The sequence below is a fragment of the Silurus meridionalis genome, chromosome 13 (assembly GCF_014805685.1).
Source record: "Silurus meridionalis isolate SWU-2019-XX chromosome 13, ASM1480568v1, whole genome shotgun sequence".
NCBI classification, from domain to species: domain Eukaryota; kingdom Metazoa; phylum Chordata; class Actinopteri; order Siluriformes; family Siluridae; genus Silurus; species Silurus meridionalis.
In genome coordinates, this window is record NC_060896.1 from 14,170,028 (window position 1) to 14,314,206 (window position 144,179).

Here is a 144,179-nt window from a genome sequence, read left to right on the forward strand (position 1 = left end):
CTTTTGCAGACTCCATCAGGTTTTCTTCCAGAATGGTCCTGTATCTGGCTCCATCCATCTTCCCATCAATTTTAACCATCTTCCCTGTCCCTGCTGAAGAAAAGCAGGCCCAAACCATGATGCTGCCACCACCATGTTTGACAGTGGGGATGGTGTGTTCAGGGTGATGAGCTGTGTTGCTTTTACGCCAAACATAACGTTTTGCAGGGTTGCCAAAAAGTTCGATTTTGGTTTCATCTGACCAGAGCACCTTCTTCCACATGTTTGGTGTGTCTCCCAGGTGGCTTGTGGCAAACTTTAAATGACACTTTTTATGCATATCTTTAAGAAATGGCTTTCTTCTTGCCACTCTTCCATAAAGGCCAGATTTGTGCAGTATACGACTGATTGTTGTCCTATGGACAGAGTCTCCCACCTCAGCTGTAGATCTCTGCAGTTCATCCAGAGTGATCATGGGCCTCTTGGCTGCATCTCTGATCAGTCTTCTCCTTGTATGAGCTGAAAGTTTAGAGGGACGGCCAGGTCTTGGTAGATTTGCAGTGGTCTGATACTCCTTCCATTTCAATATTATCGCTTGCACTGTGCTCCTTGGGATGTTTAAAGCTTGGGAAATCTTTTTGTATCCAAATCCGGCTTTAAACTTCTCCACAACAGTATCTCGGACCTGCCTGGTGTGTTCCTTGTTCTTCATGATGCTCTCTGCGCTTTAAACGGACCTCTGAGACTATCACAATGCAGGTGCATTTATACGGAGACTTGATTACACACAGGTGGATTCTATTTATCATCATTAGTCATTTAGGTCAACATTGGATCATTCAGAGATCCTCATTGAACTTCTGGAGAGAGTTTGCTGCACTGAAAGTAAAGGGGCTGAATAATTTTGCACGCCCAATTTTTCAGTTTTTTATTTGTTAAAAAAGTTTGAAATATCCAATAAATTTCGTTCCACTTCATGATTGTGTCCCACTTGTTGTTGATTCTTCACAAAAAATTACAGTTTCATATCTTTATGTTTGAAGCCTGAAATGTGGCAAAAGGTCGCAAAGTTCAAGGGGGCCGAATACTTTCGCAAGGCACTGTATGTGTGTCTAGGTAAATAGAACAATTAATGGTCCATTTTTTTGCTACAAAATTAATTATTCCAATTGGTTCCATGGAATATAAAAAAAATTACTTGACGGTGTGTATGTGTGCATGTGTTCTAGTTGTGTTGGTAATACAGTAAGACTATATGGTATTACTCTTAACTATAGTATACACATAATGGCAACTACTACTACTACTACTGCTACTACTACTAATATTCATAATATAAACAATATAAACAATATAAATGTATCATGTTTGTATAAGTAAAAGAAAAATACAAATTATTAAAATTTTTCATATATTTATTGAGAGGTTATGTTTACACTGATTTTCAAATGTTGAATATGCATATATGCATTTTAATAAAAACAAATAAAGTAAATATAGCACCTTTCTGTGTTTAGCATTTCTGAATCATTTTGACAGTTAAAAGTTTAGAAACAGATACCGTAATTTCCAGACTATAAAGCACACCCATATATAAGCCGACAAATTTTTTGAATTTGACAAAGATTTTTATTTTTAACATAAATAAGCCGCACCTGTCTACACTAAAACTAATGAACTTTACACAGGCTTTAATGAAAGACACTAAATGCAATATGTTGCGCTTCTATTAGGAGCATAGCGGTATTTTGGGAATAGCATGCCACTGCATTCTTCCGGTATTACTGTATGTGTGAAGACCGAGGATTATGTCCTTATTATTTTCTGATGCCCATTTCTAGGTTTCTTTGCCTAACCCATAACGCTGTTGCCAAGAAAAATAAAAAAGCAAGAGTTTTGGAAACCTGTCTGTGCTTATATGATTTCTGTTGCAACTGGAGTTTTAGTGAGCTCTCCCTTCACCCAGACTTAACATGTTACAACGGCTTGTATCTAAACAGTAGCCAACCAAGTAAGTCATTGTTCACTGTCTTCCTCCTTCCTTTCACAACTACAGTGGTACCTTGACCAACGAGTGCATTAATGTATGAGTTTTCCGAGGTACGAGCGTCACTGGTCGATTATTTTGCTTTGTTACACGAGCAAAAAATTGAGGTACGAGCTCAAGACGCCGCTGCTAGATGGCGAAGCAAAGCCAGAAAGCAAAGATTGTGACGAAAATTAAGATAAGCAAAGCAGAAAAAGTAAAAATGTTAAAGTTTGGGGACACGTAGTGTACTGGAGTGATAGTAAAAAACGAGTTTTCCCTCCGCCTCCGCTTATCGCCTCTATCCCCCCTCCACACACACACACACCGGCGTTTTCGTTAGCTCAAGTCGTCTCATCTCCAAGGAAAATACACTGAATAAAACCTCATTATATCTTTACATACTTTTCTAGTATGTTTTTATACAAGATTTGTTATTTAGAAATGTATTTTCCAATTTAATAACATGAAACATAAAAACGGGGTGTCATTTTGAGGATTAATGCCATTTTAAGTATTTTCAATATGGAAAACTGATTTGATGTGCAAACAAATTGAGATACGAGCTCGTTTACGGAACAAATTAAACTCGTAGGGCAAGGTACCACTGTATTTCTCTGGGGAGTTTATCTTTTGGCATCATCATGCGCCACCGGTGGAAGGTTTTTCTCCCAATGCCGTGCAGCTCAGAAAACAGGTGAGGTGTGTTTTTTCGTTTCCGTACGAAAATTTCATTGGTCTAATGTTATGTCGCTCAGTTTTTTGGCTTGAAGTTTGTGAAACAGGGAAAAACCCAGGAAAAATCCATTAGCCGCTTTGTTGTTTAAGCCGCGGGGTTCAAAACGTGGGAAAAAAGTAGCGGCTTATAGTCCGGAAAATACGGTACTCCTTTCAAACAGATTAAAGCAGATCATTTAGTGTCAAAAAAGAAATTAGTACCATATCTTAGAGGAAGCACATGTGACACTCAAAAGAAAGAATATAAAAGGCTTTGTGATGTTTTATTTTTGTTTTTGTTTTTTAAATGTCTGATCTCTGTATGCTTGAATTTACCATAATTAAATTAATTTCAAACTTTGTATTGTATTGAAACTCCCAAAGACAAAAAGATTAAGAATTGATCACAGGATTATTATGCGACACCCTATGTTACATAGTGTGGTTGTGATACATTACAGTTATCTACTAGCATTATTTTGCTGATCAGTGTAAATTTATATGTGCACTGATTTGTTCTACAACACTTCTTTTAAATAAGATAAGCATGTATGGCTATAAAATAATTCAAATGATGGCTATTTTAAATGTCACTAATCTGAGAAGAATAATTTTCTTCTTTTCTTGGTTGCACTTTGTAAAATATTAATGATCAACACTTTTGTTTTCAATACTTTTTTCACAAGCATTCGTCTCCTGAAGGAGTATTGGATACTCACAAACCAGTGTTTGTTGGATAAAATGTATATGTATCAATGCATTGTGAATACTAAAATAAAATCAAGTACAGCCATATTTGCACTTGAGAATTATGAGGTAAGCCATTTGAGTTTAATACATGGGATATGGGTTCCAAATAAACACAGTATCAATCAGCTTACTGCAGTTCTAATGGCATATTTATAAATATCTATTTAAGGCTGACATGATTTTCCTGATATGTTGAGCATATTATCAAATTGTGCAAAATAAGAATCTTTCAATACATAAATACAACCCCAATTCCAAAAAAAGAAAAAAAAATACATAAAAATAAATGTATGCAATGATTTGCAAATCTCATATAGCCAAATTTAATTCAGAATAGAAAATGTACCAAATGTTTAAAATAAAAAATATATATTATTTTGAGGAAAAAAGTAGCAACAAGTCACTAATGCACTCCATACCACCAAAGTATTTTGAACTGAGTGCTGACGATAAGCTGGTTGCACCCTCTCCTCTGTTCCTTGGTCATGTTCACATATGGTTTCCTCTTTGCATAATAAAGTTTAACCTGCAGTGGATGACACAGCAAACTGTCTTCATAGACAATGATTTCTGAAAGTGTTCTCAGTCTATGAATTGATGTTCATTACAGAATCATACTTGTTTTTAATACAGTGTCGCCTGAGGGCCCAAAGGTCATGGGCCTCCAACATTGATTTTTACCCTTGTCCCTTGTAAATATTTCTCCAGACTTTCTGAATCTTGTCACGATAACATGTATAATAGATAATGAGATATTTAATATCTTCACAATTTATTTTGAGAAGCATTATTCTGAAGTTATTTCACAATTATTAGACACAATTTTTTACAGATTGGTGAAGCTTTGCTAAGCTTTACTTCTGAGAGACCTGTTAGCAATTAACCTAAACAGTTGCAAAATACTTCAAGCTTTTTATTTTTAGTAATACTAACTTTTTCAGCCTTTTGTTGCCCCTGTCCCATTTCTTTTATTTTATTTTGATGTGTTGCAGTCATCAAATTGAAAGTTTCTTTATTGTTTCCTTAAAATTGTACATCAATTTAAACATGTTATATGGTTTCTATGTTTGACTGTGAATAAAATGAGTTTATGAGATTGGCACTGCAAATCATTGCATTCTGTTTTAACTTGCATTTTTTATTTTATAATTTTTTGGAATTGGGATTGTATATGCAAATAGGCACACTGTTACATACACAATTCTACCACTGTTAAATGAACACCCACAGTCTCTTGTCTCCAGAGTGTCAAGCTTATGATATTACTCTCTAGTGTAGACTGCAGGCTGTAATTAAGTGAATGTTTCATTGGTAAGAATCAATAAAAAAAAGTGTCAATCAAGTACAGTAGTATATATGAGTTATGTGTAAATAGATTTTTTTAAATATAGCAGTCTACAAAATGTTTAATGTTGCTAGGTGGGGTTGAAACAGTACACGTATTCATTCAGAGTTTTTTTTTTAATCCTTTACTCGCAGAAGATAGTTAAAATCAGAGTTTTCTCAGGAATGTATCAAATGCCGGGCCGCTAGTTTGTTTAGTCTTCACCACGCACTTTGCGCATTTTTTTAAAAATAATTTCAAACTTGAAAACATACACAACAATGCCATGGGTTTAAAACAGAAATTAGAGATAGCACAGTGTCACTGTGGCTACATGAAAACAATAAATAATCAATGGCTCTAGTGTTAGCCACTAAACAAGAAGTAGCTAACGCTATGGATTCAAGATTTAAAATAAATAAATGACAAGCAATTTAATATTTAGCAATTTTTTCCCGTAATGGTTCCAAAATTCAAACCGAACCGTGTACGATGTACGTACCAAACTCTGAATTTTGTGTACCGTTACACCCCTATTGCTGGATTTAGTCTTAAAGTGTCACATTGCTAGTGCATTTGTCTAAATAAAACGCTATTATAAATTACTCTTTACTACTACTAATATAATCTCAAAATTCATTATAAGTACATTATTTTCACTATAGCATTTTAGACATTTAGATATTCTTTTGGTTAAATCATCTTTAGCGCTAGGTAGGTTGAGTTGCCTGGCCACTGGAAAGTATGACTTTAAATCTTTTCCACAAGATGACTGACCAAGCGCTGAACATCTTGAGTACGAATGCGTGTAGTCTCAAGAACCTCCTCATGGTTGGTGCACTCCTCACTGCTATAGTTAGACACCACCTTGTTGGTTATGAGGGAGAGGCCAAAGACACGCAGGCCACAGTGACGTGCCACCAACACCTCAGGTACTGTGCTCATTCCTGCAAAAGAGTTAAACAAGAACAAAGGCCACATCTCACCCTGGGTTCACAGACGTTAATGTTACTCCACGTTTGTGGGCATTTTAATTAAATTGGCACATGCATGCAGTGCACCGATTTATACATATAACAATATACTTTTTTAATTGTTAATTCTATTAAACACACAGTACACAAAGATCATTTGCTAGTTTTTAAATTCAAATTTATAAATTAATTTGATTTGGAATTGGTACAGACTTCCATTGTACTTTTGAACTAACAGTAGTAGTTTGTTAACTTTTTGTAATTAACTGTGTATAATGAATACATTTACAGCATTCCACAGAAATCTCTTCAAAAATGATAATTGTTGTAATAGTTTAAAGTCCATTAAATTGTACACATCATAGTAAACATGTTAGCTCATACTCATACCGTAGTGATCATGTGGGTTTTCTACTCACCTACAGCATCAGCCCCAAGTAACTGAAGCATTTTACACTCAGCTATGGTCTCGTAAGTAGGTCCAGCCAACATACAGTATACTCCCTGTTGGAGGAATTTAGCACAGTCCTGTTCCTCAGCTATCTGCCTGGCCAGCTGGACCAAGTCTTTATCATATGCATCTGACATGCAGGGAAAGCGTTTACCAAACCTGCAACATATACATGACAAATTAATATAAATTTTAGACAAAAGGAGGGGGATGGAGCTATGTTGAGATAAGTTGAGATTGTAGTTTGCCTTGATTTTAAGTTGCATTGAAAAAAAGAATCTGCCAACTGAATCAAAGATAGTTATCCAGCCACGTGCAGAGCCATTAGAATACTGTGCTTTTAGAACATAGGAGCAAAATTGAATATTTGCAGAGCAATAGCAGAACTCATGGATTCAAAACATTAAGAATGTCCTGCATGATTTATTTTAGTTCATTGAACAGAATGGGCAATTTTCCCCACTGCTGTTGAAGCACCCATATAATGAGGTTGAAAACGGGTTTTAAATGGCTTAAGCCATTAAAGTTAAAGAATTCAGATCATCATTGATGAGACAGAACTATGTGCTATTTGCACTCTTGGGATATTATGCAATATGACATAAGAAAAATAGGTTTCTCAATACACTGTATGTCTGATTCATCAATTATATCTAATGATGAATCATTATTAATATGAAGTTTTACACTGTTGGTTAATAAGCAAAAATAGACTAGGACTGTACAAAAAACAGCCTTCTTTTATATATTTTGTATCAAATTATACAGTTGTGTTCAAAATTATTCAACCCCCAATGCTGTAAATGGTTTTAGGGAATTTAGTGTACATTTGTAATTGTATTCAGAATGAAATCCTACAAGGACTTCTTAAAGAACCATATGCAACTAAAATGACATCAATTAGTTTTGTAATACAGTAGTAAATGTTTCTTTTGTGAATTCTTCATTGACATAATTATTCAACCCCTTAAAGACTACCACTCTGAAGAACAGAGGTTCAATGAAGTGTTTTCAATCAGGTATTGAAAACACCTGTGGATATCAGGGAGCAGCAATAAAGCCTAATAAGCACCAATTAGGCAGCTTTAAAATGACTGTGATACTCAGCTCCTTCTAGACATTTACTGGTGTGGTTACAAACATGGTGAGGTCAAGAGAATGGTCCAGGAAGACAAGAGAACAGGTGATTACTCTTCACAGGAAGGGCAATGGCTATAAGAAGATTGCAAAGATGTTAAACATACCAAGAGACACCATAGGAAGCATCATTCGCAAATTCAAGGCAAAGGGCACTGTTGAAACGCTACCTGGTCGTGGCAGAAAGAAGATGCTGACTTCGACTGCTGTGCGCTACCTGAAGCGTAGAGTGGAGAAAAGTCCCGTGTGACTGCTGAGGAACTGAGAAAAGATTTGTCAGATGTGGGTACTGAAGTTTCTGCTCAGACAATACGGCGCACCCTGCGTAATGAAGGCCTCCATGCCAGAACTCCCAGGCGCACCCCCTTGCTGTCCCCAAAGAATAAGAAGAGTCGACTGCAGTATGCCAAAAGTCATGTGGACAAACCACAGAAGTTTTGGGATAGTGTTCTGTGGACTGATGAAACAAAATTAGAACTGTTTGGGCCCATGGATCAACGCTATGTTTGGAGGAGGAAGAACAAGGCCTATGAAGAAAAGAACACCTTGCCTACTGTGAAGCATGGCGGGGGGTCAATCATGCTTTGGGGCTGTTTTGCTTCTGCAGGTACTGGGAAGCTTCAGCGTGTGCAAGGTACCATGAATTCTCTTCAGTACCAGGAGATATTGGATGACAATGTGATGCAGTCCGTCACAAACCTGAGGCTTGGAAGGCGTTGGACCTTTCAACAGGACAATGATCCCAAGCATACCTCCAAGTCCACTAGAGCATGGTTGCAGATTAAAGGCTGGAACATTTTGAAGTGGCCATCGCAGTCACCAGACTTAAATCCAATTGAGAACCTCTGGTGGGACTTAAAGAAAGCAGTTGCAGTGTGCAAGCCTAAGAATGTGATTGAACTGGAGGCTTTTGCCCATGATGAATGGGCGAAGATACCCGTAGATCGCTGCAAGACACTTGTGTCAAGCTATGCTTCACGTTTAAAAGCTGTTATAACTGTAAAAGGATGTTGTACTAAGTACTAAGATTGAATGTCACTTGGGGGTTGAATAAAACTGATAATGATGTGAGCTCAGAAAAGACATTTGTGGTTATTTCATTATAAATGTTATGTTATATTTGTCTGACCTACACGTGCCTCTTTGATTTAATTGTAAGCAGGATGACTGAATGATCATAATCAATGTCAAACCGACCAAAACAATCAATTTCAGTGGGGGTTGAATAATTTTGAACACAACTGTATAATTATTATTATTTAAAACTTATTACAGATATAAACCATTAACTCACCTCTCATCATTATGGCCACACAGAGGATTCTGACCTGCAAAGCCAGGAAAATTGATGTGGTCCTTGATCATCATTATGTCTCCCACCTTAAAATTGGAGTTCAACCCTCCTGCAGCATTTGTTACAATCAAGGTCTTAACTCCAAGAAGGAAAAAGACACGTACTGGGTATGTGACCTGTGTGGATAGAAAACATGTCTTAGTAGTGTTAATACATATGGCTCTGGACTGCAGTACATACAAGCCCTTGCATGTCACATGTTTACTGCACACACTTTGTTACAGAAGCAAACACAAAAAAAGAAACACAAAAAACAAACCATCAAAGAAGCAAAGACCACAAAATCCGAAACATAGAGAGCACTAAATCTATGTACAAATGCTAATAAATAATGTGATTCAGAAACAAACATGTGACTTGGTGTAGTGGCTATGGTGTAGTGAAGTTCAGTGTTTTAGCATAACCCTGACACATAAATACATGCTTTATGTAGAATATTTGCTTTTACATTTAAAAATTCTCCATGCAATTCACATAAATGTAGTTACATTCATAATTATGTATAAATCTGTAAAATACAAACTACCTTCTATTCCATTATCTTGTTCAAAGAATGAGTCATAAACCAGCATATTCTATTAAGGTCACGGAACTGTAGCTCAGAGGGAGTCAAAAATGAAGAGTAAACCCTTGATCTCTTTGTTTCCTTGCCATTCTTTTTAACTAAATTGCAATTAATTTAGGTTTAAATATACAAACCCGATTCCAAAAAAGTTGCGACACTGTACAAATTGTGAATAAAAACAGAATGCAATGATGTGGAAGTTTCAAATTTTAATATTTTATTCAGAATACAACATTGATGACAAATCAAATGTTCAAACTAAGAAAATGTATCATTTTAAGGGAAAAATAAGATGATTTTAAATTTCATGGCATCAACACATCTCAAAAAAGTTGGGACAAGGCCATGTTTACCACTGTGTGGCATCCCCTCTTCTTTTTATAACAGTCTGCAAACGTCTGGGGACTGAAGAGACAAGTTGCTCAAGTTTAGGAATAGAACTGTTGTCGAATTTTTGTGTAATACAGGCTTCTAGTTGCTCAACTGTCTTAGGTCTTCTTCGTCGCATCTTCCACTTTATGATGCGCCAAATGTTTTCTATGGGTGAAAGATCTGGACTGCAGGCTGGCCATTTCAGTACCCGGATCCTTCTTCTACGCAGCCATGATGTTCTAATTGATGCAGTATGTGGTCTGGCAATGTCATGTTGGAAAATGCAAGGTCTTCCCTGAAAGAGACGACGTCTGGATGGGAGCATATGTTGTTCTAGAACTTAGATATACCTTTCAGCATTGATGGTGCCTTTTCAGATGTGTAAGCTGCCCATGCCAACAACATACCATCAGAGATGCAGGCGTCTGAACTGAGCGCTGATAACAACTTGGGTTCTCCTTATACTCTTTAGTCCGGATGGCATGGCATCCCAGTTTTCTTCAAATTTTCATTCGTCTGACCACAGAACAGTTTTCCACTTTGCCACAGTCCATTTTAAATGAGCCTTTAAAAAAAGCCTGCGCTTCTGGATCATGTTTACATATGGTTTCTTTTTTGACCTATAGAGTTTTAGCTGGCAACAGCGAATGGCATGGTGTTCACCGACAATGTTTTCTGGAAGTATTCCTGATTTCCATTACAGTAGCATTCCTGTATGTGATGCAGTGCCGTCTAAGGGCCCGAAGATCACGGGCATCCAGTATGGTTTTCCGGCCTTGACCCTTACGCACAGAGATTGTTCCAGATTCTCTGAATCGTTGGATGATATTATGCACTGTAGATGAGAGACACTGCCACTCTGAGAGGCTCTTTTTATACCCAATCATGTGGCCAATTGTCCTAATAAGTTGCAAATTGGTCCTCCAGCTGTTCCTTATATGTACATTAAACTTTTCCGGCCTCTTATTGCTACCTGTCCCAACATTTTTGGAATGTGTAGCTCTCATGAAATCCAAAATGAGCCAATATTTGGCATGACATTTTAAAATGTCTCACTTTCAACATTTGATATGTTATCCATATTCTATTGTGAATAAAATATAAGTTTATGATATTTGTTAATTATTGCATTCCTTTTTATTCACAATTTGTTCAGTGTCCCAACTTTTTTGGAACCGGCTTTGTAGACTCATGCTCCAGCTCATAGTACTGGAGAATGAATTAAGGTGCCAAGTCTCAAAAGAGCAACATCACTGAATTGTGAGTTGCCTGTAACTTCTTCTTCTTCTTCTCCCATTAGGGGTCACCACAGTGGATCATCCGTCTCCATACACTCCGTCTTTTCCTCCTTCCTGGTGGCTCCATGCTCAGCATTCTGCTACCAATATACCCCATGTCCCCCCTCTGCACATGTCCAAACCATCTCAATCTTACCTCCCTCACCTTGTCTCCAAAACATCCTACATGAGCTGTCCCTCTAATAAACTAATTTCTAATCCTGTCCATCCTCATCACTCCCAACATAAACCTCAACATCTTAAGTGAGGTGCCTGTAACTAATGCTTGTAAATTTAAATAGTCAATAGTTGAAAGTTTACTGTTTTTATTTAGAGCTATGATTTATGTTTTCAAAAGGTGTTATCTTAAAGATTACTGTCAATCTTAAACTCATATATTAGTGTCTGTACAATAAGTCTGTACACACTGATTAGAATATTACCATGGTGCACTCAGACACAGCTTAGCCCACCATGCCACAGCATCATACTCACGAAGGTGATGACTGAAAATAAACTGGAATCAACAAGCTCTTTTTGCATTTTGAAGTAGTGTGGACAAGTCTCGGTGGGCAAAAAATCTATTTCTCTTTTAACTGCGTGGTTCTCGGTAGGAAATTAGCTGTAGTGCTGTGATTTGAGGACAGCAATCATCCACAAGCATAGCATCAAAGGTATTGATGACACCATGGTGATGGAGCAGTTTGTCACATCATTCCTGGTGGGGGTTATCAAATTGGGTCCAATCTTCCCTGAATCCCAAACCTTCCATACTCTTGACCATCCCTCCACCGTATCCATGAGTATGAGTCATCATATTGTCAATGTTCAAATTCACAAACAAAGGGATGAATCAGAGACAGTAGTCAGTCCTTCCAAATTCAGTCATCCTACCCATTCAATGATTTTGTCCAAAAGGTCATGGGTTTTTTAGAATGTATGCTAGTAGATAGATCCTGTTGTAGTATAATTATATGTGGAATTTTCTGTGTTGAATATGGTGGTGCCAAAGCCTATACACTTGGGAAGGGGTGTACTGTTTCTTCATGGGGATTGCCCTCAGGATTTATTCTTCGACCAAGTAACAGATAGAAGGTCAACGAGTCCAGCACTGTCCTATCCATATTTTTTGGCTTAACAAGAATGGTGATTCAGTGATGCAGGACACACACACACTAAATAAGAAGGCACCCAGGTGCCAGTATCAAGGGGATTTAAGGAAATTACATTGTAGTACACAGATTAGTCATTATCATTGTATAGGCAATCTCAGATCAACCTTAAACCAGCCTCATCATTCCCCTCTCATATCTCTTATTATCAAGGTGTTCAGGAGATCATCAGTGGCTGAAATAACTGCATACATTAGTAGGTATGCAGATGATTAAATTAAAGTGGGCAATTAATGTACATTTGTAGGTGTGATGTCTTTATGTATTTCTTTATACATATTCTTGTTTCATTACATTTCTATTTTATAATAATATGTGTCAAGTTCTCTGTTTCTGTTTTGGCACTTTTTTTTAAACAGGTAAATAGATGGAATATTTGCTAATAGAGCATGCTCTTTTTTAAATCAAACTCTACTTTCTATAACTGAAGATGATTCTCACCATTGCAGTGTCATAGCCCTCATAGAAGTGAAAGCGGCCTTGCATGCAAACACATTGCTTTCCTTTCAGCTCCCCAAACACCAGCTGACCTGCATGTCCTTCTACTGTGAGTGAATAAGAAAGAGAGAGAGAGAGAGAGAGAGAGAGAGAGAGAGAGAGAGAGAGAGAGAGAAACAGAGAGAAACACAGAGAAACACAGAGAAACACAGAGAAACACAGAGAAAAAGAGAGTGGGGAAAAGAGAGGGAGATTATTTTTCTTTGCAAATCTAAGTAGTTAATAAAAACAGTCAATAATGTGAAAGCATAATTATAGTTGTTCTTGATTTGTCACAACTCTGATTTTTTAATGCTGCAGATAGAGCTCTAGTGATATATCTTTCCTGTATTTGTATGATAATTTCTGTTTAATTTTAAGATAGACTTTTTTAATTGGCAAGAATGTAGCACTAATAGTTTGACAGCCTGACATGTTGCCAGTGTTGTGGTACTTATAAGTATAAACATTTGCCCATGCTTATTTGAGTGTAGATGTTTATTTAGTCATGGTTCTTTTCTACTTTTTTACAAATATCTCAGTGTTTCTGGTAAATTGGTGCAACATTTGTCTTTTAGTCAAATAAATGTTTTTATTTTAATCACATTAGTTACTAGGAATCATGATCTCATGAAGTATACCTACCTGTACTGTGGGGGAAATGCGGGATATCTTTATAAGGAAATACAGTCCTGTTGTTCAGCAGGTCTGACAGACCACCAAGACCTGATCCACAAATAATGGCCACTTTTGGCCGGATGTTTGTGCGAGCCAACAACCAGTCTACTGTCTCTTTGCACTGCTCATATTTGTACCTAAAGCCAGAGAAAGCATTGTTTCTGTTATTCATCTTGAACCTGTAAAATGTTTTCACTGTTTAGGCCGTGGTCTAAATTGCAGTAATTGCTGTGCTCGTTATGATCAAGACACACACACCCTATGAAGACTGAAGTGACTATTGAGGTAAGTGAACATTTCATCTGTAGCTGACTGACTGGGTTATAAGAAGCACAAAACATAGCTGTCAGTAACATCTGCTTTGGACTACCTTTACTTCTTTCATTTAGATACACCAACATGAACTCTACAATGAAATGAACTGCCATCTGCAGTTACCCGTATCAAGTTACCTTGGCAGTTTCACAGATATGAAGAATAGTTTGAGATATAAGACTGAAAACCACAGGGTTTATGGATGACCATAATTTATATATGTTTTTCACAAATATTTAACCTTGTTTAACCAGTTTTATTTGAGAAAGCTGCTAGGAACACTAGATAAGTCATGTATTCATGCCTCACAATGACGTCTCCCTTAAACAATAACCATGTTGTTAAGTACTGTTCTTACCAAGTCACAGATTGAAGTTATTCTGTTTATAAGTGATCACGGCTAACAGAACGCTATAAATGTTTTAAAAGTATAAGAAACACACACACACACACACACACACACACACACACACACACACACACACACACACATTCCTAGTTTTTCTTTTACTACATTAAGGTTGACCAAATGTTCTATTTTACTATTGTTAATTAAAATAACAATCATAAAACATATCTATAATACGTTTACTTGTGGTAATACATTGAAATTTGTAATTGGTAACATGAAAAAAGTTCTCAATAATAAGTAATAAGCTAATCGTTTGACTAGTATGAGTGTAATGTTTGTACTTCTCATAAAAAAAAGTTGCTCTACTTTTTGTTTCGTTCTTAAAAACGGCCGTTTCATTTACTAAGCATAAAATGTCAGCGATCATAAATGTTTATTTGCAGTTTTATACGACAATGTTAAATATAACTAGAACCGAGAGGGCTGCAGGTACAACTTTAACTTTGGCCAGGTTTCAGCAAGTGCATGTCTGTGACTGGCTCATGACGTGAACGTCGCGTACTGGGGGAAGGGACGCTGTCCGTGGTGCTGCAGTACACAGACGGAAAACCACACACACACACACGCACGCGCGCGCGCTTTGTGGGATTAGCTCTTTTGCATAAGGCTCAATACTTCTGGCCATGTTACTATGGGGCTCTGGAAAGCTCACAGAGAACGCACAATAGAGCGCCTCGTTGGCAGCTTTCAAAAGTTGCTGGATGCGAGCAACCGTGCACTGAATCCGTCAGTGTTCATTCAGTGCATAGGCTGCCCCTTTAAGAGCCACACTGACACACTGGATAGAGCAGCATTCATCTCTGTCATATACTGCAATATAGACAACCATGGTCAGGAGAATACATTAACTCCTACAGTTCTATGTGATTATAATACATTTGCCATTAATATACCATGAAACTGACATACAAAAATATTATTATTATTATTTTATTTACGGTGTAGGTGCAGGACCTGGACATTTCAAACGTCATCTTACATTTATTTCATGATTATAGGAGTTATTGATTAAAGCGGAAATGGCACTAAAAAAATAATCTTCATCAGAGGTTATTGAATTTTGAATCGTTTGCTATCCCCATCATCAATGCAATCATGTAGGCTATGTTTTATCCGCATTCTTGAGACCTTTCTCTTATCATCAGAACGTGAATTATGACGGGTAATTATCGAAATCGGCTCGATTCCCCAAATCATCTTACCTGCACTGGTTGGATGCGGACATGTCCGGAGTCGGGATGTGGAAACACCGAAAGCCTTAGATACGGGAATTACGTTACAATTTGGTTTACGGTTAGAATAATTGAGACCAAGAGACGGGTAACAAACGCGATACTGTTGAGGGAATGGCGTGCTGGAGGTGGAGTCACAGAGCTCGGCGGGTTCTTTAAAAAGTGGGTCGGAGATAATCCGGTTATCTAAGAGACTGAGCCGCTCACTGACCCGGAGGCAGACCGCAGTGAGAACTGGGTAAAAGCAGTGAGAGTTTCCCCCTCAATTTTCCCCCTCTGAAACCACTTTACATTGGTCAGACCCATGATGGATCTAGACTGCTCAATGTGCATGAAGCATGAGATTTGAGAATTCACCCCAGGTGGGACACCAGCCCAGCTCAGGACACCATGCATGGTGGGCAATGTAGCACAGCCATTGCACTTACCTCTTAGAGGAAATATGGAGAAAATTGTCAAGATCACATTAAGAACATGCGAAGAGCTGCAGTGACAGTAACCTGATGTTCTTGATTAAGCAATAAACAAATGATTACACAGTTATTTGCCCTGAGTTTAAACTAATAACAAAAAGCTTGTCATTTCATGAAAAATAGCTTACAGCCTCTCTATTGTTACATTGCCTGTAAAAAAAAATAGGTCATATACAAATTGTTTCTAAATAAACTCCCAATGACATTTAACAATTAGATAGTTTAGTGTGGTTTACTTTAATGTCTGGAGCAAAACATTATTTAACAAAATGGTTCCATGAGCATGACGGTGAGTTTAGTATACATCGGTGACCTCCCTGATCACCAGACCTGGAATAGAGCACTTTTAGGATGTGCCAGAACAGCAAATTCACAGCATAAATGTGTAGCTGACAAAGCTGCAGCAATTATGTGATGCAATCATGTCAACATGGACCAAAATCTCAAAGGAATGTTTCCAACACCATGTGGAATATATGCCACGAAGGACTGAGTCTGTTCTGAAAGCAAAGGGTGGCACTATTAGTATTAGTAACAGTATGTTCTTTTTTAACATATACTAATGTGGCCAGTAAACAAAATGGTTTTTTTTTATGGGTTTCTTTTTGAGTAAGACCTTCTTTCCAGTCTTAATGTTGCCCCTACCCAACTTTCCTGAGATGTGCTGAGGCCATCATATTCAAAATTACTTCTATTCTGAAAAAAATATGGGTTTATGAGATTTGCTAATCATTGCATTCTGTTTTTAATTTACATTTTAGACAACAAACTGTAAACTGTAAACTTTTGGTAGTGCAGCAGCAGTAAGTAAAATGTTTCATAAAGTGTCTGATGCAGCTTTGTAAACAGAGGTATTGAGTGCTACTAGGCTATGGGCTTGACTGTCACAAGTGAGTGTTAGAGAGCTAGTAGTGTGTTCTACTAGTAATCTAACTACATAAAGGAAGAAACAGTTGCAGAGTTTGCTGGTGGTGACACAGATGTTCCTGTTCATCCTGACAAATGGTGTAAGGTTTACTGTATATAAAGGGTGAGAGTGGTTGTCCACAATGTTGGTGCAATGCTCTAGACCAGGGGTGCACACACTTTTTCAGCGTGTGAGCTACTTATAAAATAATCAAGTCAAAATGATCTACCTACTATAAAAATGCATAAATAAATATCTTTTTTTAATGTCATGCGATCTACCCACACTACCTTTGCGATCGACCGGTAGATCGCGATCGACATATTGGGCACCCCTGCTCTAGACCAATGATTATTATCAAAGTCATATTTATTATTATAAAATGTCTTGCCTGGACACATACAGTAAAGTAAAATTGCCTACTCTATATCTCAGCAAGTCAAAAGGCCTGTCACAACTGTCATAAAATGTGTCAGTGACTAAATGTATTATTGTGCACAAATTCATTATTGTACACATTTGTTGCTAAGCAATCAGTGTTTTTATGTACAGTATTTATTATTATGTGAACAATTAATTTGCACTATCACAAATCTCTGTACCAGTCAGTGATGCAGTGTCACTGTGTTAGTGTCTCATGTTATTTTTGCACTAAATGTTGCACACATGCTCTTAATGTAGTGTTTGTCTGAAATAGTTTTGTCTAGTTATAGGTTTTGTGCTTTTTCTTGTTAATTTATGTTTTCTTATGAAGCACCTTAGTCCTGGGGGAACGTTGTTTTGTTTTGGCTGTGTATTTTGTTGGAATGACAGTAAAAGCCTGAATTGGCATTTAAAAAAACTGTAATCAATACTTAAAGAAAGGTCTATGAAGAAGTCAATGCAGATTTTTTTTAGTAAGTAAAGGGATCCTTTACACAAAAACATTGAGACAATTAGTATTGCTCCTCTTGGTGAATACAGTATGTTGGATCAGATTCTTAAAAAAAAATAAAAAAATAAAGAACGATTCAAACGGGACATTTTGTGATATGTTTTGAGAATTTGCTGTTTAATCAGCAAATTGCGCATGCGCATGCGCAACGGCAACAGCACACACCCCCTCCTCTCCACGCTCGCTCCCTACTCCCTAATAGAGTCCCACTCAGTGTTGTGTTCTGTGTTGCTATGGTTCCGCACACTCCGCTACGTCACGAGTCAAACCGGATGTCCAATCAGCACAGGCCACTCTCAATCTGAGCGAATCAGATGCGGTGTTGTAGAACTGCGGACTAGTCTGCTGTCATAGCAACCACCACACAGCGTGTGTGAGAAACGTGCCCAAGTTGATCACGGTTTACTTGTAAGTGCCGATTTTATTATGATTTCATATACATTTCATAACATATTTATATGATATAATATTTATATAATATTATAACATTTTATTATAACATTTTAACACAAATTGGTTTGAAAATGACTAATAAAACATTTTGTTTAAGAAAGGTTAGGCATTATTTTCGCGAATTTGGACGCCCCCACAACCCCCCCACCCCCACCCTATGGTACCGTATTTAATTCATCTGGACATTACGCCAGTAAATTGGTTTCTTTTTTAATGCCTACTCAAAAGAAAATGTGAAGTAATAGATATAAATGCTTTATTAAAAATATTTTATGAAATTTGTTAGTGAAAAAATAGTTTAACTCTGTTTTTTTACCCTAACGATCCTAAATATTTGGTCCCGCTGCAGATTCCCGCGAATTTGAAAATAATCCGCAACTTGCTGTCAGTTAGGGTCCAAATGAGAACCCGCAAATTTTCGGAAACGTGAATTATCGGTGTTTGACTGTATTTTATTTTAGAGATATACTGTACGTATTATTATATTAGTATATAGTATACTTGATTACTATAGGAATATGTCATTTACCTATGTCATTGGCCTATCTGTCTGCATTTTCATCATCAGGTAAAGAACAAGTGATTTCATGATGCCGATTTCTAAAAATCAGCCTTTCCACTCAACTTTGCAAAGCTTGCCTCTGAAGCTGCCAGAACCACCCAAGACTAAAGGAGCAACACCAAGAATTCCTACGCTGGGTAAACATGAGGACAAGGTCAGAAAGGTGAGAAAGTAACCTCCAATGACACAAGAATTAACAGATAATTTCATTTATAAAGACACCCATACTTTTGATCATAACCTTCATTTGTCTATTTTAGTTGCATACTAGGAGCAGTAATCAGTTTGAACTCCCCGACAAGATAAATATGTGCCCAATTAAATCCACACAATGCAGTTGCTCATACTTCATTTATTTTTACATTTAATAATTCTGTATGACTTTAATTGTTTTCTGTTGCTGTGGTAATTTGGTACAATATTTATGAATATCGAGTAAAAATCGAATTTAATGTGAACCCATCTTTATTTATTTAAATTCATATAATTTTCACGGAATACTGCACTTTTATATATAGATTATACTGTCGAGTTTAGCATACGCCCCTTTTCTTGAGTAAAATCCTATTCTAGTTCACTTGATGGGGAAGTTCCATAAGAAAGAATTGTGAAATATGGTACATATAATTGCCTTTGATTAATAAATAATATAAACAAATACAGAAGCAAGCCAAGACAAGTTAATCAATTTAGAAAAATAATACAATTAAAAAAGATGATTAAACGATCAAAGTAACGACGTATAAATGGAGGATGGGCCGCTCTGTCTCCACATAGATGTAAACTATAAACAAATGCCTCAACTGACAGGAAATGTACTGCTGACATTTTATAATAAATATAATATAATATGAAAGATATTTATTGGTTTAATGAGTTAAAATAGTGTCCACTTATTTCTTATAGCCTGTCCTCTTATTTTCATTTTGTGCTCCCAGCTGTCTGTACACTTGAACACTGTGGAGTTTTGTGGGCATTATTACATGTAAATGAGCTGCTTTGCATGTTATGGGTGATTAACATACGCACCTGAGTACGAAGAAAATTGGCCTTACTGAACTTTTATAAATCTGGTGTAAAACATATACTAAAAGACTGATAAATAAGGCCCCAATATTTTGAACACATACTGTATAACTAAATGTTTTTTTTTTTTATGAACCATTTCAATTTGGTCATTGCTTGTGTAATTATTGCATTTTTAGTGTTGCAGACTAATATGTACATCTTGCAGTAATCCAAATGTGTACCCTGCATGTGTATGTGTGTGCATTGAAAACATGGAATGTATTAACATTACAAAGTGTTACTGAATGTTGTTACTGCATTGCTAATGTTTTCCCAGATGCACTTACAGTAGATACTGTTATAATGATGCCAGCATGAATGGATGTACTTACTGTTCATGAAGGAATTAATTGAGGTTTTTTTCATTACAGCTATCTCCATCTGAATATGCATATGAAATGTCTCAGTCTACAGAGGAAAGATTAGCTAACACATGCCAGATGTACCCACCTCGCATTCTGGAGCTTTTAGATATGAGTGAGACCACACACCACAAGGTAAAACTGTAGTAATAATTATTAACTCTAATGTCTTCATGTTGTGAGACTTGGCTGAAATAATAAATTTATTCTTTAAAATAAACAGAAAGCTTTTAGCTGTACGGAATGTTTTTTTGATGAGATATCGACCAGGTTTGGTCAACATATGCAGGAGAAATTTATGCAGGTTAAATGCATACATCTTGCCAATAAGCCCCACTGTTTCCTGTTAGTCAGCTTTTCTGACTTAATATGTAATTGATGCCAAATAATTCATATTAAGGGGAAGGTTGTGGGTAAATGGAGGTCTTAGAAAAAAATTACCTTTCGCTGTTCACATTTTAGTGCTGATTGGCTGTATGATTTGTTTTCAGTTTTCTGTTGCTGATGTGGACCAGCCTTTTTTCCAGCCTTACCCATCTGAGATTGTGTTCCAGAACTATGTGGCCTCTGAGACGTATGAAGTGCAACTGGTGTTGCGCAATAATGACAAGGTGACTTTAACAAGGGCTCAGCTCTCCATGTGCCTGCATATAAATACACTGTACACTACATGCCTAGTGTAGTACACTGTATGCCCAGTGTGTCCACTGCAATAAGAACTGTTAATATATCTTTTTAAAATAGTTTCTATAGGTACAACATAACAAGCAAGTGCCAGAAATTCATATTTTTTTTCTAAAACCTAAGGAGAGTTATTTGCAGGTGGGATGTATTATTCTACTTAGGGCCATAACCGCAAATGGATATCAGCACTAGAATAATCCACTGTGTGTTGATCTGTACACGAATATCCAAACTCAATACATGAACCCAAACTCATTTCACTCACTTACAAAAAATATTAAATGCATGTAATGTAACTGTAAGAACTCCAGAAAACAACAGATAAAATACTGGGATGTTTCTTTACATTTTAAACAAAAAAATTAGATATGAAACATAATTACTCCAAGGTGCACCTGTATGTTCCTGTACCAAAAACAATAACCTACATATATGCTGAATAATCAGTCACTGATACCAAAGGAAGCTGTCTAGTGCATTTTCACTATTATTGTTCTGTAGACTTTTTCACCAATATGTATAAATGTATGTAATGAAGTCAATTAGAGCTCAAGCTGCAGTAGCTGTAGTTATGCCTTTATTTTAAATTTTGCACATTTAATTGCACATAAGGTTTAATAGTATACAGTATGTGCAGTGCCAGTGGATTTTTTTAACCACATTGCATAGTCCCAAAACTGACAACCAATTTTCTTAAAGCTGAAATCCTTTAGTTTCACATTAAATAATATAAAATCTGATAAATTGAATAGTTTTTAAACTAAAACTACACAGGACAGCAAAACAACAGCTGACTTAAGTAATAAAAATATTCTATTTATAGCAGACAGCAAATACATCCAATACAAATAAAAATTTTCACAGACAGTTCTATCCTAAAATAGCTAATCATGGGATTTTGATACTGATCACATTCAGATCATGAATTGAAAAACTACATACCCAGCTAGTCCGGTTCAACGACAAATCTGACTTGTTAGAACAAGGAAATAATTTAAACTGTGCAGGCCTTAAGCACTAGAACTAAAAATACTTAATATAATTAATTATATATATATTTAGCAACATTTCAGATAGCATATGCATACCACAAGTAGACATTTGGTCATATCCAATGATGTGACTTTATGTGGGTTCTTCTACTTCCAACAGATGCCTCACCTGGTGAAAGTGGTTGAAGATGACTCCCTGTATTTCACAGTGGTGAGCCCAGTAGATGTATCCAACAAAGTGGCCCCAGGCATGGCATCCACTTTCACAGTACTTTTCACCCCACAAGAGAACAAGGTACACTTTACTTGAACTTATACCTTCAGGTGACTGTATGAACATCTATAACACCATCTAAAATGAAGGAATTTTAAAGCCAGGTTTTAAATAATATTTTGTAGAAAGGCAGTTAAACAGAAAGATGTGCTAAGAATTTACTGCTGCTTTTGCTCAGATTTGTGTGTCTAGATATCAGTGTTAATATTCACATCAAAAATCGAAAGGGTGTGATCTCTGGGAATGTAACCATAGAATAGATGTTTGTACCAGATGGGCTTGTTCGAGTATTTTAAAAACTGCTGATTTTCACACACAACAATATGTTTTTGCACCATTCTATGTAAACTCTAGAGACTTGCTTTGTGTAAAATTCCCAGAAGATCAGCAATTTCTGAAATTGTCAAACCAGCCCATCTGTTGCCAACATTTTTTCATTCTGATGTTTCGAGTGAGCATTTTTCTGCATTAATATGCAGGTGTTCCTAGTGAATAGATGGTGTGTATACAACCCCAATTCCAAAAAGAGTTGGAAAGCCATGTAAAAAAATAAATAAAAGAAAGCAATGATTTGCAAATCTCATAAGCCCATATTTTAATATAGAAAACATTAATTGTTTAAACTGTGGAAACATTTTATGAAAAAAAAGAACAGGCATGACTGTTTAATGAAAATCACTGCATGGGTTTAGAAACACCTCCAGAAATCACTGTGCCATTAAAAAATTTGACAATGCAAAGAACAAGCAACATATTTTGGTGCTGAACTGCCCTGCCTGCAGTCCAGACCTTTCATTTGGTGCAGTTTCCAGATGCATACAGACTGTTGTTAAAAGTAGAAGCTAAACAGTGGTAAACCTGGCCCTGTCCAAACTTATTTGACACCTGTTGTAGCCATCAATTTGAAAATTAACCTTTTCCCTGAGGTACATTTCCTCCGTTTAAACATTTGATATGATTTCTATTTTCTATTGTGAATAAAATATGAATTTATGAGATTTGCATATTATTGCATTCTTTGTTTGGAATCAATACCAATTGTTACGTTATACAGTCGCCTAACATATGTTAATCACACATAGCATGTCTAGGCTTGTTAAGGTTTTGCTGCATTGCATTGCAATGAGAGGATGTGGCATGTGAGATATTCTGTTTTCATCTACCAACCACTCTCTTCTCATTTGCTGTATTTCTACAATCTATTATATAGAGGGACTAATTTGCTTTCGCATGCAGGCACTTTAATACTGATTGTAGCATGGTCCCACTACTGAAAAGAGTCTCCCTAATGCAAGACACATTGCTGTCAATCATTAAACATTCAAAACTGCTCACTTTTAACAGGAAACATCCTGAGCTAATATTGATTGACTAATGTTATTTTTATTCCATACAGTACAAAAGAACAATAAAACTAATAGAATGTTTTGTTGAATGTGAACAGTGTGAAATATGACCCTGTTGGAATGTGACTTGAAAGTAGAAAGTATCAATGTGTACAATGGATCGGACACCTCAGAAAGATTGCCAGTCAATCACCAGGGCAAAAGCCTATTATGGAATATGAAATTACAGATTACATAAGTCTTCAAACAGCTGAATGTCAAAAGAGGCTAGGTTTAAGAATAGTAGTTCCAACCTGATATGTGTAAAATGTAAATGATGATGCCTTACCATAAACAAAGCTGTCCAAGTTGTGCAGTATATTCTAAACAATTGTGTAGCTTCAATAGAAAGTCAAACTTTTCTATTTTGAATCAGGCCATGGCAATAGCATGAATAATTTAATAATCCTGAAGCTTCTGTATGATGTTAGAGAAAATTGTATATAATAGCACTGTATTTTATAGTGTTCATTTAGTAAACATAGGCTTATGTGATTTATAGTTATTTGATGTTATGTCATGTTATATAAAAAAATAATGTAACTTTGTTCCATTGATAGGACTATACCCACAGAGTAATCTGTATGACGGAGAGAGAGAAGTTTGAGGTGCCCATCCGGGCAATAGGGCCTCGTGCCATCCTGGACTTTCCAGATGAGCTGCACTTTTCTTTGTGTCCTGTCAAGTGTTTAACTCAGAAAACTCTCCTGGTGCGCAATATTGGAAAAGGCGAAGCAAAATTTCAGCTCAGCACAGAGAAGTAAGCACACATTTTTATTAAAAAACAGTTGTTGCTTCATGGTTTTTTTTGCTTATACATGTAAATGTTTATACATGTATTCCCCCCATAGGCCATTTTCTGTAGAACCTTCAGTGGGGAAGCTTACAGTTGGCGAGAGCATGCAGGTGACTGTTGATTTTTTACCCAAAACTACAGGAGACCACAGACAACAACTGCTTCTACACTACAATACAGGTTTGATATTTACACTTGTACCTTGCCATTAATGCTGCTCTATTTCCACAATTGCAAACAGATATAGGAACACATAATCAGGTAAACAATTTAGACTGCATGAGCTGATTTTATACAAAGTAATTCATAAGTCTAAAAATTCTGAATCTGCTGAAGTTGGACTGAACTAATTTCATAATCCATCTGTTTTTGATTGGTATCATGGAATTACAGAGGTATTTCTCTCCAATTCTCTTTACCAGTTAATGTAGTAAAACACACCAAATCACTTCTGCAGCCAACATAAACATAGATTTGTTATTCTGATAATGTTTGGTACACATTATTTTTATAGACTGCTTAATGAAAAGAAAAGCTATTTAAAAAGAACACTTACTTGTAATGTTTTCTTTCACAGTAATGTTAGCAACTTTGAGATGCAGGTTGTATGCATTAAAATATGACCTTTATAAATGGCACTTGGGAGTTTAAAAGTCGATGAAATTTAGCTGATGGTGCAAAAGCTGTAGGTGCAAAGCCCTGCCTATTAGCCAGATGATGACTCTTCTTTAATAAGAATAAGGAGACAGATTTGTGCTTGTTTTTTGCATACAATATATTTGCAAAACACTAAATGTGTGTGTATACAGAATGCACATTCGCTGCTAAATATGGCTGAGCAGTCTCAGACTTCTAAAGGCAAAATGCTATTAACATTTTATGTTTTGCACATTTCTAAAACCATCACTTTAAACAGTCAGGAGAGTATAATTTTTTATTTAGGACCTTACAATATCGTCTGATTTTAGCTTTCACATTAAGCTGCCATTTCATGGCTTTCCCAATATCACATAGCGCATGACTGGATCTGTCGACTGAATTTAGATATAACACAGTGGTTATCCACTTTATTACCTGACTTAACTATAGCTATCTCTATTTGTAGTCTAACAAGACAGCAGACCTGCAGCCAGGGGGCAGGAAAATGGGTTGGAGTAGTTATGTCCACTCTAATTGCTTTTGTTTTCTCTCGTATAGTATATACAAGAGCAACAAATAAACATAAAAAAGTCAATATTCAATTTTAAGGGGTCTGCTTGATTGGTCTTGTAATTGCATTGCTTGTAAACAGCATTGCATAAGGACACACCATAGTCTCACACTAGCTGGTATAAATTACTAAGCTCTATAATCATTTAATGCCTCATTTGCATTCTACACCTTAGCTGTGCAGTGATCTTAAAGAATATGACATTGCAGTTTTTCTGGAAGATTCTTTATTGCTCATTTGTAGCCATTATAGGCTGTCTGTGCTCTGACCAGGGTTGAGACAGTTGATCCATTGTACGCTCCTAGGTTCTAACTTAACTGACTGCTTGCTTGCTGCAGTAAAATATGTATGAGAAATAAAGATGCACCATGTCTCTTTATGCTCCATTGCTCATCATACCAGCGCCAGTTAGTCTTAAATATGACTGCTCTTCGTAGAGTAAGAGCTCCTTCACATTCACTATTTAAGAAACTTTAGCAATCCTCCCCCATCCTCTTACCAACACCCCAAGTTCCTTACCTCTAAATTACCTTGTAATGTGTTTTACAAATTGATGCTATAAATAAATGAACGCATATTTCCAAGTTTGCTATAACAAATAGTTTCTTATATTCAAAGTAACACGCATATCTCATTTAGTTATTTTTTTTCTATTATGAATTAAGTCTGGGGCATTACTGACAGCTCCTTTGCCATTAACGCTGTTCTCAATGTAGTGAAATCTCATTACAGTGTTCGGGGACGCGGTGGCCAAGGGAGCTACAGGCACTTAAACACTGGATAAATGTCAAGACTTAGACAGGGATAACTAATGAAAGAAAACAGCTACATAGGTATAAATAAATAAAAAAGTTGGTGAGTTTTCACAGATTAGACCATAACGAAACAAAAGAAAAACATATGTCATAGGGCTGCTTCAATAATGCTTTCCTTTCAGTTGCTTAACAGCAGGATGATTGCTTCCACATACTTATTAAATGGGTTTATACTCTTTTTGAGGTGCTGCAATCAACCAAATTGCACCAAATGCTTTTTGGTGCACACTGTATGTGTAATATTAGTGAGGCAACCAAAATAAAAATACATTTTTTAAAAATCCAGCTCTACTTATGTCTATTAGATATCTCATGCAGTTTTTGGGATATATATGCTTTGCATTGTTTCAGTATTGCTTTTTGATTGCAGATTTCTGGGCTATTTAAGCATTAATTTACTTTGCTCTCTTAGCTTAGCTGTGAATATGGCCTTGGGGCTAACATTGAAAAAGAATTTTCTTATTGGCTGTTTAGTGCAGTGGATTAGTGTCAGTAAAGAGATATTTGAAGTGAACAGAGCAGGCCATGCAGTTATAGCATATAAACACTTAAATTGTACTTTGCATTAATCTGGCTAGCTATATTTTTGGACTGTGGACACTACATGAGCCATTTAAACAAATTCACAGTAACTATGTTTGGTAATGTTGGTCAAAGTATTGCAATCTTATAATTTAGAATTTGTTGGCTGCAACATATCTAAAAAAAAAAAGAACATTTGGGACAGGGCAACAAATGGCTGGAGAAATACGTGTTACTAAAAAGAAACAGCTAAAGGAACATTTTTCAAATTATTAGCTAAATTAACAACAGGTCGGTAATGTGTATCTTATTAATGCAGAGTCTTTCAAAAATAAAGATAGGCATTGTGGGACAATTTCAGAATAATATCCCTCAACATAAAATTGTGAATATTTTGCATATCTCATGATCTACATTGCATAATATAAAAAGATTCTGAGAATCTGGAGAAATCTCTGTATGGACCAGGGCAAAATTCATGCATATCCTAAATACAAACAACTTTACAGTGCTGTTTGGACTGCTATTATAAAAGAGAGGGAAAAACAGGCACACAAGGGTGAGGTTATTAAGGGTGAGATTGCAATTGATACCAAACCATCCCAAGTGGGTGTCAAGTGATCATCTTCCAAGCCTCTGGTGACCTGACTGTTTGCATCTAGGCCTCTGTAGAATGCAGTCAAGAGAAAGAACCATGGTGATTTTTTTATTGATTTCATAATGAGAAAAATAGATGTATTCCTTGAAGAATGCACGCAACACTTACTAAAACGCAGTCATTTGTGAAAGACCAAAAAAAAAGCATTGCATTTGTTCATCCATAATCTGTGTATTGGAAAAGAAATTGGACAGTGTAAAAATAGTGTTTAAACTGCAGAGCTCTGAGTTTATAGTAAAATCAAAAGGGTATATTTTTTTATTATGAGTGTGTTTTTAAACATTTCTTTTGCAGTTTTTTTTGCAAATGTGCCTCTGAGCGTTAAAGCTTCACTTCTACTAAAATACAGTTTACCTGACTGTGTAAAAATATGGAAAGAAAAACCTCACCAATACACTTTTACACTATATTAGGTCTTATTGGAAATATTTTATTGTTCATTTATGATGAATTATTTTAGATGTTATGTCGGTACAAACCAAAACCCTCCCCTGTGCTTTTTTATTTGAATACTCTCCACTTTGTGTGCTGAGCTGTGAGTGTGTTTTCAGTCGTTGTTTTTGCTAGGTCAGGATACCTGGTGGGGCATGAAGCTGCTGCTTTGACTGTAGCCAAATGAACAAAAATCAGTCAAAATGCTGGAATAATTTACATACTCTGCTCCTGACCTAGGTCCTTGTTTTGAATCACATTTATTTATGTTGTTGGTTGCTTTAGAATCATGTGACTGCATGACCCTGGAGAGCACTTGTTTAAATAGATAAGTGCCAACTCAGCAGTCCAACAGTGCCACCTTGGTGTCCGTTTACAACTGTACTTGTCCGTCGCTTAATCGTTTGTCCATTTAGAGCAATTGATTTTGATTTTCACATAAACAAAGTCTGCTGAGGACAAATCATGCTTAATTTATCAAAATCAACCATTACCTGAATGCTAAATATCACGTTATCTATTTTTGTCCATTTACAGGAGAAGATGTTTACATCAGTTTGTATGGAGCCTCCACAGATATCAATGTGAGGCTGGAAAAGAACTCACTGTGGGTGGAAAAGACCTATATCTTCATGGCCAATCAGCGCACAGTGTCTATCTTGAACAGAAGTGACTCCATAGTGCATTTTCAGTGGAAGGGCTTTGCCAGTGAGGAAGAAGAGGAAAAGCATAGAATAAGGTCTATTTTGCTTGCCTAATTGTTAATTAATACGCAGAACTATGATTATGATTACAGCAGCAGTATATAGGAGCCTATGTTAGCCTGATATCCAGTCTATGTTATCCATTTGAATCCCTGTTATCCAAATAAGATTAGATAAGATGATCAGTAATATTTTTAGTATACAGGTTAGCTAAAAGTCAACAGAAGCTGAGAAAGGTTTAAACGTATAGGAACTCTCCAGAATAATACATCTTTCTAAAGAATATTTTTAATTTATAAACATTTTTTTTTAAGTGATTTTTTTTTTTTCGGTAAATAGAGAGAAATTAATAAGAAAGTCTAGTAATTATAAATAGTCCTGGGATTTGAGGTTTAAAACAGGGCTTGCGGGTTAGTGAATTAAATTATAATAAAATTACACTACTTTAAAAAAACTTTAAATCACATCTATCAGAATGCTACCCCACTTAACAGGCCTAAGATGTTCTTCTTTGTAGAAGCAGTCATGAATACAATGGATTTAGCATTTAAATCTGACCTTCTACCTTTTTGTTCCATTGTCAATGCCTCTTTATATATCTAGGGCCTGTTTAGAGCTGCAGCAGGAGGAAAATAATGAGATGGAACAGTTTTTAACAGAGTGTGATGCTGACCCCACTCTGCGAGACCGGCTCACAGTGCTCTCGCGCACCTTCCAGTATAGACGCAAGCAGCTTAATCAGGACAGCCTGGCTTTCAGTGACCAACACATCATCATAGAGCCACAGGTGTTCAATGAAAACACACACACACACACACACACACACACACACACACACACACACACACACACACACACACACACAATTCATTCAAAGGCTGAGTGCCATTAATGCTATAATACTGTAGTAACCAGTATAAGTTACTGCTACCATTATCATTAATGGAAGTTGCAGGCAGATAGGTTTGCAGAGGTTAGCTAAAGAAGAATCTATTTTGAAATTCAAAATTCAAACAAATAGTGCAATGTCCTCTGTTGGTGTTCCTTTCAAAGACATGCCCCAAAAGCAAATGCACTTGTGCTGCCTAGGCAAGTACACTTGAATGCTAATGCTTAAGGGGGTGCTTACTAATCTGACAGGCAAATAGAGACTCCTCCTTGTACTGATTGGTTGAATCAACTACATTTTATCTATGTATCTATGTATATATTTACAGTACAGATTGCATAAAAGTGCAGTTTCTTTTATAAAACCTTTTTTAAGACAATTGCCAGAATGTGAGGGGACTTTAATGTTGTGTGGAGAGAACACAAGTATGCCTGTTTTTTTTTTTTTAGAAAACCAATTATTGTTATGCAATCTGGTATGTATATTGCATATATCACAATTTTACATTCTCCCTCATAAAAAAAATGTTGCAGTGAATATTAAAAAACACTGCAGTTAATATTAACTTTCATTTAACAAGAGTTTCAATAGTCTTTTTTTTATAGCTGTGTGGTTTTGCATTGCTCCAATTCTACCTAGTGTTTCTGCTGAAATAAATCTGCAGCATTTCTGTCTTTTGTCTTATGCCATACCCTTAAATTTAGTGTTCGGTTAGCATCGTGCAACATTATCAGTTTGATTTGCAGTTTGAGCTTTGGGTAATGTTCACATCAAACATAAGAATGAAGAAAAGTGTGATCTCTGTGACTTTTCATATTGGTGCCACAGTTCATGGTTGAAGTATTTCAGAAACCACTGATCCATTTGAATTTCTACAAACAACAGTCTCTAAAGTTTAGAAAAACATCTCATGAGCAAAACATCTTATAAATTTAAAAGATCAGAAAGGAATGACCAGACTGTTTTGAGCGGAAATGTCAAATTCTAAACTGTTTGTAATTTTTCTGTACTACTGTACTTCTGAAATACTCAATTCATCTCATCTGGCCACCATCATACTTTAAAGCATCATCCAGATTGCTTTTTGTGGCTTTGTTATGGATGGTTGAGTCAATGGTTTTGTTTGCTGTGGTTTTGAACAAATGCCTGTCTTTTCATTTTCTCATCCATTCAGAGCACCTTTCCTGGGTGACAGAGACAGATCTGTCTCAGTGGTTTACTCTGCTCCACAAGATACCGGCTCAGCACATTGATTAATCATATTCCCTGTCTCCTCTGTTCACTCTTCCCATAACAATTATATATTTGGAAAAAAGACAGCAGGCATTATACAAGTTAAACAATATGGTCTTACATTTTTACGCAACATTTTCATGATCCTGAGGTTAACTTTCATGCATGAAAATCCTGCACATTAAGCACATTAACCCCTGCCCACGATTTATAATACTACCTTTAAAAACACATTCTTATGCTAAAGTTATTTTGTTAATGTTCCCTTTTCCAAATATCTTTTTATTTGTGAAAAGTTGTCTGATATGCACTTTTCAAATAATTTTTTTTTCTTTGAAAAAATGCAGCTTCATATGAGTATAGACATGTACTATCATGTACACTATATGGACAAATGTTTGTGGACACCTGACCATAAGATTCACATGTACTTTTTGAACATCCCATTCCTTAGAAATTTGCCATTTGTTGTGATTATATCCTCCACTCTTCCTCTAAAGATGTTCTACTAGATTTTGGAGAATAGTTGTGGAGATTTGTGGTCAGTGATTAATGCATAAGGGCATTAGTAAAAACAGGTATTGATGTAGGGTGAGGAGGCCAGGGGTTTAGTCAGTTTATCCCAAAGGTGTTCAAAAGGGTCAAGTGAAGTTTAAGTGAAGGGAAATTTTTGTGCTACAGCATCCAAACATATCCTTTGCAACTTTGTCGTGGCAGATTCTAGAAGAATCACATATGGCTGCAAAATTCAGGTGTTCCAGTACTTTTGTGTATATCGTGCACTTTTATCCACACATGACTTTCTTCATGATTAGTACATTAGACAACTTAACCCATCATTAATTCATATTTAAGTAAGTTTGATGTGCATGTATTGTTATTGTACAGCACTACCCTCTTTACATGATCCAGTCAAGACAGCATTGTCTTCTAATGCATCCAAAAGCCATTGAAGTGCCTGGTAGTGTAGTTTTAAGTAGAGTGGAAAGAATATTTTAATTGACTTAGCGTCACTCTGTATTGCTTACAGGAAGGGGATGTCTGGCCAAACTGCACAGCAGAAATCAGCATCATCTTCAAACCCCAAGAAGCCAGACTTTACCAGCACACAATTTACTGCGATGTCACAGGTACAAAGAAGTCTGATAATGGTGTAGTTAAAATTAATTATTTTTTAAACATTATAAACCTTTCTACTTATTTTTAAACCATTGTTGAGTAGTTTTGCATGTGTGTATTTAAGCCCATCTGTCAAAGAAGACATCACATTTGCATTAGTATCTTTAAGAAAGCATAGCAACCAAAGAAAATGTCTGTCTTTTGGGATCTGTGGTTCACAAATGAAATTCATAGATTCTGTCAATTATTGTTTTGCCTTGTCCTTCCATTCTTAACCTAAGAGAAACTCATCTGTCTATGTTTTTGCTAAAAAATGCTTTGATCTGTAGACCACAGCTCCTTAGTTCTAAATGTTTTTACTTGAAGCACTTTATGATACCCTGTCCTGTTTAACAATTGGTTGCATTTATCATATAAAATTAAATGTTGGGAACTTTTAATTATGTAATTTTGTAAGCATAGTTAATCTTTTAATAAAGAGATAGTGTGTGTCATTTCAATCAAACCATCAAGAGTAATATGTAGTTGAGCAAATACATACTGCAATGTATTATCTTTTTTTTTTGCTAATCCACTGCATTGCTCCAGCAAATAAAGCCAATGATGTTTTACAAATGCTCTTATGCAGGCAGAGAATCTCGTTTGCCACTGCGTATAAAGGGAGAAGGTATAGGACCCAAACTGCAGTTTAACTTTGATCTACTGGACATTGGCAATGTTTTTATTGGCTCCAAGCACAGCTATGAGGTATGAATAACTACACTATTGTCCTTATTAAAGTCATCACTAGCAATAGACAGATGCCCCTAAGTTGATTTTACTTTTTAATTAAAGTGAAGCCATGTAAATCTTTAGAACAGTAAAAAAAAAAGATCATCAATGTAGGAAACCACATATTGCTGCTATTTAGGAAAAAACATATATTTTGAAAGTTTATTTATGTTTGAAAATGGCACAAGTATATAAAATGTTTCAACCAAATTTTTGTTAAAATTAACTAAGCAATAACTATTAGACATTCAGGGGGTTAGCAAACATCATGATGGATAGCAGGCATTCTGCTTGGCTCACTGTGCTTTTTCAACCAACACTATTAGCAACAGATTGTAATTCTGTGCTCTGCTTTTACCTTTACCCAAGGTGCTTGTGGGCAATAAGGGACTTATCGATGCTCCGTATAGACTCATGCCTCCAACTACAGCTATGGGTTTGTGCTTTTCCTTCATTCCTCCTGAGGGCGTTGTGCCCCCTGGGGCCTGCCATGCTCTGGAGGTCCACTTCTCCTCTGACAAACTGGGCACCTTTTCAGAGGAATTTTATTTCACTGTTTTGGGGAATCCCCAGCCTCTCATCCTCACATTCAGGTAGATGTCTTATTGTTTGTCTAATTTTTTTCCATTGTTCTGCTGGTTTTGGACATGCCATACCACATACTATTTTAAACACTTGCTTGCACTGTAATGTATGTTTTAGCCTTTTGTTAAGATGATAAAAGAAATGCACAATAGTTTCACCGCTATTTGGTGAAAGGTCTATAGTTCACTTGTCACTTTTGCCACTTTTTTCAGATTAAGATTGATTACTGTTGAAAATGCTGAAAGTAGAAATTATAAGAGCACCACTCTTCACTGTCATCTTACAAATGGATCAATTTATTTTGTTCTTTCTGTCATAATCTATCTTTCTCTCAGTTTTTATATTGCCTGTTGGTTATTAGATTATAATCAAATAATGAATGAATGCATTAAATTCCTCATGTTTTTCTTTACTGGATTCGGTTTAAAAGCTCTTTGCTATCTGTTGCAGGGGGTGTGTAATGGGTCCAACATTTCATTTTGATATTCCTGAGCTCAACTTTGGAGAGGTGTCCTTCGGTAAATGAACTTTGTATTCAAAATATCCATAAATCACCTGCTTACCAAAAACTTGAGGACCACTTCCTGTTTATTATCGTTGCTTTTTGCATTGACCCCAAAAGGTTTTCGTCACACATTGACCTGCTTACTTACCAATACCTCATTGGTACCAATGAGCTTTCACCTGCGAATCCCCGGAGATGGAATGAGGAGGGACAGTGTGACCAGTACAGAACAGGTAACAGAGCTGGACAGGAATGACTGGAAGCTTGGAGACAGTGCATCTGAGAGGTCCCGAGAATTCAGAGTGACACCCAGTTCAGGCACCGTCCGGGCTCAGAGCCAAATGCACATCGAGGTAGGACATGTTGCTTTATAGATCCTCTTTTGACCCTTCAGTGCATGCTCCCACTGCATATTTGACACAAATTAGAATTTATTTCACTATGCAAAGGTTAGCTTGAATCTCCTCAGCTAGACTGTCTTGTCTGGCCTTTTTAACAATATACTGTCCTAAGAGATAAAAAACCTAATTTTTATTTATTTTTTTTTTATCTTTTGCCTTCAAGATTGAAGAAGCAGGTCTCAAAATGTAAATTTTATTAACGAAAGAACAACCCTCTAATCCCTAATCATCTTAAGACAGCGGCAAAATATCTAAAGGTTTGCCGTTTAAAACAAAAAGTGAATGAACAGACAAAAAAGCAGAATCTCAAATAGCTCTCTTACCTCTCGCCCCATCACCTTCATCCCCAGCTTCTTTTACTATGTGTACCTGTCAGCCAGTGGTCCTTTTCCATCAGCAGTAGCTGTCATATACTTTGAAAGGACTAATCTGCTGGCTTTGTCTGGGTGTCTGTGGACTGTTCTTAGATTGGGATGTCTTCTGTCAGTATGCAGAATGTCCTTGTCTTATTCTTTAATTGTTCTGTCAACTGTGTGAACTGTGTAAATGAAGCCTGGTGGTTCAGAAAGGTCTGTTTAAGGGGTTAGCAGCTAGGCCTTGCGTCCTTGGGTGAGAAAATGGCATATGGGTCTAAGTGCACCATGTATGAGGTAACATGCAAAATATCTGCATGCTCTTATACATTTGATTTAAAATTGCTACCTATGAGAAGTCTAGGAATATATGTGGTGATATGGGAGATTCTTAATTATATTCCTCGTTATTTATTCATTCATGTTTTTTGGCCAAAAAACAGGTGTAAATCATAACCCCAATTCCAAAAAAGTTTAGAATTTTTTTTTACTGCAAATAAAAAACAAAATGCAATGATTTGCAAATCTTATAAACCCAGTTATTATTCACAATAGAACATAGAAAACATATCAAATGTAAAAATCAGGAAAATGATTTTAATTTGCTGTAACATGTCTCAAAAAAGTTGGAAAAGGTTAAACAAAAGGCTGAAAAAGTAAGCATTATTAAAAAGAAACAGCGGGAGAACAACTAATTAGGTTACTTGGCAGCAGATCAGTAATATGATTAGGCATAAAAAGAGTATCTTGGAGAGTCAAAGTCTCTCAGAATTAAAGATGGAAAGAGGTATGCCAATCTGTGAAATCTGCATGTATCAGACACAAATGGGACTGCAATCCTCTTCCAAAATATTATCAGCTGGTCTCCTCAGTTCCCAGATGTACTGTATATTGACTGTTTTTTTTTTGTTTTTGTTTTTTTAAGAAAAGAGGATTCTACATAGTGTTGAGCATGGCTCTTTCCCAAAATATTTTTGACATGTAGAAGTTAAATTTAAAATTATGTTATTTTTTTCCTTATAATACTTTTGTTTAAATATTCATGATATTTTACTTATCCTCACAATCATTAGGTCATTAATTCTTAGGACATTATTCTTATGACAATTTTTTAATGCAAAATGTAAGAAATGTCCCTGCTATTAAGGGAAAGTACTTTAAAAATGCTTGTTGATTGGGCTGCTAATGTCACACACATCTGGCAACATTGATCACGAAACTTGTTCTACACATACTATACATCAATTTTCTATTATAACAAAATCTAGCAAAGTTAGTTAATAAACTATATGCTTAACTTTATTCTAGGATTAAAATTTACCTCTTAATGTCAGCTGCCCTAGACTAGGAGATGCTAACTAAAGAAGTGACCAGTGTATTTCTGTGGTTTACTTCTAGTGTGGTTAGTGGTAGAATGACTGCAGAAAAGAACAGCTGTATTTAAAAACATTTCTGGATTTTTGGCTAGTTCCAATCATTTTAAACATGACATTCAAACAAATTCAGTATCCGTGATACTGCTTACTGATGTTTTTTCCCCATTGGGTACATCTGGAGGTGAGTAGTGTGATAAAGAGTAACATAATATGTACTGTAAATATAACTATGACTGTGTGTGTTGCAGGTGACCTTGTGTTCCAATACAGTGCAGCAATACAGTCTGGCATTGGTGGTGGATGTGGATGGAGTTGGGGAAGAGGTGTTAGCTCTCCCAATTAAGGCTAAGTATGACATTTATGTGTACACATGCTAATCTATTTATTTTTTTCAAAATGTATGTATATAAAGGTTATTTATTTGATGACAACTCTCTTTACAGCTGTGTTGTTCCTGAAGTGCACCTGGAGAGTTCTATGCTTCAGTTCCACGACTGCTTCATAGGTTATCCATATGAGCAGCCAATCAGGCTGATTAATGACACAAACCTTCCTGCCTGCTATGGCCTCCTATCCCAGGTAAAATGACTAGAATCCATTATCTTGTGAAAAGTATAGGAAATCATATAAACATAACCAAGAGAAGGATTGACTCTCTTTTTATCAAAGCACCGCACAATTAAAGAGGCTGAATTGTATATTTCTGCTTATATAATATGTCTCTCTGACCAGCATGTGAACAAACACTGTGTCTGTGTATATGCAGGAGTATGAGGATAATCCACCTCTACTGTACTCTACTACTCATCCACGAGGAGTGATCCAGCCATACAGTACTGAGCAGATTCCTCTGGTTCTCCAGGCTAAAACCGTGGGCAAATTGCAGCTCACTGCTATCATTGCAATTTTAGGCCAAAAGGATTTGATGGTGAGCATGCATGTATATGTGTGATTACAAGTATGGGACAAAGATACAGGCAAAGTGACTTGATCAGTGTCTGGTTTCATGCTCACTGTATTTTACTCTTTCAGTAATCATATTGAATCAGCTGTAATTTTTTTTACTATGACCTCTTGCTCCTCCTGTTCTTCTCTGTCTCTCATAGAAGTTGCTTTTGTGCTGCATTGGCAAGGGTCCAGCTGTTTCCCTCTCTGCCACTGAGCTACACTTTGGCAACATCCCAGTGCTCACTGATATCCCAAGGACGTTGCAGTTGTTCAACCAGTCCCCCATCCCTGCCCGGTTCTTCGCACAAATGGTAGGTTTAGCACAATTTAAATCATAGTCAAAGTGTAACAAGAAGTTACAGGTATTCTTTCTTTTTATACTAGTCTGTTTTCTTTCTTTCGCCCACAGCTAGTTAAAATTTACTCTTAATCATTTCTTAGATTAATCGAGCATACAATCATTTGGGTGATTGGCTAAGTGATTTGTTGGCTTTGTAGTTAATTGGCTCTCACCAACTGCACATTGATTGTTGCTCTTTTCTTTTAGATTGAACAGTTGTTTCAGGCCATGCTATCATATCCTTATTATAGGTTCCCCTACAAAAATGTTATTGATTTTGGGGGTTTAATCACCAAACAACAGGTCTACATAAACCATGGGATAAAGTCCAACCAACTTGTATATTTCCTTATCACTGTGTCTATTTTTTTATATAAAGGGTAGTTCATGTAAACTTGCTGGCGACATTAATATGAACACCTATATCTGTGCTTATTGGAATTGTGTCCGCTGTACAATGCAAAAAAGTAAGCAGTTACTGGACAAGAGCTTCAGTAATTGTTCAGAGCAGAGAATGAGATATTCGTCCCTGAGATCAGATTTTCCCCGTTTTAGAAGATTTGCAAGCATGTGCATACAGGCAACCTCACATGTCCTTGGTTGTAGACTTTTTGTCATTTTGAAAGTTACCCCAGCTCCCCCATCTCAGGGCTCATGACATGTAAAGCAGGAGAATCAAGAATTGTTCAGCAAGAATCACAATGTATTTTTTATTTTTGGAATATCAGAATCATGTGCTTATAGTGATCCTTTATACTGCTGCAATGTAAGTGTTAGGAGATTCATTTCCATTTCAAACCTCTCCAGTGGGATGAGTTTCAAAGCAATCAGTGGTGTTAAACCTTGCTAATGCATGCATTATTGAAATATCAACCCTCTTGCTGTTCGCTTGGATTCTTTTATCAAGGGAACATCATCGCATTTTTGATTCAGTCCCCTATTGACCACCTTTCTCTCTTCTTTCTTTTTCTCTCTAATCTCGCTCTTGTTCTCTTTCTCTCTCTGTCTCTCTGACTGATAGTAGTCAGGGATAGTAGTCATAGTGATCTATGACTCCCTGATGACTCCTCTGTATTCTCACATGGCTGAAATGATTTGTCTCCTCTGCTGAGTGCCATATTCATTGCAGAGAATAGTGTGCATGCCATTTTTCCCTGCTCCAAGGGCACTCTCTGTAGCTGTTTGTATCACTGGCTGTGTTGCACTACAGGCTCCATTCCTTTTTGTTCTGAGTACTAAGGAGTTGACAACAGGCTTGAGGCTGTAAAACTAGACTCAGTGACTTGCAAGAACATTTATTACTTTGCCCACAGTTTGATTCACACTGTTGCCCAGGGTGAAGGCTCTGGTTCTGAGTTTCAATGCCCTCCAGACTGTAAATTGGTGCCTTTAAAGCAGTTTGTAAAATTCTGGCTTAAGCACAGCAACTTTAGTTGCTGCTGGATTTTGCATTTTTACATGATACATTTTCTGACAGTTTTGCTATGTATCTGCCAATCTTCAACTTTACGCCATTTTGTTATTATTGTGAGCAAAACAGGAAATATTACCTTTTTAGTCAACCAGTGCAGTGATACTCTCTAACTGTTTATTGCATTTACGCTTAAGCTACGCTTAAGAGTCCTGCCACATTATGACAAATCTTTAGGAATGTACACTATGATGACAATTAACCCATTAAAAAAAAAGCTTACACAACTAGAAACTTCATTCAACAAAGTCAAATCATTTACCTGTTAAATTGAATTGTGAAATGAAAATCAATTCATGTGGTTATTAACATTGCATAATCAATAAGATCTAAATCAAAAGTTTGCTTCTGCATTTATACAGTATGTATTACACTGGGAAGGAGTTTGTAACCAAAAAAAGTTTGTCATTAAATATTTAATTAAGATTGTGTACTTCCACATCACAGCATGCGCTTGAGATAAGTAGAAGCTCTGTCACTGGATTTGGTCTGGCTAGCTTTCTATTTCACAATAGTTGAATGAAACAAGCGATGTAGGTGGGATGTGATGAATACAAGTATCTGCATGAGCCATGCACAAAAAGATAAATAATACACTATTAATCAGCATAACACCCACAAAGCCCTTCTCTCTTACTTTGAAATTCCCAATTAAAACCTTATCCAAGAGATGTCACTCAGCATTGCACATTATGGGAATTGATTTTAATCTGCCTTTCAGATAGATAAAACTGCTTTGGAGGATGAAGATGGAGGGTGCTGTGTGTTGATGCTTAGTAAAAATAAAAAAAAAGATGTGAAAATCAGCAGGGATCAAAATCAAAAATAAACATGAAGCATCTGGCCTGTTAAGTTATGTTCTGTCAAAATCCTTTACTCTAGCTGGGGTCCCAAAACTGGTATAACAGAAGCAGAACACTGATTGCCTGCGCCTGTTCTTAATCTGATAGATTAGCCCTCTGTCTACAACTTGATAGATTAACTGTCTGTCTACAAAATTTTCTCTTCCTTCTCATGCTGTCCTCTTTTGCTCCTTGCATCCATTCTCCTAAGAGCTTCCTTAGATTAATGGACTCTGTCAAGAGAACACACACATACACATGTATGAACAGCCATTTGAAACATGCCAATATTATTTGTAATTTTTTTCACTAAAACAAATACAAATAGGTGGGTGGTGATGGAAACATAAAACTAAAAAAGTCTATTTGCAGTATTTTTATTATTTACACATTTAGTGTCATCGTCCATTCAATAGTCATAAATTTGTGCAATAATCCATTAGATCTATAAAAGTATGTTGTCTAACTTGGAACAACCCCACAAATGCCTGCCAAAGTCATCATTTGAAGTGCCCTACATAGGCTTTAGCGCTTCAAAATTAAGCCAGAGCTATGCATACAAGTAAATGAAGCATAAAATTAAATTCTGTCACTTTAACACACTTTTGTTTCATATCAGGCTAAGAGTAACTCTCTGTGGCGGGTGGAGCCAGCAGAAGGGGAGATCCCGCCAGAGGGGCAACTACAACTGACATTAGTGGCCCATCTAGATGATACTCTGCCCTTTCAGGACAAATTGCAGCTGGTCATCCGTGACAGCCAAACCCACACAATACCCTTGTGGGCCACAGGGAAGGGCACCACCATCGTCACTGACCGGCCCTTTGCTCCCCATTTGGACCTTGGAACCCACTTTAGGTATGGTGTTAAATGCAATATATATTTGTATTTTTGTAAGTTGACATCTCTCTGTGTTTATGTTCTGTCATGTTATTTTTTAGCTATAATTTTATAGTATTTATTTACTTTAATTCTTATATAAATCTAAAAATTTAACTGGAATTAAAACCTTTTTGTTTCTACTCTACAGCTCAGGTCCATGTCAGTATCACTTTAGGATAATTAATAAAGGTCAACGGTTACACAAGCTTCTCTGGACCACTGAAGGCTTTCCCCACTTCCGCCACAGAGGCACACTAATCACAAAACACAAAACACTCACTATCTCTAGGGAAGACAAATTCAAGAGTCCAGTGGCACCTTCGACTTTGGTTGAACCTGTTTTCTCTCTGACACCCGTATGGTTGGAGCTTGGTCCAGGTCAGTCAGCTGACATGCTGCTGGAGGCTTCTAGTGATACACCAAAGGTAAACATTTATTTTACTTGGCTGAATTGTACAGGTAAAGCCTAATATTATAATCGATGAACTATGCTCTAGTTATTAAATGTAAATATTAATACATTTTCATATGTAAACATACTGCATAAAGATATAGTTTACATGGGTTGGAGTGGAGGCACATGGGTGGCCTGCTATGGTGCAATGACCTAAACTATATTAAACCCCTTTGGGATAAATTGGAATGTTCACATCCACACAACAAAGTCTAGTGGACTATCTTCCCATAAGATTGGGGTTTATTATAACAGCAACGGGAACTAAATGTGGGTATTGGATGTTAAAAAACACATAAATATTATGGTCATCTGTCCACAATGTTTGACAATATATCTCCAAAGCAAATAACATTTATTGCATTTCCTGATACATAGAATACGCACTAAAATAATGTTAGAAATGCACCAAGCTGCACCAAGCAATGTATTGCCTGCTTTCTCAGGCACTTTTGCCTGGAGCCTCTACTGATTGAATAGGCAGTGACAAAGGAGGGTGGGTGAAGCGCAGAGATAAACCCATTCCGCTTACGGCATATATCAGTATGCTGAGGCTCAGTCCTGACAGAGCATGGCCGTATTTCAGATCAGTACTGCCAGGCTTGTCTAAGAATATGAATAAGGTGAATATGAATAAGGGGCACATCTCACAGCTTAGGCTTTGAATATGTGAAGTTTAAAAGAGTTTGTGTGTGTGTGTGTGTGTGTGTGTGTGTGTGTGTGTGTGTGTGTGTGTGTGTGTGTGTGTAGGTGGTAAGAGAAAGGCTGGTATGCCATGCCTTCCTGGAGAATCAGAATCTGAAGGAGCATATCATGACGGCAGATATCACATGTCAATTCATTGCCCCGGTCTTGAATATCTCCCCTCAGCAGATCAACTTCTATGTAGAAAAGGTTTGTGTGTCTTAAGATTATGTGTCTTACTGGCTGAAACCTGTGTGCTCATAAAGAACTTTTTGCTGTAACACTCTATAATTAGATGCTCTTCATTATACGGCCATTCTGTCATACAAATAAGGCCACATTTGGCACTAGGCAGAACTCGGTATTGTGTTAGAGCATCATCTATGTCGTATGTCATGTTTGGAATCCAGTTGCAGTAAAGCTTTTTTATTTATTTATTTTGTTTATTCTTATTATACTGTGAGGGCATCAGTCTCTTCCACATGCTTGCATTATGGCAATTACCTCTTCCTCTGCAATGGATTGTTTGTTGTTTTGCTTAGTCTGTAGAGAAGATAATAGACATGAAAGTGCCGCAGTCAATTTTTTTATCGATCAATAAATCAATATTAAGGTCAGTTCACTGTGGAGAAATTACTTTAAAGTAGAATTACAGTTTAATACATTAAACATAAATGGCTGCCTCAGACACTGACACTGGGGACTGTGCGTTTTCTTTGCACACAACTAAACAATTTTTTATTTAATAAAATATAACTTGGTGTAAATTGTTAGGTGTTTAGTATGCTATAGTGTAGAAAACAGGCTGATCATACGGCATACAGTATGACTACTGCTCCTGTAGTTGAAAACAGCTAAAGAATACTCACTGTAAGCTCAGGAGGAATCATCATTATAATGAAACAGATTTTCTGTCTGCTATATATTGCTTTTATTATCACACACACACACACACACACACACACACACACACACACACACACACACACACACTTACACTAACTGTGAGCTTCAGCTTTAGTGGTTTTCATAGATCTTCATGATATTCTGACAACCGCTTTCAAGTTCCATTGCCAGGCAGCATTTTCAGAACTTAAAATGCTAAGTTGGTTTGAGAGCATTCTTTTATCTGGTTCAGTCCCATATGTCTATGTGTTGACAGCTCATGCTAGATTTACAGACAGTTCCCACACAAGGGCCTGAAAGACTTAAGCAATTAATGAGAAGGAGAGGTGGAAGAGATGGCAGAAGAGCTCACATACTGAATTAGATGAAAAAAGAAAAAGGAGTGAGCAGGAAATTTTGGTTTCTACAAATTGGCACTGATCTTACAGAACTAGTAGCAGTCTAGAAAATATTATTACTGTGGGCAGTCTTTCATGAGTAACAAATGATTAGATTCTGTGTACTTAGGGGAAAATCACTGGGGAAATGCTAGTTGTCATTAATTATATGTAAATATTTCATGTGATTATGTATAGTCAAGTTAGATTATGTTCTGTTGTATCTTGTCTCTGTATTGCATGTGTAGAAGTTTTATTTTATTTTATTTTATCAAAATATATACTGTATATAAGTATAATTTTATGCCATTTTATAATATGATGTTAGATACATTTAAAACAATTATTACAATAGGTAGTATTTATCATATTTTGCAGAAGTATAGCTTATAGTAATGGTAAAAGATAAACAGATTAAAACAGACTTCCTAATTTATATATTCTAAGTGATTACTGCTACTGAGGAAGTGGCTCATTATATTTGTTTCATGGTTGTGGTCCACATTGTTTTTGTGTGTTTTCTTAGAGTTTTATGGATTTGTTCTATACTTTCCAGGTTCCATGCATGTCCCTCGTGCCCCTGTATGAGAGGCTCTGTCTGAAGAATGTCTCTAAATTGCCGCTCTCTCTGGAGCTCACCCTGCCTGAGCCTTTTGGACTCTCTGACTGTACCAGTGATGACTCATTCACTTCGTCAAAGGTACATCTATTCAAAAAGTGTTTTTGGCAGGGATGCCAACTTTCAGGAAGGGTTTGGCAGAAGATTAGTGAGTGAAAGGGGTGGGATATTATTAGAAAAGAATAGCATTGCATGCACTTGTATTGAGCACCCAAAATGTAAATGAGGCACATGAATATCAGGGTTAAAAAGCTTACTTAGTTTATTGAGTTATTACCTAGCTTTGATATATACATTTCATTTTACTAGAAAATTGTAAATATTTAAACATAATTACATTCACCACTAAACATCACAAAATTATGAAGCTGGTGCATTATAATCCTTGGCTATTATGTGATCTTGCAAACTTTTATCTAGATTTCTTTTACAGAACTCACAATTACAATTGTAACCAAGTGCATTATACAATATACATACTATTTATTATACAAATATCCATTTTAGTATACTACAGTACATACAAATGCACACTGTTATTTTAAAATTCTAGCTCCACTAGCTCCACTAGTTTTTGGAGTGTGGCTGTGGGGAATTGTGCCCATGCTCTGCAACAAGAGTATTAGTGAGGTCAAAGACTAATGTCAGGGAAGGAGACCTGGTGCACAGTCAGCATGCCAATTCATCAAAAAGTGATCAGTGGTGTGAGGTCAGGGCTCTGACCTCAGGCCACTCAACTTCTTGCACACCAACTTTGGTAAACCATGCACGGGTGTGTTCTTATGGTTAAAAAGATTTGGGCTCCAATTTAGATTATCGATCAAGATAACTCTAATAGTATAGTATAGTATAGTATAGTATAGTATAGTATAGTATAGTATAGCATTGTATAATATATTATAGTATAGTCCATGTATTAATTATATTTAATTGTATAGATATTTATATGAATTAACTATACTTAATGTTGCAGAATGTGTGAACATGTTATACAGGAAGTGTGAAGTGTGAAGTCTCATTCCAAAACAATAGGAGTTGTCCACCCTTTTAATTAGGCAGTAAGATAAAATTCTAAGGGCATACTGAAAGAACCTGCTTTTTGATAGAACACAACAGCAAAGTAATAGCTTAAATGAAATTATTGTACATGATCTTAACCTATCAGTTTTTAGGCATATTTTTCATGTGTAATTGCATTCTATGAGTAATAAATATTCTTTAAGCATCAATGTAGGCATTAATTAATCTCACTGTCAATCTTGTGTCTTCTGTGTTTGTGTACAAAGAGTCTGGTGATGGGTAATGATGCTGAAGCAGATCTGTGGGTGCGCTTTGACCCTTCGTACAATCTGGATTTAGTAAGCTACGTGGCTGAGGAAGTGCTGGAGGTGAGCTACAGTGAGCATCCTCAACGGGACACTGTGACTCTACGAGGAGAGGTACACTTTCCCAACCTGCACCTTTCTAGCCAAGAGTTGGACTTTGGCTGTGTCCCCAATGGCAGAGAGGTCCAAGAGAGGTTTATTATGACCAACCCCAGTCCATTCCCCGTCTACTACAAATGGGAATTAGCAAAGGACCAACAACAGATTTATAGTATCTGGTAAGAGACATCTTTTATTGTAATGAAATTATGGTGCAGTAAAATTTAGGAAAAAACTCAAATTAGCAGTAAGCCAAAATGTTCATAATATTGAATTTTCCTGGACGAGAAAACCCTGTTCATTTTCATAAAGATTGAAATCTATTAGAGTTTGCATTATGCAAGACAGCATTATGTAAATTAGACTGTGTTCACTGGTCTATGAAAGTTAGCCACATTAGCATTGGTCTGACCTTATGCTCATGTGTGTCCTTAAGATTATACTTAATCATTTGTACTGTTTGGCATTAACCATCCTCCCTAGCAAACACAGTCACCAGAAAAGAAGCTAGCTGCTACTCCATCCATAAAATCTACAAGTTTTATTGTATTATTCATGGTTTTAGAGCTTGTATTATAGTCTTTATCTACTGTCTTGTGAAATGTATCCCAGTTGCTATGTCCCTTATATAAGGATTCTGTGGTGTGTGTGATACGAGGTGGATTAGTATGTACCTACAGCATAGCCAATGCAAACACTGTGACAAAATCATAACGCATCTATGGCACTGGACATTTAGGACTTGTTTCTCTGATATTCTCCAATAGTCTAAACATAATAGTATTTTTACTGTATTGTTTATTTTTGCTAAAAATATATTTAATTGCCTATTCACTGACAGTTCTCATTGTAGCACACCATACCTATTTTACCAAAGCACATGAAATCGGACTAGAGTCTGGACAGCATGCATTAATTTCTCATTATAACCAGAGGACTATATTTTTCATGACCCTTGCTTGTTGCCAAGAATGAATCTCAGTGCAGTGTTGAGCAATTCGTTGGCAGGGATCATATCCCTATGAGAAAATGTTTATCCCTTTTGATAAGAGCCAGAATCAGCTTCAGTCAAGCCTCACGGATCATTAGTAAAGATTGAATAAACTGTCACGGATGAATAAGCTTTTGATGGCTTATCTGAGAATGAAGCTGTCAGCAGCCTTCTTTCTGCTCATGTTCAGCTGTACTTGTGTTCATTGATTACCATGATTTTCCTCTGAAAGAACAGTCTGTAATCACTGTTCAAACGTTTCTTCAATGTTGGAAAGTAAACTTGGCTTTAGATGTTACTTGCAAAGCAACCGATGGAAATGTGTAAATGACCTACAGAGCTCTGCAGAGTCATTACTCCTGCACACACTTATACACAGTGGCTGCCCATAGCAGCATGCAGAGCACAATGTGCTGTGTTAAATCTCAGCTGTCAATAGGAGGGCAGCTCCGGGTTGCATGGACTACAGTTTTTATAGTTTTTAAATTGTACTTCAGCAGCTGCCATGTCCCATCTTGAACAAATCAATAGCATGCAAGGACTAGATTGCTTGCTAGCGAAAATTAATCACTCTCCCTCCTCCTCAGCCACCCATCAGCAAAGCCATCTAATAATGGCCTGACCTTTCCTGTCAATACTGGCAAACGTTCAGCGTGCATTGTCCTACCTGCTAATTAAAAGCCTACTGGTAATTAAAGCAGTGGTAGGTAGCATTTTACTGAGGTGTTTGTCTCTGCCTGCCATGTAAGGGACCCTGTGCTGATAAATGTGGATTTTTTCTGAGTTAGCTACCTTCATTCATTATCTAATACTCATTATCTATGGCTGATAAGAAGTTTGATAGTTTTACTTTCACTGTGCTGGAAGTAAAGAAAAGGCTAGGAATAGTGTGGTTGTACTCACAGAGGAGAAATGTGGTGCCCACTAGGACTTGTTTGTTTCTCATAAGAGACTGAAATTGAACAACAAACGCAACAAACAGTTTTGGGAACTGTCAATTCTTTCTTTTTTCAAGGGGGTGCAAGTAGCCAGCAATGAAACTTGTAAAGCAAAGTAAGGCCACATTTGCAAGAACATTGAGTGCTGGGCATTTCCTACTTTCATTCACTATTTTCATGCACTATGGGCAGGACTAAACAAATGTTCTGAGCTAGCAGAGACAAGAGTGTCTTTGGTAGTGTGCAGGACTGGTCAGAATAGTAATAGCCAACAAACATCCAGTCCATGTGTGGCAGAGTTAATTAGATATCATAATAAATATGTAAATAATGAATAATTACATAAATAATTAATTCTTTGCATGAAGTTTTCTTTTTTTCATTCCTTCCTTCCTTCCTTCCTTCCTTCCTTCCTTCCTTCCTTCCCCCCTTCCTTCCTTCCTTCCTTCCTTCAATCATTCAATCATTCAATCATTCAATCATTCAATCATTTATTTCTAGTAATCACTTTTTATCCTGGTTTGGGCTACGGTTTATCTGGTCTCTGTCTTACTAGCATTGGTTGTAAAACAGGAATATACTCTCAATGGGACCCTGTAGAGGAAATGATAGCCACAAATGCTGTTTAATTGAAATATTTGCTGTGTACACAGACATTCCCTGAGATTAGAATAAGTTGGCACCAAAACACAAAACACAAAAGTGCAGTGGGAAAAGACAGTGGCAAATGTTTACATTTATATTTTGCGAAATGTAAGGACAATGTATCATGGATAATTGCTCTTAAAAAAAGAGTATTAAAAAGGATTATTTATTTTAAAGACATTCTACCCGACATGACAGGGGAGGGTGTTTATGAGCTTAATTCCATACACAACACTGCCCCCTGTTGCTTCCTCACAGAAAGCATAGAACTGTTCTTTTTGACAGTAGCAGGACTGTCACATCATAATATGAAAATCTGAATGTTTGCCCCAAACTTCTCTTCTACTTACTGCCTGCCATGTGAGGGACACTTTGTTGATAAATGTGAATTTTGTCTGAGATTGCTAACTTCACTTATCATTCAAAATTCCATTTGTTATTTGTAATATTAATTGTATAGCATGTGTGTAATATGGGAGAGCTAGCTTGAAGATCGGAAATGGCAAGTGACCAAATTGGTAACTTTTATGTAACAAAATTGCAACACTGCACTGCATTTTATAAAACCTATTTAAATCACTGGAAAATGAGAAATTAAGCACTACAAACACATGACCACATATTCAATGAGCAGTAGTCATGCTGGGGCATTTTATTCACGAGTGACACAGCACTAATGCAATTTAATGCATATCTTTATTCCCCTTTAAAATATCTACACTTTTGTAAGGATGCTTATGGACACATTTAATAAATGACCCTAATTCTCTTAATAAGCCTTTATTCTTTAATGACTGACTTTATTAATTTCTCTTTGTTTTACCTTGTAATCCATTGGAAGGACCAGAAGGTGTTTCATTCTGGTTGATCATGGGACTTTGATGCATATTAATTAGTCATTAAAATGCTTTTTGTTGTATATGTTTTATCATAGGATCTCTAAACCTCAGCAAGAAGAAAAAGGGGTCAGTAAGATAATAAACACAGATTTTGGTACTAAAACGAGAAGAGACTCAAAGAAAAGGATGTCAACAACTGAGCTGAACGTTCTTGGACCAGGTGGGATATACAGCACATCCAGCCTGGAAGATCGAGCGACACCAAGTAGAGTGAATGTATGTTGTATTAGTTTTATATATTTTTTCTATTTTTGTTATTTTGTTGCATTCCAAACATTACATAATGGTAAATGCTTGTGCATTGAGTGCATCTTTATGTGTGTGTGTGTGTGTGTGTGTGTGTGTGTGTGTGTGTGTGTGTGTGTGTGTGTGTGTGTGTGTGTGTGTGTGTGTGTGTGAGTTAATTTTTCATTGGCCAGAATTTATTGTGTCTAACATGAATGGAGTGACACAACATAGTAACAAAGTATTGTTTGTTATCCAAGTTTAGGTCCAAAATTACTTTACTATCTCTCACAATCTGGTATTATAACAAAACCCATGGTCCTGGGTCGACTGATGATTTTCTTTTTGGCTTCTATTTTTTTATATACTGTATTTTTTTTTATGGAAACAAGAGGAATAAATCAGGTTGGATTTACCACACTTGTTTATTTTAATCCAACCCCTTCTACAAGTATGCCACATTTTTTTCTGCATCAGTAATTGTAAAATACAATTATACTATATGTCTGACAGAGCCACACATTTAAATGGGTTTAATTACAACTATATATTAATTGTTCTGAAGACCAAATGCAACAACTGAGTACTCTAGAGTACTGTATATTTGTTTGACTGTATTATAATAATCTGTGTTACCATACCCAGATGCTGTTCACTGTCTGCTTCTGTATTTCTCTCTTCATCTTGTTTCTTGTCTCACAGATATTTGAACTTTCACAAAATTCTGGAGTTCTGCAGCCTGGTGAGAGTGAGCCAGTGGTAGTCTCATTCATGGGTAAACATGATGCCAGTGTTCAAATGCTAGCCATGTGCCTGGTGGAGGGAGGCCCAAAATATGAGGTTACTCTAAAAGGAGAGGCTTCTCAGGTCACCTATACATTGGATACACCTGAGATCAACTTTGGTCCTCAGGTACTACAGATATCCTTTATAACATGCAAGTCATTTGTAATACTATATGTGATAAGTCAGTCAAGGTCTTTTACTTTTTTTCTTAGATGTTTGACCGTGTGGCAGAAGCAGAGATCATTGTAAGAAACACAGGGAAGGCTGGCTTTAGCTTTAAGTTGCAGGCAGATCAGGATGTTTTTACTAAAGACATCTTACCTGGACAACCGCTTATTATTCCCAGCATGGTGAGATTATGACAATGTATATATCAAATGATGTTCTACCACAGGGGTGTTCAATCTTATCCACAAGAGGCCCAGTTAAGGTTTTAATTCGAGCCAAGCATGAGCCACACTCGATTCCAGCTATACTTTAAATATATTTAATTTGTCCTAACATTTTGCAGTGTATGGTATATTATGATTTAAACTACTAAAAAATATATACCAAATTCTCTGTTTTTTCATATCTTGTTTGAAGGGCTTCATAAAGGGAAATGAGGAAATGAGAGCCTCTGTGTGTTACCTTCTGGAATTCCAGAGGTTTTTATGAAGGTGGTCCAACTACAGGTGGAAGACGTTAGGACAGAAAGCATTATAATAAGGGGAGAGGGCGTCTTTCCTAGAGTGTACCTGGACCTTCCCAGAGACCTAAGTAAGAGCTCACTGAATATAAATACAAATAAATATTTCCTTATATATGTATGTATGTATGTATGTATGTATGTATGTATGTATGTATGTATACACACACATTATATAGAGACAAACACTATATTAGTTTGCGGATACCTGGTCATAAGTATGGTATGTGCTTTTTGAGCATTGTATTCCATTTTTAGTCCCAATTTGGTTTTAAAACTTCCTTCACTCTTCTGGAAAGATCTTCCATTAGATTTTGGAGTGTGCTTGTGGAGATTTGTGCTCATTTAGACACAACAGGTGTTAACAGACATAACAGGTGTTGGTAAAGTCAGGTAGTGATGTAGATCAGGTAAAAGGGGCCTGTGGTGTAGTCAGTGTTCCAATTCATCCCAAAGGTACAATCCAGGACTTGTGTAGAACATGAATATTGTTGAGCCTTGAGGTCAAAGTCAAGGACATGCACATCTGCTTAAGTTTTTAGGTTAGATTTGTTGCTTAAATGTCTTCTAGGTTCATAGGGCTATAGCCTTTAAAACAGTTTTAAACTGAGGGAAAAGCGCTGTTTAAGTTTAAAGAGTACATTTTAAAAAGTATCCAACAGTTATTGGAAGGAAATTACAGCTAATCCTTGGAGACAACAGCAGTGTGGATAAGCTTTGCACTATGATGTAGCACTGATGACATGATCATAATGATGGCAGTGGGGGTGGTAAATACAATACCTTCTCCTTTAAACTTTCTATTTTAAAGCAGTCCAGTAACAGAATTCCTATTATGACATGTTTAGCAAAACCTACATTTTAAATAAAACTATTTGTCAAGCATTTAACAACTTATTTTTTTATGTTTTTTGTAGATAAACAATATAGTTTAGTGCTGATGGAGGCAAAGAAGGCAATTGAGAAAGAACCCCTAAGAGATGACATTCTAAGCAGACCCAGTACAGAGTTTGGTGAACTTTGTGAAGAGGACCACATTCCTAGAGTAAGTATACCTATGAACATTGAAGACAAAGTTTACTGTCAAATGTTTTTTTTTTCCAATCGATTATTATACCTGTCATCAGCCAAGAATAGAACTTAAGATAGGAATAGGACAGAGAAGGATTTTCTAATCTTTGTTTTAACTTAATTTTAGCCTGTATCTGCATGATTTCATTCATTGAACTGCTGCCACACGATTAGCTGATAGGAAAATAGAATTAATATGCAGTTTTTTTACATTTTCTTTTTAAAAATGGACAGTGTGTTTATATACAGCCCTGCTCTGTGCTACTGTCCTAATATGTATTTATTTTTCCCATAAAGTAAACCAGCAATCAGAAATCAGATGGGAAATAAATATATACATAATTGAAGTATTTTCATTTAGAAACATGTTTAAATTTGTTTTTACATTTTATTGCTCTGTACATTGCTCCACTACAAAAAACGTTTTAGGATATATGCAGAGTAAGGCTACTAAAAACAAACATTGTGTGTGTATGTGCAGTATGATGTTTGCTGTTGTGTGATGTGTACTGTTTTTTTTCTCATGACTGTGTATGTTTGTGTGTATGTGTGCAGTATGATGCTCTGCTACAGATGGAAGTTGAGAGGCTCCTAGTTAAGGAACATTGTATAACTACTATCAAATCCGAAAGCGAATCTGCGCAAAGTGAAACGCCTGGATCCATTTCTAGCATGTGGTGCAAAAAGCTCAGCAGGTAACATCACATAATAAAAATACTTTAAATCCTTGTTTTTGTTCATGAGAAACCTGATTTTGTAATATACACTCTTTATAGGTTTATTTTGCCTGAGTACTTTCTGGACTTTGGTTGTGTGATTCACAGCACTGTGTCTACCCACATTGTCAAAGTGACAAACACTGGGCCTCTCCCAGTGTCCTTTAGAGCTGAACGAAAGTCTCTGGCAGGCACAGGTTGGTTCATGCAGCTTACAGCTTTTCGGGGTACTGCCTCAGAAAAGTATTTTTTATGATAGAGTGACATTTTTAGAACAATGCATTCAGAAATTGGTTCATATCTTTTTAGGATTTAGTACAGAGTTGGATAGGGTGAAGAATCTTCCCTACTGTGAGACAGAGACATTTGAGATGAAATTTGATCCACAAGGTGCAAATCTGAAGCTTGGGGAGATGAGCATCGTCATGCCTATACAAGTAGGTTTGCAATAGTGTTTAAAGGCATTGGTATGTACAGTAGTGGCGAACAAATGTAATCCAAGAATTTCAGGTGGCTTAGTTTTCATAACACTACTACAAGCCATATAATATGTCTCTTGAATATTATTGATGGTATTTATTGTTACTTATTATTAGAAAGAAATACTAGTTTTTCATGCTGAAAAATAGCTGTCTTTGATGACACTAGAAGAATATAATACTAAAAGGCTAAACTTCAAGTAAATATATCTATATCAGAAAAATGTTACAATATATCAGAATGAAAGACCTTTATGCAGAAGAGCCTTAAGCCTTATTTGATTGCTGTCATAGTCCTGCACAGTTTGTGATTGGATATTGAGCCACTGAAGGAGTTTTTGCTTCAGCATTTCCCCTGGAGTTTCAATGACATTTAAATCTAATGACTATGGAGACCATGGAAAGCATTGACTGATTCCTAGTATTCATTACTTCTCTTGAATGTATAGAAAATATGTAAGAGTATTATCATTCTAGGATAAAGTGAAATTATAAAGAAAGTGTCTGTGTGTTTTGGGGCAGAGATGGTGGTGGTAGTTGTGGTTAGAATGCCTTATTAAAAAGCTGGTAAACAAATACACATGAGGCAAGATTGTAGTCACAGACAGGCAAGGGACAGTCTAAATCAGCCAAGGCACGTGAATCAGAAGCTAAATAGACTGAATAACATCAAAAGTGATATAAATCTTGCTAACATCAGGCAATAATATACTGAGTGAATACTTTGTGGGCTACTTTGTGGGCTACTGAGTGAATACATGGGCTTTGTGGTGTCTTCTCCATGGTGGCCATGGTTGCCTATTATATGAACACGCATGCTACCATTATTTATCCCCCATTTTACATAAAGTAAAGGCCACATAACCAGATATTTGTGGGCTTTTTCCAAATGTTAATTTATCTACATGTAGGAAATGTGAGAACTGACTTATTAATCTCTAATTCATATATGACATATAGAGGTCTAGGGCTTTGTGCTCTTTACACCATTTTTTCTCATGGAGGTTTTTGCTATAGATTTCACTGCCAAAAGCCTGTCTATTTTTGTTAGTGTGCTTCAAACTATGATGACTGTTCCTTGTTTACACTTGACAAACATTACCATGACATTTCACAGTGCTCCCCTGGAAACATTAGATTATATGCTGTTGTTTTTGTTACTGATGGAAAGGAGAAATACTTCATTCCTTTGGTAAAATGACATGATCTGTCAGTGTGCTTTTGTTTTCTGTTTTCTGATGTATAGTGAATTGCATTTCTTTTAGTAGAGGCATAACACTCCTGCAGTGATGCCTGATAAGTGGAGAGTTATAAAAAACGATTATTTGAAGTAATTACTGTGTCTTTGTTAATGTATTTTGCAAATAAACATTTCGAAAAGTTTTGAGAAGTACCATAATTATTTTTATGCTAATGAATTATTCCCCACAAGCAACAACTGCATAAAACGTCCCCATAAAGGCCCCTGGCAATTGCTAATATAATGAACAAGCCTTCTAAGCCCATTCATTATTTAGTCTTTACCTAAATCTATTGAAGACTTGTTTAATTCTATTAAAAAAGTCTTAAATGAACAGTCTTTGCAGGTCTCTGCTTTTTCTCAGCTAGAAATATTTTCCTAAAAAAACAGTGGAAAAGAAAATCTACCCACTGATAATAATTATGATTATATCTGATGATGGATATATTTGATGTATTATTACAAATGTATTCAAACTAATGTTTATCCAATGTTTGGTGTTTGTATAGGAAATGTAAAAAATGGCCACATCAAACCAATATAGTTAATGTATAAGAGGACAACATCTTTCAAAATGTTGCTTAACAATAGAACCATAGATCTCCCCTGACACTGGTTTAGAAATTTTCATCTAGATTACAATATACATGCAGTTAAACGCATAAAAATCTCCCCTTCATTTGATTGTAGCTTTGTAATGCTTTCCTGTTATATAGGTAAATGTTGTTGGGACTTCTTTAATACCATGCTTTTTGTTTTGTATAGGTGTTGGGGGGTCCTACAGTTCAAGTCCGTCTACGTGCAGTGGTCGTAATGCCCTCCTTGAACATCTCCACAAAAATGTTACAGTTTGACAGTGTTCTTTGCGGCATGTGCAAAGTGGCTTCAGTGCAGTTACACAACCCTGAGCCAGTGCCCTGCAAGTGGAGCATCAAAGAGGAGGAGCAGATCAAGAGGAAGGTGAATTAACTTTAAGAAAATGAATATGGCTCATGTACACCGTGTAAACACAGAATGTTTACGATCTGCAAGTTACCCTGGACAAAGGCATTTGTATAATTAATAATAATATAAATAATACTGGGCATGTTATTACATGTTAGCACATTTATAGTGTTTTAAACTTAACACAACACAAAGTGCTCAATAGGGCAGATAACAAAGATAGCAAAATTTATTAACAAGCAAAGAAAATCTTTATTTCCAGATGTATATGAAATTTACCAGATGTAAAGATTTTTTAATCCTGTTCTGAAGTAATTGAAGATGCTTATGGTTAAAAAAAGGAAAGTAACCACTTTGGATATGTTTTTTTTGTTTGTTTGTTTTTTTGGGGGGTTTTAAGCACATCCCACTTCACCTGAAACAGAAGGTTCGATTAGAGAAGCTGACTACTCCACTGATTTTTGAGATATTGCCATCCAGTGGCATACTGTATCCTGATGACAGGGTCAACATACAGATCAAATTCAGTCCAGCTGAAGAGGTAAGAATTACAAACTGCTGGGGTTTGATCCTATAACCAGAACTCTTCTTTGCTTTGGATCAAAGCACAGAAGCAACATGTTTGCGTCCAGATTTTTTTATATAACCTATATGATACACATCACAGACCTGATCTAGAGACACTTTTAATAGCTTCCATTTGTAGAGAGAGCTTTATGCAGAACTTCAAGGCTGGGCTAAGCAATAAAAAAGAATGGGTTCATACACTATCAGGCATCTACATATTTATGTCTAGCAACATTAGCAATAGCAAATATAAAATGTTAAAAAAAGTTCTGAACAGTTGTTTTAGACATGTTGTTTGAGACTTTTACAATTTACTATAATGATTATGTAAGAAAGTATGCAGTTTTAAATTAAAGTGCCATTAATTCTGGAATTGACTGTGTGTTTTGTAGAGAATGTACAGAGAGAGGCTGCTGATAGCAGTGGCTCAGAGCACCCAGCGTATTCTACTGATAGCCCAGGGTCAGGGACTGGAGCCACAGCTGGAGTTTTCCACCCCAAAAATCAACCTGGGGCCTCTGCTGCCATGCAGCAATGGAGAGGAGGTTGAGGTGTTAGTCCGCAACCCTTGCCCTTTCCCCATTGAGTTCTACTCACTGGATTTTGACAAGCAGTACCTGGAAGAGGAAAATGTGAGTGTTCTGTACACCATTTTTAAACAGAAGATGAAACTGTGCATTAAAAACCAATTGGCTTTCAAATCACCTTACCAAACAATAGTTAAAAATGAAACAACTGTTCATGCCAACCTAAAATGTTCACTGTATGTTTACAGAGTGATTATATGAGTGATTAAATATCCACCATGCTCAGATGATCAGAGTTTATGCACTGACTCATACAGTATATGTTCATTTTCACTATGTTATAGCTCTCATTAGCTGACACTGTGATGAAGAAGTGGTTGATCATTATTAATCATGATTCACTAGTGATTCGAGTCTGATGTAAGCCACGTCTCCTGCTTGCAAAAACATAACCGAAAACTATTTTGATTTTTAAAACTAGGCCAGAATTTTTTTCTCTAATTTCAGAATTTCTCAGATTTTCAAGCCAACAGAATTTCACTGCAGACAATCAAGAGGGATAATTGGTCAAACAGCAAAACAAACTGCTTTATTTTTTACATATACATTGAAGCACAGATAAATTATTTTCTTCACTTATTATTTACTTAGAAACTGGGTAATGAGCTGAACCATGGTTCAGTGCCCCACCACAGAAGGGCCTTGCTCAAGGGGCCGAAAGTGCTAGCTTGGCAACGCTGTGGCTTCAACCACTGTCCATCTGAACAGCCTCCCAGAGAATGAACTGTTCAGCCATCATTGCCCAAAGGATTGACCTTTCATTTAAGGATTCTTTCTAGTTAGCTACATTTTCCCTAATTTTTACCACTATTATTAACCTTGTACCTATGTACATTTCCTGAAATATACTTCTAAATGTTACATTGAATGATTAGATCATGTTTTTACTGAGAAGTTGCTTATAATGTGTGCATAATAATGTGTCATTATAAAACATTACCTTGTAGTCCAGCAGGAAACTCTGCATCCAGATTCTTACAAATTCTTAATAATGTCAATTTATTGAACCAGTCAGCTCTTCTCAGACCTTTTCTGTGCTATATAAACTTAATCCATCCATCTCCCCAGATCCTGCGACTGATGAAAGGATATGATGCACGTAATATATTGCTGCTGCCCCCTCGAGCCCCTGGTGAGCCTCTGCCTACTGAGCTTCTGGACTACTACCAAGAATACAAGTCTCAGAATCTTGAACCAGGTAACATGACCTCTTACTGCTTTAATTAAAAGAAGTTTTACTTTTTATCATTTACCATTTTTGAGACCAATTCCAGGTCTTGATTTTGCCAATTTCCCCCCTGCAAATTATAAATTAGTAGTAGTTGTGTCTGTGATTTATTTTAAAAGAGCTGTATAATACTGATCATGTTTTGTTGCATTTATCTTTGGTCCAAAGTGACACTATGCAGTCACTTAATCAGGTTTTGTTTGACTAAAATATCACCAATTACATTTGTAGTGGTCCAATCAAAAATTTAGTTTTTAGTCAAATAGATGTAGTTATGCAGTCAGTCCAAAAGTTATAGTGATTTGTGAGATAAATCATTGGATCTGTGGTTTTCCAATAATCTATAGCAACTAGTGTAATCAACATGATTAAATACCATGATTTGGGTGTAGATTTGTGTTTTTATAAAACTGGGCTTCCACACTGACAGATAAAGTGTATACAGCTTGCTTGTGACACACAGATTGCTAACAGAGGCAGTTAAATCTATGAACAAACTCAATCAGAGATTATATACTATATATCATGCTGAAGTAACAAGGGTTGTTCTTTGCTGGAATAAACTTTAAAGTTTGCTCTAAACCTGGGCAAAATCAACATGTTCCTTGTACTTTAGCATTCAACACTGGCTCTCATAAAGAGGTTGAATCTTCTGACACCGGGGAGAAGAAAAAGTGTGCAGGACGAGAGGATACCTTATCAAATGTTGAACAGGGCTCTCTGGAGGAGGGTGAGGCAGGTGCAACATCTGTACCATCCAAATATAGGACCTCCACTGGTGCAGGTATGCTTGCATTATGTTAATATAAAATGTGCCTTTTTAGTGCTGAATGTTTATAACTTAACATGTAATATGGTAGCAAAAAAGTATAAGTAAAAGTTAAAGAAATGTGTATTTTGAGGATGCTGTTTTTTCCTTACAGACAGGGTCAAAGACAACACCAGGACCAAAAAGATGGGTGATCTAGAAGTGAACCCTGTTTCTAAAGCTATTGCCAACTACATTGGTGTTTATTTATCACCAGAAGAACAAGCTCCTCACATTTGCAGAGGCATTGGGATTGTAGTTCATGGTGCTCCACTCTCAGGTAGACTGCTAATCCTTGGACTGCTTGGTAAAATAATTACAAATGTGGAATGAGGTGTTTAGAAAGCACTATCTATATATATATATATATATATATATATATATATATATATATATATATATATATATTTTTTTTTTTTTAAGTATTTTAAGTGAGTAAATATTTTATAAGAATATAAGTAAATAAATATAAAAGAGTCAAAATTAAAACCTTCAACACAACACACATGTATTCACAACATCCTTCCTTCACTCAGATGTAATAATAATAATAATAATAATAATAATAATAATAATAATAATAATAATAATAATCCAGCAAGAAAAAAAACTTTTAATCAATAAACATAGTCTCAGTAAACATAGTCCTAAATCAAGCACCAAAATCTGCCCTGATTCTGCTTCTGTTTCTTCTTCTTCTGCTTCTTTATTGGCGGTTCGCTTTCTCAAGTAGAGCATTACCGCCATCTACTGTGGTAATGGATCAGAGACTCACAGTATAACCCTATTCCCCAGACCAAAATACTGCCATAGTGCATACATCCGGCAATCAAAACCTTCCGTGTGGAAACATAGGAAAAATATTCACTTGGTTTCCTGATGATTTATGTAATTTAATACACAGTAATTGCCTTACAAGACTATTTTATTGAGTATGGTTTTGCTTAAAGCATCCATATTTGTCCATGACATGTTGATTAGATTATTAAAAACTTAAATAAGTATTAATTTAAGATTTATTTAGAACAGATTAAAATGTGCAATTAAGTTGCGATTAATCATGAGTTAACTCATGACAATCATGTAATTAATCACGATTTAACATTTTAATTGGTTATAGCTCTAATTAATATTCAACAATTGCAGTGTGCTATAAAGTCAGACTTGCAAGTCTATAAGTGGAAATATAAAACAAGTATATAAAGATTAATGTCACCATGTCTATAGTTTTGCCTGTTCTATTGGTCAAATGATTGTTTGTATGTATGTATGTACAGGTAAGACAGCTTTAGCAGTGAGCTTAGCGAGGTACTACGGTGCTGCATGTCTGAACATAGACTCTGTGGTGCAAGAGGCTGTGACATCTGGGACCAGCTCTGCAAGCAAGCAGGCCAGAGAGCTGTTTAGAGATACCATGAAGCCTGTGCCAAGCAAAGAAGAAAATATTGGTAAATATACATGTTCCTGGATATTTTTCCATTTCTATTCTATTCATTTTATAAAAAGATTAATTTTTTCCATATCTTTGTGCATCTGTGTTTTTAACACCAGCTATGGCTAGTCAAGCCACAGGCATTCTCAGCGTTGAGGCATTAGCCAAACACACTGCTGAGGGTGTTCAGGACACTGACCTCAAAGACCCTGCATCCACTCTCTCAACAAACAAGAAGACAAACAACAATGGAGCAAAGAAAAATGATGACTCCAATCTCACTGCTTCATTGGTAATCAATTCTCAGTAGATATATTACCGTAGATATATAGATATATATACCGTATAATATATTACACACAACCTTACTAGTGGTCTCTTTTTTTTCCTTATTTGTATTTATACATTGTGTTGTGTATATACTGTATACTATAGTATGTGTCTATTCTTTTATATAGTTGCATTTATTTTTTCTTTGCTGCTGTAACAGAGAAATTTCCCCACTGTGGGACGAATAAAAGTATATATCTTATCTTATAAACCCGTACTTTACTGCTGCACTAAACGAAATGCTTACTGAACAGGTACACTGATTTAACAAATTGCAAATAGTTTTGGGCAGAATATCATAAATACATTTTTTTAAAACTTTATTAATATTACTAATTAGAGACAATCACAAATTTCTGAATGGGTTAAAGGAATGTTTTAAAGGAACTTAACAAATTGCATTATTTTTGGAGGCTGTTTTGTTTAAAAAAAATAATAAAATAGTAAATTGGGAGAGTTTCTGAATAATGCTGAGTACTTTTAGAACATTATTTTTGCAGTCAGTAAAGTATAGTGTAGTACAGTGTAGCATTTAAATTTAATCTTAATGTAAATGCATGGTATCATATTTAAAACACATTGTATTATATAGAAACATGGCTAAATCACATTGTATTGAATAAGTAAAAATATTGCTTTCTTTTTTGTACATTGGATTGCATTGGACTATAATCTATAATTATATGATACTCATAATAACCTAGTTTTTACAGTATCTGTATAAATTAGATTGGATTTGGGGTGAGTGTAATTACAGTGTATTTATTATGTGCAGGCTGGTCAGACTCACAGGCTCCCTAGTGAGAGTGTAAGTCAGGTGGGTGAGCTGGGAGGCAGGACCAGTTTACTGCCTGATGATCTTCTGGTAGAGATACTGTCAGAGAGACTACAGGTAACAACTGCTTCAATGTTAATGGCCACTATAAAATCACTTACAAAATGATTTGAATCCATTATTTATCATTTTTTATGTTGAACAATAATTTTCAATATGTTTTTTGTTGCAGAAAAAAAGTTTCTTAGATTTAATAATGTGCCATTTACGCATTTCTAATGTCCCGTAGCTTAGCGACTGCAACCGAGGTGTCGTGATTGATGGTTTGGAGACACTGTACTGCCGTTTCCCAAGCACTGCACTCCATGTCATCATCAAAGCCTTCAACAATCGCCAGCACATCTACTTTATCAACCTTACTGACAGCTACGCTGAATTCAAATCCAGAGAGAAAGCTCAACCGGAATTGACAGGTGATGGTTAAGAGAAAATAATGGAACAAGAGAGAATAAGATAATGACTGGAAATGAAAAAGATAGAAGTTAAGCTAAGAGACAATAATTGTGAAAAGAGACAAGTGTATAATACCCCAGGAAAGTACAATAATATACAGAGTAATAGAGTACTAAATTGATGCATACATGAGATAAAACCTGTTTTATCCTGTTTTAAAAGATTTTTATATATTCAGTATCCTGTTTTGTATGTATTCAGATACCATGCAAGTAGTAGAAGAGACTGCAGGTGAAAAGCTGGATGTGCACCAACTAGTTGAGGGTGTGTATGAAACTGTATTTGAGGAAGTCAAATCAAGTGCAGACCCTCACTTGTACATGCTAAAGGATCTTATCGACAGGTAATCATTTGCTCCATGGAAATTTACTAATAAAAGTGTATACATTTGTATAAGTATATTGGTACTGGGTGAGTAACCATTTTAAAGCTTATAACTAAATCTTAGAAACTGACTCTTGATTTTAACAAGGGACATAATGATGATTTTATAAAAACATATGTGATTTTATAATTGCAATAGCAAGAGGACACAGGAGACAAAGGAGCAGTTGGAAAAGCAGAGAGAGGAGGAGGACATGAAGAAAAAAAACAAGAGAGTAAAAAAGGAAGCAGAAAATTTAACAGAAAGGAAAAGTCAACTGGGAGCTGCCCAGGTAAAGCTACAGTAAATGTATAATACAAACATGCACGCTGTTGCAAGGAAAAGGATCATTAATGATTGATTTGATATGCTTCCTTTGTATAGTCTGCACTGCCTTCTGACACTGAACAAGAACAGCAGGTCAAAGGGGGCAGAAAGCTGTCTTCTTGTATAGAACCCAAAGACGCACTTTTAGAGGGTGTCAGAGAACTTGATGAAGGAGGCAAAAAGAAAGCCAAAAACGGCAAAGCCAGCAAGCCAAATGGCGATGATAAGTCTTTACAGCCACCGGATGAACTGGAAAAAGAGCAGGTCAGTTTGGGCTTCTGCTACATACATACTAATTATCAAAGTAAATACAGTTTATGTTATTAAGCCATGTAAAATACTTTAACTGTAACTGAGTAATACAAAGCCTAATCTCTTTTCTTACCTTAATATAAATGGTATTGCAGGATTTTGAATACAGCATGCATACTTTTGTCCTAATTTTATCTCTCGGGGTGTAATGTTTCCAGATAACAGAGACTGAAATGCAGCTGATTTCCCGCTTCAATCTGTACGAGCAGAGCGAGCCAATAATCCGGCACATGCTACAGAACTGGGATAGGACTCAGGGCCTCCTGCTTGATTCTCCTTTGTCAGAAGGAAATCAAGGGCCTTGGGAAGCCTCAGAACAACATAAGATACCCAGTAAGAAGGTCAAGAAAGAGCGGGAGAAAGAAAGAACGAAAATAGACACTGATTCTAAGATGCAGTCCCCAACCCCCAGCCAGACTCACTTGATGCCAATTGGCAGAGAGGGTTCAGAGAATAAGCTGGCAATTGAGTTTATCCCGCACATCTGCATCCCTATCCACAAGAAAGAGGAGGCAAGCATAGGCAATCTGCTCGACAGCATGAAGCTGCCACCATTAGATGAGGTACTGCAAGACTTGAATGTGAATTTGTATTGAAAGAATGTCTTATACCTCAATAAGGAAATGGCTAGTTTAGTTAAAGCCTGGAAAGTCCAAACTTCAGTTGTTTTATATTGTAATTTCATTCTCTGATGTTGTCCATAGGTTTTGAATGGGTTAGGTCCACCTATTCCTCCACCCATGCTGTTCTCAGTAGTATCATATCCCAAAAAGAGAGAGGTGTCCAGCTCCCATTCCACTCCTGGCTGCTTCACTTTCTTGATGCCCTCATCTCTGGAAGACTCAGCTGAAGAGAAACTGGAGGTTGACTTGGAGACAGTATCACTAAGTCCCTCTATGTCTGCAAAAGTAATTAGACACTTTACCATAAATGTTTTTGTTTGCTTGTTTGTTTTTGCTTTTTTTACATAATTAATATTTGGGAAACATCACAGGGTTCTCAAGTGGAAGAAATATTTTGGCTTAACAATTTTTTCTAAATAGTTTTATAATTGTGTAATTATAATTAATGAATTAGAAATTAGAATTAGAAATGAATTAATGAATTAGAATTAGAATTAGAAATTAGCATCCTCCTCAACAGACAAAGCAAATAACCCTGTTATTTGCTTTGTCTGCTCAGGAGGATGCTACAACACTGTACAAAGGCAAAGGGAAGAAGGTTCCAGTGAAAGAGGAATCAGTCAAAGGGACCCTAAAAGACAAGCAGCGAGCTCCTGCAAAAAAAGGAAGAAAAAGCATAGACTCGCGTTCACCTCCATTGAACACGGCCACCCCTTCATCTGAAACTGATCACACCAAGTCTTTGGAAGATTGTCTTACAGAACACCGTCAGAGGTGAAAACAATAAGAATAATCTTGTTTTAATCTTTACCACATGATCTGCATTTATTAATTATAAGTTATTTATAAGTTGTAATGGGATGCAAACATGAGGATTAATATAAGTACTTCTCATGCGCAATTATTTGCCTTTTTGTTGCTGTTTGTTAATGTGTTTTTTCTTTGGTTCTCATAAAGGCTCACCCATTTTCGCTGGGTTGTACAGGCGGGTGGCCAAGTGACCCTGAAACTGTGGTTTCACTCATCTGTGCCTGGTGATTTTAAACACAATATGGAATTTGAATTGATGGGGACCAAGCGCTGCTATCAGCTCTATTGCAGAGGCATCTGTGCCTTCCCATCCATTAGCAAAGATCATAAGTGAGTATTACTTGCAGGTCTGGAGAACAGGCAGTAGGCTCATGAACAGAACCCACATTACCAACTGTTTGTTCATATTGGTATTCTGATGGTGTTTTGTGTTTGTGTGCGCTATAGAACTGTCTTTGGCCACTGTAAAAAGGTCATGCAGAAAGAGAATGGCTTAAAGAAGACATACATCATCCGCTCAAGCCTGTATGAATTTGGGCCTCTGCCTTGTGGAAAAACAAATGACAGGCAAGCAACAAACATCATTATGTTAATAAGAGAAATGTTATATAATGAATTACATAATATAATATTTACTTTACACAGGTACAAGGAAAGAAATTGCCCAGAAAACATAGAAAGACTAATAATACACAACAACTCTCCCATGGAGGCAGAGGTTAATTTCTTCCTCCACCAGGACACCAAATCCTCCACATTTAACCTGGACCCTCTGAGTATGGTACTTAGGCCCAATGAGAGAAAGGTATGTTTGAACAGTACAGAAATGTTTGTATGTATTTTTTTTTTTTACTTCAAACAATCCAATAATTAAACCATTAAATAAAAAAAGATATAGTACCAAAGTATGAAAACAAGCATTCAGGCTAAATTACAACATTAAACACCAATTAAACCAATACAATAATTAAAAAAAGCAAAAATCATAAAAGGTCTCAAAATAAAAAAAAGCAGGCAGCAAAAGATAAAGCACTTATGATAAAAGGCAAAGAGAGTGACTTAACACTCACACAAGGAATACAGTGACTAAGCAAATACATGGAGTCTAGCAATTCAGAGACAGGTGAAAACAATAAAGACGTTTAACAAGAAAGAAATAGGCAGAATGTCTTCATCTAGCGTCTAAAGCCGGCATTGTCTAAAATCCTAATAGAAGGCTAGATTAATGCACTGAGAACTGCACTGTATAGAGGTATAAAGTAATCTCACTCAAAACGGCTCACCAGGGTTTTTTTTGTTATGTTTAAAATTTTTGTTTTTTTGCAGGAGCTCAGAGTAGGAGCATACCCGACCACCCAAGGTCTTATAGAAGACAGTGTTGTGTGCTGTATTAAGGAGAACCCGGAACCTGCCATCTTCCACATTTCTTGCAGAGGAGTGCGGCCTGAGCTGGAATTGGAGCGCAAACATCTTAATTTTGATAAGATTTTCCTGGACAGGTCAGGACTATCATTCTCATCTTAATATTTAATGTGGGTTCCAGTAGAGTCTTGTTTTTGAGGAAAAAAGTTGTAACGGAATTAATCTTTACTTTTGTTCTTTCCCGTTTGTGTTTATAACATATCATGGCAGTGCCCTGCAAAATTATTGATAATCTGCATATCAAAATATATTGCATAATATTTCTACTTAAACAAAAAAAAAAAAAAAAAAGCAGAAGTACATCAGAGGCAGTATAATGTTCTGGGTAATATGCTGCTGAGAAACCTGGGGTTCTAGCATTTATATTCTATTACCCTGTAGTAAAGCTAATATAGTACAGTATGTCCATCTTTTTCATTTCTGTGGTCCTCCAGGAAGGAGACACGCAGGTTGTGTTTGTATAACCCTACTGCACTGGCAGTCGCCTGGAGGGTGATTGGCTTTGAGGGGTTGGGTGAGGAGTTCAGCATTTCCCAGGACAGTGGCATCATAATGGCCCGCTCTGAGTTTTCCTTGTACATACATTTCCATGCCATGAGACCGGTTAGCCTGAAGAAAACCATACGATTAGAGGTAGGTTGCTGTCAAATAGCTCAAATGTAGCACAGATCTTCATTTATTAAGCATCATCTGCTTTAAAGTGATAGATAACCTTTGGTCATGAATAATCAGAGCATGCAAGGTTTGCTGTTAAATTGATTTTTGTAGCTAAATTGTGTGTGTGTGTGTGTGTGTGTGTGTGTGTGTGTGTGTGCTGTTTAGGTGTCAGATGTGGAGAATATTCTGGGTGTTGTCCAGACAGAGAACATTAATATTGTGGCAGAGGCTTATGATGTAGCCCTGGAAATTACATTTCCCAAAGGTAATTGTAATTCCTCATTTATGTCCATCCAAGTATTTATATATGCATAAATAACAAATTATTTGCACTTTTCTACAAATATGTCAGGTACGGACAATTGTCTGGACTTTGGCATCATCAGAGTGTCAGAAGAGGTGAAGATATCTATTAACTTGAAAAACAAAGGCAAACATGACATTGCCTACAGGTATGTTCACACCCACATACTCTACATCAGCATCCAATATATATGATCAGTATTCCAGTGAATAGAAATACAATTGCAAATGTGCATTGCTATTTCTGTTAAAGATTCATTCTGGAGCCTACTGAACCCGGAATGCCGAACCTCGATTCAGCCTTCACTATTACACCTCAAAAAGGATCTCTTCATCCCACTGACCGACCCACATGTGCCCAAGCCATCTTCTGTTTCAACAAGGAGTTGTCTATCAAACAACAACCAATTTTACAATGCCAGGTCAGACGCAAATCTAGATCTAAAATTATAGAAATCTAAAAACATAGATTTTGCTCAATTTCTGCTTCATGTGAAAAATAACCTTGGTGATTGCTTTTTTTTAGGTCCACGAACCGAATATTGATAATGATAGAGAAACCGTTAAAATCGTGCCCATCAAAGTCTCTGTGCAGTGTCTCTATTCCAAGTACAGCATCCACCCTGCACATGACATTAACTTTGGCTCAGTAGTTCATGGTTCCCGTATCACACAGACAATTACTTTGGAGAACAGGGGTGAATTTCAGTTCTATTTCACCATCTCCAAAATGTCGAAAAATCTCCCAGTGTGTCAACAGAAAAAAGGGTACAGACATGATCCACACATATTAAAATATCAGCATTTTCTTTCATAAATGTGCTTCCCTATCTGAACGCTTTACCTTTTATAGCATAGGCAAGAGAATTTCAAGAGAGAGTAACTCTGCAAGACGATTATCCTCTGCCATTAAACTACGTCAGGCTGACTCTATCTTGAAGGACCCTGTAAGGGACATCATACCTTCTCAGGTAATAGATGGCCCTTGTATGTTTCCAAACTACATTATAACGGGTTTTTCGTCTGATTAATTGCTGGTTTTGATGTTTTATCTTTGATTGGTTTCTTTTTCTTTCATATCACAAAACCTGCAATTATAACAGGACTATTTATATACATTCTATACAGTAAAGTACTTTCTACAGTAGAAATTGACTAAACACTTACAAGCATTTAATTTGTGGAAAAAGTAAGTAGGGAAAATAAATAAAGTACATCCTTTATTGTATCTTCCTTTTATTTTTAATTTTGCAGACTCGTTTGGCTGTGGGGTTGTTCTCTTTGTCTCCATGCGTTGGTGTCCTTCTACCCGGTGCCCAGCAGGTGGTAACTGTGGACTGTGTGGCAGAGCAGGTAGGTTGCTGGGAGGAGTGCCTGGTGGTGGACATCACTGATCGAGACCCTTCTGACAATCCAGGAGGGATTCTCTACAAGCTGTTAGCAGAGGTCTGCATGCCAGGTTTGTGAGTTCCTAAAAACATTTGCTGTCTAGAATTGTTTTTTTTATTTTTATTTTTTTATTAATGTTGTTTAACACACAAACACCCACAACAATGTGGATCAAGATGGACAGAAATATTTGCTGATGAAATGACAGAGTCTCTAAGCAGTCCCACTTCCCTCTAAGCTGATAATTGGACCCAAAGCATGGGCCACCCACAGCAAAGCACAAGTCTTTAAATTGCTACTTGTTTTTATATTTGTCTTACGGGCCATCTTTAATCTTTAAACCTTTAAGCTTTAATGTATGTTATCTCAAACCAGAGGAGTTTTGTATAGTTTCAGGGAAGCCTGTCAAATTGTTTGTGTGTGGTAAGATGTGGTAGTTGGGGTAAGACAGGAGTACACTTTTAAAAATAGATTTGGTGCGCTTATTTAATAGTTTCTTCTGTACAATTATTTTTTGGCAGTGGCAATATCACTGATTAGTATGTCACTTATTTCGCTGCAGGAATAGCCAATGAAGATTTTGCTTCCATCTTTGAAGAACACAGACTGTGCAAAAACAGTAACATGCTCCAATGTGAGCAGTATCAGGAAGCCATGGGCATCTATATCCAGGATGAGAACAAGTTTGTCTTCAACAATGTGCTGGTCAACCAGACAGCCAAAGCTCGCTTCCGTCTTACCAACACTGGCAAAATACCCTGTAAACTTAGTTTGCAGGTGAAAGCTGTCTTCAACAGGGTATGTTCAAAGGTATAACTGCTGCCTGCTACTGTGAACTAGCGATATTTAAAGACATTGATTGAGTTTTTTTTATTTGGCTGTTTTAGATGTCCATGCGTAGCTTGGAGGTGTTTGAGCTGAGCCCTACTAGAATGACTATCCCCAGTCACTCACACGCCTTTGCTACAATTACCTTCACTCCCCAGAACATGCAGACCTACCTTGGGGTGTTTGAAGCCTCTATAGAAGGAGCAACTGGGTAAGTGTTTTATATATATATATATATATATATATATATATATATATATATATATATATATATATATATATATATATATATGCATGTGCATACATTCCAAAGACACCTCAAAACAATCTCAATACAATAAGGTGCAGGTTATAACAAGATTTCCAAAGCTTTGAATGTACCCTGGAGCACTGTTATGTTCATGATTAAGAGGTGGATAGTGCAAGATGACACCCAGAGTCTGCCAAAATCTGCCAGAATGGGAAATCCCAGCAGGGTTCCAAGAATAAGGCCAAATCTATCATGCAAATCTTTCTTAGAGCAAGGTGGATGTTTTGGAGTTTTCAATCATGTTCTATCCACTGTATATCAGATCACATTTATCCATTAAAAAAGTATTTAAAAAAAGCCTAATGTTTAAACATGACTTCTCCTTTATTAAACCTCATAGGCAATGTTCAGATGTTTTGATTAAAAGTTACATAAATATGTATGCAGAGAAAGTTAAGCGCACATTCAAATGAGCACTTTATTTAATAGTATGAGCATTCAGAATAATAAGACCCAGTTATGTTTATGTGGGTGTTTTGTAACTATAGCAATGGTATGAAACTAATTAATCATAAAAATTAATGCAGGCCAGTTGTTGTTTTTTTAATTATTATACATCACAATCATTTGGCTAAGATAATGGCTTGTAGAATATACAATGAATATGTATAAATTGCAATTTAGTATAATTATTTTCATAAAAAACAGATGTTGTTCAGGGTCATAGTAAAAATGGTAAACTGCCTGGACTTTGCATGTATTTTTTTGTACATTTTATGCAAGACCTGTTGGTTTGGTACAATCATATTTAAATGTTTTTTTTTTTTCTTTTGGGCAGGAGCAAGGTGCTGGTGTTTGATTTGGTGGGAGAGGGCAATTTACCCTGTGTAACTATTCTAAAACCAGTCCAGAGGACCAAACATGGTCAACCAGTCTTGCAGTTCAAGCGACTGCTGGTGGACAAGAGACAAATTCTTCCTCTGGTCATCAAGAACATTAGCAATGTACCTGCACAGGTAAGATGTAGAATAAATCATGTAAACACTATCATTTGTAGGGTGTTGCTTTGCCTCACCAGATTTATGACTTTTATAGGTTAGCATTGATCTGCTTGACAAGATGGGAGTCTTTAGTTTGAGGGCAGCTCCTGGAACTTTATGCAGCGACATCTCTTCTTCACACATAGCCAGTGTGCCTGGAACAGGTCAGTACTAAATCCTGATTACTAGCTAAGTGTAAATAAGGATATAATTAGTTAGCATTTTAACTATGCACTCAAGCACTATTCAAATATAGTTTCATAACCTTGATTGATAGTGTATAAAAAAGTGCTATTATGCAAGCTGCTAAATTTTAAATAGGTGTAAGATAGCTTTCAGGTTAGCAAATGCTAGTAATAAATAGCACAATTCTGAAATCTTTATTCCTGCCATGTTCCCTATTTTTCATACTATTTATTTATTTGCCATTGCAACCAATATATTTAAACATGATACAGTACATATAAAGTTTATACACCACAGCAGTTGGTAATCCATTAGATAGCTTACAAAAAATCTGTAAACTTAATATTATAGTATAGGAACCACATATTACTGAGAAAGTCAGGTGTCCCAATACTTTTGTCCATATAGTGTATGCATAGACTATTGTTTAGACTATCTGTTTAACATGATTACCATAAACTTATACGGTGGCAGGCTTCAGTTTTCACCCCTGTTTCATGAAATTTCATGAAGTTTTATGAAAGCATGTTAGCTTTTACCTCCTTTCTGTTCACACACATTGTGCATTAAGAGTAGGGACTGGCTTTAACTAAGAATACATTGTTAAAAAAAAAACATAGCATTTAATCAAGCACACTGTCATTTTGATTGCTAACCATTCTTCAATGTATAAAATTGTAAAATTCTTCACAGAAGAAAAACAGATGGCTCACTTGGCCTCACTAAACCTAATGGCTAGACAGCAAGCAGAGTTTGAGGTGGAGTTTCATCCTGAAGTACCTCAGAGTTTTGAAGCCACTTTGCAGCTTTTGGTAAAAGACAACCAGTATGAAAAGACCCTGTTACACCTCTTAGGAGAGGGTTACCGTGACATCATCTCTTTGGACAATATCAGCAGCAAGGTTCCTCAAGACCAGGACAGCACTGAAGGTGAGTACAAAGTTTTACAAAGATTACACTAGAATAATTTATCAATGTTGAATGGCTATATATTACCAGTTCTAACCAAAATCTTTTTGCAGTGATTTATAAGCATTGTTAGCATTTTGATACTTTGATACAAAATTCATTTCTTATGTCTCACATCATTGTGCTCTTTTCTATGCATCACCTACAGGAAAATGTGATATTGTGAACTTTGGAGACTGTCACGTGGGTCGGCTTTATCACAAGACTTTCACCATGATCAACCACAGCAACTCAGTGGCTCTGCGCTTTCAATGGCCTCAGGATGTACCACAACTGCATTTCTCACCTCAAATAGGTCACCTCCATGCCAGTTGCTCAAAGGAGGTGACAGTAAGCTTCAGCTCAGAGCACCCCATAGTGCTGAATGCAGAGATGATGAAATGTAAACTCTGCCAGATAACCTTTCAGCAGTCAGTGGACCAAGTGCCAGACTGGGATGACCGCCACAGGACTGTCAAGTGGGTGGATGTTAAAAATCCAGCTCAGACACCAGTCAAGAAAAAGGTAAGTGGGTTGTGAAAAAAGACCAAGTTGACTCCCAAAGACAAATAACCAAGAAAAAATGTATAAAAACTATATATAAACTTTGACCAATGTTTAAAATTTTTCATTGCTTTAAAAACTACAGTTATACCAAGTCTGCTAATTGTATGAATCTAAATAGGCTACTCTAATAATGACAGCACTATTCAAAAAGCTCATATCTGCAAATTAACAAACAAATCATTCTGTCTCTCACAGCCTGAAAACATAACATTTAGAAGCCAGAATTGGATACACATGGGAAATATTTAATAGTAACTGTTTTTGTGTTATGTGTCTAGGTGGTAGAGACCGATACAGAGCCTGCCCATTGTGTGGAAGAAAACTCATATAGGGAGCTAGAACTGAGAATTAGTGCCACCTGTGATTATGCCAAGTTTAAGTGTGATGCTAACCCGATCCATTTTAAAGACACCATGCTATTTCAAACCAGAGTCTTCCAGTACGTACAACTGAATATTGTTCAATACTATACTTAAATAACAGTTAATAAAAGCTTCAAATAATGTATAATTTCTATTGTATAATGTTTTGAGGTATTTCATTAATGCATAAATGTAATTGATTGATTATAATACGTGTCTTTTTTGCTGCCTCCAGAATGCAGATGGACAACAAAGGCACTGTGGAGCTTGAGTACTCCTGGCAGGTTATAATGGAGAACTTGAAGAAGACATTGTGCTTAAATCATGGAGGTAATTCTTTAGCCTGCATTTACCAATAGCATAGAAATCAATATATGTGAGACACAAACTCTAACATCAGCGTATTTTTTGTTAGATATTTGCTTACTAGCTATAGAAATGTGCTAGCTTTGAAAAAAATGTAATTTGTTTAATGACTCATATTATAGTAATTGAGTAATTATCTTGTTTCATTAAATGTGTACAGACTCCACCACAACTTCTGCCAAGAAGAATCAGATAGATCTGAGGCCAGCCAGCAATTTGAGGAGTTTGTCCACTCTGCTGTTAGGAGATCCAGAGCTTCCTCCTTTCACTGTGGAGCCCAGTATAGGGACTATTCCGTCTGGAACCTGCCAGATATTTCATATCCGCTTCACCCCTCTAGAAGTAGCTCACTTTGAGGCCAGGCTAGTCTGCAGGTATGTAAAATCAAACACAACTGCTTGTTTTTATTAATGAAATGTATCTTTGTATTGAAATATTGTCTCATTATATGTGGATTCATCACAATTAAATTATCAACTCTTTTATCTTTAAGTCCAAAATGAAGCTTTATTCATGTATAATTACAATGGATTTCAGTTATCTTAACCAAACCTAACTAAAGTTTTTTAACTGGATTTACCAAAATCTGCACATGCAGTGTGTGTTCCTATGAATTGCTCATAAAACTCCTTTAAGTTGTTTCTCATTAATGCAATCTGCATTGACTTGTTTTCAGCATTCCCAATCTAAAGGACAAGCAAGGTCCTGAGATAGTAATGACTGGACACAGTATGATGCCGTACTGCCATTTCCAGCTGGAAGAATCAGGATACCTTATTGATAACAGACGAAACTTTGGGGTGCCTGGCTCCCAGGGGTCCACACTGCAGGGTACCTTGGATCCCAACACCAAAGTTATAGAATTCACATCTACAGGGGTTGGCACATCCATTTGCAGGTGATAAATCTGTTACATATATATCTTTTGATCATTACTTACATTTTGTTATTAAGTAATTGTGTTGATAATTTGCATCCTTTATTGATTCTCTAGGACCTTCAGTGTTGTAAATCCCACTGATAAACCATACACATTTTTGTGGAGATGTGAAGACTCTGAGGTTAAACCCTTCACTTGCCTCACACCAAAGGATTTAATTCAGCCTGGCAAGAAAGTAGAGGTATAATAGTTTAAATAAATGCATATTATATTTAGCAAAAAATACTCCTTTAAACTTAAAACTGAAGAAATCTACAGCATTTACAGAAAATATAGGGTTAATTTGAATTTGATGGGTGCAACACATCTCAAAAAAGTTGGGACGGGAAAACAAAAGGCATTAAAAGTAAGTGTTATGAAAAAGAAACGTCAACTGGTTCCTCTCAAGGTTTCTTCCTATCGAAATTTTTGGGAGTTTTTCCTTGCCACAGTCGCCACCGGCTTGCTCATCAGGGACAAAATTACTTAAAAAGAACATATTCACTTTTAATCACCACATTATCTGTGTAAAGCTGCTTTGAGACAATGTTCATTGTTAAAAGCGCTATACAAATATAAATGATTTGAATTGAATTGAACCATGGCCAAGTGTTCTGGACTAATGAGAAGAGAGAGAGAGTTTTTTTATATTTTACACAGAATCCCAACTTTTTTGGAATTGTGTAGTACATCATGTCAGGAAATGCATATACTAGCCTGAATTTAATTGTTTAATTAACCTAAAAAAATCTACTTCCTCAGGTCTCATTTAAATACCATGCCCAAGAGCTAGATTTGGTGGAATCGTCTTGGACCTTCTTAATCCCAGAGCACAATTTCTTTATGCCCTTCCTGCTTGTAGGCAAAGCAAAAGATCCAGTGGTTTATATTGATCATGCTCATCTTAATTTTGGCTGTATACTAATTGGTAAGAGTTTACTTACATTAACAACATTATAATGTTTTGTAGAATTGAAAACAGGAGCAATAGGAATAACAGGCAGTTTTATGTTAGAAATGTAATATAAGAGTACACATGCATGACCATTCATTAATATATATGTATTAAATGTATATATCATATTACAAGTAGTGCTTTTGTAATGCATGTCTCCAACCTGCTCCAAAACTACCCCAAACTATTAAGCTTCCATCTCTGTGTTTTACTGTGAGTGTGAGGCAGTTTGGTAACATTATCTATACTGTTCCCTGTCTAACATAAGTTCTTCTGTTAGAGCTAAAAATGCCAAATTTGGACTCATCTGTTTACAGAAATTTCCAACTTCCAATATGTGTTTTTGCTGTTTATCTAGTTTATTGCATATAAAAAAAGAAGCACCTGTGTCTCACAAAAAGCTAGTTGTTCCCAAACTTTTGCCAGTCACTGGATATGTTCCTCAATAACACTGTGGTTATAGTAGAATTATAAAAATAATTAGAATACATTATCCTATTAAATAGTATGTGTTCACACATCTAGGTTGTGAGGCCCATAAAACTGTGTATGTGGTAAATGGAGAAGATCAGCCTTTTCACTTTGCCATTGAGGAGGTCTCTCGGCACTCAGAGTCCTTCAGAGGCAGCCTGAAACTAAAGCCCATGCAAGGGACAATACCTCCCAAAGACAAGTAAGGAACTCTTTGCATCATATTTGTTTAAAAGGAACCACAGTCCAATAATGGAAACCATGAACAATGCTATGAGGAGAAATAATGACTAATTATGTACATGTTGTTTGTTTCTCAGGTTCCCATTGGCAATATCCTTCACACCTACACATGAGGGTGTGGTGACGTTTAACATACGCATGTTAATTAGAGGAAAATCTCAGCCACTGACCATAAACATCAAAGCAGATGGATACAACATTAATGTATGTGTCCAATATGAAAGTCCAGAAGGGACAATGGCTGAACTCTCTGCTGCTGATAGTCATCTTGTAGACTTCAAACAGGTGAGCTATGGTGTATAATTATAAGCTATAGAATCGGCATATTTATCTGAAAGAGCTTTGCAAGCCAGCTTGAAATAGGCTCTGGGAGATTTTGTACATTTTAGTAGGTAGTGCATTTAATTTAATTGTAACGTTTTTTAGATCTATTCTTCTATTAGTATGTTGTATATTGCAGTAAATCCCTTAAACCTAGATTGTTTGAGGAAGCAGTTAATATTAAATGTGTATCTTTTTTGGACAGGTGGAGCTGGGTGGTAAGTCCACATGTGCCTTTGTGGTGTCCAACCCAGGGAGGTTCAATGCTGATGTACAGTATGAGATAACAGGCCCCGAAGAGCTGCATTGCCATCTGCAGGTGGAGCCCACTGCAGCAGTGGTGCCAGTGGGAAACCAAAGTCGCTGCATTCTTAAATTCTCCCCTCTGCAGAAGTGTGAACTTAAAGATATAAGCTTCTTAATCAAGGCAAGGTTTTTTTTTTTCATTGTCTTTTATTCTTTAACATCTTTTTATTTGTTATATTTTATATATTGATTATTGATGTTTGATTTCTGATACTCTTTAGGTAAAGGACGGCCAAGTTTTCCAATGCACCCTAGTGGGATCTACCACCAGCTTGGACCTGGAGTTTTCTTTCCTCAAGTACAACTTTGGAAAGACCTTCATTTACTCTGCTGGCATGGTGCCTGCCACTTGCACACTGCTCATCAGCAACAAAGAAGAAAGAGGAATCAGGTAATTGGTGCAGATCATAATGCATAACCTATAACCATAATTTTTTATAGTTGTTAATATTTTTAATCATGTATCCCTCTGTGTTTATTATAGGGTCAACTGTTTATTCTCCAACACCCCTTTTCTGGAAGTGAGCTTTTTAGGTGATATTCTGCTCCCTAATAGTACCATGGAGGTGCCTATCACGTTCTACCCCCGAGAAGCAATTCGATACCATGAAAAGGTGGTCTTTGAGATAAACCAGTGTTCCAGGCATGTAGTGGAGCTCATGGGGCAAGGAACTGAGATGAAGGTGAGAAAGAGGAAATTTATGATGCACTGTCAATGGTCTACATGTTATCACACATTTTTTTATTTATTGTTTAGATTTTTTAGATAGTATTCTTATCAGGCTCTGGTTTTCCTAGATCGATGTAGAAGACCCAAAATTAAAGACTGTGAAGCTTGGAGCTCTGCAAGTGGGCCAGAGAAGCAAGAAGCTCATCCCCTTAATTAACAACAGTTCATCTCCCTTGACATTTTCTCTCCTCTTTACACCATTTATTCAGGCACTAGTCAAATCAAAGGTAGGACACACACTTGTAAAATAATAATAATAACAATATGACTCACAAAATATTTGAAGTCACTTTTAATGAATGTTTTAATGTAAAAACGCAACTAAAGATTAAATAAAAAATTCTATATACAATGTATACAACAGTTCAAGCATGCTTCACACAAATATGTGATGCTATTCCATTGTTTATCTTTTTCAGGTCCTCTCCGTGAATCCAAGTAGGGAGGTGACATTGAAGGGTGAAGGTGGAAAATGTGTTGTGGAGGTACTCTTCAGCCCACAGCAACGCATAGCCCCTTTCAGCGAGGAGGTGCAACTGAACTGTTTGGGAAGCATGCGCCCCTTACTGGTGCTGAAAGGTTGCTGTCAGGGTGTAGAGGTCACACTGGACCAGAACTACTTGTCCTTTGGCGCTGTGGCCCAGCATTGCCAATCCAAACGGAATATTATTCTGCAAAATACAGGAGACATTGGGGCTAGGTGCATATATGCATAAATATATTCATATCCAGCAGCTTGTGCATGGAATGCTCTTGAGCAGGGTTTTCAGACTCCAATCCTGAAGGGTGGTTGATTTAACATTTCTTTTCTGGATGGTATTCGGTAATAGACCTTTTCTGAAAGTTACAGATTCTACTCATGAGGCATTTGTTGGAAGTAGACAAAACATGGCAACATTTCTTAATGGTAAAGAAGTTGAAGAAGAAATAACAGTATTGGAATCTGAAACTCCCACCATAGAAAAGAGCTACTCTTCATTCACGGCTCTTTTTGGTGCCCATGATCACATAATGAATAACAGTTTGTTTTACCATGATATGATTATATTCACCAAAGTTCTGTCATTTGCTTCATTATCTACATGCTAGTATATCAATTCCAATTTCCTATTCTAATTTGGTTTTTTCTTGTGTAACTTATTTTATGTGGTGTTGTGATTTAAATGATTATTTTGTTCTAATTAGTATGCTTTTGCGAAATCAGGAATTGGATTCTTAATTTGCACAACCTTTTTTAACACCTTGTGTATATTTTTGTATCAGGTTTAAGTGGGATGCAAAGGCTTTTGCTCCAGACTTCAGTATCTGTCCTGCTGAAGGTTATATCTGCCCAGGAATGGAGGTGCCTTTGCTGGTGACCTTTGCACCTAAGGAGGTCAAGCAGGACCTGTGTTATGATAACCTGTTATGCTCTATAGAGGAAGGCAAGCCTATAACCCTTACTCTTGTGGGCTCCTGCATTGTTCTCCCAGTTTCCCATCAGGTAAAACATGGTCTTTGTGTGATTATCAAAGAAATTAATTGTCTTGTATATGTGACCTATGTGCTTATACTGTCTATTTCTCCATTTTCAGGTGCTGAATTTTATGTGTCAAGTTCGTAGTCAGTGCACTCAGTCAGTAAAACTGTCTAATAATTCGAACCAGCGCTGGCACCTGAAGCCCGTGATTGAGGGTGAATATTGGAGCGCTTTACTCTCCCTTGTCATTGAGCCTTACCAACAAAATAAAGTCTATGAGATCACCTATAAACCCATGACCATGACCACAGAAGGCAAAAAGCACCAGGTAAATCGGTTTCCACCAGAAACAATGTTCATTGTTAAAAGCGCTATACAAATAAAAATGAAAAATTAATTAAAGTTTAGCTTGAGTACTCAGATGTACGCAACTATTTAATTTAAATTAATGTTTATTTATTTATTTTATTTATTTATATGAATATGAAGTCTAATACTGAAATAGAATTACGTGTTTTAACGTCAGTTGTCTTTGAATTTTTGTTTAAATGTGCTTCACATTTGTGAATTTGTGCAATTAGAAAAATTATTACCCTTCAATTTTTACTTGTATAGATTAAAGCATGCATTAAAACCCCCTCCAAAATAAAGCACATCTGCCTTTAAAGACCTTTATTTTTAAGGAGCTGAATGCAAAATTCTGTTTTTATGTTTGTCTAGGGCTCCGTGTTTTTCTCTTTCCCTGATGGCTCGGGCACACTGTACACCCTACAGGGCACTGCAGAGCCACCTAAAGCTGTGAGCACAATCAACCGTGAAGTACCTTCCAAAACATCCTACACAGAAATTGTACCTGTTCATAACTGGTTGTCCAAACCTCAGAGGTATTGTATTTAAATATAGTACCAATAATAACCCAGCTTTAACAGGATCTTCTTATAGAGTTGTTTATTGTATGCTGTGCTCTTGCTGTACAGATTCCGTGCTATAGTGGAGGTGATTAAACCAGAACGTCCTGACATCACAGTTTCACTGAAGGGGCTTGATTATGTGGATGTGCCAGCTTTGAGTAAATGGGACTACAAAATCTCCTTTTACAGCTACAAGGAGTGTCACTATAATGCCAAAGTAATTTTTTCTACTAATTCTACTTAATTCTTATGAATATGCAAATCAATAAGATTTCTATGGTAATTCTTGGCAATATACAGTAATAGTTTAGGTTAACTGTTTACTTACTGTTTTGTTGTTCACTTGTCAAACATTATTAGGCTTGTTCGAAATTATATACCTATACACACCTCTTCATTTCACAGCTGACCTTTAAAAATGAAGCCACTGGGGAATATCAGTTCTACTACCTCAACTTCAAGGCCACACCTTCAGGAGTGATAAGCACAATTGAGATGGTGGCAGTGACTAGGCAGACGACGTCAAGCTTTGTGAACTTGGAAAATCCGTTACCCACGAACCTGTTGTTCACAACTGAGTGTCGCAGTACTGAGATCAATGTGCAACCTCAGTTCTCAGTGCCTGCACTCTCTATGGTACACTTGTCTTCCTCCAAATTTTTCAAGTGATTGTCTCCTCACTTACAATATTAGACCACTGAGTGAGGGCCTATAGAATTCCTTTGTTACCACTTTGTTGTGAAGGTTTCAAAAGACTATTTTTAAAATAATATTGTTAATGCTTTCTCTCTCTTTTTGCCTCTCTCTTGCTCTCTCTTCTCTCTCTCTCTCTCTCTCTCTCTCTCTCTCTCTCTCTCTCTCTCTCTCTCGCTCTCTCTCCCTAACTTATTTTTTTATTTCCTTTCCCAGGAAACTTTGAAGATTGAGTACCAGCCTCTGCGTTCATGTGAGACTACAGCACGGCTAATCCTGTATAACAATGAACTAGGTTATTTCCCCTATGAGCTTTTGCTTCGTGCACTTCCTGCTCCTCCTGAGAAACCCCTTTACTTCAGGGCAGCATTGGGGAGCGGGCAATACCTCACTGCCAAGTTCACCAGCTTCTCCCGTGTCAAGGCCGAATACACCTGCAAGGTACAGCTTTATTGAACTTTCTATGTTTAGATTGTATGTTCATAATTAAGTCAAACAAATTAAATGCTATTGTTGTTTAGACAGTGTGTTTAACTATATTATAAAGTTGGATTGATCTTAATCTGTTTTGCTGGTTTTTGCCAAAATTACCCAATTGTGTTAAAATAGTAAATGAACATTAATGCTTTAATTCTAAACAATGTTGCGTTTCGGAATTTATATTTTGTCATTTTAGAGTAAAATGAAATGGAAATACATTTTTTTTTCGGAGAAATGCTGGATGTACAGATATGGAGAAAAAAGATTACTATAGTTCCTGTCACTCAAATATCAGAAGAATTCCTAATCATGTTTTGTTTATTAATTTTTTTTTTTATTTATAGTTACTGTTTAGATATATAGTCTATATGAAATATTTTTATATATTTGAGAAAAAAATCAGAATCAGTAACAATATAAACTAAATTTTATCCTCTTAAATAATTTTTTAGACAGACCATCCAGACTTCATTGTGGAAAAAAATGTTTTCGTGTCAGCAAGCTCTCCAGCAAGCTCTGATGTCAGTGTGGAGGTCTATTTTGAGCCCTGCCAATTGGGAGAGGTGCGAGGTCTACTGACTGTATCATCTATCACTGGAGGGGATTATGTATTCCCTCTTTATGGAACATGCACACCTCCCAAACCCCAGGGCCCTGTGACCATCCGTGCTGGATCCAACGTCTCAATCCCGTTCAAGAATGTCTTCATGGAGACGACAGCTTTTTCTTGCCACGTGGACAATCCAGCTTTCACTATCAAGGGCATGGACACCATTCGCTCAAAGAAGACTCACCAAATACTCGTGAGCTTTGAGAGCCCGCAACCAACCTCCAAGACTCCCTGCACAGGAAAACTTATTATCACCAGCCCACGCACAGAAGGCCATGGCCAGGGTCTTTCCTGGGTATATTATCTGAAGGGCATATCCCCAGAGCAGCCTCACAGAGAGAGGATGTCATAAAATGCTGCCAAGGTCCAGAGAAGAAAACTTATGCATGTTCATTTTCACAAAATCATGAATCACATGCAGTTAAAGAAATTAATATTATTCTTTTTTTTATTTATGCCGTGTATAGTTATTTCAAACCCAGAAAAAATGTAATCGTTTTACTGGAAGTAATATAAGCAGACTTAGATTTCACTTATAAATTAATTTTTTAAAGTAAAAATTCCCAGATATAGGGGTTTTTGTCTTCCTTTATTGTATATGCAATATGAATTTGAGTACTAAACCTGACCTAGCTTGTCTCCAGTTTATTCAGTATGAGATATTTAAATGGTTTTAATAGTCTGGCAAGACACTTCATAGAGTGTGGGAGTACTTTAATGAGAGAGTGGGTGAAGAGAGCTAAAGCAAGGGCAGCATGACATTAAGCAGCAGTCCTCATAGGGGCACAGTTTAAATTGGCTCTCAGTTTTTCAATTTGCTCAATGCACCCTCTTTTCCAAACATTCTTTTGAGCCCCAGCAGGTCAATTGGCAATATGACAATATTAAGCTATATATATATATATATATATATATATATATATATATATATATATATAAAATTTTAATGTATATATGTATGTGTGTGTTTGTGTGTATACACACTGTATATATATATATATATATATATATATATATATATATATATATATATATATATATATATATATATGTGTGTGTGTGTGTGTGTGTGTGTGTGTGTGTGTGTGTGTGTGTGTGTTTAAGTAATAGTCATCACTCCTTTTTGGTTTAATGAGGTCTGGACTCTTTACTGGTATAATGCTGATAACGAAGCTTGAGTTGCATGTGATGGCTCTACATGTGCCTGCTTGCGCTCATAAGCCATTTTCAGAGCAATCAAGATGAAATGGCTCTTTCAGTGAAAGCTCTGTTGGACAGCAGCTCCAGTGGGGCTGAATGCCAAACCGTCCATCTTTTAGTGTGCACGAGATATGCCCAACAGTGTGTGACAAAGCCACAGCAAGGTGCTGATGAGCCTATAGCACTGATATCCAGAGCAACCACTTTAGTTAAGGGCTTTCTTGTCTCCATAGGCACACCACTGTGCTGCAAAAGTGGGGGTGTATGTCCCCGACTCCAGCAAAGATAAAAGATTACAGCTTGTCAAAATCAGCTACGCCCAACATCTGGAGCAAAAAGCAGGAAATGTTTTACTGCCAATCATAGTGCACGAGCCATATTTTCCTCTTGAATGCTTTCTTATATGATCTCAGACTGTGGCCATGTGTGAGAGTGCGCTTCTTAGGGGCAATCAAATCACAGGACCCTTTAGCACGAATAATGTAATTACCTGTGCCAGTGGAAAAGTCATTAATAAATGTTCTTCTTACAGAAAACTTTATTATACATGCTTCATGCTTGTATCTTGTGTTATTCCATGTGTGGAAAGAATATAGCCACCAAGTAGAGATTAGATAGAAGAGATTATTAGAAAGTTATTTGAACTGCTAAAATAGGGAAACAAAAAAAAACAACAGCAGCAGTGAGATATATAAAAAGCCTTAACAGCTTGGACCTGCATTTTTACATGCAGAAACTATTATCCTAGTAGTATATGCTCCACAATTTTAATTTGCATACAGGGTTGATATTATTATGTATATATAACTATATTTACATATGTAAATAGTTAATGTTTTTTCATAAATGTACATGTAAAATTAAATATTTAAAACCAAGAGAGACATAAGCTCAGAGCAGCAATTGAAACCTCCCAGATTCAAGCCTATTTAGAACTGTTCTTTTTATTGACATCCCCGGCTTCCTGTGTCTGGTGCTGGAATCTTTTTCAAGACGTGTATCAAAGGAAAATAGTCATTGTCAACCCTCTAAAGGCTACTTGGTAAGGATCAATGTGGCCCATGGGTGGATGTAAAGCTTGTCGATGCCTTCTACAGAGATATATCCTTAATCGCTAGTTCCACCTCAGTATTAGCTTCCATGCCAGTTACTGCTGTCCTCACAGTTATATCTTGGACATAAAACATACACTTAATAGACTTCCAAATCAGTGTACATTTTCTTTTCTATTCAATGAAATCTATTTATCTATCTAAATATAAATATTTTGTTTATGTATAAATTGGTTGTACATTGAAACTCCATGTCATGGATGAATATCCATGACTCTCTTGGTCTTCATACTAAAGACACTGGACACTGAATTGAGGGTCAGTCGACCGGAACAGGTTTTGGAGGATGCCTCCATCTAGGATAAGTTGCAGAAAAGTATTTTCTTCACAAGGCTGTTAAAATTAACAACAAATTAATTTTAACTGCAATAATTTTATTAACACGCAATTAATGCAGCACACATTTTTGCTTGACCAATTCATATTACAAATATAAATTTATATAATAGAGGCAAAATGAAAACCTTCAACACAACCCACATGTATCCACGATGTACCTTCTTTGCTTAGATATAAAAAAAAACTAATAAACTTCACCGAAAAATAATCTTTAATCACTAAGCATTTGTTATACTGATGCTTCAAGTCTCAAATTAAGCGCCAAAGTATTTTTATGAGCTGCCTTGTCATCTGATAATATAAACAGGGTTGTCTGTTAAAAAGAAAGAGAAGTAATTGGGAACCTGGTATTTCTTTGTTCTTCTTTCATGTATCTAATAGACATGAACAAGTTCTTTGAAAAACATCAACGTCTTCATGCCCCTGTAATTTAAAATTCATTTAGAACACTTAAAAATATGTGATTAAATTGCGATTGATCATAAATGAACTCATAGGAATATATATATTTATTCGTATCAGTGTATTTACATAAAAGCTAACGATGGGATGCATCGATTTAAAAAAGTGTGCATCGAACACAAGTCGGCATTTGTATAACGCTGCATCAATTTTAACATATTTGCATAGTTAAAAAACAATTTATTAATGTTTAATTATTTAGAGATGAGCTATATTTTTATTATTTATAAAGTGGTCAATAATTTGTGAGAAATAATATTTTTTATATAGATTTTATAGATAGATAGATATAGATTATATAGATTATATAGATTTCTCCTGACTCTATTTCTAAAGCATGTTTTTTCAGCACCACTGCTGCTACGTGAATATGACATATCACAACACTTTGAGGCATGTCCTTAGTTTCACATAGGATATAGATTAACATGGCAGAGGTAGAACTGCATCTTCCAGACAAAACGAGAACAGAATGGCAGAATAGAATTCAGAAGGCACTTTAAATTTGAACCACACAAAAAAATGCAAACGAAAACATAAATGGAAATGCAACAGCCTCAGTTATGGAGATGCACATCAATAATTAATGAATTGTATATAGTTGTTATTTTATAAGTATATATTAATTATATATGCATTAAGAAACCAAACAATGTAAACAGGAAGTGATTCTAGATCAGGTGCAGGGCTTCATGTATGCATTAAAAGATTTGAACAATTTCAAGACGACAAGGCACTAACCATGCACCTGAGTGGCCTTTATGGAGAGAAATGATGACTGGTTGCCCAAAAACTACACCAAGGTTTTGGGTACTGTTTACACTCATATTTACTTTGGGTATTTCACCAAACCCTAAACCTAAAGTCTGTTAAAATGTGTTAAAATCTAAGTTTATTGGCCCTTGTTTAGCTCAGTGGCCCCTTAAATGATTAATTCCGTTCTTTATACCATCTTAGTGGCATGCCTGACAATTAGTTTCCTACCCTGGTGCTGTTATTTGCATCACTAGAGGAGGTGACAGTTTTCCACATCTCCCTTGGGTCTCTACTTTTTTCACTGTAATAAATCCCAGCATGGTTTCATTTTAATAGCTATCAAATGAAGCAGGCTAGATAGCTCAAACAATCTTTTAAACTTTTTTGTTGTAATATTCACATGTTCCACCCATGCAAGAAGTGGCATTCATTTGCCCATATTTGGAAAACATTTTCGTGATCGACATTCATTAATAAACAAAAACGTCTTCATATTGTGGCTTTCTTAATAAAGATGAACAGCAGGGCAAACAAAGGGGTTATCAACAATCACGAGAAATCAATAATAGCTAAAAGCTTAAAATATCAGCACATGTGTAGAGGGCAAATAAACTGCAAGTGCAGTGAGTAGAACTTCTTTGCAAAGTCAATCTGACAGAACCCTAAGCCAAACTCAGGTTTGTGTGGCTCTTCGTTCCATATCAGCCATTTAGGACTAACATAAACATTGCTGTCGACTGGATTTGACATTGAAGATATTAAAAATTTCCTCACTGCTTAAATAACTATTTATTGCTAGCTAATAGATAAGTAAATACAATAGCTTAAATCATTTTTATTTCGTAGATGGAATAAACAAAAGTGTGAAATATTCAACAACACAATATGATTCATTTGCATATGTAGAAACTCATCATCAATGCTAATGTTACCTTACTCTGATTGCTGTGAGTGACTTTTACTACAATTAAATAATATTTGTTATTCAGCTTTGCTGAGTGTACACCAGTTTCTGCAGTAGTCTCTGCAGTGATTAAGAGATTAAAAACCATTGCAATGCAAATGAAGTTAATAATAACACCACGTTATATAATGATGTTTTTTGTTGGTAAATAACTGGCTGCAAGAGTTTGAGGAAATGATTAGTCTATATACAAACAGCTTTTATGTAAAGAGCCTGTGGTTGTCAGTAACACCTTTCAACAACTCTGACATTTTAAATGTGTATGCTTCAAGGCTTAGACTGAACTGAGCTATTTGGTTCAGAACTCTTAATGCTTTTAGATAATGACATTGCCAAAGGCTTTTATCAGTATTCTCAGTGAATGCTTGTCCTTTCTAAAGACTTTTTTTTGCCCTTAAGGCACTTGATCACTGTCTCAAACTTCTTGGCAAAATGTTGAAGATCGTCTGGCTAGGTCATGCATTAGGTCCAAGAAGGACCTTGGTTGGACTTCGTAAACCTGTTGGCATTGTTAATGGTTTAGTGATACATTTTGGGCAGTACTTTGGCAGTTGCTTGGTACACTTTAATGTTTTAATATATCTAACACTTAGTGGTGTACAGACTGTACACAAGTAATTTTGTAAATATTCTTATTTTGGTTCTTAATCTGCCCCATAAATCCAGCTCAATATTAACACTAGGGGCTTCCAAAAAAATGAAAATGTGTTTTACAGCACCCCCTGCAGTAAAATCATTATCACCTCCGTATGCAACAACTTACATACACCTATTTAAAACAAACAAACAAAAAAAAAAACCAAACTAAAAACACAGGTTAAAAGGGTTAAATAAAATTCAGAGAAATCATATTTTTTTCTAAAACATTTTGATTCAAGAAAAGTGTAATCCAGAAGTATCTATATGACTGGAGTACTGCTGTTGTTCTCTAAGAGGTGACTACATCAAGGACAGGGAACAAAACAAACAGTGAAGCTCACTTGTGAATGAATCTAACAAAAATGTAAAAAACATCTAGCAACATATAATAAATGAATAAATAGTGTCTGACTTTGCTCGCCTTCTTTATTGTTGTGTTTCGAAATTTCATTTTTCAAGTTAAATGTTAGTCTGATTTTGCATTTGTCATATTACTGAAATAAATGAAATACACTGAAATTGACTACATTGTGCTAGGGACTTTGTATTAAGTCCTGATTTGTTTTCACAAATGGACAAAAAAAATCCAATCTGACATCAGACTAATTTGAATTTAAGTACACTGCATTTTCGTTGAAAATTTGTTTTTGGTTGGTATGAGTTATTTAATATGACAAATCAATTTGGCCAAACCTGTGTGTGTGTGTGTGTGTGTGTGTGTGTGTGTGTGTGCCGTGAGCTCTGATGTCAGAGCGGGGGGAGGGCATCGCCCCCATAGCGCGCAGCATGAACGCAGCGCGGCAAAGAGGATGTGCGAGCAAGCGGCGCGCTACTGCAGGGACGGAGTCCACAAGCTGCTCCACAAAGACCAAGCCAAACTGCGGGCGCAGGACAGCGGCGAGCAGACCAGCTTCCCAGCGCAGAGCAGCGAGACCGCGACGGCCGCGCAGCCCGGGAACGGCGGCTCACAGCCCGGCGCCATAGACGGGCTTGTGCGCTGGATCGTCACCAAGATGAGCGACAACAAGAGCATCTCGACGCGCGAGTACGGCAAGGAGGAAGCGGCCGTGGCGCAAGAGCAATTCTTCGCCCCCGAGCCGCGCAAAGGCATTTCAGTCATCCTGGACGTAAGCGGCTTTCTGTTCTTTCAGCGAGCTGCGCGAACTGCACTTTATTCCCGCTGATGAGTTGCGAGGGAGGAGCGCACAGGCTCAGCTCACTTGTGCCACTAAATAAACGTGATATGTTCAAAATATTTTTAACAGTAGAGAATATTATAAACTAATCTTATTCCATGATAATTATACTCCTATAGCACTATTACGCGCATTTACATCCTGCTTTTGATTTAGGTGTTTTACATTCTTGAACACACTTAAACTTAGAAAGGGCTGTTTATTAACTGATTAGTTGAAAAGGGGTGTTAGAAAAGGAGGAATTGCTTTAATGTCCAGGGGGTTTCCAGCAGCAGGGCTGGGTTCTTGTGTCCTAAATCCAAAGCGGAATAAAGCAGAACCGCTGGATCAAATAAGCGCGCTCTCACCAATAGTATAAAAAACCCGATGTTGCCAGATTGGTCTGCGACCGGTTTGAATTTGGTTTCCGCATTCACCGTTTGGCACTTTATGTGAGGAGATGGTTGCCGTGTTCTAGGAAACATATTGTGTAATTACAGTTTGTAGTCGTCTGTTGTAAATTGGTTCGCTTTTAAACCGTGCGTAGGGTGGAAACAGTCAGTCCAATCTGGCAACCCTTATAAACAGCATCTGCAAAATGAGATGAATCGAAAGGCAATGTAGCAGCAATACGGTTCTACTGTTACTCAACTACATATGTATAACGTTGATAAACTCGTGTGCTAGTCTGTATTTCTGTATTCATTTGGCATGGCTATAAATAGACTCTGTGTGTATGACAAGCACACCCTACTTGAATAATTGATTTTTTTTCCCCCTTTTATTATTATTACTTTACTGAAACCAGGCATTTAGGATTCATGCATTTCTGCAAGGGCGAGGTCTCAGCATTATTGATTTAGTAGGTCAAAGTGTTGCTTCACTGTGTTCCGTCTGTGGTCAATAATTGCATGTTCTACATAATCATGTCTCAATATACAGATTGCTTTAAGGCTTTTGCAAGTGAAAAGTAGTTCAGTACAAGTCCCAGATAAAAAAAAGACATTCAAATATTTTTAAATGGTGCATACAACTAATCAAACTAAGAAAACTCATTAAAATAAAGACTTAGGGCACAATATTATACCAGAAACCAGACAGACGGGGGAAAAAGGAGAATGAAAAATGGTGCAGGAGCCAGGATGCAGAGTTTGGTATGAAACGGAGAGAGGGAAGGAGAGGGGAGAGAGAAGTGAAAAGCGTTGCTCTGCAGGGACACACATTGAGAAGCACACTTGCTTTCTGGGAATCAATGTCCCTTCTTGCTGGCAGGTGGATTCCATTACTCGTGTGATGCCTGGACAGGTGGCCAGGTTGTGAAGACATGGTTACGGTTAACCGTAACTAAAAGTTAATAGACCATTCTTTTATTAATGGAACACAGAACATCATCGTAATCCTTTATTTAGCAAGCTCAAACATGATTTATTTTTTAAAATAAAATGTATATACGTAAAAGCTACAAAGGGTATTTGAAAGAACAACATTAACACAATGACATCAGATTTTTTTTTTGTGTAACCTATTGTATGCCAAGCTTACACATCAGCAATTAAGCAAGAATGCACCAAAGGTGTCTGAATGTCTAAGTAAGAAAATTACAATATTTAACTAGGGTAAATCTGCAATAAGCACATCACCTTAATATGGTGCTCTATGATAACCTTTTTAAAACTTTTTATGCAATAAATGAAAAGACGTCATCCAAACAGTTGAGTGGAACCCAAGCTTTATATCTGACCATTCAATCATACCCAAGGTAAAACTGCTGACAATGTTGCTCTTTGCATCCACGAGCTCATGTGGCATAATGAATTTTAGTATTTTTATACAGCCACATTATTAGCAGTCTACTGGGGTATTGGTACCATTGAGCCACCTAACAGTTGAGATGGCGTGGTGTCATTTTTGGGCAGGCAATGGTATTATCTTCCTTCCAGTCTTTGGAGAAGCAAGCAGAACTCCTTATGGAGAAATATTCTTGGCTATTAAAGTAATTGAGGGTCAACTCAAACTCAAGTTGAATATTGTACAGCAGTCAGCTACAGATATACCTGCCATAGGCAATCTGAGATGATGAGCATGAGATGATGAAAGAGAACTGTAACTTTAGCTGTTCATTGAAAAATCCAGCCAATTGTGCAGTATTTAGGTGCTATTCACAAACAGATTAAAGCAAAACCTTTTATTTAGTTTGCACTATATTTTTAGTTATATATTAGAGTAAATGGTAAATACTCAGTGCTTACAACACCAGTGTTTTGTAGGGCCATGTTTATTGTAAAGTAATCTGCAATAGCTAAATGTAGATTGATGAGATAAATAGATACATTTTTTGCTAAAACTTTCATCTATCAATTAAGCTTGATTGTGTTGTTTTGTAACTTTTGTTGCACATAATTACGTGTGTTTATTATTATTATTAAGTTTATTTTTATTATTATTATTAGAATTGTTATTATTATTATTATTATTTTTATTATTTTTTTTTTTACAAAACATTGTTAAACACTTGCTCAAGAATAACAGGTATTTTACTGGTTTACAGAAATATAGTAGTAACATCTTTTCACAGTTAGGCTGGATTACAACATCGACAGTTCTATTTCACCTCTCCTAACCCCCAAGAGAGGAGACTTACATTGTGCACATATTTTGTGCACATGTACTTTCTATCCGTTAACTCTACCGTCTCCCTGCTGCAACAACCCACAAATTAGCAGGCCTGTGGCTATATCATGCTTCTCTTGACAGGGCTTTGCTAACAAGCCATACTGCAACACTTGCACGCCATACATCCACATTCTGCAGACCCTGAAAGCCAAAGACACGCATCACTTATGCACTCTCTGAGTTGGCATTGACCATCTTAAGGCGGCCATTAACGCTTCATATATCCCTTGTGTTGACTGTGCAGTGATGCAGACATGGTATGCTGAGGTGGCAGATTAGACCTTGATTTAGAATCTAAATTTGATAAAAGCACTGCAGAATATACTGCTCAATATGTCACTAGAATTCTGTTATAAATCTACACAAAATAGACCATAATCATATCGAACTGCCACACCACAGCCTAGTTCTATGTTCCAACACCCAAGTTCTGTCTGTCTCATGTGATCACTTAACAGGCAGTTATTTCCCCTATCCCCCTTCTATTAAAGTGTTCCCCTAACTCCATGGACAATAGGGCCTGCTGGCAGGAAGTCTTACATAAAAAAAAACAATGCTCATACTCAGGGTCTGTATCAACACTAGTGCTTTAATTTAATTAATTTGTTTCACTGTAGACAGAAGCACAGTAAAATAGGTGGGCCCAGAAGTAAAAATGGTCCAGGATCAGCTTCTGTTAAAGGTGCTAGGCTCATGGACTGCAGTTGCAGAGGGCATTTCAATACCTGCAAAACAGGCTTGATAGGGGTTCAATCTGATGACCTTCTTCATAAACTCCACATCTTTGTGGTCGTGATCACCACAAAGACATGCCTGGCTCCTTCCATTAATGTCTTCATTTATCTAGGGCTTCTTTCTTCTTCTTCTTCATCTTCTTCTTCTTCTTCTTCTTCTGGCTTCTCGCATTAGGGGTCACCACAGCGGATCATCTGTCTCTATACCCCTCTGTCCTCTACATCTGCCTCTTTCAACACAACTTCCTGCATGTCTTCCCTCACCACATCCATAAACCTCCTCCTTGGCCTTCCTCTTTTCCTCCTTCCTGGTGGCTCCATCCTCAGCATTCTCGTACTGATATACCCCTTGTCCCTCCTCTGCACATGTCCAAACCATCTCCCTCATCTTGTCTCCAAAACGTCCTATATGCGCTGTCCCTCTAATAAACTCATGTCTAATCCTGTCTATTCTCGTCACTCCCAATGAAAATCTCAACATCTTCAGCTCTGCTACCTCCAGCTCCACCTCCTGTCTATTACTCAATGACACTGTCTCTAAACTATTCAACATCGCAGGTTTTACCATAGTCCTATAAACTTTCTATCACAAATCACTCCTGCCACTCTTCTCCACCCACTCCACCCTGCCTGTACCTTTTTCCTCTCTTCTCTAACACACTCTAGGGCTTCTTTAAAAGGCAGTAACTCCCAGTTTTCCACATCATGATTAATTTTCACTGGGGATAGTTTTCTGAAATATAAAGCAAACTAGTAAGCTTTGGATGGTTTTACCTTGACTTGGGATGAAGAGTTTGCGCTTTTACCCCCTAAAAAACATGAGATCTTGATGGGGAAAATGGGAGCAGTTTTAAATCTTATTTTTAAAGACCATATATCTCTGTAGCACTGTTCATCTTCAATCATTTAGTTGCTTGGGTTTGCCATTTAAAATAAATGTAAGTGGGGATTGTACACTACCAAAAGTATTACTAGAAGAACTCATATAGAAATTGGCAAAATCTATTAACTGTTGCAGGTTTTTAATTGTCTGTGGTTGAGGCAGTTTTCACTTGTTTTTAATTCTTTTCAACCATATTCATTTGTGTTATAACCTAGGACATTTACTGAGTTCCGAGACCTTCTGAAAACCTTATTTTTCAGCTTAAAACAGCAATTGTGAATAAAGACTCAACATAGAACAGCATTAAGTTGGGCTATGTGTTCAGTGTCTATCCAGGAGTATTGTGGAATGTCATCTATATAAGTTATCAAACAATCATTTAAAAATTCCTCTAGCACCATATTAATGAAGGCTTGGAACACAAAGGGAGGATTTATGTGCCCATAGCATATCACCAGGTATTCATAATGCCTTGGGCCCAGACTGTAGTATGTGTAAAATCTGTGAGATATTCCTTCATGGATTGGGTTTTCAGGGAGCGACAGGGGATACACATACCCTAGGGGGAATTGAAGTCACCAGAAGTTCAATGGAGCCATCCCTTGGTCTGTAAGGAGGCAGCCTGGATACCTTAGCTTTTTTAAATCCTGTGTAAGGATCATCACTTCAGTATGAGTCTCAGTGCACTCTATGTGGGTAGAATGTCAGGAGAGAGATAGACAGTGATTAAAACAGGAAGCACCCCAGGAGATGAGTACCTTCTGTCTTGGACAGACAGCTATAGACAAACTATGACAGTGATACGTTTCCTGCAGCACCAGAATGTAGGGATGTTTTTTCTGAACACGAAGATATCTTCTCAAGTAAAGACATATGTCTACTTTCTACCATAGGTTTTATGTTTATGCGCACCTGGTCATGACGGGTGTCTTTGATTCACCTGGTCATGGCATTGTGTCTTTGTTTTTGCAGTAAAATGCAGTCAAAACATGTTTTTTCTCTTCACCAGGTAGACTGTTGTGAGACACTGACATAGATTTCAACTTGGTTTAAAATGAAGTCAGTTTGGGCCTGTGGGCTTATAAATCATTAAATACATGCAAATAGCAACCCGGAAAAAGTGGTTTATCTCGACCAGATAGCACAGTTTGTCAAAAGATGGCATTGCTACATAATGATCTTTAAGGCTGATTTGTTCCGACTGTTCTCTTTGGTTGAAGAGTGTACAATAAAGATATCTCTGCAGCAGACTTCCTTTTCCTGTTTCAGCATGAACAACATTTCTCTAGCATCTATTCGTGGATGATTTCAAAACTTCTGTTCACTTATAGAGAATTCAGCTGTGCTAGGCTAAATGTAGTGGTTTCCCATGAATGTGCTCAGAAACTCTCATGTCTTATCCACAAAAAATACACATTTTGGTATCACTTTCGGATTAATAGATGTACTTTTGGATGCATAACTATGCAGACACATTGATAAATTGTAGCAGTTACTCACTGATTATTTTTGGTTTGAGTAGCTCTTCCCTAACACTGGCCATCTGTGTTCATAATCAGCCATGAATTGACCTTAGTGCAGGTAACTGAACGGGGCCCTAGAAGATGCAGAATATGGATCCATGTGCACAAGGATTTATTGAGGAGAAAATCAAGCCAGACAGGGTTGATATAACAAGATCAAATATATCAATGAACACATTCAAGGGCAAAACACAAAATAGGAATCATTGAAAGGGCCGGGTTAACCATAGTCATGGTAAATCTAGAGGTCAGTAAACAGTAGACTATTTTTTAAACAGATTGAACAGCAAATTAGAAGTGGCTTAAATTTCAACTAAGGGCACTCTCAGGCAATTGCCTAGTGGCACAGAGTATATTAGAGTTAAATATTAAATAATGAATAATAATGAATATTAAATAATGAATAATCAACATACTAAATTTCTTCTTTAATTTGAGGGTTTACCATTAAATTGGATGATACAATAAGAATACCAGCACTTTTTTATATATGAAGAACAAACTAGACGACAGAAAATCACTCTGCAAAGAAGCATAGAATATTTATTTTCCTTTCAAAGCACACCCACTTATAACAGTTGGCCAGAATTAAAACACCCCCATGAGGTATCTTTATCTGATTCAAAATCAACAACCAAGTGAAATCTTTGCCAGATTAAATACAGAAGGTTTATCACAATATATAATCCATTGGAAAGCCTTATAAACAGGAAGATCAGATTACTTGCTGAAGGCAAAGCTGAAGGTGAGACACCCGAAGAAAAAGCAGGAACTGAAAATAACTGCAGTAAAGACCTGGCAAAATATCACCAGTGAAGAAAGTCAGCATTTGGTGATGTCTATAGGTTCAAGACTTCAGGCAGTAATTCCTGATTAATTTCTTTTTGAGTGGAAATCACCTTGTGTTCGAATACTAATAGGATTAGAAGTATGGCAGGCATGAAACATCAATGACACTAATTAACATTTATTGAACCTACACGTCTAACATATGTATTATGTTTAATTTAAAACGACATTAAATAACAGTTAATATTGAATTCAAGGGCAACCTGAAACACATTACAAGCTTTTTCAGATGAAATGTTTAGGTTTAAGGATTACATTTCTGTTAAATAAAGGTTGATATTTTGTGTTGATCATTGTAAACTCGAACGCTTAAACAAATTTTGTTTTAACTTTCATATTTCTATCAGTTAAGATTAATTAGTGACTGCCCATGAATACATGTTTGAACGTTAAAATATTAATAACATTGATTAGTAAATTGGCTGAATGTACTGTGCCAACCACAGAAAATCTATGAAAATAAGTCTCTAAACTGCCTGTCAGCCTCTCTCTCTCTCTCTCTCTCTCTCTCTCTCTCTCTCTCTCTCTCTCTGTCTATTTCTCTCTCTCTTTCTCTCTCTCTCTGTCTATTTCTCTCCTTTTCATGTGTTTCACATCCCTGATTGGGTGGTCATGATAGAAGTATTCATACTCTATGTTTAAGACGCTATTTTGAAATAATACTTTAACAATTGTGATTAAAGTACAGATGTGAACTATTTAAAACTACAAGAAGAGCCGAGCTGTCAGGCAAATGTTTGAGGAAATACAATCAACATTTTTTCATTTCCTGTAGCTGTGTTAGATCCAACCATTGTACCTTTCAGTAGACAGGCATGTAATTTCTCCAATTTTTACCATTTCTGACTTTCTGACTGGCCATTCTAACAAGGGTATTATAACAGCATTGCTGGAACATATAATGAGAAGTCCTGTATCAAGGCTAGACTTTGGTCTTATTTGAATAATCATGTTCAATGTCTCGATGCCCTGTTGACATTTGTAACTAGTTAAATCTTTTTCTTATTACTAATTTTAAAAAAAGATCAAGTTATTTTTAATAAGATTAGTTTTATGAAGATAACACATGATCCAACTGACATGTTTGTTTTGGAAATAGAGACTTTTTCATCACATATACTACACCCTTCAAAATAATGAGTAATAAGGGCAAAATAATATTTAAAATAAACAAAAAAAAATATTTTTAAATTCTGAATTTACTCAACTAATATTTTGATAGGGCCACTGGTGGATCATTTACATTTTGAGGCTTTTGTGTTTAGTGGCTCAGAAACTGAAATTTCTACAATATCAGCAAAACCCGATGGCCTTTTCTTACAGGTTTAGACTTGACTCTAGTCAAACATACCTTCAATCAACAAAGAAAAATGTAGTTTTTTTGAAAAAGCAAATTAAATCATTTGCAGTCACCATCTGAATTTTCATGAAACCTGTTGTCTGAAATCTAGAGATAAAGCCACATACAACAACCTATGCATAAAGGTTCTCAAACATTTTCCAGATCAGAGAAAATCAGAATATCTTTATTAGTGTCTTTCTATCCTTGCTAAAAGTTTTAGGAATAGACGCAGTGCTCCTTTTCTTTCCAGGTAAGGCATCATGAAATATTTTAATTGTTAAGCAGCAGATCATGGTACTCAATCTATACAATAATTTCACTTCTTAAGATCATTTATTGCAAGCTATTCATTCAATATATTTGTATATATTTTGCTAATAAATCTGAAGGGCATTTTATGCCTTTTACTTTTGGGTTACTGTCCCCCTTTTGCTGTCACATGGATATTGCTCTTCTGAAGTAAAGCTAAAGTAGGTCACCTACATTATTTGACTTAACAGTGTTAGACTGGAGAAATACTTGATTAGTCTAGCCTCCCCATGCTGGCACCCAATTTCATTTACCTTTTAGCAGTCACTTGCACCTCTAGCTTCTGAATGTGTCAGGTCAGTTGCCATAGTACATATCTTGTTGGATGAGTCAGAATGATAGATTCCTTCTTGTGTTGCTTTTATAGCATTTGGTATCCATGCTACAGTTGCTGTCTCCTGTTTCAGCTCTTACCCAATGTGCATAGTTTTCCTAATATTTCCATTATTAAATATCTTACACGAGGTAAAGAGACAGACCATTGAAACCAAAGGTTTTAGGACATTTTTTTAAACCTGTCCTTCTTTTTTGATACTGGCACAAAATGTGATTTAAAACGTCTTCAGTGTCAACAACTTTTTCCTTTGTGGAAAACACTTACTAATGTACCTTGTAATATAAATGTAATATAAAGTTTGTTGTACTGAGCCTGATTGCTGCTTTGTCTTCTGGTGGAGGAAAATGTGTTCACCAGAGAATGAAATGGCAAATGGAGTAAATGTCAGATGTAAATGTCACTTAACGCTTTTTGTAACTGTATTGCTTCTCATTGTGTTGACCAACAATAAGTTATTCTGTAAAGGAATGGTTGGCAGAAATTGTGTCAATTATAACAAAGATTTTTAAAGAATATTAAAAAAGCATTAGGCTACCATTACCATACCTTTGACTCAAATGTTTGTCACTGTTTATAGCTTTTCAATATAGCATCTTTGTATTCCTAAAATATAGCATCTTGTATTTATTGTGTATGCAAGCCTGCACAATGATGCAACACACATCATTTCACATGGACACATAAATTGATTACCCAGTGTGGAATTTCATTTTCTGAAATAACAAATATTCTCTTTACCCATCTGAAGTCTGTCCAGGCAGTACAGTAATTTTATTAACAAATCTCTAACTATCTCTATACCGGTTAACTTCATTTACCCACAGTCCTTGACTTTGTCATTTTATACGCAATATATACAGTAATGATATGTATAAATGATCAAATAGATACCAATTTGAACAATTTGAAATGTTTGTTTCTTTTGACTACAGGAATAATTTAACATGCAATAACAAAGTCTGTTTTTGGTTTCTTTACAGATATTTCGGAGAGCCGATAAGGATGGTGAGTATGTATCTAGTCATAACAAATGTTTCTGAATCAATTTAATTGTTATTCAGAAAGATATGTTACATTAATCCTGTATTTTATAAGTAGACATAAGGAAAGGATGAGTATGAACAATTCTGCTGAGGTGATTGGATGAAGATGAGATACCTAAAAATTTCCCTTTAAACTTATGCTGGGAAGGTTGCCAGTGTATTTTGCTAATAGTCCAGCTAATTACAATGTAATGTTTGAGAAACATACAAGGCAGTGGTAAATTTGAGATGGAATTTTAGTGCTGTTATGCATATGCAATTTTCAGCGCTATAGCATCATGATTAGATTTTGTCTCCTCAGAGAAATATATAATATTCTGTCACTTGTAATTAAAGCTGCAGTTTACATGTTTACATACAGTACACATAAGCTTAAGATATTAATTCCCAGTATTTCACAAATGCATATGACATTTGCAAGTAACTTGTGAATTTACACATCCACAACTGCGATAGAGACAGATTTATTTGAACTTTAATTCACTTTATCAGAATTCCAATGGATCAAAATTGTACTCTTTCTTCAGTCTGGAACATTGCAACTGTTCGGTAATCCAACTATGTGTTTAAGGGTCTACCTTTAAAAACTTTTTTTTATGAAATCCAAGCAACTTAGCTAAGATCTCAAAAACTGTAGTCCTTTGCAATTTTATTGAGATAAAACAAAAAACTTTTGTATTGTATGCAAAAATAAAAATCTTTGGAACACAGAGACAGAACATTTAGGATATTAAGACAATAATTCAACAAAGGAACTGATGAAGGAGTTAGGGGCTTTATGTACCAAAGTATGTAAATCCATAATTGCACTTTCTTGTCACACAAGAAATAAGCCTCTATAAAAGCATTTTATTTTAAGCCAGACTGATATTTTAGATGATGACTAAGGTGAAGACCTAGGTTTTCAGAACAGTGTTCTCTGGCCAGATGAAACAAAAATGAAAACATTTGGCCATAATGATCATTACAGCACAGCAAGGAAAAAGGGGGGCTTTTAATCTCTTCTTTAAAAGTGATATAGTGACCATAAAAAAAACATTATTTTAATTACAGTAAATACATTTAAAATCTTTCGTAACTTATATTTCATAAATCATTACTTTTCACCCATTACATGTAAGCTTTTGGCCCCAACTGTATGCTCTGGTTAGTCTTATACTTTGCTCTTAAAAGTATTAAAAGAATGTATTATATTTGACACACAAACTGTAACAGGTGAAATTTGCTATTACATGTAGTATATCCTCATAATTACACAAAACAAGAGCAAACTCTACTCTCTGCTCTACTCGCCAACCCCTTCGGATTCAATTTACCTGAGAGTTGTAAATATGATTGAAGAGGGTTGTTGTTAAGGTATTGAAGTTAAGGACCCTCGTGACATCAGAATTTTATGCTTGTCTGTAAGGGGCATTTACTCTCAGAACCTCCGATGATCCTACAAAGCAGCAATACATAATTTTCATTTTATTACTACTTTCAAACTAGAGGTTATGAAATTGACTCAGGGATCTGCCTCTTTCTGGGGCTTCTATATTTGTTGCATTACTTTTGCTACAGGTAAGAAGAGAGGCATGACATCTAGAAACAAAAAAAATCACATTTAAATGGAACAAATTACATCTTCATGGTTCTCCTCCTGATTTTATACTTATGATTCAACTTACTGTTGCCCATGTCAAATTCTGCTCGTTTTTCACATTGGTCTTTTGATTTGAATTTTTTTTAGTGTTTAAATGAACAGTCATGGTCTTCCAAGTAAATTGATTGATGGATATTTTTATGCTTATTAAGTTGGAGCCATAATTGCAGATGTACTTGCTACTTAATTTGAGATAAGTCTCATTATGCAAATAGCCCCTTTTATCCTCATGCATATTCCTTGGCCTTTAGATCAACCATCATTATGAGAGACCAACGATAGCAAGTTATAAAATCTGTAAAGCATTCATGGGTAAATACATTTCATGCATTTTCATTATTTTATATTCAGGATTATCATAAGCAAAAATTCCTGGCTTGCTTGACTCACAGCAGTCTAGGTTTTTTTTTTTTATATCAAAGCACACAGACAGACTGTGTTTGATATAAAAAACATAAGCATGAATTTGTTGTTTATTTGTAGGTACAGTATGGGTGTGAAAAATATTCACACCCCTGTCTGTGGTATCTGTGTATAAGAGACAGTTTGCTATTAAAAAAAGCTTCCTCTTAAAAGAAATTGCTATTTGATGTGTGGTACTAGCACACAGTGATGTTTAAACCTCTCCTGAGAGCAACTTGCTGTATGTTTTAATGAGAAGGAAAAGGAAAGAGAGAGGAGGAGATGTGGAGGACGGCAGGTGATGGATGCCAGGCTGTTCTAGACATTTGCTCTAAATCAGAGTAGCGGCGACAAGCTGTACTTTCTTCTAAATTTAATTTGTTCTAAACCTTTTCTTTCTTACACAGAATTATTTTTCCTTATGTTGATCCTTAAGTTGCACCAGCCTTATGGCTATGTGGTCAAGACTCTAAAAAAATTAATCAGGTTTACTTTGTTGCTGTATTTTATTTTAGTTAAATTCCTTTGTAATGGAATATGCAATACAATAATACAATGCTCATGATTAAACCATTATTAGGTCTTCTATATATTCTTTCCAATCCTAACTTGGTATTAGTTTGCAATTCATTGAAAAATTAATCAACTGAGAGCCATGATGCTCATTCAAATTTTTGGATGCACAAAGAAGGAAATTGCACATATATGGTTTATTTTCTCTAATGATGCAACTATTAAAACTGTTCAGACTGCACAAATTCCTGAGTATAGCTGTATGTCTGTAAACAATTTACAGGAGTAAATACATCTCATGTTTTTATATACTTTCATCCTAAACTCCATATGTACAATCAAACCCATTTAAACACCCGAGGACTCATTTAAAGTAATTATGGAGGTCACTTAGCTCCACAGTTTTTTCCTTTGAACCAGTTTGTCAAGCGTTAGCACAGAATCCAGCAGAAATGTGACACCAGTGGCCTTGTGGCATTGACCCAGCATCACACTTATAATAGTTCCCCCTCTTCAGTATTGCACCTTCTTAAATGGAGCTCTTGTGTAGGAGAGGGTTACAGATAATTATAGAGAAGTGGGTGGTAATGGAAGTGTAATTCTTCCCTCTTTGAAATTCTGTTCTTTCCAATGTGAGTTGTCATCCTATCGCATGTGTCCTTTAGTTCTTTATTAATCTTTTAGTCCTTTAAAATGCAGCATAACATCTGGCTTTGTGTGTTTACTTTATTTGTGACTATTACCTAATTATCCTGTTTAAGCTTTTAGATAAATCCTTATTTTGTGCTTGAGGGCTCTCTTACACACACACACACACACACACACACACACACACACACACACACCTTGCGTGTGTGTGTGTGTGTGTGATCTCTGTGTTTTGTATTCACAGGCTTTCACTGGCAACAAATAAGTGTTTACATGCACTTTCAGTGACAAGTAAACAGGTTGAGAATAGCCTTGTTCACAATGTTAATACAACATAGCACCCTTCCTTCATAGCTTATATGTCATTAAGAGTAGTAGAAGATGCCTCGAAAATGAGGCTCTGAATTTGCATATGGAAACATATTTGCAGCACAAGTGGACAACCTTTGGAGGGGCAAGCTAAACATTGGCATGAAACACTGACGTATGATGAAAGACCTGGTGTGTGGTTATGTGTTGTCTTAGCTAAGACTCATTTATTGTTTGTGATGGTTAGAGTCGTAGTTAGGAAAAAAACTTATAAATCCACAAAAAGTGACTCTTGTGCTTTTTATTTTGATTTATTTTGAAGGTGGTACTTATACATCATTTTCTTAACCGAATTGTAAAAAATTATATATAGGTATATGCTGATCTCACGAAAGAGACACCTTTGTCCATTCTCAATAGTCTGTCCTTCTCCTTAATATAATTCTTGAAGGTTTTTGATCGTTCACAGTCTTCCTTGTTAACTCACACACTGACAACGTCTAGGCTTTGCTGTTTTTTTCACAAGCCAATTATACTCAGTCTCAGATTAAATGGCACTTGGGATATGGAGAGTCTTTGTAATAGGACTTGCTGGGCTTGACAAATTCATTCGTAAAATTTAAACATAACTAGCTTTCTGGTATTAACATTTTTTACATAAAAATAAATAAATTATATATATATATATATATATATATATATATATATATATATATATATATATATATGTGTGTGTGTGTGTGTGTGTGTGTGTGGTCATTACTTAAATTATGCAAGAAAATGGTCCTTTAATAAGTAAGTATAGTTATACTTTGTTATGTAGTGTATGTAACACTTACTGTATACACACACAATTCAACAGTGGAGGCATAAATACCTGGTGTGCTGCTCTTTGCAGTTCTTTGCTTAGCTGTAGACAGGGTTATGTATTATTCAACCTCTTCAGGGCTGTCATTTGAGCCATTCTGTTCTAACTAGAGGCCTCAGCTGCAGTGCCTCTGTGTGTGTGTGCAATGGACGGCCATTTTAAAGCATGGCACTCCTAGGAGCAAGTCAAAGATTTGACAGACGCACCCATGTTTCTGTGCAAGCACAAAGGTCTAAGTCTCAGTATAACAGTTTAGCAAAACAACTATTTGTTCATACAAAAATGCACTACAATTATCTATTCTTTTCTGTGAATCTGGTAGTTTTCCACAGATATTCTTTGTTTCAAATTGAGCCTGAACTGCATACAAAACAGTGTTTAAGTCTTGTGTGGCCAAAGCCAAAGTCACCAAAGATGTGACTCAATAATGAAATAAATAATCGAAAGAAATGTAACCCCAAACTATGTTAACTTGCATTTCTTAATTTGATGCTTTGGAAACAAAAGTTTAAAACAAATCTTGTCCCTTGTAGAAATGACTAGTGCTATTTTTAATTATAATTTCTATATAAAGCATCAAAAGCTTCAAGACCATGTCTCATAATTTTATCTATCTATCTATCTATCTATCTATCTATCTATCTATCTATCTATCTATCTATCTATCTATCTATCTATCTATCTATCTATCTATCTATCTATCTGTCTGTCTGTCTGTCTATCTATCTATCTATCTATCTATCTATCTATCTATCTATCTATCTATCTATCTATCTATCTATCTATCTATCTATCTATCTATCTATAAATACACACATCTGATACAGAGCCACATAAATGTAAACATGTGCTTAATTTGAATGAATACATTACTGAGAGGTTGCCCATGCTTCAATGTCCAATAAGATAAATTCCTCTCTTTTCCATTATAAGTGAAATCTGGGCATTGCAGCATGATGTTTTCGACTAGTAAAGTAATGGGGACGTCCATCTTTCCCTAGTGTCCCCCATTTGCCTGTTCAAGGCTCAGATTTTTTTATTTGTAATTTTTATTACTTTTGATGAATGCCTGACTCATTAAAGTTGAGGTAATCATTGTCACTCATGTAAGACACAGATGCAACAAGCATTTAAATATCTTTATTGACCCTGAATGTGTGTATAAATGGGGGTTTGGCAGCAAAAGACCCTTGCTTTCTCTTCATGTGTGTTAAAACATTATGCCTGATTTTAAAATGATTAATTTTCTAAAATAGTATATACGTAGTCACAGAGACGGTTAACACTGGTTACACAAAAACTAGTTTAAGGAAGGTTAAAGAACTGGTTAAAGAACTTGAGCAAATGCCACATCCATGTGTAAATGTGTTCCTATAGTTGGTCTTTTAAGCCTGTGCTGTCACAGCTTCCATAATTTAACCAAACACATTTACAGATTTCTGAACACAATTATGATTTATTCAGCACAAAGCCTGTTGACTTGAGCATGTATAAAGTGCCTCAGTAGAATAGTGACCTTAAATTACATCTGATGCTTTAAGGAACAAAATTTTACAAAATGTAGCAGCCAGTGTTATATTTTTGCTCTTCTACTGAAATTAGTAATATTGTTGAGTGCTCTTTGTCAGGCCAGCTCTTTAGAACAGGCAGGATCTGTAATTTTCAGCTCTTGTCTAGAAAGTTGGAATGATTATGTTGTCTAATTCAACAGCACAGAGAAGTGTGCTGAATAAGACAGATGCATTTAAATATGAGCTCTTAGATATTAGAGACATATTGTCTGAAAAAGCGTTATCACTTTAAAGACAGTGGTCCGGATGAATGTGACAAAAAAACATCACCAGGAAGTTTTTTCTTTACATCATTCTCTATGATCTTTTAGATTTCTTGTCCTTGGCCTTTTTTGGTTTCTGCATTTTATAAGGCTTCTACCAAATCTAGCCACAGTAGCACCAGTTAGGGACTCAGGCTACATGAGGTATCTCTTTCATAACTGGACAAAATAACTGTGGACATTCAACATGTAAGTGTGTCATTTAAATAATTTAATGTATGTGACTCTTCTATGTTGCTCATGTTTTTGGTACACTCATTACTACTAATATTCAAAAATTACCATTTACATATTAAATAGGTTCCAAATTAAAGCTTAATTTTAACTCAAAAGTTTTTGTAAATTTCTTACTTTCCACATAATATGCATTTGACTGAAATTAAAGGTTGGTTACATGTATAAAGAACATGTAACTGGGACAAACTCCAAAGAAGATTTTTTTAAAGTGATTATGCAGTAGCAAAAGAAGAATAAAAAAAAATAAAGTCTACAGGGAACCATTTCAAAAGGTATTTGAAATTGGTTTGGGTGCCTGCAGCTCCAAACTCCTAGGAGCCCAGCTAATTAAAACACACTTCTGGCCTCCAGCAAAGAGATTTTGTTCTCATTTTTCCATTGTCTTGCTCCCCTGCCCCTGTCGACAAATTCAGTCCAAAACCTCGCCTTAATTCTAATTCCAGCTTAATTAATAAGATAAACGTGTGTGGTTCACTGAAAAGCTGCATGTTAAAAGAAAATATTGGCTATGGTATGTGTTGTTTATAACACTTCTGTCAAATCAGAACTATTTGAAGCAGGAAAAATCAATCAAGACCAGCTAACAAGTCTGTCTAACCTGAACAGATCGGCTTTAGCAAAGCTCTTTGGGAAAAGGTAGCAGAGAATTCCTGCCTGAAAAGAAAATAGAGTTTGCTCTTTGGGAGATAGCCTTCTTCAGGTAGAGACAATCCTACTTATTCTTGCTGTCTCTACTTCAAAGTGCCACTGGTTTAACTGAGACCTGATTCAAACCCTTATGCTTTCATAATCTCTTTAAAAAGTCTTATGAATATGCAAGACAACCTTTGTTATTACTACTTGTATAATTGTTCTGAAATCTTATTGATTCAGTATATAGTCATATATACTGATATATGACATCTAATATTTGTAATTAGATCTAAGTTTCTCTTGTCCACAGTTTTCCTATGCAAAGAAAATATGCAGGTATTGTATGAGAGTTTCTTTCCTTGAACATTTCTTCACTAAATAAAACCCTAAAGCAGGAGGCAGTAGTGCAGTTGTGCTTTAACCTTTCTATAGAGATCCAACTTCATACACTAACCTAACCAAACAACTCTTAATGTAAGTCCTGTTGTATGATGGGCATACCTGGCATTGCTACATTGCTGATGAAAGTTAATGACATTTGTTTTTTGAGCTTCAGACTGTGTGCAATATGCTGCCTGTCCCATCATTATTCCTCAGGGAGACCACTTATTGCTGAATAAACTGCCAACAGCTCTGCAGGCACCATCAGCTCTGGCATTCTTCACACAAGAACATAGTGTAGGAGGTGTCTGGCTGCCTGCTTGACTTGCTGATATTAATACTTTTATATAGCTTCCTGGATTGATTATTGTAGCACTTTATTTCCTATGCAAAAATTGTTTGCCAACCAGGTGAACGAAATTAAGTCCTCACATTTGGTTTCTTTTCATAATTCATCTAATGCATGTAAAATTATGGTTTGTATTATTTATAGCAATTTATGATTTATTTATAGCTGAGGCTTTACTAACAAGAGGAATAAATATGTATCTGAAGAGAACACAGGTACACTTCAAATCAGTTTTTTAGGGCATCTTTTTAGGTTTATATGATAATTAAGGGTTCTCAACATAAAATGGGTTTTATTTGGATTTTTTTATAGAGACATTGTTATTTATAGAGCTAATTGTATGACTTCTGCGTTACTAGTTAAGTAAAAAAAGAAAGTTTGCTTTTTTTTAAAAATAACTAAAATGTAACAGAAAAATCAGTGTCAATAAAAATATTTAATAGACCATTTTTCAGATCAAAAAAGAATGCTGGCTCTTAGAGATTATATTTTGCAAAACAAAAAACAAAAAAAACAGAAGCAAGTGTGATAGACAATGCAAAAATTCTCAAAGAGGTTTATTAACCAGCAGCTGCATAAAATGTCCCTGAGATTATTGATGAATTTCTAAAAACCTGCTTTTTTAGTTTAGTGCTGTTTTCTGTTTGTTATAGAAAATACATTTGTATTTAATTTTTTAAGTTTTGCTTAGAAAATTTTTTAAATATGCCAAAGGCTTTTGTGCAGTACTACACAATCTTTAATGATTCTTCAGAAGGACAACTAAAGGGTCCTTAAGGGTTCTGATCATTTAAAGAGTGATGCCCTGGTCTGTTAATATAAATGAGGTTATCAATACGTTGTTTCTCTAGTGACATGTAAATGTCACATGTATAAGGCCTAAAACATTTATAAAACATATTTCCCTTCATTTGAACTAGAAGATCCACAACTGTTCTAACAATGCCCCTGTGTACAAAGCAAGTTTCATGAAGATATGGTTGTTATTGGTTCCAGTGGAAGATCTTGAGTGACTGGCTACAGAGCTCTGACCTCAACTCTATTAAAGACCTTTTTAATGAGCTGAAATTCTGACTGCACCCCAGGCTTCCTCATCCTACATCAGTACCAGAATTTACTCTTGTCCTTGTTGCTGAATGAGCACAAATCTCCACAACCACACTTTAAGATCTAGTGGAACATCTTTCCAAAATAGTGAAGACTATTACAACAGCAAATGGGGACTAAATGTGGAAAAAGGGATGTGATTAAATAGCATATCTTTAAAACATACTTAAAAATTATCATAATTATAAATGTATTATTGTCTAATGATTACTGTGTTTTTGTGATAACACTGCAAAATTGATTAAAAAAAACCCCCAAATGATAATGTATTATGTTAAGAAATTAGAATTCATAATAAACTTATATTTCTAGGATTGTTTATAATGGTTTATAAATAGGTTATTGCATTAATATTTGTGAATATACATTCTTTACTTTTACCCTTCACAGTTATTTTTTTTAAACTAATATAACTTCTTCTTGAGATGCTGACTCAGCCTCAGGGTCAGAAAAGAAATTGTAAACTTGATGTTATTCAACACGGAAAAGTCTTTCTGCTGGGGGTGGGATGGAACTTTCATTTTTACTTTTGTATTTTTCACTGAAAACTCTAAAAGCATGCAGGCTTTACTCTACTCCTACAGCTTAAGTAGTGTTTTTTACAAGTTCATTGTTGCTGATGAGCCTTGCTTTTGTCCAAATTTGGGAAATAGCACGCTGGCACCTCAGCACCCAGATTATGTGCTGCCATGATGGCACTGGAACCCTTGGAACAATGTATCTCATCAGAAATTTGAGTTGGAAGCATGCTGTACTCACCCCTATCCACTGACAGCTCAGAGCAACTTTACTTTTTGCTGTTTTCCACAAGGTACCCAAAGAAGGAGACATTGTGCTCAAGCTGAACAGATATACAATACATCATTGTCCAGAGATATTGCAAGCAGAACATTAGCAATATATGTTTGGACACTTTGTCTAACAGAGTGTGTATTGTGTATGTGTATATATATATATATATATATATATATACCACCATGCTTGACTGTATGCAGGACAATTTTCTTGGTGCTCTCTACACACATGGTGGACACCATCCTAGTCAAACAAGTTTATCTTAGTCATATCAGACCACAGGGCATTGTTTCAGTAATCCATGCTCTTGAACAGGTTGTCTTTAGCAAATTGTTTGTAGCCTTTTTTGTGAGCCAGCTTCAGAACAGGCTTCCTTCTGGGTTGACGAACATGCAAACCGACTTGTTGCAGAGTGCGGCGTATATTCTGATCACTGACAAGCAGACCTTCCATTTCTGCAACCTCTGGAGCAATGCTGGCAGCACATTTATGCGGCTGTTTTTTGAAGCCAGCTTCTGCACCTGACGCACAGCACGAGGACTCAACTTCTTTGATCGACCCGTTCTAGACCTAGTGGAACCTGTCTTGGAAAACCTCTGTATGAACCTGGCCACTGTACTGTAACTCAGTTTCAGGGTGTTTTCTTGATCTTCTTGATTGAAGGGGTGTACTCACTTTTGTGAAATGCTGTATATATACCTGAATCGTCTATTAAAAAAATACAAAAATACATGAACTGTCAACCAAACAGTATTTAGTCAAGAAAACATAAAAGAACAAGAGTGAATCATTGATTTGACCTTTTTGCTCAAACCTCTCTATGTTCATAGTTAGACCTCAAATATTTCAAATAAAAAAAACACTATATAACACAAGCTTGCTGATATGTGCAGAGTCTACGGTGACCTTATTGCCTGAATATAGCCAGGACAAGAGAGAAATACTGGTTAAATAAATAAATATATATATATATATATATATATATATATATATATATATATATATATATATATATATATATATATACCCTAAAAGATATCAAGTGACATAATCTAGACACTGAGAATATACATTTTATGACAGTGTAATTTGTTTTGAGGATTTTTAAAAAAACTATTTAATGATAAAAATCTAAAAAATGCACTACCCTTATTTCAGTTTAACATACAAAGATATGCACAGTAACATGTTATTAGTATACCTTCACTGAATTATTTCTGTTGTAGATGGAAACAATTTGGTTGACAGAGATTGATGCAATATTTGTGCTAAAATAAACCTTTAGTTCTTTGTACTCCTTTGTACTCATGTAATCTCTGTGCATGTGTGAATGTGTGGCCTTTTCCTTTCCTCCTTAATGAGTGTAGGTTAGGCTGGTGTTATCCTGGTCTGATCCTGCGGATATTTTGCCGGTGCTCTCTGGGGTCTCAGTCCGGGTGACATTTAGATGTCAATTAATTAGATGTCAATGTGCATGCCTATGTGTTTATCTGTGTATCTGTGTGTGCACCTCACAACTTGCCAGTGAAAGACTTTCTTAATGGAGTAGGAATGCTAATACTCCACTGATTTGTTTACAACCCACTCATAGTGTTTCATCTTGTCTCGATCAAAAGCCCAGCCTGCATCCTGAATTGTGCTATAGCCATTGCTCATTGTAAAGACCAACGCTCAATGTACATGTCCAGCTATATCTATCTACTTGCAGGTCCAAGAATGCACAAGCAAAGTAAATATAGTGCTGCAGCAGCAGCTTTGTGCCCATAAACCAATTGCAGTCAATACGTTGACATGAAAAATGGGTTGGTCTATGACAAGGAGCCATTTACTAATGGTATAAATAACATAAATCTTCATTATTTAAGACTCAATGAGATCACTGTCCCTGATAATGATTTTTGTTTTTCATAAATTCTTTAAAGTCTTTCATTCAAACTCCTAAAAGCAGTTTGCACTTCCTTTTACGCAAATTAGAGTAATTATTCAAATCACAAAAAGTATTTTTAAACTACTCCACATCTAGGTTTCATTATTAATTTTAAAACATTCCTTTTTCATTCCCCACCTTACTTCACACATTCCCCCTGGTTACAGCAGCTCCTCCTCACAATTAGGTCCTGATGGTGTTGCCATGGCGTTCTCAACCCCGGCTGGTGCTTAAGGGGGGGTTTGGCCACAAAACAAAAGGATTAGACACTGAATAGTGTGTTCAAGCAAGAGTCTAGAAATGAATACAGAAATGTATCACTTTATTCTTGCATCTCATGTTTCACTTTCAATCTCACACATGACAAAGTGAAAGTTAAATTGCTTTTTTTTCCTACTGAAAATAATAAAATGACAGTATAAGCACAATGGGGGTGTAAAATGTTAAAGACTTATCTGTTATAACAAACAGAACTAATCAGAGGACACTCAAAGGACTCTTCCTGCTGGTTTGGGGTTTGGCAAACAAAACTGAATGTTCATTCAAATAGATGTTGATTATTCCGTTCTAAAAACATGCAATTACATTTAATTGCAGACTAGCTGTACTGTTTATTGACCTCTCTAATTTTGCTCACCTTCACTGCCATTAATCTTCACTACCAAGAATTAGCAGGCTGCATTTATCTGACTATATTTTCAAATCCTTGCAGTAGACGATTAAGGCAGGGTATTGGTATCCTGTTTGGCACATATGCCATCAAATTAACTGAGGTGTTTGTCAGAAAAGATACACTTGCTTTCATTATGATAAACAAGAGATAATGATGTTGATTTGAAAAAAGACCTTTCTGATTTCTTCTACATACAGTGGAAATGAAATGATATATTACATTAGGCTATATTCTGTAAAGTTGAATGTAATGTACATACCTGTTATTATACACAATAATAACTTGATCTGTGAAAACTTTGACTGAATACATATTAGTATAAACTGAAACACCAACTGCACCCGATTCTTTCTCGCCCAACAGAAGTGCCTGACCTTACTAATGCTCTTAACATTTAAATTGTGTACTGCTACTCGGGCATATCCACACTATGATCATGTTCTGATTAAACATTACAAATTTGAACAACCCTGGCACTAGAGGCAATTATAATGCTTAACATTCTTCACACAACAAATATGTTGCAAAGTTAAGACTGCCTGCCATTTCAAGCTTCTGTACTATACAGTAAGCTTGAAATGGCAGGCAGTCTTAACATTCTCACCAGTAAATCTTATAATATCTTAATTCGTGTTTAGCTTAATTCTCTGTTTACTACAATATTTAGTATATTTGTCAGACACTTATCATGAGATGCTGCCTTTTCAAGATATGTTAATGCTGTTGGAGTCTCTAATATGGAGAGACTCTTACACTTGCTCACCCCTTCGTAATTCTTGTGAGACGTTGAAAGTCTAGGACTGCTGAATCATTTGTGTGAACTCTAATTTAATCAGATTGCTTATAATGTGCATTTATTGACTCTGGTGCCACTGGATGCTGAGGCAGGTTGGCTCCACATAACTCCTCCCCTGTGTGGCTCTGGCGCTCCTGGTATAGACCAATTGAAATGCATTAGCTTAATTTTTCATTTATTTATTATTTATCTCTGTGTCTGTATACATATGCATTGACTCTTGGGATATGGACTGTATATTGTTTATGCCACTTTAAACTGTTGGTTTTAAATTATTATTATTATTATTATTATTATTATTATTATTATTATTATTATTATTATTATTATTGTACTTGCCAGAAAATAGATAAACTGAATTTACAGAATGTGTAATCAAATTAGTCGTTAGACAAATTCTTAACAAGGTGTACAAATCAAGCTTCCTTTTCATGGTGCCTTTTTAAAAGTTTCAAATTATATGTGGTTATACCTGTAGTCACCCTAGAAAGGTTCCCATGGTAATCCTGTTTGTTATACTGTATATATTATAGTAAAAAAAATGTATCTAAGTGTAATGCTGTAGGCAACATCATTAAGTTACAGTAATAATTATCAGTTTCTTTATAATTGTATCTTGCCAATCAGGGAAATCTTTTTCCAACCATTTCAAAACTATGTTTATAAATAAAACCATATAATATAAAACGATGAAATAATCAATAAAGAAGAAAGTAGGGAACTAGAATAAAAAAGGACATAGAGGGTGAAAAAGTGTTTTCAGAGAACATTCTGAAGAGGGTCAGCTTCTCAGTGCTTGGTTGCCACAGCAACCAGCCGCCCTTCCCCTTACTCCTGTTCTCCCGAAAATATTATGAGTTGGTAGATGAGGGGGGAGAAAAGGGAACGCTCTGCTTGTTACTTCTGTTAGGAGGCTTTGATATGGACGGCTGCAGCTGAGAGTGGAAAGTGTTAATTGCCTCCCTTTTGTAGAAAGCATAACGTCTGTGCCCCTGCAATCCGCTGCCTAGACACACACACACACACACACACACACACACACACACACACACACACACACACACAAAACACACACTCTAACCTACTAGCACCATTTAAGTGAAATATTTAATATCAACTATTGTAACACAACACAAAATAGAATAGAACGAGCATTCATTAAAGGATAATAAACCTGTAGTGTCCTTTAGTCTCTCTCTGTGCAGTAAAAGACACATCAATAATAAGGCTCTGTAATCAAGCTGTATTCATGCTGGAATAAAGGGAAGTTTAGAGAGCTGGGCAGGAAAGCTTGGCCGCTGTTCCTGAGATTATTCAAATGTTTTACCCATTTTGTCTGCCCATAAAAAGACACTAGCAAGCAAAAAGACACTTGTGTCATCAAGGTCTACCAATGATCCCCTTGAAACAGAACCACCAGTCAGAACAGTGGTGGGATTGCTTTGCTTTGCTTTTACAGTGAAGCACAAAGTAGGTTCCTAAACATTTACTCTCTAAGTAGAAACTGTCAGGAAAAAGAGCAGCTTGTACATCTTTCTCTTTCTCTCTCTCTCTCTCTCTCTCTCTCTCTCTCTCTCTCTCTCTCGCTATAAATGTGTATATACATATACACATATATGTGTGTGTGTTTTAAGCACTATGCTGGCCAATCAGAAGGAGAAAAAAACTTTTTTTAACCACTACTGTCAATAGCTTTAGGATGTAAAATCGAAAGGCTATCATCAGGACAGGTAGTATTGCAGCTTCACAGCTTCAGAGTCCCTTGGTCGATCTGAAGCTTGGGTTACTGTCTCTGTGGGTGTTCTCCCCTTGTCTGCATGGGTTTCCTTTGGGGTCTCGAGTTTCGAGTTTCCTTCAGACAACCAGAGGAAACAATTGACTGGTCGATTTGTGACTGTAAATTGCCCTTAGTGTACATAAATATATAAATATGTATGTATGTGTGTGTGTGTGTGTGTGTGTGTGTGTGTGTGTGTGTGTGTGTGTGTGTGTGTGTGTGTGTGTGTGTTGTGTGTGTGTGCGCTTGTGAGAGATTTCGGGGATGGGGTAGTCTTCCACCAAGGGAATTGCATCTACTGAATCAATAGTAGTGGCATTACAATAAAAGGTACAATAGTGGAATCAGCATTTTCTGTCAAACTACCAAACAACCTGTCTAACCTGTTAGAACATGGTCTATAAAAAGAGTATATAATTTGTGTAATTGCTATATCGCTCCATCATTTATCTTTTTTCATCTGGAATAGAAGAATAGAATAGAATAGATCTATCCATCATTCATCATGTTTTGTCTGTTGTGATTGTCTACAATGATAAATAATTGTTAAAGCTAGTGGATGTTTTTACAAATTTTCCAGTGATAAACTTCTGTGAAGTCCATAAACTTTAGTTTCTACTGACCAGCTTATGTTTTACACTTAATGACTGCACAGACTCCTGTACCATTTATTGAGCAGCAGATCCTTTCTTCTAACTGGGGAAAAGCAGTACTGCAAATTTCATTGATCTTTCTCATAGCAAGGTTCCTCTAAAGCCCTTTTTAGATTGGATTAGTTTTACATGGGGAGGTGGGGTAATGTAATTATTACAGGTTTGTCTCTAGTCCCGCCAGTAATTTTTTACGGAGTGTGTTCCTGCTTCTGGAAAGATTATGTTGTATTTAAACTTATGTAAATTGATTAGTAAAAATGATCTAATGTACTGTAGAGTCGCCTTCAGATGTGTTTTTGTTTATGCTATAGATTTGGGTTTGAGATCAAAACACCAATATGAGACTATAGTGAGACAAACGTCAATAGGTTACATAGGTAACCCTAGTTCCCTGAGGGAACGAGAGCTGCGTCAAAATGCTTTGGGAACGCTTTGCGCTTTTGTCCAATAGGCAGTCGTGACGTCATCGGCGGGCGACATCGCGTAATTCAGGGAGCTACAAAATGGCAGTGGTAGTGACATTAGCTCCTGCAGGGATGCAGGAATTATGGCCTGTTGACGCAGCTCTCGTTCTCTCAGGGAACTAGGTTTACATACGTAACCTAGTGACATTCCCTTTCAGGAACTCGAGCTGCATCGAAACGCTTTGGGAACGAGTATCCAATCACGCCATACTGACCAGTCCCTGCCTAGTGTGTCTGAGCACAACCGGCATGCAGGACAGAGGAGCCGGGAGTGGCTCTGATGTACAGGTCGTAATACCTAACAAAGGTCAGCAGGGTGGACCAGCCCGCAGCGTTAAAAATGTCCTGGAGAAAAACTCCAGCGGACCAGGCCATAGAGGCCACCATACCCGGCTGGAATGAGCCTTGACTCCGAAGGGAGTGGGAAGACCAGAGGACTGATAACATGAAGAAATGGCCTTCACAATCCATCTGCTGAGCTTCTGCTTATTAGCTGAAAAACCTTTCCTATGAGGGCCAGACAAACAGCTGCTTCGACTTGCTCCATGGACTCGTCCTTTTTGCTTTTTGCTAGTCGATTTTGCTTTTCCTGATCAGGGGCTAAGACAAAATGTCAGGTCATGAGGAAGCCACAGGCATCTTAGGCACATACCCCGGTTTAGGGTAGAGAAAATCGCTGGCCATGCCTGGGGCAAACGAAAAGAGCCTGTAGGTCCCCGACCCTCTTAAGGGAGGAAATTGCCGGTAGAAAGGTGGTCTTAACCGACAGATACCTAAGGGCCACCTCGGCCAAAGGGCTCAAAGGGGGGCTCAGATAGAGCCACCAGCACAAAGGCCAAGTCCCACACAGGCACTCAGGGTCGTATCCCGGGCCTCAGCCTCCGGGTGCCACGGAGGAAACGCTCTAAGGCACATCTTGTGGAAAAGCTAACAGTCTATAAGAAGCGAGTGCTTTCCCCAGGAAACGGAAGCTCGGACTCATCCGTCTCCATGCTTTCTGCTAGGTCAGCCTGCTAAACCCGCGACCTTTGGCGACGATTTGTCTCGGCGAGAGCGGGACCTGAGCTGTGAGGGATCGCATAGCCACACGGCTAAAAATGCCAACAGTCAACTGCCGTGAGACCCGAGTAAGCATGCAACACAACGGCTGTGTGTATCATCATTGTAGAGCAATGCTATACGATTCAGTTCGGGTCTTGTCCGCCCTGGTTCAACGGGCTCAGTCCCACCCTGGTGGGAAGCAAGCAGGCTCTAGTCATGGAACAAAAAGTAGACACTCTTCTGAGGAAGAAGGCAATCGAGGTGGTCCCTCCATCAGACAGAGAGTCCGGGTTCTACAGTCGGTACTTCATAGTTCCCAAAAAGGATGGGCGGTGGGTTGCATCCTATTCTAGATCTACGTCAGCTGAACCGCTCTCTGATGAGGCTCCGGTTCAAAATGCTGACCCTCAAGCAGGTTGTGTTTGAGATCAGATCCGAGGACTGGTTTGTCACGGTAGATCTAAAGGTGGGGTTTCGGCTGAATGCCAGGGAGTGTGCTTTCTCCATCACAGAGAACCACCTATCTCGGCGTCATATGGGATTTGATGACTATGCACAGAGGCTATGATCCGTTTGGACAATACCTCTGTGGTCTCATATATCAACCACCAGGGGGGTCTCCGCTCGCACCCTCTGTACAGGCTGGCGCGCCAGATCCTCCAGTGGGCCCAGGGAAAGCTCCTCTTTCTGAGAGCAGCTTACATCCCAGGCCAGTTGAACGGAGCAGTGGACACCCTGTCAAGGCAGGGGTCTAGACCTGGGGAATGGCGCCTCCTCCCTCATGTGGTGGAGCAGATCTGGGAGAAGCTTGGCAAAGCCCAATAGACCGGTTCGCGTCTCTAGAGATGTCGCACTGTCTCTTATGGTCCTCTCTATATCCTCCCTATATCCTGGACTCCATGGCACATGCCAGGCCGAGGTCGCACCTGTATGCCTCCATTGCGCTGCTTTAAGTTCTGGAGTTCTGGAAAGAGTTTGCTGGGACTGAGTCCATATCCTCCTTGTAGCCTTGCGTAGGCCGGCCCATCCATGGTTTGTGGACTTGGTAGCCCTCCTCGAGCACCCTCCATCTGAGATTCCACTGAGGAGGGATCACAGTCAATCAGGGGACACAATAGTCCACCCCCTTGAAGGGGCACAGCTCTGAGGTTCTGATCTCTCGACGTGGTAGTAGAGACCATTCTCAAATCCAGCGCTGCTTCCACATGGAGGTTGTATGCCACGAGATGGCATCTGTTCGCTGTGTGGTGCGCTCAGCACCAATTTGACCCAGCTGGTTCAGTGCTAGAGTTCCTGCAGGAACATTTTACAAAAGGGTTGGCTTCGTCCACCATAAAGTCTATGTGTCTGCCGTTTCGGCGTATCGGTGTAATTTTAAGAGCAGGAAAGAAGGCCCACCCACAATCCAGAGTAAAGTCTGGTTTTCTTACTTCTGCTACAGACTGGCAATTGCAGGTGGATCTAGATAAATGGCTGAAGATCCCTATCAGAATCTCATCTACACAACTTTGTCCAGATGTGATCATTTGCAGTTGCTACTGGGACACAGGCCGTGGTCTGATCAACCCCGGCTATGTCGCCTGGACGAGAGTGTCTGATATTGAAAGACTCAAAACACCCAATGACCCCAGAATGCATCACTGGTGATGTGTCCCAGTGCATCTGCATGATGTATTTTGTATTATATTAATTATACCAAATTGATGGCAAGGTCAAATTGTAAAGACAGAAAGAACATGATTCTAAAGGAACAAACCCAATGGACAGTGTCATGGATTGGGCTAACATGGCTGCTTCTGGAACATGTTTAGTAATCTTTATTGATGAGGAAAAACACATGATGATTGGAGCTAAATTAATTCAGGGATGATCATAATGCAGCAAGATACCCCATAACCCCATAACCCCAGACACTGCTAAGACAAAGGACTTGATAAGAGGGAAAAATGGAAAGTATTTGTCTGGGCATGAATGCATATCACCTACAGAAGAGTAGACTAAAGCGAGGACCCCCAAAAAAAGTTACATTATTTACAGAGCAAGCATGAGAAAGTTTCACAAGAAAAGAATGCAAGAATGCATCATGTTTAGTCAAAAAGTCAGCTTTATTGCAGCCAAAGGATAGGCTTGTTCATCACGCCTAAATGTAAATATTAGAAAATTAGTTAATTAGTTAGTTAAGTTCAGATCTATTTTATAGAATCTTTGTTTGATATCAAACCAACAGTTCTTTAGTATTTAGCACAAACAACAGAATTGAATTTCATTTTGGCTTGTGCTTTTTTTCTTTGGTATGGATATATTCCAGGAATTTCTATTGGTTCAGTCATCATCTCGACCATATACAATACAGAACACAGTGAAACAAAACCACATGCCTCCAGGATTAAGGTGCTTCATAAAACATAAAGCAACATAGATTAAAACAACACAACAATATATAATTTAATATATACATGTATATATATAAAAAAAAAACAATAAATGTTATTAAAACTTTAAATGAATAAATGTATTAATAAAAGATGCAGACTAAATAAAAAAATATTCGGGCGTTTTCTAAAACTTTGTAATAGCAAAGTTTTAGGTAAGTAATTGCAAGTTATATTTGTCTACAAATATGTCATTTTTACACAGAACACACTTAATGCTGTATACACTGATTATAAATAAAATCCTCTTTAGTGTATAAATCACAGACATTTTTCTGGAAATGTTCTATATAAATAGTATTTTTCGTTCACTCAATTTCTTGATCCATACTGTTTATACCTGTGTAGTCAATAATATTCACACAGCAACAATGGATTTAATTGCAATTAACTGAAGTGTACTGAAATTACAGATTGTAATTGGCAGATAAATCTAAAAGTATTATACAGAATCATAATTGAAAGGTCAGGCAAACAACATAAAATCGACAGGATTATGGGCAAAAACAAAACAGGAACCGGAAGCAAAATTAGAAGAAAAGGCTGGGTAATGACAACCATGGGCTGCTGAGCATATATAATCAGGTGCATAAGTATTTGCATACTGACACTGTCTTTTAAAATGTTGCCTCTTTACACCAGTGACTTCACTGTTTTGATATGAAAAACTGTAAAATATCAACTTTAAGACAAAAATAGTCCAACAAAAGTTTAGGAATGACTTTTTTACAGATTTTCTTCATTTTCACAGACTCAAATGTAATTGGACAAAGTAATATAATTACAAATTTAGAAGTGATTTATTATACATAGATGACTATATTATATTTTGATGTGCTCAAATGCTATTTTTTACTCCTTTGAGATGCATTTTTAGACTTTATAAAGCACTTTTTGCATAAAAAATCCTTAATGTTGCTTTCTCTGTATATTTTAGGTCATTAGTCATCTGTACTGTGAAGTGCAAAATCTGTTTTGCAGCATCCGAGCAAAGCACTATATATATATATATATATATATATATATATGACTGACAATTACAATGTGACAATGTGACAATGTGATATATATATATATATATATATATATATATATGACTGACAATTACAATGTGACAATGTGACAATGTGATATATATATATATATATATATATATATATATATATATATATATATATATATATATATATATATATTTGCCCATTCAAAATAGCTGGGTTCACCTGTACCTGCATTCTCTTTAATAGTTCTGTTTTATTCTTTTAGCATCATGATGGCTTCTTTCTCACCTCTTTAAAACTTAAAAAATTGAGAGAACAGCTACAGACAGAATATATTCCCATGAACAGCTATCAAATGCAAATGTAACACTTGGAATCAAGTCAGGATTGTTAAGCTCTTTAATTTGTAAATAAATGATGAATCGGGTCACAACTGGTCAAAACTGCTGATCAGTCAATTATCAAACTGTAAAATACTACTATATAGACAAAAGTATATGGACAACCGACTTTTCCAGGCAAATGTGGTTTTCCCCAAACTGTTACCAAACTCTCTTTGGATGTGAGAGCATTAAATATTCTCATCATTTGAACTAGGCAGCCTAAAACTGTTTCATTATGACATTGCCCTTTTGTACAAACCCTGCACCATGAAGCTTTATATGGGTTCAAGCACACCTTAAGTAGTCTGCTACAGAGCTCTGATCTCAACCCTATTGAAAACATTTGGAATAACTTGGAATGTTGAATGCATCCCAGGCCTCCATACCCCTCATCAGTACCTGACTTCATTAATGCCCTTGTTCTGAATGAGCAAAAATCTCCACAACCACATTCCAAGGGTGGAGGGTGGGGACAATCCATTTGTTATTTACGTTGATAAATAAAACATTTACTTAAAGGGGGGTGTATTTTTTCCATCAATGTTTGTACATTAATCAGGAGGCTATGGCATCTGTTGTCTCCTGTGGGCATGTACTTAATATAAAGCCTGTCTGAATCCAAATACAAACATCTGGCTGTCCCAGTATGCAATACTGAAATTCAAGGCATGTAGCTGAAATCCTTTTCTCCTACTTTCACTCTGTCTTTTTGCAGATGATGGAAAGCTTTCCCTGGATGAGTTCCAGGCCTTCTTCTCTGATGGGACCTTGAATGAGGAGGAACTGGAGAATCTTTTCCACACAATTGATTCTGATAACACCAGGTGAATGTCCAGTTTTACAGCAGTGAAGAGGATGGTAAAACAATGTGATAATGGAACACATTCACGAACAGAAGTGAAAAGGAGTCAAGCTGACAGACAGAATGAAAAGGGAGAGTCCATGTAGCAGCTAAAATGAGAAGAAGCTTTGAGCACCCACATCATGTTGAACTAGTTTAATATGTACACTTATGAAGCTGATTAGACTAGATGTGCTGTCTTTGCCTTGCTGTCTGTTTTTTCTGTTTCTCTTTATTCCCGGTCCACCTTACCAGCTACTTTTGCGTTGTTCTTCCATCATATGTTTTCTGTACACATGTCCTTTATTTATCGGCCTTTGCAGACACATTTGTGTGTCTGTGTGTTTCTATATGTCTTCAGTGGCAGGGATGCTCCACTGTGTACATTGTCTTTAATCACATTTCAGAATGAATTATGTAAAATTGGAGTGTGTGTTGGTGCTCTGTGCTACATGTGCTCCAATTCCAGAGCACATTTCTTAAGAAATAATGAACCTCTAGAGCCTGAAGGCAAACAGGGCAGAAAAGAAGACATTGAAGACACAATAAAAAAGATAAGTATAGAAGAGGTGTAGAGGGTGTAGTGTGTCATGGGGGAGGGTTAAAGAGAAAAATGTTGACAAACAAGAAATTATAGGGAGAATAGGAAAGGAAAGAAAAGAGAAAAAAGTATTTCAGAATTTTTGATTATGTTTGAAATGAGCATACCAGAATACTGTTTGATTATTTAGTTTTTGCCTGTATGGCTCAGAATTAACCCTTTCTTGTATACTGGTGTACCATTTTGCTGTCAGAATGCTAATCGAATTTTAGGGAACTTTCTATCAGTATAAACAAAAAGAATGAATGAATTAAGTCTGTTATAAGATTAGTAAGGACATTGTTAGAATTCTGCGCATGAAGTATCAGGAATCTCTGTGTGTATGTATATATATATATATATATATATATATATATATATATATATATATATATATATATATATACACACACAGAGGTAAATATACAGGTGAATGACAAGTGTCTCGTCCAATGATTGTTAAGTTTCCAATCACAAACTATACCTACCTTTTCCGGTTTGTCTGACGTGTTTTCGGGTTTGTTAATTTGTTTTTGCATTTGTTATTTTGTTGTCGGAATTGTTGTTTTTGTTTTTGCATTTGTAAATGGGTTTTGCACTTTTATATTTATATATATATATATATATATATATATATATATATATATATATATATATATATATATATAAAAATGTGACAATAATTTTACTGATGTGCTCTATGATACATCTGTGTAATACACAACACAAGTTTGTTAATATCATTTACACTTGTTACATGGTAACTATGGTTATTGTATATATAGCCATGGTACAATTACAATATTCTTATTCTGTTACGGCTTTTCAGTGGTATTTATATTACATTTCTTGTGGCTGACCGACATTGACCATTCATGGTCAAAGCTTCATCATTAAAAAGGGCTAGCAGAGATAGATGAACTTCAAGAGTCACAGAAAAGAGAGTAGCAGGTTAATGTCAATCCTCATCTGTCACCCACAAATGTCATGTCTATTTTTTATGCTCTTTTTTAGGTGGAGGTGGATGAGGTGCCTCTTTACTCTTCTTTGTTGATGGTGCTTCTATTTTAAGTTGAGGGCAAAGGAATAATAATAAAAAAAAAAAAAAATCAAAAGTGGGGTTGGAAAAATAGAAGCAGGCACTGATGAAAGAGGCAGATGGATAGGCGAAAGGACAAGTGAAGTGCTGTCCTCTACAGTCTTTATTGGCTGTGGTATTTTCATTATCTTCGTTTCCCTTCTCTCTTTCTCTCTATCTCTCTCTCTCGCTCTCTCCCTCTCTGCTTTTTCTTTTCTAGGTGTTCAGATGTGCTGCTTACCGTTATGAGATGAACACATTTGAAATATAACACAAGCTGACAGCTGTCATTGTAGAATTACACCTGCCGATCATTCCAAAAGTTTCTTCTTTTTATAGCAAGACAAACAGAGATGATTTTGCTGGCTATTATATAGGAAGCAGTTAGTGCTCTTACGTTCAATTTCACATCAGTCAGGACCAGTGCAGGCTGGTAGATGACAGTCTGTGTTTCAGATGAATTGGCCTTTGTGAGTGTGACAGCTCTCTAGTACATACACACTTGTATACACACTTAATTTAAAATGTTCTCTTACCTCTGCAACCAGTATACCTGTCTTTTTTGTGTTGTTTTTTGGTAATTAATTTGCTCTGATTTGCACGTTAAGCCCCTTTTTTATTCAGAAATTGCTTTATTGAGGAGGTTTATTTTGTCTACACATCACCGACGTCACATAAACTTGAGCATATATTTCAGTGATAATAATCAGTGCATTAAAGATCAGTGTAGGTGAATGTGTGTAACTACCTAGTAATTCAATCTTTATCCCTGTGATTTATATGCATGTATGAATTCTTCCCTGTCTCTTATCGCACTCTCATTTTGCCTCTCCTTTTCTATCCCTCAATATGCCACCATCTTTTCTACGATGCATTAGTAATGTTGACACCAAGGAACTTTGTGGTAAGTATCAAAAGATCTGCCTGTATGTGTGTCTTGGTTCAATGGGATAGAGGATGCATGAGGATGCACACTATTTTGCATGAATAATTTGGTGAAATTCACCATACTGGCTTCCAACTCCACCATGTCACTCCAGAAATGTCCAAAAAATGCACAGGAGCTTTGTAGATCCATCTGCATGGGGATAATGAATGTGTAAAAGTATATTGATGGGTGAATGGATACATAAATATAATATAAACACTCTACAAACCATATAGACTGGTCTGCCAATCTACTGATTCTAATAAAATGCATCACATTATGTTTAACTGCTTTTCACCACTGTCATAAAATATATCAAGAAGAATTCTCGCTAAGTACTGAATCTGATTTATTCTGTACATGATCCACTAAACTTCAAAAGCTATAGGTTGGGCTATTCAAATCAACTGATATTTAGGGTATCTACTAAATATCAACAGCCATAAACAATGACAACGGTGTGGAATTATTTGATAGGCTAGGTAATGAAGGTTACCTGACAGTCGGTAGACAGTCTATATGTGGTTTGTAGTGAAGGTATTTTGTAAATCTCGCTCCCATCTACAAGATTTGTTTTCTCCCACAGTTATTATTATTGTTTGCTCTTGTGCACAATATTGCTATTTATGAACTTGGCTAACATTAATAAATTATATATAAAGGTGTAATTTAGTGCACTATAACCATAACCAAGATAAAGACGTTGCTGAAAATGTCATTTAATTCTATGCCAGCACCCAAAACAGTCATGTTAAAAAATATGGTTGAATGAGCTTTATATCTGACTGCCTGCCCACTAACCTGCTCACTAGGATTATACTCCTAAAAAATCTTACACATACATTGGTTAATAAAATAGATTCGATTCATCTATTTTCAATAGATGTTTTTGATTTTAATAATTTTCCATTTTATAATAAAATTATCTCTTAAATGGCATCTTTCTTTTCTTTACCCTACGCTTGCCTTATTATCCAGACTACTTTGCCAAACACATGGGCGACTATGAAGGTGTGCTTGCATCCCTGGAGACACTCAACCTTTCTATCCTCAAAGCCATGGATTTCACCAAGAAGGTTAGTGTAGCAAGTGCTAATTAATGTATGAGTTCTTTATGTGCACTTTCTTTCGTTTTGACTTACCTGCACCTTTGTTTTCTGAAGGAAGTCAATATTTTTCCAGATCTTTTTTGGTTTCTGCTTTTGTGTAACCACACGTGGCGGCATAGCAGTCGCTTTCACTCTGCTAAATATAACACATAGTTTTATCGTTTTACTTGAATATTCTGTTTGGTATTTGCTCCTCATTAGTGCAAGCTGGCACTCAGTGTGATACCTCAGTACACTGCTTTGCTTTAGCTACAGAAAACACAAGTCAGACACCGCTTCCTTTTTGAAGCAGATGGTTTGATTTTCAGGACACAAAAAATATATTTACATCTTTTTGGTTTGAACTGATACCTCAGTCCATGATGCAGTGATGTGTACTGTAAAAGAGTGTGTAAATAGACATTTGTGATTTTCTAAGGTTTTATGCCATTCATTTATTTGTAATGAAGACATTTCTGTTTCTAATGCTGTTGTTTTTAAGAGGAATAGCTGGAGCTTAGCAGAGTTTAGAATTGAATAAAAATGCACCAACCTGCACAGAGAATGAAAATCTTTCTATCATGACTGTACATTTCAAATTAGGATGGAGAGTGAGACAAATTATAAAGAGACAGATTGTGTTGTCTTGCATGTGAGAGCAATGGGGGATAAATCTGATATAGCTCTCAGCGTCTCCCAATGTGTCATTCCTATAGCCACTTATGCCATCTGATCCATCTTACCTTGGTCATAAATCCAATGTATCTTCGATTCATTTATGTGTGCACTCAATCATTGAATGCTAGTTAAATACCTAGATTTTATTACATTTAATAAATGTGCATTTGGGTTTATTAAATGTTTTGATGAGAAATAATTCATAAACTAATTGTACATTCCCAAAAGGGTTCCCTTTCTTGAACTGATAATTAAATAAATTGAAGGAAATTTGTTTAGTTCCACATTAAATGTCTCTACCATGTTCTATATGGCTACTGTATGAGAGAAAATCTAATTTGCATCCTTTAAAGATTTCTAAATCCTTTTCTGTGTACTAACAGTCTTCAAAGTCAATTATAGCAGCTTAAGTTCAAAGCTTGTGTCAAAATATACAGTATCTTGGAAAAGATGTGTTAAGATACAATTATTGCCAGGGTTTAAGTTAATTTTCTAGGTGGCACATTTAGATTATTTATATGAAATACATATAATTCATGCCTCGGAGAGATGGAAGAGAAAAATTATTTGAAAGCTTGTCCTATACGCAAGCTTTCAAATCATTTTTCTCTTCCATCTTCCTGTACATGGGCTGAATAGATTTTTATTTATTTGTTTTTGTGCATTTTCTCTCTCTCTGACACATGCTCTCTGACAGATGACAGGTGAATGTGTAGCTGGCCACCACCAGAATGCTACGATAATTGGTTCCTGTCATTATGTTTTGATTATGAGGTACTGAGAAAAAAGGTGCAAGAAAATATTGTGTTGAAAAAATCAATTCTCATTTTTTTTTTTTTTATTGTAACTGTTGGCGATCATAATGATGATATTGTGGAGAGCAGTGTTGAGAAAGCAGGTATTTTTTTGCGACATTGCCTAGCCAACAACATAAAGGAATACTAATGAAAGAAAAGTCCTAATAAAGAATTTAGCACTTATTCTACATCTGATGCTACACTAAAAAGGCAATCTTTAATGGAACCTAGGCTACATTTGTAATGGACATGGATTTACTTGGTGTTGCAGGTTGCACCCCCAAAACATTTGTTGGTCCGGTTTAGAATCTTTATTTAATGTCTTTTTTTATGATAAAGAAGGTAAAACAACAGGCACAACACATTTTAACTGAATCAATCACTATATTGCGAGCGAGGTTGACTCATTAAACTATACCATTTTCAGATGTGCAAACAATTTTAGTTTTTTACCATGCCGATGTTTCACCACTGTGTTTTCTTTTCGTGTTGCTGGTTGACCCTGTACTCTCCACCATTTTGCATAAGGCCTTGTTATCTTGCGGTCACGCTAACTCGTAATTTGAGCAGCCCAACTAATCGATAATGGCAATTGTTAACAACGAATTTCATTATCGATTATTATCTATTTTATTGATAGAATATACAGCCCTAGTATATTTATCGTTATATGGGCAAAAGTTTGATGACACCTGACCATCACACTTTATGTGGCTTTTTCCCCAACTATTGTTACAAAGTAGAAAGCCACTCCACTCTACTCCACCCTCAATTTTGCAGAAGCGGAGCTCAAAATCTCCCATAACTGAGACATGAAAGATTTGGATCATGATATATGCAATTTCTGAGCATCTTATACTACAAGTCCCTATTTATGTTGTAGGATCTTAAATTTTTTCTTAGTTGCTTTGGAGCATTTCTTGAATCATTCTTAATATTTGGAATCCAGTAAGTGCATTTCTCAAAAACAATTTGTACAAACAGCACAACACATTGGATTTCTTGCAAAAGCCTGTACTTTTCTCAAAATTCTTAGTTCATCTCTCATCTCAAAAGTAAGTACAGTAGAACCTCGGTTTGCGAGTAAAGTGGATTACTAGTGTTTTGTAATATGAGCAAACATTTTTGTTGAAATTTGCATTGGATTGCGAGGGAAAATATGATATACGGGCGTCGAGCGAGAACGAGTTTTTGGTTCTGTTCGCATACCCAAGTCAGCTACCCGTGTAGAGTATTTGCCCTCAGTCTTTGTGCTGCTACCGTATTGTAAGCAACCGTTAAAATAATCAGTAAAAAGTTCTCTTTACCATACGTACTGTACTGTATTCTTACTGTGATCACGTGTGTGTGTAAAGCAGTGTATTTTGCATACTGTTTCGTTGTTGTGTAGTGTAGTGATTACTGTAATAGTGAAGCAATGTCTCCCATGAAGAAGAACCCTGTAATTGAAAGACGCTAAGGAGATTCGTGATTAAAAGTGAGAAAAAAGAAAGAGATTCATGTCACTCAAAAAATGTTAATGAATCAAAAAAGCGTAAATGAAATGAAGCCACTCATTAGGGTGAATGTCATTCCGACATCAGTAGATTGTTGTTGCTTTTATTCAGCTGCCATCATTGGTTTTCTTTTCCATGTTACTTGCATTAACACAGCAGATCATTGGACCGCAAATTTGATTTGACACTTGTTTTTTTACACTGGATGCCCTTGCTGATTGAACCTTCCTATTTTATTCAGACTTGCAACTGGCCCTGAGAGCACAATAGCTTGTGGCTGAGTTGGTTCCCTGCCTGTGAATCAAACATAAATACAATGTAGCACACCTCAATATCATCTTCAGTCTTCTGAACAGCCAAAGAAACAGGGTTTGAGGTAATGGAATTGTTTTAATTAATAAATTAGTCTCAAGTGCATCTTAAAAAATTAACACTGAAACAAGGACTTGTCTTTAATCACATTGACTCAACCAACAAAAGTGCTGCAAGAATTTATTAGAGATTGTGACTAACTAGAAGAGAAGATAAGGGTTGTACCCTTTTCTTTTTTGAATAAACAGGGTGGATGCGGCTGACAGCCTGCACATGTGATTACAGAATACTGGCAGCAGGACAGGGAATGTTCCCCTCTTTGTCTCATTTAAATGCTCCAATCTTGCTCTTTTGCTTAAACAGAAGGTAGGGAAGTGTCCTTAATTCTGACATTAGCAATCTCTTACTGAGACATTTTATGCAGACAACTGTCTACGAAGAAGTAAAATGTATTTATATAATAATTACTAGTATTTTAATTAGTAATAAAGACACACAGAAAGGATTAAGGGTGAGAGCCCACCCTTAGCTGATGATCTTTAATCATACTTCTCTCTTATTCACAGTAACATAGGTAAGTAAAGTAGAAAGGCAAAAATATAGTGGGGTAATAACTTCATAGCTATTTTATACTAAAACTGTTAACAAAAAGGTCACAATAGTCATGCATAATTAAAACAATAAAATGAGTCATACTGTAGTTCAAAGAAGTTAAACTATCTATCTATCTATCTATCTATCTATCTATCTATCTATCTATCTATCTATCTATCTATCTATCTATCTATCTATCTATCTATCTATCTCTGTCTGTCTGAAATCTATTGATGCTCGTAACATCTGTGGAATAGCTAAAGACTTACTGAAAAGGATTCACATGCTCCACAGACAATGCAGTAGACTTTATTGGCTAAAAAGTTTAACTGAAATTAAAAAAGTTTTTCAAAACTTATCAAACCCGTAAGCTTATTTATTCTGGTTCAAATAAAGCCAGCTCTTCCATACAATAACACATCGGAAAATACAAGCTACAAATACAGTAGCCCTACTAATTAATGCTCAGCCTGTCAAAGCATGAATATTTTATAAGTGGTATGAAAATATCACATTTGCATTAATAATTACTGCTAACCCTCAACAGAAGCTGTGGCACTGGTGTGTAATGAGGAGTTAAAGAGAAAATGTTATTTAGCTTAAAAGCTAAACTACACTACTTAAAGAGGACACGGTGTTCATATGACAAGGCACAATCAGATCACAATCACAGTAATTTCAGGGTAGAGAATACTTGCCCAAATTTCTGGGCTAAAAGCAGAGACTTGTGTGCATAGTGAACAGTTAATTGTGCACATTCCAATTACAGTTTTTCTCAGTTACTTGGAATGTTTCTCTGATCAGAAGTGAAATTCTCAAAACAACTTGTTCAACCTTTACATAATGCAGTTGCTTGTGCACATCATATAATAAATTTCTTGTTTTATTGAACAAATTGCGAATGCTTTGGTTCATTCATGTAATTGATTGTATACAATTGTCTGTTGATCAAAATACATTATACTGGTTTTCACCTGAATAACACACCTGTCTTAACACCCAAAACATCTAAGCATTAGTTCATTGCATAAGTCATCGAATGTAAATGGTTAAACCAGTTGTCATAATCTGTCAAGCTTAACTTCGTCACATTTCTATTAAAATAGTTTTTTGTAAACGTTTTGAATTGATGAATTGTGCAGATGAATCTTGATTTCACTGATGAAAGAGAGTGTACAGCATCAAAATCAACGATCAACTAGTTCTCTAAAATAGGTCAAAGGTGAATCTTGTGAACCCTCAATACGAGTTTTTCCATAAGAAAATGTAAATTCAGATAGTGTTTCAGACACCCAAAATTATTCATATAAAAATAAACGTACAGTATTGCATACAGTAATAAAGTATAATAATACTTTTATAAGTAATGTTATTGTATTACTTATTTTGTAACAATAATAATCTAAATAAAAACAAATAAACATGATGTTTACTGTACCCTTGAGAAGAGTCGAGGCTGGTATGAGGGAGATGAGGAGAAGAGGAGGAGGAGAAGGGTTATTGCTTCGAAGGAAAATCTCCTTTTATTATCGTTCATTTATGTACAACCAGTTTTAACAAACTATTCACAAGCTTATACATAAAATATTATGTGCAAATTCTAATTACATGTTTTTGTTGACCGAAAATGTAAATTTTTAAAAGATATAGACTGATTTCTGTAGTTTTTGAAAGATTCCACAGTAAAAAGGGGACTGTGCTCATTTAGCTCCATCGACTTATTATTGCATCGAGTGTTCATAAAAAGGAACTGCATCAAGTACTAATAGAGGCCCAATGGGATAGGAATCATGCTGACATATGCTTGCTCTAGAGGAGCAGCAACCAGGACAGATAATGAAAGGGTTGCCAGATTGGGCTAGTTTAAAAATACTGCACAACAACCAAGAAAATCCTAAGCGTAAAAACTATATATAGTTGTTTTTGTGTTTTCATAAAACTCACTTACTTATGTCCCCACATATCTTGGCCAGGGTCAGAAAACCTATTCTGGTAACACTGGTGAGAGGCAGGAATACACTCTAAATGGGATGCCAGTCCACCACAGGAATTTTCATGAAAAATATTGTATGCTATTGTACAACATTTTGTATTTTTATTTAAAAAATGTTAATAGTTTTTAGAACATGGTTAATGGTGGACTGAAATAATCAAAACCAGAATCAGAAATAGCTTTTTTGCCAAGTATGTTTGCACTTACAGTGAATTCGTTTTGGTGACAGAAGTTTACAGTTGAAAAAACTTCTCTTGTGCCTGGCTGTCCTGGTGTTCGTTGCTCTGTAGTGACAGCCAGAGAGCAAAAGTTTAAAAAGCATATGGCTTGGATGTGAGGGATCCAGTGTGATTTTCTGAGCCCTTTTTCTTACTTTGGATATATACAGTTCTTAAAGAGTGGGCAGAGGAGCAGCAACAATCCTTTCAGCTGTTTGAACTGTCCTTGGTACTTTTCTAAAGCCTGATTTCTGAAGGGCGAAATATTTACAGATACAGTTACAGGTGCCGTTTTCTTCATCATGAAGCTATCATGAATTAAAGTCAAAGTAGGTATGTAAATGCAGTGGTCAGATGATGAAGCAAACAAGGCAAAACAAATATCGAATTGCTAAAACACAGAACAGTTTTCCTCTTTGCCTCAGTGCATTTTAAATGAGATGTGTCCCAGACAAGACAGCTGCATTTCTAATATATAAAATATATAAAAAATGTTATATCATTCTAAATCTACTGTTCTATTCATTTCCATCTTCCAATTTCTCTTCTTCTGTCAACTGTCCCCCCTTGAAATTTCAGTATAATCATTAAGAGTTTGATTTACATGTTATGTTTGTACTGTGTTTGGTTTGATAATACACAATTTACTAGGCTAAAAAATCCTGCTACTTTTGGTATTGACATTCTTATTTGTTACTGCACTTGAAGGAAAAAAAAAAAGATGCAAGACCAAAAATGTAGATACCCATTGGAGTGCAAGTTGGAATTGCTGATTTGTGCTGCACTTTGAAATTCTTTGTTTGATTCCGGAGGTTGATATTCATGAATCTACACTGAGGCTGAGTATATTAGATTGAAGATTTGTTGCTTATTTATTGCTTTCCTCTATACCCGTAGAGATTATTAGCAATACATAGAATGATGTAGTGGGTGGCATTGGGCTATGTCTCAAAGGCTTTATAGCAATACTACCTGTCAGCTCTGATCCTCTGTAATCCCAGTGTGGGCTTTCACACTGGACTGTGACATGCATCCTGAGTCCTGGAAGCTGAGTAGGATTGAGCTGAGACAAGTGAGTAGAGAGCATCAGATTTGGAACTGGTCTTGAGCAAGATTACTAAAGATTTGGCCATTGCCTTTTTGTATGAATTTGCAGTAATGAGAACATGCATATGTTTATATGCTGTATGCGCACAGCTTTAAAATGAATTGTCCTATTACAGGAATTTACCTCAAAGGTACCTCTGTCTGTGCATTATAAATATTGCAAGATTTCAGGTGCATTTGTTGCTTAGTTAACTGCATGTCTTTGAACCCAAGACTGAATAGGATTGAATAGGATTATTAAAGGTCTACATGCAAAACTGTCACTTTTGGTTACTCAGTTACCTTGTTTCCATGGAAACTATGTGTTCGTGAAAAATCGTTTATGACTTCCATTTGCAAACGTGTCAAAGTTGTTGGTTCACATTTTTCAAGTTTCATTAAAGACACTAAAAGATTCTTCTTCTGCAGTTAATCTTATTTCTTCATAGCACAAAACATGCACTTAACACTAAGCATTGTATTTGTACTCAGTAAGTTACAAATAGGAAAAAACAGGTGAGTCTTGCATTTTATTTTAGCACAGGAGAATTCAATAAATAATTTTCATATTTAAAAAAAACCCATTCACTGAGCCTTCTATACCATTCTGTGGCTTTTTACATAACTATGTTCTGTGTGTCTACTTGGGATTTGTTGGAGATTCAGTGGTGAAGATGGGGTTACCCATCAAACTACTTAAAATATAATGCATAAAATAGCACCAGTAAGTCATTTGTCACGTCCCACCTCATGAAGATTATGGACCTTTAAAGAAGTAGATGCTGACTCCGCAAACATCCCGAACCATCTAGAGACGTACCAGCACCATTTGGATTCCACCTCATGTGGAGTTTGGACATTGAACCTCTTTGAGTGTTTAAAGGCTCTGGCATGGAGAAGCTGGTGTTGGATCTGTGATGATCGCAAACGTTGAGCTATTTTATTAGTTGCTTAGGATCTCCTGGTTTCATAACCTCAACTGACTGTATAAGACTGTAGAAAGCACATTACTCACAATCTTACATTCTGTTGCTCATGTTAGTTCTCACTCTCCAGGGTTCTGTATTGTTTAAAGACTATAATTGCACTCTTGATGTCACCCAAATGAGGATTGGTTCCCCTTTTGAGTCTGGTTCCTCTCAAGGTTTCTTCCTCATAACATCTAAGGTAGTTTTTCCTGCCACAGTCGCCATGGCTGCTCATTAGGAATAAATACACACCATTCACCTTAACTCTTAAATTCTGTAAAGCTGCTTTGAGACAATGTCTGTTGTGAAAAGTGCAAAAGAAATAAACTTGACTCGACTTAAATTTACTGTAATTACATTTCTTCCTTAATCACCAAATATATCTATATACTAAATATCATATATGTGAAAGTCTGTACATTCTGACAGAAACAACCAGCCAGTTTTGAGTGAATCTATCCTGGCATTTAGTGGATTTCATTTCATCAAGCCACAAATGCCAATGGACCAGCAAACCATTAGTATCTCTTAATGGGTATCAGGTGCTTTTCATTGTATGCAATGCCTATTTTTTACCAAACATGCTGATGGTGTGCATAAACAAAAGCATTTTGGACTTATCTGCTAATAGTAAATTTTTTTTCTATGCCAGTTTCCAAAATGGCTTGTTCTTCTGGGGGGTGGTGATTAATTATAAGCATTTAAATATCTTAAAAATAGACAACAGTGGTCCCCTGGAATTTGCACCCCCAGAGCCCCTATGGTACCTTAGTGAATTCATCTAGTCATTACGCCAGTAAGTTGGTTCCTCTTTTAAACTTTATGAAAATAAATGGCTTATGAGTTGATTGTCCAATGACTTTTGAGCCTGTAAAAATGGAGGGACTAGCGAAAAATGGCTAGAATTTACTAAATGGTTAATACAATATTTTTTAAATTAAAAGTATTTATTTATTTCATATCCATTGTGGTGGTTGTGTACAGAGGCAAAACTGTGTCATTGATCAGATAAATGTTGAGTCGACTGTAAGTAGTGACTTCAGTTGTTGAGTAAAAATCTAAAACAACTGTGTGCAAATGCTTATTTGAAAAATTTTGCTCACTCTCTTTGAAGTGCCAATTCTGGATTTTGTGTGTGTGTGTGTGTGTGTGTGTGTGTGTGTGTGTGTGTGTGTGTGTGTGTGTGTGTGTGTGTGTTTATGTGTGTGTGCGTGTACATCTGTTGACCAGCAGCTTATTTAGATCCCCTGAAATGTGTCACTTTTCCACTCTACGGTTTCAATCTTGTACCTCTGCTGCTTTAAACCATTTTTCATGTGGCAGTTTTTGGTGCATGCTGTGATAAATTCTTTCTAAGTGATTGGTTCAGCAGGTGTTACTATTCCTGATTTGCCTGTCTGTAAATGCCACTTCCCGCTGAATCAGATGGAAAGGGGTGGCATAATGTTTTTTTTGTTCTAAAGGTTTAAGACAGGACCCATGTTCATGTTAAACTTTTTTTTTTTACACATTCTTTACTGAGAATGTGTCGCACATTCTTGTTTTAAGCAGCCGGTTCTGGATGTAGGGATTAAGCCAAATAATCTGTATAAATAAGCAGACACATTTCTACCCATGCCAATTTCATTTATTTTTCAGTGCTCAACCCACTTCTTTTGTACCATACTCATGAGGCTATATACAGTTGTTTCGTTAGAAGTCTCTGTCTATGTTATGCAGTCGCTGTGTAATTCTCATCACTAATGAGCTTGGCTTATCATCCAAAGCTGTCACTTGTCCTTTAATTGCTTTTAGAAAGCCCTGCCACTTTGTATCAAATCAAACACAGTGTGTTGTAGCAGTTTCGATAAACACCATTTGGAGCAAATGTATGTGCATTTGTGTGGTATATGTGCGGTTTATATTAATTATCAGCTGACCCAAAACTCTAGCCGTAGGTCAAAAGGTAAATATTTTAATATATTTGTGCTTTAAGAAAATTTAATTAGCAGTTGTTATAATTGCATGGGTTTGTATTCTGTCATATACAGTGAATAAATGCTATACAGGTATGTTTTTATTAATATTTATTCAACTGCTCACCACAAGCTTTCACAATTTATCAAGTTTTTTTCTTTTAAGACTAAACCCAGTGATGTGAACATACATGTATCTGTAAATATCTTGCTTATATTTAGGTCAGCAATTCTACTGCAAATAAATTCAAACTTTCCAACTGGTATATAGAAAATTTTATGTTTTTGTCAACATTGTTAAGTATGCATTTACACTTAGATTAAAAATAATTGTGGACATATTGATGCCTTGTTCATTGTTTTTTTACACTAACAATGATGATTCCCACACATGTGGAACTGTAAGTAACTCTTTAGAGCTTCAAGTTTCATTCATTGTTGTCTGGTTCTTAAGTTTGTAGCCAGTTTGTTGCTTATTGTACCACCTCTAAATAAAAAAAAATTTAAAGTGTGTGTGTGTGTGTGTGTGTGTGTGTGTGTGTGTGTGTGTGTGTGTGTGTGTGTGTTTTAGGGGGGCACCAGGTAGTCAATAGGTGGATAAGACATCTTTAGTTTTCTTTCACACACAGCACACAGAAACATTTTTACAATAATTTACATAATCAATTAGGACAGATTATACCTTTACAGAATCTCACAGACATTGTTAAAAAATTAAATCCCTGCCACTAAGATGCTCCTGTGTCAGTGGAAAGTGAAACTTACTTTACTACTATAGTAAGTAACTTACTACTAACCCTTATCTGTCATAGGGTTGGTTGGATTTATTCACGAACATTATAAAATGTATTTATTAAAAGCTTTTTTCTTTTCACATATTAACGTTTTGGGCAAAAAACGGTAGTTCTATGTAAAATCAGCACCCAGTGAGCACCCATAACCCTAAGCCTAACCCTAGCCAAAATGCCATGATCCTAATTTCATAAGGAAGAACTCCCAAAACTCCAGTGGCTGGTCTCCTCAGTTCTAAGACATACACAGACTGTTGTTAAAAGACGAGTGGATGCTACACAGTGGTGATCTTGGACCTGTCCTAACTTTTTTAAGACATGTTGTGGCCATAAAAGTCTACATTACACTATATGTTTCTTAAAATTTTACATTTTCTTAGTTTAAACATTTTAGATGTTCTATGTGCTGTTGTGAATGAAATATGAGATTTGAAAGTTATTGCATTCTGTTTTCATGCACGTTTTTTTGAAACTAGTGTTCATTGTGAACTGTGTGAAGAGAAACCTACAATCTGCCTTTGGTGGAAAGTTGCCTTAATCTGAAGCTTTAAGGTAGCCTCAATAAAAGTAAATTACGTAGAGATTTTACTTCACTGAATGCTGCCTCATTAAAAAACTGCCTTCATGAATGGCTGTTTCCATAAAATGCTGCATTTATAGAAGGCTGATTTTATGGAGCACTTCCTCCTGAGGAAGATGTTCTCATAATGAACTTAGTGGAAATTTGCCTTCTTGTCAGCCATACAAAGCTACTTTCCGAAAGAGGCAAGTACTTGATTTCTAAGATTTGCAAACTCTGGAATGGGATGATTATGACCTTAAGATGTTCACATACATATAGGCATATAGTGTATATACAAACATCTTTTAAAAGCATAATAGATGAATATGTATGTTTTGATAAACCTGATTAACATTTGTTATAGGTATAAGAAATATGTTTTATATTTGTATGTTCATAGTCTTGTGTACGTTCCAAATAATACCCGGAGGAATTACATTATGAGGGGAGTAAACAATGCAGTGGAGCTTCTGTATATACTGTTAATGACAAGCAGAGCGAAGATTCAATATGTATATCTTGAGCAAAATTAACAAAATGTATATTTTACTTTGGTGTGATGATAATTCTTTAAATAATGATTTCATTTTTAAATTACATAAATAAATTTTCTTAAGTCGAGTATTTATTTAGTAAACTGAGGCATGATCATTTATGTGTTCATTAGGCTATTGTCATCCTAAAATAGACAATAAACAGGACATCATGTGGACCTTTGGTCTAAACACCCAGTTGTTAGCTATATTAAGCCCCAGAAACAGTTACACTAAATATGATTTCAATGTTCAAATCTTCCTACATAGTTGGCACTCGCATATAAGCAGGGCTTCCCCACCTACTGTACGAAATCTCAACTTAACCTCTTCTCAATGGCATAGCTCTATGGAATAGTGTTGCATGAATTTGCCAGTTCCATAATTGTTATCTTAAACAAGGAGCTACAAAAAGCTCCTGCTTTAAAACAGATTTGTTGCCTTGCTTTCCTTTTTAGTCTAAGCAAAAGCTGTATCATTGTTACAGAATTCCGACCCTTTATGATTGTAATTACACTAGATAATCTTGCATGAATATAAATGGCTTTAATGTATAGGAGTTATATACTGTACATCGAAGGTTTTTCTTTGTGCTGACTTGTGCACAGGCAAAATATTGTTCACTGCTTCCCGCTTTATTGCTGGTTTGATTTTATAGTTCTATTAATAGTAGTAGTTCACCGTCACTGTTCATGTATATATAGATACCTCTAAACTACTGAACTTCTTATTTGTGGAGACTAATCTCTCAAGATGCATTTTTTTGAACTTTCCTACATTTACGTTTACATTTGTGGCATTTAGCAGACGCCCTTGTCCAGAGCGACGTACAAAAGTGCTTTGAGTCTCTAGCATTTACTCTTAACCTCTTAACAGAGATGAACAGCAATGAAAGTGCTGCTGTTTAGAATAATGCAGACAAGAGAAGAGAATGTAGCAAGTTGTATTTAGGCATTCTAGGTATATTACTGTATCTCACAAAAGTAAGTACAGATGGTCCATGAATTACGATGGTTCAACTTAAGATTTTTCTATCTTACGATGACGATAGCGATACGACAAAATTGTAAGAAAAATATGCACAATTTTGCACAACAGGCACAGGCAGCAGCGTACGATGTAAGATATGTTGGATACCTATCTCTCACCCTGTGAGATGCCCCACTCTCGCTAGCGGTCAACAGAGAAAAGTTGTCTCAGTGTGTATTTATTTTTTGTCAAACAGTTTCAAACAGCAATTTTAGTCATAAAAGCATTTCTTCCAATCGCCAAAGTATGTCTCCTGCTTGTAGTGGGGGGAAAAAAGAGGAAAGCCATCAGTTTAGAGCAGAAAATGAAAATGATATATCAGCATGAAGTAGGAACACAGTCACATTTATAGTACTATCTTTGACTTACGATATTTTTTACTTACGATGGGGTCGTCGTAAATTATCTCCATCGTAAGTAGAGGACCACCTGTACAACTCTCACATTTCAGCAACCATTTTAGTATATCTTCTGAAGAGACAATACAAGAGAAATAAAACTTGGATATTTTAGAGTAGTCAATGTGCAGCTTGTATGGCAGTACAGATTTACTTGTCCCCGAAAAATACTCAACATACAGCCATTATTGTCTAAATATCTGGCAACAAAAGTGAGTATACCCAAAGTTAACATGTCAAAACTGTATTTTGTGTGAGCACCACTGTTATCCTCCTGTGCATGGAATTCCCCAGAGTTGCACAGATTGTTGCTGGAATCCTCATCTACTCCTCCATGATCACATAACGGAGCTGCTGGATATTAGACACATGGCGTTTCTCCACCTTCCGCTTCAGGATGACCCACAGCTGCTCAGTAGGGTTCAGGTCTGAAGACATACTTGACTACTTGTTAAAAAAACTGCTGTTTGGCCCAGTTTCTAAGGAGAGAGGGCATCATGTTCTGCTTCAGAATGTCACAGTGCATGTTGAAATCCATTTTTCCCTCAATGAACTGCAGCTCCGAGGTACCAGCAGCACTCATGCAGCCCCAGACCATGTTGCAACCACCACTATGCTTGACTATAGGCAAGATACAATTTTCTTGGTTCTCCTCATACCTACATCCTGGACACATAAGACCTTAAGACATTAAGGTTCCAGTAATTCATGCTCTTAGACAGGTTTTCTTTAGCAAACTGTTTGCGGGCTTTTTAGTGAGCCAGCTTCAGAAAAAGCTTCCTTCGTCACGATGGCCATACAAACCGACTTGTTGCAGTGTGCAGTGTATTGTCTGAGCACTGACAAGTGGACCTTATATTTCTGCAACCTCTAAAGTAATTCTAGCAGCACTCATGCGTCGTTTTTTTTTTTAAAGCTTTCGTACCTTATGCACAGCAAGAGGACACAACTTCTTTGATGGACCCTTGTAAAACCTCTGTATGACCTTGGACACTGTACTGTAACTCAGTTTCAGGGTGTTACTGACCTTCTTATAGCCCCGGCCATCTTTGTGCATTCTCACATCCTCAGAAAGTTCTTTGTCATGAGGTGCCATGTTGAAGATCCAGTGGTCAGTATGAGAGAATTGTACTCAAAGCACCAAATTTTAACTGCTCTAATACAAGATACACAAATTTGTTTGGTCCTGTCAAGCAGACAAAACATGAACATGATGAATAGAACATGCATACGATGTATAGCTATTATAACTTGCGGTGTACTCACTGTTGCCAGCTATTTAGACAATAATCATGGTATTTTTTATTTATTTTCAGAGGACAGCAAATCTGTACTTCTATACAAGCTGCACATTGACTACTCAAAAATATATGCAAGTTTTATTTCTGTAGTATTGTCCCTTGAAGAAGATTAAAAGAAAAGAAGATTAACACTAAAATTGTTGCTTAAATGTGAGGAGTGAACTTACTTTAGCGAAATACTGTATATTGCTATAATTTCTTGCAAGTATATTGGCTCAAGATTGATAAGTATCTAGGGTGCTTATTCTTAACTTTCCCATATGCTAATGTGGAAGTTACAGATCAGAGTAAAAGATCTTCATACAGTATGTTCTATCATGTGACCATATGGTATTAACTATACTGCTATTCTGTAATTCAGACTATAATGTCCTTCTTTTACACTAGCACTGTTAGTTAAATGAAAAAAAACCCATAATTGTTTGTTTTTGGTGTTTCTCTTTTAAATGGCGGGGAAAGACTAATGATTGATATGGTCCACACTGAATGAACTTTAGCTGGTATCCATAAAAAGGGGTATAAACTAACCAGTGCTGATGAAGATATCACAGGGACATATAGGTTTTGTATGTTATAATCACCTTTCCGAGTGCAAACTAGTTTATTATTCCTACTGAAAAGAGTTGCTCTGTCTGTTTGGTGTTGTTTTGTTTCCTTTCATTTAATTCCACCATCTGTTACCATGAAACTTTACCAACTGTGACTGCGTAGGATCTTTCCACAGATGGTGCTGGTCAAAGCTAGGGCATAGAAGTGAGAAAAGATTCAAGAACCATCTAACAAGCATGCTAAGCCCTGAATTTCTATGGTTTGCTTAATTTAACATTTAATATCATATATATTATATAATTTTATGATTGTCTGAGAAGGGGGATCATAGTTGGAATATTGAAATTTAACTTGTGAATTACATACTTAATTAAAAAACAATTTTTATGTACTTCTGTTATCAATGAATGGGTACATTTGCTTTAGTCCCTTCTCACTAAAGCTGTACCACATCTTGTCAGGAAAAATTGCCACAGAACACTGTGTGAATGAGCAGAAGAGATGTGAAAAATGGATGAGGTTACAAATGAAAGGTGTCCAAGCTGTCGTAGAAAAACTAGTACTCACACTAAAATAAATGAAGCTACACAGACCTCCAGGACAGGCTCCAAGTGCTAATACGCATTCTGAAGAACACACGCAGGCTTTAAAACAAAATAAACACATACAGTAACCTCTACAATTATTAGTGTCCTTTATAAAATGAGAAAACAATAGTGTACACAAATTTAAGATTTTACTCATCTAAGAGTTAATAGAAAAAATAACTAGAACAATTTATTTATAGTCATTGATTTGGGGTATTTTGTGGCTGATGGTTTAGGGGCCCCTATTAAATAAAGTAATTTCATCATAAATCCTGCTGTGTATCAGGATATTTCAGTTTCAAAACCTGGATGCCTCTTCCAGGAGGTTCAGATATGGTCCTGGATAAAGGTTTTAATCAGATGAGCTTAATATACTTTCAGATCAAAACAAATGGTTAAAGGGACACCAAATCAATGTCTGATTTTGATCAATGTCGTTCTGAAAGCCTGTGGTCTGAATTGAAGTGAACAGTGATAAAAACAAGCTTAAATGTTATTTATGGAGCACTGGACAAATATGCTACTACAAGTGTTATTATCTAAAAAGATTCAGTGCTGTTTTTCCCTCTAGGGCAGATGTGGCTTTGGGCTGTTGTGGCCGGTGTTTTAACAAATGTAATAACACCAGTTATATCATCTGTTTAAATTGACAACATCGTCAAACCCTCATTCACAACTTCATATACTTCAAACTCCATTTAAAAGTGAATAACTTATTTTATTCTTGTAGCCTTTCTAAATGGTTTGCAAATTTACTGATGATTGTTTGCTGCCTCAACTAGCTTTCACATAATTATCACACCTTGTGGTCAAAAATGTGAACTGTAACAAGCGCACTATACTCTGTGCCTCACATTCTCTTTTTTAATGTAGAATAAAAAAGCAGGCAATATGAGTAATAACAGAGTAGCCAAATTGAGCTACATTAATAATGTATACACTAGTGCCACCATTGTATTGCAGTTGGTAGGAATGAATGTGCACTGCAAAAAAATTGACTTTTTTGTTAAATACATTACTTTGTTTTTGATAAATACATTTATTATACAATTATAGTTGAATACATAATGAATCATTTTTATAAAGAGTAGATATATAGATATATAGATTGGACATACATCTATCATTTTTTGCTCTCTCGCTCTCTCTCTCTCTCTTACACACACACACACACACACACACACACAGAAAACGAAACCCTAATTTTAATTCCAGCCTGTAAAGCTTCAAGCAGCTCTGATCCCAGCATGTGAATGGATGTATCTTGGGCTGAATAACCACATTATGCCATGACTCCAGCTTTCAGGCTACATAATGTGATTAGGATTGAGTCTTCTTATTTTTCTAAAGCTTTTCCTTACTGGCCTGAGCTACAGGTTTACATTTCCTGTCTTCCTTCAACTTCTTTTTATAGTGCTCAGTAATTAATCGATGTCTGCTTTTGTGACACAATTGCGCACCATTTAAAGCCTACTTTAAAGAACCCTTTGTCTCTAATAATACTAATCATCCTTAAAAACAATGAGCATTAATTTACAAATGTGAGTGTTAGTGTTTTATTTATAGTGGTCCAATTACTAAAATACTGATGAACCTTGAAAAAAATCACCCCTGTTGAGCTGAACAGCTTGTTCAGATTCAACTTCAGAAAGAAAGTGCAAACAATCGCATCTTGCACAATTTTGGGGCACAGCACATATGAATGTTAGCTCAACAATAAAATGCAGGTGTGCCATTGTTTTAAATAGATATGCAAGCATATCTGTGGTGTCTCATCTATATTAAGCCACAGATCCTCTTGGTCCTTAGATGGCACATAGATGTTCAGACATGAACCAATTAATTGTATCCTAGCAACAGGAGTCAATATGTTTCTTAGCAACACCATTTGGTGATATGTAGAAACTGCTTTTAAAGAGGCCTGCGCAGAAATCATACATTGAGCGTATTTCACGCATCATATTATGTGCAGGTTGATCCCTGGTATGTTGCAAGTTAATAGCATTAATCATAAAGCTAATTCAGGCTACCGAGACATTTTTAACCAATAAAATATTTCATTAAGTTTGGACTTCTTTGTCATGAGTGTTTAGGAGCCGGTCTGCTTCTCTTGTGTTAACAGCTAGTTTAACAGCTATTTCTGCATTATGTATGAAAACCCTAGGCAGGTCCTATAGATCAATTTCTTTTTTCACACAGATGCATACAGTTCCCCTCTCAAATTATGACACCATTCAGAGCCCTGGATGTGTTGAACAGCTTACTCTTAGCTCAGCAAAAGCTGTTTCATGAGGAGATATAAGCCTGAAGTAGCATCATACTTCATAATGTCAAAAACCTATTCAGGTCTTGGAAGATTTCAAGTGAACAGAACATCTGATAATTCATCTTCTTTTTGGTCTAACCTTTAATGTAGTTAGATCATTTTCATGTAACAATGTTAGAATTATACCATTTGTCTCCTCTGGCTTAGCCCTTATAATGAAAACAGAGCTCCATTCATAATAAAGCAGGGAACTATATTTCCCCAAAGACATTGCTGCTATTTCTGTAGTATTTATCACACATGTGCAGAAGTTATTTATAATCGATGAACCTATTCCCTTTGGAAAGAGCACCAGTCATTAAATTCCATCTAACACAAGTGTGTGTGTGTGTGTGTGTGTGTGTGTGTGTGTGTGTGTGTGTGTGTTTGGTTTATCTTGGCACTGTCATTTAGTAATTCTTCCAAATTATAACAAACATTGGAAGATTGTAAATATTTTGCCCTAGAAGTGACAGGTGGCTACATGTGTACACTACATGTTTAGATAGCAGTATTATTCAGATCCATATGTTCCATTTGTAATTAATTCTGTCTTTGGTTATACAGACATCCTTATTTTTTGTCCTTTTTTGTCTATGTATATAAATAGCTTAATTTAAAGATCTCATATTGACTATAATTAAAATAGATAGTATATGTTTTCCAAATATAATTTTTAAATGATGACATTGTGTGTTATATTAAAATTTAACTGAAATTCTTTTGGGCATACATGTGCTCAAAAATAATAAAAAGTGATCATGCCTGCATACAGCATTATAACATACTGGGAAATACAGTACATGCTAATATGTACAAGTTATTTTTTGCTCTTGAGAATTCTCTTTACACACTTTTAACATTTTAATCTTACCACATCTTATTGATGTCAGATGTTAAATGATGCAAATAAGGATATTTTCTAATATTTATACAATATCCATGACAGGGAGGACTGGGAAGCAGGTCACAATAAGTAGTATGTGAAACAGAATACGATGAAAGGTTTGTGTCATGTAATGGAAAGCTGATGTTTGCAACTGCAGAAACACTTATTTGAGAGACAGGCAGATAAATCCAAAACAAGAGATGTTTCCAGGGTCAAAACATGCTTAGATCAGGTGATCATCAAACAGGCTGTAGAAGACAAGGCAAAACACATAAACCAAGGGAATAAAGTCCTACCCGAATATCAAGAGCAGACAAAAGAGGCTTGGTAACATCAGATGAATGCTCAGGGAAACTAAACATTTACAAAACAGGAATGCCTGTGACACTGCAAATATTTCAGCATGCTAAGAGCTTCAAGAATAATAGATGGCATTAAAACAATTTGTGTGTGTCTGTGTGTGTAAAATATTAGGCAGGATGTATGTAAGGTATTTATAAATACACATACATATATGTGAAATATTAGTAAAAGATCTATGTAATGCTTGACAGTCTGAATAGGTTAAAATCAGGTGAAATAACTTCTAGTCTGAGACAGGTACCACAGGTTTCTCTCCTATGGCAGCATTTATCCTGGGTTTTTTATGAGCAACTTGAACAAACACCACTCCTATCATTGCTTTGATGACCTTGGGGCTGGTTGTATTTTTTGCAAATATTTCTAATGCTCATCTACTTTATTGATCTGTTGCAGTAAAGCTATTGCATTAAACATTTTTAAGCATTAAAACCATAATACTGTCTCTGTAATCATTGCGACCCATCAAATTTATCTTAAAGGTTTTTTTTTCCTTAAAGAATCTGCATTTAGCTTTATCACCAGTCATTGCTTTACTTCTTGCTGATGTATGTGAAATCTTCAGCAGTAGTAAAATGCAATGCAGAACTGCTGACCTGGCCTGTCGCTAACATTAATCTTTTTGACCCCCATTGCAGAGAAAAAGAGAGAGAGAGAGAAAGAGAGACACACACATACACACACACATTTTGACTCTTTATCTAGCAGGTGTCCTCGACTTCGGTTATCCACGTTTTTCCTCATTTCGTCTTCATTTTTTCATGTAATAAAACATGGTCAGCATGAGTCTGCAAAGCACTGCACTATAAGTCATCTGATGTGCCAGTCTGTTCAGTGCCCTTTACATCATACACTTCAACATTGTGCTATATAGCCATGAGTTGCAAATAAAAACTGCCACTACTTTTTCACTGTCAGATGTTTTGCAGTCTCTGTCTAGCCGAGTGGGACAGTGAAATGTGATATCCTTCTTGTGGGTATTATTGAATGTGAGAATAGAAACTCGTGGTTAAAAGAACGAATATTATTAATAATCCTGAAATAAGAGCCTTATGTTGTTTATATTATAGATTTTTCTGTACAATTTTATAAGTAAACAAATCTATTATTATAAGTGTGTGTTCCATGTAAAGTTATCTATAAATCTATTTGCTGTTTTTCGGCATTTTATAGCATTACACCATGTATAGTTCTCTGTGACAATTAAACGATTGAAACACAGTATAAACGTATAATCACAAGTAGCAAGCCAAGAAACCTCATTTAGATAAGGTCCAGTTAGTTCTATAAAAAAAATAAATTCCTCTTTCCTTTTAATATGTAAAATAATCCGTGACTTATGACGCACCATAACAATCATAAAATCAAATATATTCAGGAAAATATCACATTTATATTTCTTGCTTTTACCATACTTGGGTAACTTTTTGTATTTTCCTAATTGTAAAAATAGTTCAATTATTTCACCATCTGCTGTACCCGACTTTGACAAAGTCTGCATTCAGTTATATGGTGTTATGTTAAAAGCCTTCTGCTGCAAGGCAACTCGCTGATGAGCTTGTTGGGACTCAGGCAAGGTCTCATTAGGTATGCATGCTTTCATAAGGCAGCCTGCAAAGTGCTGATATTGCTGCTCTTTGCTTTTTCCCACTCACTCTCTCTAATTTACTCTCTCTCTCTCTCTCTCTCTCTCTCTCTCTCTCTCTCTCTCTCTCTCTCTCTCTTGTTTTTACAGGTGTATGAAAGAGGAACTAATATTGAGCAATTTGTGACTCGCTTCCTGTTGAAGGAATCAGCCAATCAAATACAGTCCTTGCTTAACTCTGTGGAGAGTGCAGTGGATGCTATTGATGAACAGCATTGCCCTCCAGGGTGAGTTATTAATCTCTTATGGTAGTTTTAGAAAAAAATTAAGGTTTACTATTATGTTAATTTACTAAAAAGCAATTGAAAGGACAAATTAAATATATCTTTTATATATATTTACTGGAAAAAATTAAAGTATTGTAGAAAGAAGTTAAAGAGCTGTAAGTTAATAATTCAGAAGCATTTAGACTAGGCTTGTCAAAACATTATGATTTCAAGGGACGGCATACTCTGTCCCCATATCAAGCACAGTAACTCTAGCCACGTTTCAGTATCTGTGCACTTATTCATGTCAAAGACAGTTGATAAATCTGTCTTCCAAGTGTTGCACTGCCCTGTAATGCAGCATAAGCTGCAGTTTGAAAAGACGCACCTGGCTATGAGCCTTTACATTACACTGTTGGTTGTTGTCACTGCAGTGTGATGACTGTAATGGGTGGATGTTGGCAGATGACCCTACTAGGGAATAAATTGTGTTATAATGGTTATACCCAGTACAAATGCAATAACAATAATAAGGTAACCATGAAGGATACAATATACAGTAACTAAATAAAAAAAATCTGTATAATAATTAATAATAAAAATAATAAGGGTCTTTGATGGATAGTGCATGGGTTTGTTTCTAGATCAGTTCATGTTTGTTTCTTCTAATATGTGTGGCAATGTTCAGGGCATACAAAGTGGACAATTATTTTCACCATTACGAAAAACAGGGTTTAAAAATTGATACCATTGCCAGTGAGCACTCAATATTTGTCTCTGGGTTACTTATCACAAGGTCAGTGCTTCAAATCCCAGCATCTCTAAGCAGCCAATGTTGGACCCTTAACCCCCTTTATCATGGCTGACTCTGTGATATGACTCCTGTATCCTAACAAGCTGGAATATTTGCAGATTTGTTTTCCTTCCATCTTTTTCTTTTTCTATTACAGTGCATCATTCACTTGGAGATCATTATTATTGATAATGGAATGTAGGCCATAATGAGTAACTCCACCTACCTATTAAGCTGATGCTGCCACATTAAATGTGAACAGCAACAAAACCAGTGAAAGGAGATTAAGTTGGAAGTAAGAGGCACACCAGATTTGCTGCTTGTGTCTTAGATTATCCATGGTTACCAATGGATGCTGAAATGCTGGACAGCAGAGAGTTGCATTCGGAGTTGCCATGAAACAGTTAATGCATAGATAAGCTTTTTCTGGCAGGTATTGTCTGATTTTCCTAAGCGTATCCAGAGTAAAGGCATGAAATATAGAGATCATTGCAATTATCTGACTGAGCTTAACAGTCATGCTTTGTTGATTCACGGAACATGCTAGGATGAAATGTTCTGCCTTCATTATGTTATTTTAAATCTGGCAATCTCTCTTTCTTACTGAGATGTCTAAGGAATACTGAAATGCATGCGGATTCCAATATGATCTTTGAACAGGAAGGCTATATGTAATTTGCTTCTATTAACATAGCATTGGTACCAGAAGCTGTGATATTAGATAACGGTATCTGGTGAGGTTGTGTACACTGAGAAGAAAAGAATTTATCTGAAATTACCTGTACCGTTATGTCAGAAGGTTCACATAGATCCAACTGATCCAATAAGAATTGTGAACTTGACTGCAAGCTTTGGAGATTTGAGTTTTCCCTTTTTTCATATTTAAAAATGTTTTTTTTTTTCAAAATGATTACCTGCTGAACAACAATCCTGTCATCACAAGAGACAATTTTTGGGAAATATACCAGAAATTTTATTGTGTGTGGATATAGAAATGGTATACTTTAAATCCAGTTCAGACTGGTCTATATTTTTTGACTTATGATGGATGAACTTCTATTATCATTTATAGAATTT

At 36.3% G+C, this 144,179-nt stretch overlaps 3 protein-coding genes across 4 annotated transcripts in view; 2 read left to right on the forward strand and 1 right to left on the reverse strand.

The window, feature by feature from the left end:
- Positions 1-3,079: 3,079 nt before the first annotated feature.
- Positions 3,080-15,377, reverse strand: pnp6 (purine nucleoside phosphorylase 6). Its single transcript, XM_046863750.1, has 6 exons — positions 15,183-15,377; positions 13,221-13,390; positions 12,540-12,643; positions 8,653-8,828; positions 6,190-6,380; positions 3,080-5,743 (listed from the first exon to the last, which is right to left on the reverse strand). Exons 1-6 carry the CDS (start codon positions 15,203-15,205, stop codon positions 5,547-5,549), a joined length of 861 nt encoding a protein of 286 aa, XP_046719706.1. The 5' UTR covers positions 15,206-15,377; the 3' UTR covers positions 3,080-5,546.
- A 2,466-nt stretch (positions 15,378-17,843) lies between these two features.
- Positions 17,844-80,219, forward strand: hydin (HYDIN axonemal central pair apparatus protein). The gene is given in 85 exon segments (XM_046865145.1): positions 17,844-17,934; positions 18,548-18,704; positions 19,981-20,106; positions 20,463-20,582; positions 21,808-21,942; positions 23,867-24,066; positions 24,158-24,282; positions 28,277-28,478; positions 29,047-29,230; positions 31,596-31,695; positions 32,313-32,431; positions 32,825-33,048; positions 33,491-33,558; positions 33,663-33,898; positions 35,924-36,024; positions 36,119-36,254; positions 36,442-36,603; positions 36,782-36,934; positions 39,896-40,134; positions 40,307-40,583; positions 41,363-41,506; positions 43,136-43,279; positions 44,485-44,801; positions 48,131-48,311; positions 49,023-49,232; positions 49,319-49,456; positions 49,692-49,737; positions 49,740-49,865; positions 50,712-50,839; positions 51,421-51,560; positions 51,642-51,778; positions 51,891-52,018; positions 54,066-54,260; positions 54,646-54,786; positions 55,205-55,444; positions 56,468-56,597; positions 57,244-57,411; positions 57,551-57,715; positions 58,713-58,883; positions 58,987-59,159; positions 59,973-60,089; positions 60,262-60,445; positions 60,687-60,828; positions 61,009-61,141; positions 61,234-61,440; positions 61,647-62,051; positions 62,193-62,396; positions 62,671-62,885; positions 63,069-63,251; positions 63,369-63,488; positions 63,567-63,726; positions 64,248-64,420; positions 64,778-64,976; positions 65,166-65,265; positions 65,353-65,452; positions 65,557-65,725; positions 65,830-66,071; positions 66,157-66,274; positions 66,558-66,762; positions 67,255-67,490; positions 67,580-67,731; positions 68,609-68,786; positions 68,866-68,974; positions 69,690-69,926; positions 70,114-70,469; positions 70,790-70,950; positions 71,109-71,203; positions 71,400-71,613; positions 71,916-72,137; positions 72,234-72,360; positions 72,921-73,086; positions 73,639-73,786; positions 73,905-74,112; positions 74,354-74,575; positions 74,676-74,845; positions 74,939-75,137; positions 75,253-75,411; positions 75,604-75,884; positions 76,448-76,667; positions 76,759-76,971; positions 77,364-77,527; positions 77,621-77,771; positions 77,960-78,190; positions 78,464-78,688; positions 79,180-80,219. Coding segments are annotated over 84 exon segments (14,997 nt in total). The 5' UTR covers positions 17,844-17,934; positions 18,548-18,566; the 3' UTR covers positions 79,690-80,219.
- A 5,351-nt stretch (positions 80,220-85,570) lies between these two features.
- necab2 (N-terminal EF-hand calcium binding protein 2) overlaps positions 85,571-144,179 on the forward strand; it is an 80,297-nt gene continuing 21,688 nt past the window's right edge. The window contains exons 1-6 of one of the 2 annotated variants that reach the window (XM_046865351.1): positions 85,571-85,936; positions 95,615-95,639; positions 117,258-117,366; positions 119,920-119,945; positions 120,948-121,045; positions 142,194-142,330. In XM_046865351.1, coding sequence (XP_046721307.1) covers positions 85,619-85,936; positions 95,615-95,639; positions 117,258-117,366; positions 119,920-119,945; positions 120,948-121,045; positions 142,194-142,330 — 713 coding nt within the window. In that variant the 5' untranslated portion in view covers positions 85,571-85,618. The remainder of the gene's footprint in view (positions 85,937-95,614; positions 95,640-117,257; positions 117,367-119,919; positions 119,946-120,947; positions 121,046-142,193; positions 142,331-144,179) is intronic. The other variant, XM_046865350.1, reaches the window with a different exon arrangement.

Bases quoted from the DNA above. Each gene is read 5' to 3' on its own strand.
- pnp6 (XM_046863750.1), bottom strand. From the start codon at position 15,205: ATGTCCGCATCCAACCAGTGCAG. The intron at 12,644-13,220 runs GTAGGTATACTT...ATTCACTCACAG, and splicing joins GCATTTCCCCCACAGTACAG to TAGAAGGACATGCAGGTCAG. The intron at 8,829-12,539 runs GTGAGAATCATC...CTATCCACACAG, and splicing joins AGGGCTATGACACTGCAATG to GTCACATACCCAGTACGTGT.